Source organism: Acomys russatus, chromosome 11 (genome assembly GCF_903995435.1).
Source record: "Acomys russatus chromosome 11, mAcoRus1.1, whole genome shotgun sequence".
Lineage (NCBI taxonomy): Eukaryota > Metazoa > Chordata > Mammalia > Rodentia > Muridae > Acomys > Acomys russatus.
This window is the reverse complement of record NC_067147.1, coordinates 4,462,592-4,580,687: the sequence shown is the minus strand read 5'-3', so window position 1 is coordinate 4,580,687 and position 118,096 is coordinate 4,462,592. Positions and strand designations below refer to the sequence as shown.

The 118,096-nt window shown below is 48.7% G+C and overlaps 2 protein-coding genes across 2 annotated transcripts; one reads left to right on the top strand and one right to left on the bottom strand.

Moving 5' to 3' along the window:
* Window positions 1–11,897: 11,897 nt before the first annotated feature.
* Rfx8 (regulatory factor X8) lies at window positions 11,898–83,321 on the bottom strand. The gene is made up of 15 exons (XM_051152744.1): window positions 83,168–83,321; window positions 80,735–80,858; window positions 57,992–58,053; window positions 56,795–56,881; window positions 42,558–42,621; window positions 38,016–38,126; window positions 36,581–36,658; window positions 33,380–33,493; window positions 31,802–31,952; window positions 30,901–30,959; window positions 28,643–28,799; window positions 26,418–26,512; window positions 21,168–21,282; window positions 18,369–18,688; window positions 11,898–12,240 (listed from the first exon to the last, which is right to left on the bottom strand). Exons 1-15 carry the CDS (start codon window positions 83,230–83,232, stop codon window positions 12,046–12,048), a joined length of 1,797 nt encoding a protein of 598 aa, XP_051008701.1. The 5' UTR covers window positions 83,233–83,321; the 3' UTR covers window positions 11,898–12,045.
* LOC127195242 (SH2B adapter protein 1-like) lies at window positions 70,984–77,678 on the top strand. Its single transcript, XM_051152645.1, is given in 5 exon segments — window positions 70,984–71,205; window positions 75,658–76,321; window positions 76,324–76,643; window positions 76,646–77,179; window positions 77,544–77,678. Coding segments are annotated over 5 exon segments (1,875 nt in total).
* Window positions 83,322–118,096: the final 34,775 nt, after the last annotated feature.

Genomic DNA, 118,096 nt, shown 5'->3' with positions numbered 1-118,096 from the left:
CCAGCTGTTACCCTCTGTGGTGAAATGGCCTCTTACGACTGTTGGCTCATCATGTGCCATGGTGAAAGCTACAGTGTCAAATCTCTCACCTTAGCCATGTGCCTGGCTGCACACAGGTCTGTAGAAGTTTGCATCATGCCCCGAATTCCACCTCCTCTGAACACGGTTCCCTTAGCTCCACCCCTGGCAGACTCCACTCTGCCTTCTGTTTTGATGAGTTTGACCATTGTCATCCCTCAGACAAATCAAATCATGCAGGACTTGTCCTTTGACTGGTTAATGTCCTTCAGACAATGTTCCCAAGGCTCACCCCTGTTTCTCAGGCTAATTTTCTGCTTTATCTGTGTACTGACATCTTTATTCATTTGTCCAGCAGTGAACATTTAGGTCGTTTCCACTATTATGAGCTATGCTGTAGTGAACTCAGGCGTGTGGGTATATGTTGGGGGTGTTAGCTCTCTCAGATAAACTCAGAAGTGGGATTAATGCGTCTTGTGATGATTTTGTTTTTAAGGTTTCTTTTTTCTTTTCTTTTGTTTGTTTGTTTGTTTTGTGACAGGGTCTCTTTACATAGCCCTAGCTGTTCTAATTTCTTCCTCCCTTTTTACATTAAACAATTAATTAAAATATATTTACATCATTTCCCTCCTTCCATCTGATCCTCCCCAGGTTCCCTCCCATCGTCCCCCACCCTCCCATTTCCCCCCCCCCCATCTTCCCCTCACCCCTCTCAAATTCGTGACACTATTTTCTTTTATTATTACTGTTACTTATGTTTATGTAAATGCAGAGATGCACCCTGAGCAGCCTGTTTGGTGTTGCCCTGTGTCTGTGACTTCAGGGCTGACTAGCTGATATTGCATAACCAGCGAGGAGCTCATCCCTGAGGAACACTGACTCTCTTTCAGCAGCCTGTATGTGGCAGCAGTTCTTTGTCTATGGGTGGGATCCATGGGATTTCCCCGTCCATGCAGGCGAGTCCACGTTAGTTAGCGTGTCCTTCTTCACATCCTGTTTAGACAGACATATTGTTGTGGCATTGTGGCTGGAACTTCACTGTCGTCCTAGGAGACACAGTCACATAGCAGACTTCCTGGTCTTCTGGCTCTGAGAATTTAATTTCTTCATATTCTCTCCAGCATCGGCTATTTTTCTGGTTTTGTTTGTTTGCGTTTTAAGTAATGGTCCCCAGCGGGTGTGAGTTGACACGTCACTACGATTTATGTTTATTATTCTCTCATGGTTGCTGATGTTAGCATCTTTTCATGTGCACTTTGACCATCTATGTATCTTCTCTACAGAATTTTTTTTTTTTTTTTTTAGATTCTTTGCTCATTTAAAAGCCAGGTTTTAGTTTTGTTGTTGCTAAACTGTAGGTCTTCCTTAAATATTTTAGATGTCAACACTTTGATCTAGTTTGCTTTCTGTTAATGTGCTAAAACTCTTTGTCTCGAGGGGTATTTTAGTTTGGCTTCCGTGGCTGTGATAAAACTGTGCCTAAAGAGCAGCTTGGGGAGGAAAGGGTTTATTTTGTCTCAAACCTCCCAGGTCACAGTGCATCACTGAGGGAAGCCACAACAGGAACCCAGAGGCAGACAGGCCGTGCAGGGAAGTGCTCACTGGCTTGCTTCCAGACACTTCTCCTACACAACTCAGGACCACCTGCCTAAGGAGTGGCGTTGCCCACTGTGGGCGGGCCTTCAGCCTATCTGTCAATTAACAGTCAAGAAAATGCCCCAGACACGCCCACAAGCCAATTCTATGGTGGCAGTGCCTCAATTGAGGCTCCCTATTCCCAGGTGTCTCCAGTTTGTGTCAAGTTGAGGAAAAACCAGCCAGCATGGGGGCAAGAAAGGGGCTATTTCTGTTTATAGGTTATGGACTCCCGTTGAAGGGACCCAAGACAGGAACTGAAGGAAAACGCATGGAGGATCACTGCTTGCTGGCTCACCCCTGACTCGTGCCCAGCTACGTTGTGTATCTAACCCAGGCCCACCAATGCAGCAATGGTGCCAGCCACAATGGGCCGGCCCCTCCCACATCAGCCACCAGCCTAGACAGTCTTTCACAGACATGTCACAGGTCCATCTGACTGAGGAATTCTTTCATCGAGATTCCCTTCCTCCCAGGTGACTTCAGCTTGTGTGAAGTTAACAGTTAAGAACAAACCAGTACACACCACGTCAGACATTTTGTTTACAACTATTTTCTCATTCTGTAGTTTGCTTTTCACCCTGCCGATGTGTCGCTCACTGCATTGATGTGGCCCCACTTGTCTGCGTTTGCTCTTTCTGGCGGTGTGTGTGTGTGTGTGTGTGTGTGTGTGTGTGTGTGTGTGTCATTCCTAATACATCATTGGAGGGACCAACCTGGGAAGCTTTGCCCCACAGGAGAACTCTGTGAGCTTTTCCTGGATGTCACATCTAAGTTGCCAGTCTGTTTTGAGTTAATGTTGTACGTGGTGTAAAATCAAAGTATGCAGAGATTCAGCTTTTTTTTTTTTTACTTTTTAAAAAAAATTAATTCATTCATATTATATCTCAATAGTTATCCCATCCCTTGTATCCTCCCATTCCTCCCTCCCTCCCGCTTTCCCCCTAATCCCCTCCCCTATGACTGTGACTGAGGGGGACCTCCTCCCCCTGTATATGCTCATAGGGTATCAAGTCTCTTCTTGGTAGGAGATTCAGCTTTTAAACAGTAGAGGAGACAATTCTTTGCCCATTGTGCAGTTTCAGTGACTTGGCTGAACATTAGTATGGGCCTCTGCAAAAGCAACCGACTTTTTTCCTCTTTGTGTTGATCTCTAATGTGATCTTTTAATTTCTTTCTTTCTACTAATTGTGGGCTTAATTTATTCCTCTGGTAATTTGCTGTGGTGTGAACTTGGGCTATTTCTTTACCAGAACAGTCTTTCAGTGTATACTCCAGGTTAGCCTCAAACTCACAACATGTGTCTCAGCCTGCTCTCGAGGGCTGGGGAAACAGGCACGCACAGCTTTCTTCTTTCTAAATATGGGTATCCAATGCTGTCCATTTCCTTTCTGTGTCTAAGTTTTGGTGTGTGCTCCCTGGTTGGATTTTTTGACAGCTTGACACAAGTTAAAATTATCTGGGAGGGGGAACCTGCAGGTAAGAAAATGCCTCTGTTAGACTGACCTGCAGGCCAACTGTGACAGGTTTTCCTGACTAACGATTGATGTGGAGTGAGCGCCCAGCTCCCTGGAGGATTCCCCCCACTGGCAAGTGGTCCTCAGTGGTATAAGCAAGCAGGCTGAGCAAGACACAAGTAAGCCAGTGAGCAGCACTCCTCCGTTTCCCAGCCCTGACTTCCTGCCATGACGGACTACAACCGTACAATGAAACAAGTCTGTCCCTGGCCTAGCTGCCTTTGGCCAGTCAGCGTTTCTCACAGCAGCAGACATCTAAGACAGTATGCTGTGCTTACTTTTCGTTTGTTTTCAAGTATGCTCTCAACTGTCTTTTGAGTTGACCCATGAAATGTTCAAGACAGTATGACTTCCACGTATTTTCAGATTTTCTAGGATACTTTCCCCTTGTGTTTGAATTCTAGTCTCATGTCACTGTGCTCAAACAATACTTGGTATACTTTTGTTTTCTGAATCTTGTGTTATTTTTCTCCTTCATATTTAAAACTTTCATATATGGCCCAGGCCCTCCAGCTCCTCCTGTATCTCCTCCACTTCCTCTCACATTTACGGTCTCCTTTTCTTAATTATTATACACACACACACACACACACACACACACACACACACACACACACACACAAACACACCCCTGCTGAGTCACCCCAGTGTTGCTTTACATATGTTTAAGGGCTGACTACTGACGACTGGTCCTGCATAACCCATTTGGGAGCTCATCCCTGGGGAAGAACGGTTCTCTCCCTTTCAACAGTCGCTCAGTCGCCTGTAGCTCTTCATCTAGGTCAGTCTTGTGAATATTCCTGGCGTGTCTTTCTGGAAACGTGTTACACTGTGGAGAACATGCTGTGTTTGCTTGGGGAAAGCACATGTTCTCTTATGGACAGATGGAATGTTCTGGAGCTTGCTATCTACACCAGCCTGGCCTCGAACTCACAGAGGTCTACCTGCCTCTGCCTCCTCAGTGCTAAGATTAAAAACATGCATCGCCACACCTGGTTTATTTATTCATCTTTGAGACAATGTCTCATGTGGCCCAACCTGGCCTCAAACTTGCTATGTAGCTGAGGGTAATCTTGACCTTCTAAGTGTTGGGACCATAGGCATGGGCCAGCAGGTGAAGCTTTATGAGGTCTGGGGATCAAGTTCATGGCTTCATGCATGTTCTGCAAGATATACTCAGTCTGGAACTGTACTTTAAAACATTTATTATTATTATTACTATTATTATTATTATTATTATTATTATTTCCCCCCCTCTCTCCCTCTCTCTCTCTCTGTGCATGTGTATGTGTATTGGATGATGTGTGTGTGCATGTGTGTGTGTGTTTATTAGGTGATGTGTGTGTGTGCGTGTGTGTGTACTGAGTGATGTGTGTGTGTATATGTGTGTATGTGTGTGTATGTACACATGACTTGGTGAGCATGTAGAGGTCAGATGACAGAATTCAGGCATTGGTTCTCTTCTACCCTGGGATTGGGCTGTCAAAACCATGTCCTTAGACTTATCCAAGTGCTCTTAGCTGCTGATCCATCTTGCTGTACCCAAAGTCTCACTTTGAATTAAAATCTCCTACCATTATTGTGATGCTGTTTTCTTCTCTCTTCAGTTTTTGGGTTGTCTGGGGTTTGTACTATTGAGGGTGGTACCCAGGGTTTTCTATGCTAAGCACACTGTCACTAAGCTGTATCGCTCAATGTTCTCTCCAACCTTATAACTGATATTTGGGTGCTATGCTAAGGTCAGGTGTGCTACATTTTTTGTGTATTCCTGGCGTATACTTACTTTTCTGTTGTTGCGATAAAATACCATGACCAAGGCACTTTATGAAATAGTTCATTTTAAGCCGGGTGAGGTGGCACACACCTTTAATCCCAGCGCTCAGGAGGCAGAGGCAAGAGGATTGCTGTGAGTTCGAGGCCAGCCTGGTCTATAAAGCGAGTCCAGGACAGGCAAGGCTACACAGAGAAACTCTATTTTGTAGGAAAAGAAAAGAAATTGTTTATTTTAGCTTTTAGTTCTAGAAGAATAAGAGTTTGCTACGGCAGAGGGCACAGCGGTAGGTAGCAGGCATGGTGGCAGAAACAGGATGCCAAGAGGTCGCATCCTTAACTGTAAGCATGAAGCAGAGAAATTGGACTGGAAGTCGGACCAGACTATGACCACTCAAGACCCAACCTCAGTGTTGTGCTCCCTCCAGCATGGTAGCACCAACTACCTGAACCTGTGAGGGACATTCTTATTCAAGCCACTGCAGCTGCTAATCAGACCTTTCAACGGCACACAGTGTCTTTCTTTGTATCTATCTTAGGGTGTTGGTTCTAAGTCTATTTTGTCCTGCATGAATTTGAGGACTCCTGTCTCCTTTGCTCACCATTTGCTGAGGGCATCTTTCTCCATTTTTCTACAAGTCTGTGCATGTTCTGAAATCTAAATATACCCTGTGTGGACAGTATAGTTACCTTCCCCCTTAAGTATTTCGCTCATTCTGACTTTCCACTGGATAGTGTAAGGTGGTTACATTTAAAGCCGTTACTGAGGGGAAGGGTCATGTGGTTCCCATTTGGCTGCTTGTCACCCCCCCATCTCCTGTCCCTCCACCCAGCTCCTGCTGTCTTTCGTATGTCACTGATTTTGTTTGTTCTGTCCTGACACTTTCATTCTCTTTACAATTTTCTGTGTAAGTTAATCTACTTGGAACTAATGATAACTTTTTGCTTTAATCACATAGACAAGTCTTACCCTTTCGTATCCTCTGACCTTACGTAATTAATGTCACATTTTATTTCTTTGTGTATTGTGTAGACATTAATAGATTCTTACAGTTGTGTTTATTTGTTCTTGTCTTTTAACTTCTTTATAATAATATTATTATCTTATTTATGCCTTTGGAAGTTCACGTGCAGCGTGCAAGTTCAGGTGCCTGAAGAGAGGCCAGAAGAGGCTGTCCGATCCTTCAGGGACAGAGTTACAGGCGTCAGTCAGGTGCTTGCTGTGGATGTTGGGAGTTGAACTCAGGTCTTCTGCAAGAGCAGCATGCGTTCTTAACAACTGAGCCATTTCTCCAGCCCCTCTCTGAACTTCTATAGCAGAATTAAACGTGCTTCTTGCACTGTGCCAGTATCATAGAATTTGTAGTAGTCTGTGTGTTTACCTTTAGTGTCTTAGTCACTGTCGTATTGCTGGGAAGAGACACCATGATCATGGCAACTCTTATAAAAACAAAACATTTGATTGGGGCCGGCTTACAGGTTTACTGGCTTACTGGTTCGGTCTACAATTGTCATGGCTGGGAGTAGGGCATCATGTAAGTACATATGGCGCTGGAAAATAGCTGAGATTTCTACATCTGAATCTATAAGCAGCAGGAAACAGGGCGGGGGGGGGGGGGAGACACAGAGACAGACAGACAGAGACAGGCAGAGAGACACAAACACACAGAGAGACAGAGACACACAGAAGAGAGACAGAGACAGAGACAGACAAAGACATACACACAGAGAGACAGACAGACAGAGAGGGAGGTGGGCTTGGCTTGATCTTTTGAAACTCCAAAGCCCACCCCCAGTGACACACTTCCTCCAACAGGGCCACGCCTCCTAACCCTTCCCAAGTTGTTCCACTCGCCAATACCCAAGCATTCAAATATATAAGCCTATGGGGCCATTCCTGCTCAAACCACCACACTTAGCTAACAAGCTTTACATGGTCGTCTGATGTCCTGTGGCTGTTCAGTGTCTTTGTTCGAACTCAAAGACCTCACTTGAGCATTTCTTGCAATCAGATGCAATGGTGACTGCAGTTTTTGGCTTTGTTTATCTGGGAAACTCTCCTTGCCCCTTCATTTTTGAAGGGCAGTTTTCCCGATCTGGTAACGCTTTTCAGTTTCCTCCCTTATTGTTCTGAGAAGAGCCCATCTGCCTTCTGGCCTGTGATGCTTCCTGAGACTCCTCTGATACTTCTGTGCAAACCTCCCCTGTACACGATGAGGCACTTTTCATTTAATTCAATTCCTTTGCTCCTCCCCAAACTCTTTGTCTTCTGACGGTTTTGCTGCAGCGATGTGTCCCAGAGTGGGCTTCTTCAGTTTCATGTGGTCAGAGCCCACTGTGCATCTTAAAGTGGGATGCTCACTTCCTTCCACAGATTTGGGGCATCCATGGCTGTCAGTTCAGTAAGCTCTGCATATGCCTCTTTTTCTCTTTTCTTTCTGGGACCCTCCCAAGTGCATTTACTGGTGCCTCTATGGTGTGCAGTGGGTCCTTGTCCTTTTTTTCTTGTTTTGTCATTCATTTGTCTTTTGTTCATCTTGGTTTATCTTCAAGTCTGCTTATTATTCCACTTTTTTAAAAAAAAGTCTTTTAAAAAAAGATTTATTTATTATTTATACAGGTGTCTGCCTACACATCAGAAGAGGGCTCCAGATCTCATTATTGTGAGCCACTATCTGGTTGCTGGGAATTGAACTCAGGACCTTTGGAGGAATAGACAGTGCTCTTAACCTCTGAGCCATCTCTCCAGCCCTATTCCACTTTCTTGATCAGGTCTGATGCTTAGCTTCTCTGGTGAGTTTTATTTTTTGCTTAGATACAATTCTTTCATCTCTAAACATTCTGCTTTTTTTCTATCTCTCTGTGATATAGGCTTATTAGTAAATATTGTTTCTTTCATGATTTTTGATTAGATAGAAATTCTGTTACATAGACATGTTAAAACATTTAATATGTTATAATTACATATTACACATCTGATAACAGACTTACAGCCATAATATATAAAGGTCATTTATAGCTCAACAACAAGGAAATAAAAAACCCAATTCCAAATAGGGGAAGAACTTAAAACAGCCATCTATCTTCCCAAAGAGATAAGCAAATGGCCACCAAGTACAGGAGAAGGTGCTTGGCGTTATCATAGAGAAATGCAAGGTGGTCCACCCATGCAGGAAGTGCTAGCACTTTCCTTATGGTGGCTGCTATCAAGTAGATAAACTGGATCCTTCCTGTGTTGCTAATGGCTCTTAAAATGGTGCCATCACTAGGAAATCCATTTGGCAGTTCCTCTACAGATTAGACACAGATGTAGCCATAGGAGCCAGGAGTCCGCTGCTAAGCATATATGGAAGACAAGACTGTCACACTGTCACACTGGTACGGAAGCGTGCCTCGTCACAGTGCAAATGGGAAGCTACTTACATGGTCATTGTGCAGTGGTAACTGCAGTGCTGTCTATCCTCACAGGGTCTGTGGGGGGCTGGACGAGAAGCAGGAAGAAGGAATGATGGCCAATGCATTTGAGTTTCTTTTGAGGGAAACGAAAATGTTCTAGAATTATATCATGATGGTAACAGACTATTCATTGATTATACATGTTCAGTAGAAGAATTTTAGTTAGCATATGTCATATCTCAAAATTTTGTTTAAACCCAGCTTTGTGACACAATTCAACAGTAATTACTCTATTAATAAATCTCTAGGCTAGTCTGACTCCCTTCTTCCCAAAAACCCTGGTGATGCTTGCACTTTCTTGCTTTCCCTGCTCAGCTGAATCTTCTCCTGGACCTCTGCTCTCCTCCCCTGGCCGGCAGGAAGTCCAGCCCTATTCTCTCCCCCGCTCAGCGATTGGCTGTAAGCTGCTTTGTTGGCATAACAGGGGACAAGTGGGGAGTAAAGGTTATACACTTAGACAGGAGATTCTCAGAACAAGGATTCCAACCAGATTATGGGGGCGGGGGTACAGAAATCAGCATTTGAATTACGCAATAACCTATGTCTACACATTTTAAATCCATGACTACTGACTTCAGTGGTGAGACCCTGGACTGTGAGGAACAGCTACCTATTTTGTTATCATCTTCTGCCCTTCTAGAACCTGTCTCCTTCCCCACATTCAATTTTAAATTACTCCCCATGTGACAGGCTCTCCTCCAATGTCCTCCAGGAAACCCCCATCACCGCTGGTCCCCGCTATGGTATTTTAACTCTAACACTTACCCCCAGGTCAGATAGTCTGCTTTAATCTGTTCATTGCTTCGCGTCTGCCTTTCCCTACCTAGTGAATAAGCTTCGTTGGACCAGGGGCTTGCTTAGTTAGTCATGGTACCTTGGAAAAGAATAAATTTATGACAAATACTTAATTTTTGGAACATATTGCTATAAAATTTAAATCAAATATCTCTTTCCGGGAAATCTGTTGGCTGCCAGAATGTTAGTGGGTTTCTAACTTATCACCACGAGGGAAGATTTGTGTTCCAAGACATCTGTGGGTAAAGCTATTATTACCTCAGAGAGAGATGTGATCTGCCTTTCTTTCTGTAGCCTCCACATTGGCAGACAGTGGCACACCTTGTGGAATCCCTGTCTGCGCAGGGGTGCATTCCTGAGGAGCCCGTGTTTTTGCTGCATTGCAAGTTTGGGGTCTGTAGAAGGTCAGAGCCTTTCCTCTTGTCTAATAGCCTTGGGCAGCAGTTGTCCTAACAAGACAATTGTGAAAATTTGTCTAGACATTAGTTGAATGATTTGAAGTCCATAAGGCCTGTGGTGAAGTGACCATGGCAGTTCCAGAGGCCGGTCACCTCCCCGTGCCCACATCTGTAAGTGCTGCGTCCTCTCTGCTGCTGAGCTCAGCTATGGCTTGCTTGGGCTAATGGCACGAGAAGAAAGGAAAGGTATGGGTGTTTGTGTATTTTCTTTTCTGCGTTCCTTGGAAAGGAGGAGATGCTAGCTTTTCTAGAAGCTCCCCAAGGACAGTAAGCCTTTGCAGGCAAGGTTTTCCTAACGCAGCCAACTCCAGCAAGGCTGTGAGGGAACATAGCTGAGACTCAAGAGCACCCAAGCAGCCTGTGCTCTGTGGGGGTGTACCTAAGTGAACTGCAGACCCTGGTGCTACAGCAGCAAAGCAGAGCACAGCGACAGCAGGAGACCAGCTGTGCAGCCGCCTCTGTTAATTAGTTCTGGCCCTTGGGTGAAAATCCAAGCTTGTTCCCATTTGTGACCGAGCAAACGGAAGCTGTCTGTATTCTCCAAGTGTCCATCGGAGAGTACGACTCAGCACTTCCTCTGTCCTGAGGCCAGTGAGGTAGATTAATGAAGTACCCCCAACCCGTCCTGGCTCAACACAAAGGGGCACTGGGAGCTAAATAGGGCATTCTCCTGGGGCAAGGCAGTCTGTCCAACTAGGGTACTCTGTCCGCTCTGCACTGTGTGTAGGCCCTAGTGGCTTTTTAATCCCAGCTTAATTTCTCTTGGAATCCTTCGGAGTGCCTTGTAGTCCCACTCTCTCCCGGAACCTCCCATTGCCGGGCAATTCATCCGAGTAAATGATCAATTAATTTCCGATGCTGGCGGTGGAGCCCAGGAGCTTGTACTCACTGAACAAGCACTGTACCGTTGGCCACATCGCCACTGTCTCTATTTCTCTGTTTATTTTTGGTCTTACATTTTAGTTCATTACACTTTTGTTTTATGTTTGATTTATTATTTAATTGCTTGGTGGGGGAGATCAGAGGGGAACTGGTGGGAGTCGGTTCCAGGGACTGAAGTCCGGTCATCAGCCTTGGTAGCCAGTGCCTTTACTTGCTGAGCCATCTTGCCAGCCCCTACTGTAGGCCCCCCCACCCTCTGACCCCCCACCCCCCGCCACCCCACAGCCTCTGTGACTCAGCTACCAAGTGTCTGCTTATATGTGAGCAGACAAGAGACGGGAAGAGCTCTGGATGGCAAGGAGGGAGTCAGTGTTCAAATGAATCTCTAGGAATCTCGACTTCCAAAGAGATTAAGAAAAGAGGTGACATCACTACGGCAGGGCTTAACATACGATTGCCTTCAAAACTGTTAGCATGACTATTGCATGAATGTGGACTTATGCAGGGGGGCGCAGTGGGCACGGAAGCACTGGACCCCTCCCCCCAGAACTTGAGCTGGTTGCAAGCTGACACGGGTGCTGGGAACAGAACTTGGGGCCTTGGAAGCAGCAGCAAGGCCTCTTAACTGCTGAGCCATCTCTCCAGCCCTGAAGATGAAAAATTCTAATGTGACCCAGTTCCTATTTCTTAAAACTTCTATGCATATAGGAAATTAAATTCATTTTGCAGGTAAATCTAATTCATGTCGTATGTGGAACTAAATGAAACTTAGTTAATTTCATCACATGTCATGAGAGACCACTAAAGTTTCCCAAGTCACTTCATGTATGCCAGGGATCATGGCAATGATGGGTTCTAAACTTCATTTCAAACCTCATAACCAGGCACACAAAGTGCGGCTGTTTAGCAGTGTACACAAAGTATGTACAGCAGTGTACACAAAGTGTGTCTGTATAGCAGTGTACACAAAATTTCAACAGCTTTTACAACTGTGCTTCGTAAAAGGGACATCGGCACTTGTAGACGTTTTTGAATTTACGATTTTACCTCAGACTTTGAAACTGGGGTGGCGAGCAGGTGTGTGGCCACCCCAGGCTGTGCCCAGGGGGGAGCCTAACAGGGAACTCAGTAAGCGCCCTCCTGCTCTTCAAGCCTGATGGAGTTTTCTACACGTTCTGTTTTGATGGGGCCACAACCAAGGGGAAGAGAAACACTAGTTTGTATTCTACAAACTGTATCTTTCTTTGGAAACCTAACCATTTCTTCCTCCTAATGAGATTTCTTAAATTGGTCTTTTGTTCTGTCCCCAAAGAGAACTGTCCAAGATGAGCCGAAAAGAAAGCAAAAGGCCAAAAGAATTATCTCCAAATTAGTTTATAGTTTGATCAAAACCAATTCCTCAAAATACGTACAAACATAAAATCCTCATCTACTATATACAGGAAACTCAGATAAATACAAAAGCTTTAGGACTCACTACATATTTTAAGAACCCAAGCCTGCTCCCTCACATCCTATTCCAACAAACCACCTTGCATATTCACGTTGCTTTTCCTGCAGGAAACAGTTTCCGAGCTTTGCGGCACATCTGTTATGTGAATCACAAATCTCTGCCCGTTGCTCAGGGTTATGAGGGCTTCTTGTCCCACAGGCAGGCTGAGTTTGACTGTGCTTTCGGTGGCCTTGTCTTCCAGCAACACTTGGATGAGCTGCCAGGGGGACATAGTTAAAAGGAAAAGACAAAGGGACAGCATTATACCAGTCCTGTTTGCAGAATCCACCTACCTGGGGACCTAACAGGAAACGTGTGCAGGTACTTTGCTCCTGCCAGGGGATCCCAGGTTCTCAGGGGCATCCTCGAGGTCTCCTGGGGATTCCCTGGGAGGTTTGCCCCCTCCGGCCCCCAGTCTGGAGATGAATGAAGAGAGATGGCTTGTGTCAAGTGGGTTGCCTTCGGGAAGGGAGTGAGGCTCTCCAGTTTTTGAGAAACATCCTGGAGCTGACACCCTTCCATAAAGAGCTCCTCGACCATTTCTCAAATGTAAAAGTAGGTTGGGGGCGGGGCTTGGGGAAACAGTTGCTCCTCTGGTTGAACTGACACTAGATTGGGCAGTAAAGGGTTGCAGAGGCTCACAGGCTGTGAGATGGCTCATGCACACACCCTCTCCCTCTTCCCTCCTCTCCCTCCCTCCCTCCCTCCCTCCCTCCCTCCCTCCCTCCCTTCCTCCTCCTCCTCCTCCTCCTCCTCCTCCTTCTTCTTCTTCTTCTTCTTTCTTCTCCTTCTCTCTCTCTCTCTCTCTCTCTCTCTCTCTCTCTCTCTCTCTCTCTCTCTCTCCCCCTCACTGACGTGCCTACACCATGGAACAGGGAATAGGTAGGGAGGCTTGGCTGTGTTTCGCTCAGCTTTGAGGGACTGGGGAGATTGCAAAGCTTTGAGCATAACTTGAGGGTGGACACGAATATCTCATCCTGGTCTGATTTCATCAACAAATATCCCAGAAGTGAATATATTTTTCAATGAAGTGCACAAAATAAATGTTAACTTCAAGACTCACAAAATATCTCTCTCCAACAGCTAACAATATCCACCCCCCCACACACATACACGTGCGCATGCCTCAAAAATCTGTCTCTGGGCTTGTGGGATGGCTGGTAAAGGTGGTTGCCGCCAAGCCTGATGAGTTTGATCCCTGAGATTTATATGGTGGAAGGAGAGAATCAATTCCCACAGGTTGTCTTCTGACCTGCACACGAACACCCCCACCCCCACCCCGCATGAAAAGAAATGTAACAGGCCGGGCATGGTGGCGCACGCCTTTAATCTCAGCACTCGGGAGGCAGAGGCAGGCAGAGTGCTGTGAGTTCGAGGCCAGCCTGGTCTACAAAGTGAGTCCAGGACAGCTAAGGCTACACAGAGAAACCCTGTCTCAAATAAATAAATAAATAAATAAATAAATAAATAAATAAATAAATCTAAACAAACCAACCAGCAGCAGGGATACAATTTGCCCCCAGCAGGGATACAATTCACCTCCTCTTCTCTCTCTCTCTCTCATACACACACACACACACACACACACACACACCACACCACACCATTAAAAACAGTTTGTCTTTTAAAAAGATTTTCCTTATTTGATGTCATCCACAGCTCTGACTTTTTAAAAACATGCCTTGGCATTTAGACTTTTGGAACGTTTCCCTGCGCACAAGACTGACAGACGAATGTGTCGATCTGGAATGCTGACTTCTGTTGCTATCCTCGGCGCAGGGCAGCGCTAAATTGTTCCGAGAATGAGGCGAGGCTGACACAGATGTGCAGCGCACAGGGCATTAACTCTCAGCAGATGGGACGCGGGAGGCGGGGGTGGTGGTGTGTGTACCCTTTTTTGTTGGTGATGAGCACACATGCCGAATAATGAATGCAATGAAAATTAGAGGCGTGTAACTTCGGTGTTGGCTTGTTTAAGTCATTACGGCTAATTCAGCAAGCGTGAAGAAGCAGAGCGGCTTTAATTAATCTCTAATGCACATTACCTTGGATTATCTGTCATTCATCTGCTTGTGCTGCTTTATTACGAAGTTCAATTACGTTTTTAATATCTTCTCTATTGTTTCCGCCAATTAAACATAAGTCAAGCCCCATTGTAATAAACTTCCAAGAGCTACACGGTTGGGGGGAGAGTTAAGGGCAGGAACTCCAGGCAGGAAGCTTGGTGGGAGAAATACCAATAATGACTATGAAGGAACCAGCCCCCTTAAGGAACCCCATTAAGGCCAAAGTCTGGGAAAATGTAAAAGTCGGCCTACTCAGTCCTCCCTTAAAGACCCCCATTAAGGTCAAAGCATGTAAGTTTCTAGAGGGTCCAGCTTGAACCAAGGACAGACAGATATCAGATCACTGTGTGTGTGTGGCAGGGACAGGAAAAACCTTGAAGAGTCCAACTTGACTCAAGGTCTCAGTCTGTGCTCAGGGTCCAACTGGACTCAAGGACAACCAGCTGTGTTTAAAATTTCCACTACCCCTCCCCAACTAAAAAAGTTCCTAAACGCCCCCTGTGACTGCTTCAACCAACTTTTCCATAGGTTAACTTGCCCGTCCACCCATTATCCAACCACCAAACGCCAAGACTTGTAACTCCCTGTTTGCAGCTTTTCTGCCTAAATGCCAACCAATCACATACTGCAAAACTCATTTCTTTGTCTAAAACCTATAAAAGGCCTGTGCCTCTGTTTCTCGGGGTCTGCAGCTTGAAAGAGCTGGACAGACCCCATCGGGATGGCGCAATAAATTCCTATTCCTATGCATTTACATCGACAATGGACTCTGTCTCTTAGCGGGGACTCCGGGAATAGACTAGAGATTTCTCTAGAGGTCTCAGTCTTACAACTAGTGGTTGGTTGGATGTTGTTCTTAGGATTTTTAAAGCATATTACAATGACTGGCCTGTTTAAACCTTATCGTATGGAGTTGAACTGATGCTCTGGGTTCTCAGGTAACATGTGAAGAGGTGACATTCTGGAATCTGTGTGCAAGCTTGCACACTTACCAAGTCACTGAATTTAGAATTAATCCCGTGGGTGAACAGAGGATGCTGGGAAGGTCAGCCCTGGAAAGGCATCCTGGATAGGTTTGAGCCCTGAGCTCTGCATGGGTGGCCTTGGGAAGGCCACTGCTGCACCATCCGCAAGCCTTGGTTGTGTCGCTGTAACACAGAGCTGCTGACACCGTCTTTCCCACAAAGCTGCGTAATGCTCTGTGCCTAATCTCCACCTGGTGCAACTGTGGCTCAGGAGGTGAGGGTTCACTGTTCACCTTGCTGACTCAAAGGCAGCAGGCAAACTTGGACAAGATTCTCTGCCTGGCCAAACTTCACTTTGGTGCTTCTTCTAGAACCATCTATGCACTTACGGAAGTTTCTAGTTAATTTGGGACGATCCTTCCACCTTTGATAATCTATCACCCTCTATATATGGTTCCTCAGCCTTCACCACTCCCCAGGAGAGAGCTGGTCACCATGGTCAACTTCCAGGGACAATCCTGGCAAGCTAATTTACCCAGAACCACCCTGACTTCTAATGGCCCCCTTTTAGTTGTTTCCATTCTCTGACTGCTCCTTGATGCTTCTTTACTCTCACTGTTTTCATAGTCAAGCAAGACCCTGTTGGGCAGTCCTCAGCGGTCCCCGCACCCACCACAGTGGTCTTGAATCAAGTGTGCCTCATCATGTTAATCAGTGTCCCCAAATGATATTTTTCATCCGTAACAAAGTCTCATGCTGCTGTCCATACTCTTACTGACTCCAGCGGCCCAGCACTGATGCTGGTGGTCCTTCTGGGTTCTACAGAATACTCGAGACTAGCCTCAGTGGGCCTGCATTGTGCAAAGGGTCATTCTCCTCCTGTGTCTCCTTCTCCATGGGGGCCTGGGGCTCCTTTCTGTCAATACTCCTGGAACACTGGCCCCCCGCTCTTCCTCGACTGAGGAGGCCCAGCTCCTACTTGCAGTCAGGTCTTTGACTGGTGCGGGGTCCATATTCACTACTTCCTCACCCCACTGATTAAATCCACTCACACACAAAAGATACCCCTTCCGGGGATGTACACCGTAACAGGATGACTCCCACGGCCCCGCCTTTGGAAGGGCTACACTGTTTATCCTTCTACAAGGTGGCTTCTTCTCCAGGGTCCTTTTACGTCCTGTCTTTTTCCAGGCATTTGAAATTCTAAAGAGAAGCCCCACTTAAATTATGCTATTAACTGATAAATCTTTCCTTAGCTTTATAGAACCCAGGACTTCCGGTAAACGCTGGAGCGCACAATGGCACTCCATAGACTGACGAGTCTAATGTGGAGCAAAGTGAAATCGGTTCCTAAAGAAGTCCAGAAGCCAGACCATGCTGGTTAGGATCTATTGCAATATTCTGGGCAAGGGGACAAGAGTTGTGCCCCACAGATGGTGAAGATGTGCTTAAAACATGGCCTTTCCTCCTACCGAAGATCTCAGCGCTCCAGGCCCCTCAAGGCAGAGCTCGGAGTGAACAGTTCCTCTGTCTTCTCATGACACTGGACCTAGAACAAACCTGGCTTCTTTCCATCAGTGTCCATCTGAATGTTGGCCATTTGGAGGGTGGAATCCCTCCAAATTCCAGGAACTGCACAGAAGCTTTTAGATACAGCAGACTGATGAATTTAGCAAGATGAAAAAGTAAAGTCTAAGCAGAGACAGACAGCCTGTCACCTCAAAGACATTTCCTTGGCTCCCATTGCTGGTTTTTTTTTGGTATAGCTTTTCTGAAGTTTGTACTGTGGGACACTCGTTCCCTGGAAAGGCTATATTCTGTGGATTATTGGACATGAGCAGTTTTCATATTCATGTCCACAGCCACAGGTAGCAACACACCTGCTTCTGATGGTCTGTAAGCACAAGCCATCTCTAGACAGGGCTCTGCAAACACAGGAAAACCAGGGATGGTGACCCAACATCCAATGCGTACAGGGGTTGAGAAACCAGGGCTGTGGAAACGACCCAGTGAGGTGCTTGCCAGGCAAGAGTTCAGTCCTAGAAGCTGTGTGAGAAAAGTGCGGGGGTGGGGTGGGGGTCAGGGGAGGGATGGAAACAGGGGGATCGATGACTTACTAGCTAGCTAGCCAGTGAAAGATTCTGTCTCAAAAAACCAAGATGGACATACACACACAGACACACACACACACACACACACACACACACACACACACACACACACACACACACCAAGAACACACAAAACTACACGCATGCCCCTCCCCCCAAATTTAAGGGTCAGATTTCAAATGCCATAACGAGGTTCCTCCAGAGCTAGATTAAACATTAACAGAAGCCAGCACCAGCCTGTCCTACAGATGAAGATCCGCAGACTGTCTGTATCTAATAGCGACATAAGAGGTGACCAATGGCAGGGGCTTCACAGAGCTTAAGGGTAAAATGACCAGCAATCCTTTTCTAGCCCAGAGCAACCGAGTGACAAAGTAATGTTGGGTACTGTTCACCCTGTCTGAGGCACGCCCTGGGTTCTAGGCCACACAGATTAAACCAAACAATACTGAGGTTAAAGACTTCCTCCTTGGTTGGTCCAAATGATAGATTCTGTTTTCTGACCCAAGCCCACACCACCCTAGGATTAAGAGACTCCTATGTTCCCTTCAGTAAAAACTGGGAGGTACAAAAATCTCTGGGCCCCAGGTCTTTCTCTGCTTCAGTGTATTGGTCTGTATTGGTCTCCACCACTGTGTTTTTTTTTTTTCTAGCGTTATTTTAATAAGGTGTGTGCTGCCACTCTCTAGATGTCTCCTCACACCCCCATCACCATTAAGCTCAGAACACTCTTAATCCTCGAAACTCCAATAACCTCTCCATTTTCCATCTCTGTTTTAAAATTCCTTCATCAACGAGATGGAGAACTGACAGTGGGGGCTCTGTGAGACGCTCGTGAGCACCATGAAGGAAAACTCGGTGTTTGCAGACTTCATCTTTCTCCGCACACCAGGCATGCCACCGAACTACATACTAACTATACAGCTGTGCTGACCAGCAGCGGGCAGACGAGCTGTCATAACTGCCCCTGACAAAATGGCTGCAAACAAAGAAGGTTCTGGAACCCCCATCATTGTTCAGTCCATGTGAGCTTTATGAGCTTCCTAGCTTCTGAGTTTTTACTAACTCTCCCTCTGTGTGTGTGTGTGTGTGTGTGTCTCTCTCTGTGTGTATATCTCTCTGCGTGTGTCTGTTGGTCTGTCTGTGTATGTGTCTGTCTGTGCGTCTCTGTATGTGTGTGTATGTGCATACATGTGTGTTTACCTTATTGCCCGTGGCGGTGTCCACCAGGAAACCCAGCACCTGGAGAACCATGCTGCTTATAACCATGGGGCCACAGCTCTGGTTCATGTGTTTCAGTGTCACCTGAGGTGACTCCACACTCCGGCTTGCGCATTCCAATGTTGGCAAAGAATCTAGAGGGTGGAAAAGGGCCTGGTCTGGCTGGGTGAAAAACTGGTCATCTGACAGCAGGTCCTGGAGGCTCCCCAGGTCCTCCTCCTCCTCTTCCTCTTCCTCTACGCACGACTCCAGGATATGAACCACATACTCCAGCAGCAGCAAGTGGAACAGATGCCAGGCGCCTGCACTTAAACAACACCAGAGGTCAGTACACAGGCAGAAGTCAATCTCCAGGAAGCAGATGGCTCTTTGCTCCTTGCTCAACTGAAGGGCTGGGTGGCTGGTGGGAAGGGGCCTTTCACTCTTGCAGCGGGTCCCCTTCAGGGTACCCTGCAGGTCACGCATAGGCCAGGGTGCCAGTGGCTCCAGCTGACTCAGTAAGAAAGAAGTTAATAGTCAGCCGCTGTGAGATGAAGAAAAATCCACCATAGAGGAGATAGGTACTGCCCATTCTGCTCTGCCCTTGATGTTCACCTGAGAAACAGAGCCGGAGAGCTGGCCTGTGCAATCTTTAAAGACTCTTACGTCATTAATGAGGGAGGGGCTGAGGGAGAGGGGGCAGAAGGATGAAGGGGAACTGGAGTCACGGAGCCCAGGGCAGCAGAGGGGACTGGCGACAAGGCCTTTGACAAATAGATGCAGAAGTGGTCTGTCCTCTGGGCAGTGCTCAGTTTCACAGGATGGCACCAGCAACGCGCACTTGGGTGAGTGGGAAACACTTGGGTTTTTGGCTTGGCCTCAGTTTACAGAGTTGTAAAATAATGTAAAATACTCTAGAAGTGTGAACTCCATTTTTTTTTTTTCAATCCAAGGTTTCTCTGTGTAGCCTTGGCTGTCCCGGACTCTCTTTGTAGACCAGACTGGCCTCGAACTCACAGAGATCCACCTGCCTCTGCCTCCCAAGTGTTGGGATTAAAGGTGTGCATCAGCATGCCCAGCTTTGGACTCCATTTTTTTAAAAAGTTTTCTGTCAAGTAATGTTTTTGTCCATTTCAAAGCTCTCACAATTCTCCCTATCCAGTGTTCACCCATCCTTGACGGAGGCAGGGGATGAACACCGCCTATGAGAGAGTTATCTGACTAAACTTGGCCAACAGTGCCCAGCCTGCTAAACCTTGTGAAAACTTTGACTTTGAGCGACACGCAGAGAGGAGAGACAGGGAGATGGAATGACACCCTCAGAGCTGGGCACTCTTTTGTGGTCACACGGGGTCCTGCTCTATTTCTTTGCTTGGGTGTTAGCATAAAGTCTGGACCTCATTAGAAGGGAGTGCCTCCTTAACAGTGGGTGTCACCCACATGGTTATGTCTAGCAGCAATCCTCCAAAGAGCCACAGGGTGATTGCAAACTGAGCTAGATTAAAGCTTGCCTTCTCCTAGCTCTGTCTATGTGGAGCAAGGGTCCCGGGCAGCTTGTGGGGCAAAAGAGAGTCTGCCTGACAGGTGGGTAGACTGTAGGAGAGGAGGCTCTGACTTCCCTCTACTGTGTTCATTACTAACTAAATAATTAACTAGTCAGTCAGTCACTAGGACAGAAGCACTGAGGGAGGGAAGGAGGGAGGAAGGGAGGTCTTTGCTCACAGTTTCAGAGGATTCAGTCTGTCCAGGCGGGGAAGGCACAGGGAGCAAAGCAGTTCATATCATAAGGTACACCAGTGCTTTCTTCCCTTTATTCTGTCAGGCCCTTGGCAGTCTAGGGCAGGTCCTAATTCCTCAGGTAATCTGTTCTGGAAACATCTGCACAAATGCACCTAGAGGTGTGCCTCACCAGTCTCCTATGACCTTCTAAACCTAGGAGAGCTGACATGCTGTCTGCCCCGTGCCCATGAAACACACAGGACACTGCAGGTGGGGTGTGGGGTGATAGAAATACCTGTTCACTGCACGATTCTTCCCAGGAAGTTCCCTCCCCACAACCCCTTATGGTTCACTTTCACCAATGGCAGGAGTCTCCTCAACCGAGGAGACCAATCATTGGCCAGGAGGGCGGCGGCACCGCTCATTCCTCTGCAATTTGCACACAGTGATGGCTTTATCAATCGTTCCTAACCATTAAAACAGTGCATCAGCAAACGTGCTTCCCTCCGCCTCTCGGCACCTTCCTCAAAATGTCACAGTTTATCCCTCAAAAGCAGGGACTGAGGCGACACACGGCCGTTTACTCAGTGGACAACCGCCTTGCCACTGGCAAAGGCACAGCCATGTTTCTGTGTCTGCACAGCAACATGAAATGGTGTGCCATGCTACCGCGCTTATTACTTATGTACCTTATTGGCTTCCCACTTCTTAGCATTTTATCTAATGAAGCATTGCTATTATTTATCTATCTACAGCTTTACTACTCCTTCGCTTGCTTTTCCATGTTAGGGCTTGAACTTGGACACATCGAGCCAGTGTTACCCCACGCAGTCCACCTTCACCTCATACTAGAGCAATGTCTTAAAAAAAAAAAAAAAAAAGACTTGTTTATTTTTTATGTGTAGAGTATTCTGACTGCATGTACGCCTGCCTACCAGAAGAGGGCACCAGATCTCACTTTAGATGGTTGCTGGCCATTGAATGCAGGACCTTTGGAAGAGCAGTCAGTGCTCTTAACCTCTGAGCCATCTCCCCAGCCCCCCTTTATTAACATCTTAAACGTGCCTTGAGTCTTGGACTTACCAAAACTGTCTTTGTGGCTCAGGGTCATGGCCTTGCTCACAGCGGTGAGAAGAAAATTCCATTTTAGTTGGAAGCTGGCGGCCAGCTTGATAAACTCCTCTTTGCTTTTGCTTGGCTGTTATTATTTGTATGTAAGAGAAAAAAAATGGCGTTTATGATAAAATCAAGGGGAAAAAAAACCCCATGTTTTCCAATGTACATATCTGTCATGAGCAGACATTTTACAAAGGAAACAGACAAAGGGGGAGATGAGATGACTGAGGAAGCCGACTCACTGGGAGGGCGTTTGCCTTGTCTCACTGTATTTTGTTTGTCTCTGGAGGCCTGCTCTTTTCTGAAGGGAGATGAAGGAGAAGTCGATCCATGGGAGAGGGGAGGTGGTGGTAGCGGGAACCAGGAGGAGTTAGTGGGAGGGGAAAGTGTGGTTGGGATGTATTGTACCAGAGAAGAAGGGTCTAGTTTCAATTAGGAAGGAAGGAAGGAAGGAAGGAAGGAAGGAAGGAAGGAAGGAAGGAAGGACAGACAGAACCGAGGCAGAGGCAAGCAGGGGCTATATCAAGTCTTGTGAGAAGGTACAGTGGCTGCCTTTGATGCTAGTCCCACCCCTGTGCCCCTTCGCGTGGACCTACAGACACCGATGAGTCCTAAGATCAGGGCTCCAGCTGGGCTCAGCACACAGCTGTCTGCAGTGGGCCGGGCTCGTAAGCAAGAGGACCTGAGTTCTGTCCCAGAACACTTGAGAAAGAAGACTCCAGTCGGCCTAGCCTACTGCTGGGTTCTCGGCCAGTGAAGGACCCTGTCTCCAAGAATTGCCAGGATGTCCAGGGCCCAACAGCAGCAGCAGAAACAAGAGAAACCCTGCCTCAAATGCAAGACAGAAGGAGAACCAACTCCTAAAAAGTTGACCTTTGACCTCCACACACAGGCTGTGCACTCACACTCCATTACTTTTTACAGTGTTTGCAGGGATGTGGAAGGAGACTGTCTCACAGTGTACGAGGCACAGTTCCACGGTGTTCTTTGACCTGTGCACACATGTGGACACGCTACCTGCACAGGTGAGTTCGAAGCCTGATATTTCTGCTTCATTAGTCAATTTGTATTCCGGGAGCAACACGTGAGGCGGAAAAGCCTCCTGCCGCAGACAGCAGCAACTTTCTTATGATTGATCAAGCCACGTTGGGCTAACCTGACTAAACCACAGCTTGATGGAGGCCAATTAATTATGTACAGTTTTTAGCCATCCTCCACATCCTTATCCCATGTCAGTAATCCTAACACAGAGCTGAAGAGGCTGGTCTCATCTTTGCGTGTGTGTGTGTGTGTGTGTGTGTGTGTGTGTGTGTGTGTCTGTGCAGTGCCCGAAGAAGGCATAAGATTTGTTGGAGCAAGAGTTACAGGCGTCAAGTTGCCCTGTGTGAGTGGCTTGGGTCCTCTGGAGCAGCAGCAACGTATTTCTACTTGGGGCCCACGTTTCCCACTTTTCCACTGGTTTGTGGGATGAGGGGTCAGACCTGATTGTCAGGATCACTGGGGTTAGCTGCCTGTCTAGCAGCAAGCCTGCTCCAGTCCCTGTGGAGATGGTTTGCAGCAGAGCCCTCTGACGGAGGTCAAGAGAAGCAGGGAGGTAGGAAAGTGCCCTATTTTATTTTCCATCCCCACCATCATTTTTAAAATGAGGCCAGGCGTGAAATGTATTACATAAACTTTATGGGGGGGGGATATTGATTTGACCCAAGTTCCTGCACTGGGACACAACAGAACCATAGGGATTCACCCATACTAAAGCTCTGTCACCGAGAGGTAACTGAGGTTTTTATCTGACCTGAGAGACCAAGAGAGAGTGGTGGGCAGAGGGAGGAGGGGGAAGAGGAGGGAAGAGAGGGGAGAGCGGGGAAAGAGGGGGGAAGGAGAGGGGAAAGAAGGCGACTAGTTAAGGCCTCAGCAATAATTCTCAGCATGATGCGGCTTTGCTTGAACCTTGGTGGCCAGTTGACTTTTCATCCTTATTTCTTCTTTCAGCCTTTTCCTGTCTACAGACACTGCTGCCATGACAGAGGATCTTCTCTGGCTTTGAGGGCTGCCGAACGCAGGGACTGTTCTTTGCTTAAATTAACTTTGTTCAATTCACTTTCCCCATCGTGTTTCTTTAGTAGGTACCACACAGAAATGCTGTAGCAGCGTCACTGAAGTGCCCCGGAGAAGCGCCACTGGTGGCTGCTGCAGACTAGCTTTTCTGCATGTCCTGTCCGACTGACAGAGCACCACGGAGCCCACAGCACTGAGACACGAGGGTGTCTGCGTGGGAAACTCAGCTCTGGCTGCTAAGGGTGTCATCATCTAGGACTGGCCAGTCCCTGCCCTTGTGCCCAGCAGAACTCTGGCCATTTGATGGTCTAGGTGGCACTAACGTGTCCATCAATAGATGCTGCCACGTGTAACGAGGATGTTCTCTGTGTAGACTGAGAGCAGCGCCGAGTCACATGTGAACTACAACCATGACGTGCCGTGAATGAGTGTCCCCAGGACCCTTCTCAGCCTCAGTCACTTGCCATGTGGCCCATGCCTGACTGACCCAGAGGCAAAGCTTGGCTGGAAACAGTGAAATGTCCTGTCTTCTTACCGCTTTTCTTCCCACCCCACACAGAAAACCTCCATACGCCAAAGACCTTCTCTGAGATTTACCATCTTTCTTACCACATTTCTCACCTCTGAGTGGGGCTCTTACTGGTGACCAAGAGTGGTGAAGGGAGAAGTGAGGCTGACGGACATTGTAACTATGAAAACACAGGACTCCATCCATCCATCCATCCATCCACCTATTATTTATATTTTTTACTTTGAGGTAGGGTCTCATGTGACCCTAACTGGCCTCAAGCTTGGTGATGAATTCTGGTCTTATCACCACCATCTCTGGAGGCTGGGATTACAGGTGTGTTAATACAGATGTGTTAATACAGGTGTGTTAATACAGGTGTGTTAATACAGGTGTGTTACAGGTGTACATCCCATTAGGTATAGTTTTATGGGTTGGGGATCAGACCTAATCTATGCTGGGCAAGAACTCTACCAACTTGAGTCACATCCTCAGTCCACAGTGGGGGTGCTTCCTAAAGGCAACTGGGAAGGAGCTGGGGTGGGGGAAAGGGGTTAACGGGGGGGGGCGGTGGGGCATGAACACCAGCCTATCTGTCCCAGCACAGCACCAGAGGCACGCCCTGTTTCCTCTGCTAGTACCCTGGCAGATGCTAACAACCGAAGCCGCTAGTCACCCCCCACAAGTCCAAGGCTCTGCACTGGCTCTTCTACTGACACTCTTCTGTGTTTTTAAAAATCAGCTGAGCGATTTTTATAGCAACAAGCCTTTCCAAGGCATCTACTTAAAACAAACTGATACCGTTTTTCATAACATGGCTCATTGGTGAAGGCTGCAGAGAGGGTGGCAGAGACCAGCAACACATGGTGTCCCGTGCTGTCCCTTGGCTTGAAACGTGAGTGGGTCAGTCCAGCTGCTTAGAGACAGGACTGGCACAAGAGATTTCTTGGTTTAAGATGGTGACTGAATGAGTTGGTAGAAATAGGGACGGACCCTTGAAAAGCCTGCATCACTGACATGGAACAAACCTTCAGCTGCCCAGTCAACCAACACCCAGCACAAAATCTCAAACAATTACTATTATCTTTTTTTTTTTTTTTTTTTTTTTACACAGGGTCTGGTTATGTAGTGCAGGCTAGTCTTGAGTTCATTATGCTCCTGCCTCAGCTTCTTAACCATAGGTGTGTACCTTCACACACCCTCCTTGCACTCTCCAAGCACCGCTTGTGTGATTATTTTTTAAGAAGCAAAGAATGGGAAGGGCAGCGGGAAAGGGCTTCCTGGTTTTCTCCTTAGGCATTTTTCTAGCTCATCTCCTGGAGTTACTGTCAGAGCTACCGAGGAGGCCAGGCAGGGAGTGACAGGGAGGTGGAGCAGGAGGATGTCTGAAGCCCTTCTCTGGTTTTCAGGCACAGGGTCCTGGCTCTGGCCTGCTGAGTCTACTCCTCCTTCGGGACAGGCTTGTCTCTGCCCGTGCTCTCTTCCCCAAGCTTTGCCCCTCTTTCCCAGGTAACACGTATGCTGTGCACCTTTCATGCGTTCTCCACCTTCCAGGATCCCATTTAAGTTCCAGTCCCCACTCAACAGGGACCACAGGCATGGCTCTCCCTGTAGCTTCTCTCATGGCGTTCTTGGCCTTCCATGGCTTGCTGTCCGCTTGGTCAGTGATGGAAGTCAAACCCAGGACCCCAGTGAAAGGAGTCCCTAGAGGCACAGCTGCCAGAGAAGAGTTCACTCCCATCACTGACAGTCTAATCTACTTTTTGTTTCTTTTCTGTGGTCCTGGAAGTGGAACCCTCAACTTCACACAGGCTAAGCAAATGCTGTGCCACTGGCCTACACACAGCTGGATCCACCTCTCATTTCCTTCCTTCCTTCCTTCCTTTTTTGAGACAGGTCTCTCTATGTCATCCTAGTTGTCCAGGAGCTTGCTGTGTAGACCAGAGATCCCTCTGCCTCTGCCTCCCAAGGGCTGCAATTGAAGGCATGAACCATCACGGCCACTCCTTGAGTTTTTTCATCTACTTTATTTGGACATGTCTGTCTGTAAAACACCCAAATGGACACTGCTGTTCCCAAAGGCAGAGCTTTCCTCCAGGTGATGCTCACGCCCTCACCATATGCTCTAACTCTGTCCTTCAAATGCTTATGTACACACCTGCCTACACTCATCTGTGCACACACGTCCCCTATGCTAACATACACCTGTTTACTCAAGCACAGGCACACACATGTACCCAATTTCCTCCCATTTCACACTTCTACTCACACACGTATGCAACCCACATTCACTCAAACACACAGTACACACACACACAACACACATACACACACATGAGATATGCAACCTTCCCATTTTGTGTCTTGTCGGAGGTGAGAGGCCATGTCCCTATCCTGACACCCACACCACCCTGACACACTTGTGGCCAGCAGAGAGCCAGTTTCTCATGCCTCCAGGGACAGATGGAACTTCAAAGGGATTCTCCAAAGGCCTGCACTCTGGAAACAAAGGGTGAATTCTGAGTGAATTTACTACCTCTGTGGTCATCAAGGCCAGAGTCATGCAGGTAAGTGGTGGGTACTTGAGGCTATAATTTAGGTAGAAGGATCAACACCCACATCTTTCCTGTAAAAAAATAAAATCAGTTTTTCACCTGGAAGACAAGCGCTTGGAGGTTTGAAGACACACAGTTCAGGAGTTCAGCAAGATCTGTTGAGGTTTCCAGCAAAGAAATTAAACAGCCCAAGCCTGCAAGGAGACAATGAATAAAGGATCGAATGAACTAGGTACTCATGTTAGAAACCTTGGGACAGACCAGAAGAACAGCACAGAGGGGATCCCCGGGACACAAAGGATCAGTTCTCTGGCTCGATCTGTCATCTCTGGGGTCCCCTTCTTGGAAATCATAGTCCTGCCTCTACTGCTTGTTGCAATGGGATGACATGCTTTGAGACAATAGCTCCACCTTGCAATTACATGGAGTCTGGCTTCAGATGAGCTCACTGTACAGGGCAGACATGACCTCACCGATCCTTGACAGTTTCACAACAGGCTGGTTTATTAGTGTCACTTACTTAAGCGATGGGGACATCAAAGGCAGTCAGTGCCTTGCCTGAGGTTGTGTGCTCATACAGGTGGAACCCTTGCCTGTGTGTGAAGTCAGGTCCGGGTCTCAGAAGCAGTGCTGGAGGAAGAGCAGCAAGGAAAGCCTTCCTTCCCGAGGGCAGCTGCCCAGCAAGTGTGGCCCTGGGCTTTACAAACACCGGGCCTGCAGGAGCCAACAGTAGCCAGCAAAGTCCCGGCTGTGCTCTGCATCATCTTTGAGGGTCACAGAGGGATGATAGTGGGCACACGCATATTTTAGGCAGGCCTAGAGGAAGTTTGTAGGCATCTGGGGCCCAGGCACCTTTACTGGGCTCTATAGGCAGTTGGGACTTGGGCCAAGTACAGTGAATGGATGCCCATTTGGGTCTTCCAGGGAAGCCAGTGCCCTTGAAAGGGAGCCTTTAAGGCTCTACTACTGGGGACTGACGCCCAGAGCTCTGAAACTTGTTTGGCTGAGGAAATTGGAGCATCACAGGGGGGACATCTGGATTGGGGACAGCCAGGATCTTAGGGTCTAGGGACACAAGTGACAAGTGAAAGGGGGTTGACAAGACACATTACCAAAAGCAGAGGTATATTTCAGTAGCTTAACTATTAGCACATCCACAGCAGGGTCAACTCTACTTCAAAGTCAAAGAAAAGATTATTTTTCAGGTGGTTTCTATGTTACCCAAACCATGTGTCCATTGGGTCACAGAAACTGAGGTGCTGCTGTGTGACAGCGGCTCTCCGGGTGGCCCACGACGAGCACGGCTGACACCTGAAGGAGCTTGCTTCTTTGCAGGCAGCTTTAGCCACAGCTGAGAGGACTCCGGGGGGGATTGTGCCTGAGAGGGAGAAGCTTCTGGGCCTTCCTGAGGCATGCTGGCCAAGAGTGGAGCCTGGTACCCAGTGCTAGCTTCAGGTAGCTCTCAGCTCAGCTCCCCTCCTGAAAGGAGCTTTGGGAAGGCCCTCAGTCACTATCTCTGTCCCCGCCCCACACCCCACACACACATAGTGTGCCACCATAAATTGGGCCTCTTTATAGAGGAGAGGTTTCCCTTCCTTGAAAATAGTTGCAAGTATTTGTCATGAGGGAGGAATCTGGCGCTCTGTATCGGTTGTTTGTGGAGTACTGCCATGGCGAGCGGTTTGACCCGGGCACAGCACGTTGTTAAAATTTTCCGTGTCTAATTGTGGGTCATCAGAACCTGGTAATGCGTGGCGCTAGGTCCATTCAGTCACACAGGATGGAAGAGATGCTTGGATGTGTGTGCATACAGGGCAGATGCAGGAATAATCTCCCCTCACCCCCATAAGGGGGATGGCTGCAAAGAAATACTGTCAGGCAGCAATGCCCGAGGCCTCACCTCTCTGTGCACTGCCTCATCCAACGTGCATTGGCACCGACACCCTGTCCGACACTCACGAAGGCCCAGGGAACAGACGCCATAGAGCAGTGGTTCTCAACCTGTGGGTCACGATCCCTTTCACAGGGTCACTTATCAGAGATTTATATTACTGATCATGATGGTACTAAAATTACAGTTAGGAAGTAACAATGGAGTAATTTGGTGGTTGGGGGTCACCACAACATGAGGAACTGTATTAAAGGGTCGCAGCATCAGGAAGGCTGAGAACCACTGCCATTGGGGGTTTCCTGGCTTGCCTGTCGCTCCCTACAGGAAAACATGAGTGAGTAGTTCGCCTAGGTAAATGCAGTTCTGCTGTAGTGAGCAGGACCTTCCTAGTGCTGGCTGAGCTCGCCCCAAATGGAGTGTGAAGGAGGGTTACATTTCATCTCTGTGTGGCTCTCCAGATCTTCTTCATGGCCTGAGTCGCCCGCCAGGACCTTCTTTGAAATAACCAAAGTGCCTTCGCTGATGATGGCGCGCAAGTCTGACTTCAGGAGCCCGATTCGTCTGCTGTTCTTCAGGACCATTTTCATTGTCTGAGGATGCAGAGGGAGACCGATTAGTCCATGGCATGTTACCGTTGCTCATCACCCTGGACATCATGGAGCTTCCTGCTGTTGTTGAGGGGAAGGAAAAGCGATTATGGATATGTCCAGAAATATACAATCTCAAGTGATATGAAATGCTCAGACGGTGCACATTCTAGCTCCTGGAGCCAGGCGTGCTAAGCTTCCTCTTCCTCAGTAACCCCCTCCCCCAACCAGGCCACAGTGACTCAGAAAGGAAACCAGAGCAACTTATTAGATTCTTATAACGTTGTCCTTGGTACTTAAGCAGGCAGCTGTGGGGCATCAGGCCTTTCTTCTCCATCCCTGTCCCTCCCCCCACCCTTCTCTCTTCTCTCTCTTTCTTTTTCGCTTTCTCTCACTCTGGGACTCAGATTCTGTGTCTTGCACATGACAAGAAGCGGCTCTGTCCCTGCCTCTGCGCTTCCAGTTGGGAACCCTTCAAACATGAAATTAACCTTTTTTTAAAAAAAAGATTTATTTATTATGTATACAGATCTCATTATAGATGTTAACCTTTAAGAACTGATTTTTGAGCTGTCGGTTGGGGGACTATAGAAACCGTTACCTGTTGTGATGTCACAGTACAGGCACTTGGTCACCCCTAAGCTACCCCAGTCTCCATTTCCCAGAGGAGGGAACTACATTAGGGTGTTACATAAATACCCTCACAGACTCACAGGACCAAAGACAGGCCCAGAGCAGGGCTCACCCTAGAACTCACATGTGCCCCCATCACTGGGGTGAACTCAAGGACCGTAGTCATTGGCCAGACGGACCCAGGAAAGCGTATGTGCTGCAGATCAGGGATGACCAAAGGACCAGCTGAGAGCTAGATGGACAGGCTGGCTCACAGAGGACCTGCCACCTACCTCTCCTGCTCAGATGGACTTGGGGCATAGTACCGGTGCTTGAAGTTCAGGCCTATGTCCAGGGTACTGGCCTCATACTCCTGTCCTTTGCCACCAACTAGGGGATGGTTCCTTGACATGCCAGTGTACAGAGAGAGTCAAGAGGACCAGAACCGCTCAGGGCAAGGGATGGGTGGGCTTCTTGTCGAGCACCATGAGACCCGGCACCCTCTGCTTGGGGGTGGGATGAAATGGATGCGCATATGTAGTGTTTGTGCACAGTCTGGACAGTCTTCCATATGGCTTAGACCATCTCTAGGGGACTGGCGACACCCTATACAGTACAAGCTGTGAGCAAAGTTGTTGCATGGTATTGTCCAGGGAGCAATGACAAGGAATGTCTGTCTACACTTGGTACAGACCTAACTGTCAAGGGCCTTGGAATCATTGTCAGTCCGAGAAGGGCTGAGCCTGTGGGGAGGAACCAACAGGGCCAGGAGGAGCAAAGGGTATCACCGTCCTCTAGAGCAGTGCTTCTCCGCCTTCCTAACGCTGCGACCCGTTAATACAGCCCCTCACGTTGTGGCAACCCCAACCACAACATTATTTTCATTACTACTTCAAAACTGTAATTTTGCTCCTGTTATGAATCGTAATGTAAGTATGTGACAGGTGACTTCAAAGGGGTCGACACGTAGAGGTTGACAACCACTGCGTCAGCCACATAATTACCACCAAAGCCAGAGGCTCAGAGCTGAGGAGACTGGAACCCCAGACACGCGGAAGTCAGAGGGGAAGGGGTCTGTCTGTCTGTCTACCTGTCTGTCAGGGGTTCGCTGTGGTGCCTTTTCACCTCTGACACCAGCCAACCCAGGTAAGCACCCCAGGGCACCTCTCCAGCCCAGGTCAGCACCCCAGGGCACCCCCCCAGCCCAGGTCAGCACCCCAGGGCACCCCTCCTGTATCCATTAGGTACTATTACCTTCGATTTTCTCCTGGGCAGAGCTCAGAGGTGACTGAGCCTTTCAGTGCAAGGGACAGGGTGGACTTCTCACATTGCATCATGGGACCTGCCCACTCCCTACCCCCTCAAGCAGGCTTTCCTGTCTGCCCTCTGCCTATGGGTGAGGTGAAATGGCTTCTGCTCCGTCCTGCAGGCAGTGACAGGAGGATGTGGAGAGTCACGTGTGCCCAGGAACATTCAGGGAGCAGCAACATACCTTCGCCATGTTGGAAAGGTACGTCTTCCTCCTGAGTCTTTTGACAAATCCATTGACTTCTGTGAAGAACAACACACAAGCCCATTACTGGTGCTCTCCCTGGAGCTCCGCTAGGGGCAGCACAGCCAACATAAACCCGTGTAGCCGACTCTATAATCCCAGCGTCTGGACTGGGCTGCTGTGGGGTGGTTTGTGATCCTTTATTCACATGATGAAGCGGCACCCCACAGTCACGGTACTGAGAGGACATATCTCTGTGAGCGTATCAGTCTCCAGAGCAGGACTTTCCTGAAGGGAACGGTCCTTTTAGGAGAGGAGTCCCCAGCTGCCAGCCCCGGGTGAGGGCAAAGCCGACAGCCTATCTGTCTGTGAGCCAACATCCATTCCTCACAAGCAACCGAGGAAGAAATCTCAGCTGCTTGTGACCCACCAAGGGTATGATGTTACAACAGTCTCAGGTGACTGGAGAGGAATACATAGGAGTCTAAAATTTTTATTCAAGATCTCCAAACACACAAACTTCCTCATCTCTTTAAAAAAAAAAAAAATATATATATATATATATAAAAATATATATATATATGGATGGAAGGGAGGTGGGAAGGGGGCAGTTGCTTACTTTCCCACCCTCCTGAAGGACAGCTGCTGAGAAAGACACTCTCAGGCAGTATTTGCTGGGGGGTGGCTTAGCCTGGGAACCCATCAGAAGCACTATAATGTCACTGAGCCCCCGACCCTCAACCCCCACCCCCTATATCCCCCACCTCGGCTCTGCTCCATTTCAGGGGTGAGGGGCAAAGGGTTACAGTGCACGACCAGCCGCTAGATGGCGCTGCCGGGCGGGGCGGGGCGACATTCAGTCCTTCATCTTACAGAATCTGTGCGTTTTGTGGAATGGTACCTTTGAGTTTGGAGATCTGTAGGATGGCCGGGAAACCCTCCAGAGCACTGAGAAGCCACAGTTTGAGTCTCTTACTGAACAGCCGGACAGACTTCAGGTACTGGATGCTAACATCCTCCAGGAAGTCAGGGAGGAGAGTCTCCTCCAGGCCCTGCAGGGGAAGAACCAAGCGGGGTGACCTGGCCTGCCGGTTCAGGGGCTTCCAACAAGTGACTCAGGGACCCGGTAGGTCACAGTACGTCTGAGGGAGCCACCGCTTTTGGTGCGGGACACCCCAACACCCTGGTGTGCCAGAAGTGGAACCTTGATTTCAAATATTGATAATGCCTCCTCTCAGCCACGGATGGAACCCAAGGCCTTGTGCACATCAGGCAATACTACGCCACTGAGGCACACGCTGGCTCCCGACTCAATCAAAGCAAGCAAACCAAAACCCAAACAACAAAACCACCACCACTCTGGCTAACGCCAGGAGCGTCAAAACCAACATGCTGAAGGGCTGAGTCAGCTCCTTTTAGTCTTCTGTGTGAGAAACAAGATGCACTAGACCCGTAAGACCTAAACGGTGAGATTTGTGATACGCAAAAGATGGTTTCAGCAAAGAAACGAGGCCCGTGTGGCCCTCAGTCTCCTGTGACTGCCCACAGACACGAGGCCCGTGTGGCCTCAATCTCCCGTGACTGCCCCCCAGAGAGTGGAGCGCCAGAGCAAGGCAAGCCTGGCAGCGACTCCTGCATAGTCACCATCCATGGCTCTGCATTCAAAAACATCTTTGTTTCTTTTCTAAAATGCTATTTGCTTTATGTGTACAGGTGTTTGCTCATACATGTCAGCGTGCAGTGCCCAAGGAGACCAGAAGAGGGCACTGGGTTCCCTGGAACTAGAGTTACAGAAGGTTGTGAGCCACCACGTGGGTGCTGGGAATCGAACCTGGGTCCTCTGGAAGAGCAGCCAGAGCTCTTAACCCGAGACATCTCTCTAGCCCCCTGAAAATGCCTTTTAAAAGCCTGGCCTGGGGACACCTATAATCCACTACTTTATGGACTGAATCAAAGCCAGGTGTGGTTAGATAGTGGGGCGCTGTCTTCAAGAAATAAAAAAAATAGAACATCTTTGCCTTGATATGTCCAGAGACGAAACTGGCTAAATTCTGAACCATTATTTTCTTTGTATGCAAAAATTCAAAAGAGCAAAAGGCCCTCCTGGTCTATCATGTGTGTTAGAGAGTACTATTTATTCTGTGTGTTGATTAGGTGTGCTGTTCTGGGCTGGTGTAGATTGGGGTGCTTTCTGGGCTGCTGTGTATTGCGGTGCTGTTCTGGGCTGCTGTGTAATAGGGTACTGTTCTGGGCTGGTGTAGATTATTGGGGTGCTGTTCTGGGATGCTGTATAGTGGGGTACTGTTCTGGGCTGGTATAGATTATTGGGGTGCTGTTCTGGGCTGCTTGTATTGGGGTGCTGTTCTGGGCTGCTGTAGATTGGGTGCTCTCTGGGCTGCTGTGTATGGGGGTTCTGCTCTAACTTGACCACTGGCATCTGTTGCTGAATGGATGTCCGGGGAGGTCAGGGTCTGCCCACCTTATAAAGCTGCATATCGTAGCATCCCAAGAGCTGGCGCACATCAGGCAGTGACATGAGCATGACTGTGTCCTGCTGCAGAGATTTCCAGAAGGATGTGATTAAATCCTCCACCTAGTGTGACAGAACATACCATCAGAAAACCAAGCTGTGCCTTGCAGGCCTCACTTCCATACAGTCAACACTGCACCCTAACCCCCGACCCCCAAGGCCATGGCATGGTCTTCACAACAGGGCATGCAAAGCTTGCTATCACCTTCACAAAGCTATGTTTGGAAACGAATGTATTTCATCTGCCTTGCTGGTTTGCCTGCATTTCCGTTTGTGTGAAGTGTCAGATCCCCTGGAGCTGAAGTAACAGATGGTGGCGAATCCCCATGTGGGTGCTGGGAATTGCACCCGGGTCTTCTGGCCCGTGCTAGAGCCATCTCTCCAGCAGAAACAACTCTGTTTAGCAACCAAAGCAGCCTGCCCTGCCTCTGTCCCACGCTAGGAAGCCAATTTCCTTGAGGGTGGTTCCTAGGTGGAAGGCTGCTTCTGACCACCAGGGGGCTCTGGTTGATTATAGTAAAGACGAAGGTTAGGTCACTGGGGGCCCAATTAAGGGTCGAGGCTAAAAAGTAATCTACTGACTGACCGACCATCAAAAAGTAACGGCATCACTGCACTGTGAAGCCCCAGGGGCCTTCTCGGAGACCAAGTGGGCAGCATGCTGAGGGGCAAAGGGCCGGTTTCCTTCCTTGTCTGTTTTACCTGCCCATTTCCAGATTCCAGTTTTTGAACTAGATTGGCAGTTGCCAGCTAATAAAGAACGCCCTCCTTAAGGGTTTATTATTAGTTGTGTGTGTGTGTGTGTGTGTGTGTGTGTGTGTGTGTGTGTGTGCCGGTGGAGTCAGAAGAAGGGATCAGATCCCTGAAGTGGAGTTAGAGGTGGTTATGAGCTACCATGTTGGTATTGGGAGCTAGAATCAGGTTTTCTACAAAAGCAGCACTAAGCTATCTCTCCAGCCCTAAAATTCTTGTCCTGTAGGATTTCCATAGGCAGAGACATCCTGAAGCATGACACGGCCCTCCAGGGTCCCTAGGCAAGAAGCGAGTCCCAGTACAGGCTGTAAGGAAGTAGGAGCCACCAAGAGGGCTGTGACTTGCGATCTGTGTCAGGAACACTGACAGAGGCTTCTCCAGAGTGAGTCAGGAGAAGTGCGCCATGGGGTCTAGCTGGTGACCCGTGTTCCAAGTCCTCCAAATGCTGCTCAGTAATGAGGAACAACAGGCTGCTCCTCAGCCCGACATCCGTGACTGCCCGAGACTGAAGCCTGGTCCTTCTCACTGGGACCCCAGTGAAGCTTTGGTCTAGACACTTCCAGGGCGGTGGCCTTCCCGATCTTCCCAATGGGTTACAGCTCCTTGTGGGGCGACGGAAACTTTGCTGGTCCTGCCTCCCCATCATCTTCTTTATGTACAGACTCCTGCTGGGGAACATCGTGCTGCCTCTGCCCACAGTGTAGACTCCAGCAGGAACCCATTCTGTGCCCAGGCTCTGCTCAGCCTCTGCTTTTCCTACTGGCACTGGCAGCAGCATGGTGGCCTGCTTTGTGTGCGTGTGTGTGTGTGTGTGTGTGCTGTGCGTGTACGCATGTATGTGTGTGTGTGTGTGTGTGTGTGTGTGTGTGTGTTCCTCTTCAGCGTCTACTCTTCCATCTCTGGGTACCCAGAACATTCTAACTAGACAGCCTGCCATGGCTTGTCCTCCACTGAGCTTACACAGGGGTTCAATACCCACTGTGGAGAATGAAGACTTTGGTGTGTAGAGCCAGGGCCTTCAGAGAGCTGACTTGGATTATAGAAGGCCACAGGGTAGAGGCCTGATGACTGGATGCTTACAGTTCTATAAGAGGAAGAGACAGACAGACAGACAGACACACACACACACACTCACTCCCCAAACCAAAAAAACCAAAAAACCCTGCTGTGTTGCTGTAGGCTGCCAATAGGAAAGCTATCACTAGATGAAGTCCTTTAGACCTTAAACCTTTAAAACTATGACGCAAAAGAAACATTCTTTTTTTTTCTTTTTTTTCTTTTTTTTAATAAGTGAGTCTTTCCAGGGCTGGAGGGATGGCTCAGAGGTTAAGAGCACTGCCTGCTCTTTCAGAGGTCTTGAGTTCAATTCTCAACAACCACATGGTGGCTCACAACCATCTCTGATATGATCTGATGCCCTCTTCTGGCCTGCAGACAGAACACTATGTACATAATAAAATAAATAAATAAATAAATAAATAGATAGATAGATAGATACATCTTTTTTAAGTGTGCCTTTCTAAGGCATTTTTTGCTATAGTAACTGTTATGGTTTAAATCTAGAATGTTCCCCCAAGGCTTATCAGTCAAAGGCTTGGTCCTCGGCTGGTATGCTATTAGGATGTCGTGGCACATTCAAGAGTTCGGTCTAGTAGGGAGCATTGTAGCCACTGGGAGCCACCTTTGAGAGGATTGAGACACGTTGGTCTCTTCTTTTTCATAGTGTCTCACCCAGGAGGAACGCTTTGTTCTGCCGCTCAGCCGCTGCCTTCATATTCTGTCTGCCTTGTCACATGTGCAAAATGATGACCGATGCCAATGAGCAGGAGCCCAAATTTCCCAAACCATAAATTAAAATAAAGATCCCTTCTTTTTAAGTTTCTTATCTCGGGGATTTTGTTGCAGTTAATGGTAACTGAGGAACACATTAGTCAGGAAAAGGTGACTAACCCTAGGACTCAGCAGTCATATTGTGTAACGGTCTTCCGTCGTTACTTAAATATACATTTCTCAACATGGGGAAGCCTTGTGGAAAATGCCTTCCTAGTCCTGGAAATGGAGCCAGTCACAGGCCATGATTTAAGCAAGTATCTGAGAGACTTGGCACCGGGATGCGCGCTGGTCTCTCCCACACTGTAACGCTTCACGCTGGCTTCATAGCGTGCGCGTGTGCACTAAAGCGACCTGTCACTCAAAACTGAGGAGCTTAGATACCAAAAGCTTGCCCCAAATGAGGAAGCTGAGACCAGACCACGTTCCAGAATTCACCAATGCCAGGACAGTTGCACGCTGAGGTGTCGATGCAATGGGATGGCCGTGGCTGACCTGGAGGGGTCTGCTCAGGTTAAGTAGGTGACAGGCAGCTGCAGAGCCTGTGTTTTATAGACGGAAGCCTACCTTTTCCAGTTCCTGGTTCCTCACGCTCTGTAAAATGTCTTGACAATAGTTGCAGTATTCATCAGCAAGAAAGACCACCTAGGAAGGCACCGAGTGTTAGCTCACCTGGCAGGCCACTTCACGAACAGCCGTCCTGACTGACCCGTGCAATCTGCTTTCTGAGGCCATTCTCGTCACAGTTCTGACGTGACAACAGCCTGGCTTTCCACCTGGCCTGTGCCCTGTGTTTGCATGGATAGTTTACTGACTGGCAGCTCTTGGAGCTTCAGTTTTGCTGAGGTAACTCACACATTGCCAGGGTGAGTTCTATTACTATAAAGTTGGAGGGCATGTAATGTGTTTTTTGTTTGGTGTGTGTGTGTGTGTGTGTGTGTGTGTCTTTGTGCATATGTGTGTGCAAACATGTACATGTGTGTATAGAGGCCAGAGGGTGACATCCAGTGTCTTCATCTATAATGTTCCGCATTAAACAATTTTTTTGGTGTTTGAGACAGGGTTTCTCTGTGTAGCCCTGGCTGACCTGGAACTCACTTTGTAGACCAGGCTGGCCTTGAACTCACAGTGATTCGCCTGCCTCTGCCTCCCGAGTGCTGGGATTAAAGATGGCTCCACATTTAATTTTTTAAAAAGAATTTTATATTTATTTATTGATGCATTTGGGTGTATACAGGAACATGCGCGCCACAGCATGTGTGTGAGGTTACAGGAGGTTCCCTCCTCCTGCTGTGTGAATATCTTACGGATTGATTCCAGGTTGTCAGGGGCAAGTGTCTGTACCAGCTGAGGACTCCACTCCCTCTTTTTGACGTTTGTCTTTGTTCTGGGTGGTGGTGGTGGTGTGTGTGTGTGTGTGTGTGTGTGTGTGTGTGCGTGCACACTCACGCGCACACGATATACTTGTGCATGTTTACATAGGCCTCTCTGTCACTTTTGCCTCATTCCTTGAGACAGGGCATCCCTGAACCCGGGGACCCTGATTGGCTAGACTAGCAGGCCAATGAGCTCCAGTGAGCCGCCTGTCTTCTGCCTCCCAGCACTGGACTAACAGACATGTGCCTCTGTGCCCAGCTGTTTGTGACTGTTGGGATCTGAGCCCTGACCCGCATGCTTGTGCAGCGCGCACTTATTTCCTGACTGAGCCATACTCCAAACACCCCAGCTTCTGACCCCTTCTTCCGAAATGCTGGCACCTTGCTTTATTTCCCAGCTCCAGTTCCTGGGGGAACCCAGGTCTCTGCTTCCTTCCTCTGGTCCCTTCTTTCCAGGGAAAGGCAGAGGGCAGCAGTCCCAGGGGGCCTGACACCAGCTCTGAGGGCAGACCTCAATTCTAGGGCCTCACAGGTCCACTGTGAAAGGCAAATAAAGCAGGTGCCAATGGGAGAGCCACACCCCGAAGCAATGAGAAAGCCATGCCCCCTCGGGGGCACAAACCTACCAGCTTACAGGAGTACTTGTTTGCCAGCTCCTGTTCCCAGAACGGACATCTTCTGAACGGAGACACGGGCGAGCCTGTCACGTCTGTCTTTATTGGTGAGTGGTTTTCACACTACAAGCAATTTATACCCTAATCAGTTCTCTAAAATCAAACGCATTCTCTGGCATACAAACCAAGTCGCAGTCACAGGCTACTCTACCAAGCCTTGGCTGTGGTGCTGTGTCTGCACCTTTGCCTTATATCCCGCCACAGTGATAATGGTTCCTATAACCGTGTCACAGGCTTTAATACACACATCGTTCTTGGGGGTTCTGTGTTACAGTCAAGAGCTAAATAGTCAAGTTCAATAACAATATCATCTACGAGCAGCCAGTGTCGCTCTGTGTTTCTAGAGCCTTCATCTGCAGAACTGTTGCTCCTTGAAATAAAAAGGAGTCTGTCAGGTTCATGGTGGCTGAGCTGCGGGGAGAGAGAGTTAGCAGAAGCAGGAATCCTGGGGTGACAGGAAAAGCGAGGCTCACGGGCTTCACTTCTGAATAATGCATTTCAGGCTAGAAGGGGGAGGGAAATGGACGTGGCAGAAAAGCAAGCACATAGGCTGTGTGTGGACTGTCTGGGCACGGGGAGGGACCCCCTCCTAGACAGAATGCACCAAGTTTATTTGAAATGATTTTTTCCCTAGGTTTTTGAAAGGTTTCCTTATAATAGAAGGGGTTAAAATGAGCCCCACTAATTGTACTTTGATGCAAAATCAGCCACGCTGAATTGAAACTTTTCATCTCTCCCCATCTTAAGGGTATGCTCAGTTCTGGCCATGGGATTCTGGCAGCTTCCAGGTCAGAATTTCACCTCACGCCTGGGTCCCCCATTTCCTACATTGCCATGGCCGAGCTCAGCCATTTGCTGGTCTCTGGGGGCTTTGGCTCCTGAGTGTTGGCAGCTCCTTTGAACTCCTGGGCACCCATCATCAGGGCAGGGGGTTGTGCTCAGCCATCACCCCGCAGTGCACCACACACAGCACCACACACCCCTTGGGGGTTGCTGCTTCTTTGTGATGCCCATTGTTACTGCTGAGGATCACACTGAGGATTGGGAGTTGGAGGTAGTGCCCTTGGCCAGCACATGTAGAGCCCTGACCCTGAACTTGGGGAAGTGCATACAGTGAGGTCAGTGGTTTCAGCTGCATCGGCACCCTTCTGGAGGACTCTTGGAAAGCCTCGCGACATCAGTGTCTAGACAAACACAGGGCAGGAGTGTCCTGTGGCGACACACAAGGCCCCAGTCCCAGGGTACACTGCTCTCTGGTCTGTGGGGGATGGTGAGGTTGGTTGGCCTATTTCACAAAGCTCACCAGCTTGACTGTCAGTGTTTCCATTAGCAAGGACTCACAGGACTCTCAGTTCCAGCTCTGGGTGGCTTCTCACAGTGACAACCAACTTAGCACCCAGCCATCTGCTCTAGAGCCCAGACTGGCCTGGATGGATCCGCTCTCTGGCTGCTACAGCTGTTCCCAAAGCAACGGTTTTCAAAGTGTGGTCCTGAAACCAGCTGTAGGACTAGGAACCCAGCTTCCTCGCTGCTTGGATATTCAGAGGAGGCCAGGAGGCTGGCATTTCAACCACCTTTCTACCACACTCGGGCTGAGCTATAATCTAGGCAGGTAGCTGGGTGTGTGTGCATTGCACCCATAAGTATATGAATGGGTATGTACAAGTTTGGGCACACACGTGAGCTCCCACGTGGAGGTGAGAGAGTAGGCCAGACATCTTTCTCTATTGCTGCCCAGCTTCCTAGGCTTGGAGGCCAATGAGCCAATCAGACCCACCTCTCTCTGGTCCTTAGTACTGGGTTTACAGGCATGTGTGGCTGCGCCTGGCTGTCTCTATGGGCGTGTGGGCCCATTATCAGATCCTCATCAAACAAGCACTCTTACTCACCAAGCCACCCTAGCCAGACTCTTTTCCTCTTTGCCTCCCTCCCTCTCTCCCTCCTTTCCTCCCCCTCTCTCTCCCTCCTTCCCTCCCTCCCTCTCTTTATTTTCTGAGACCACTGAAACTCTCTATTTCAACATGACAAATCAGTGTTTCCGCCACCCGGAAGTCATGTTATAGTGTAGTGTCAGGACACCGAAGAATTCTCAGCCCTAGACTGGGTTTCTCCATCAACCTCATCCCACCCCAGCAGAGCTCAGGGAACAGCTCCGATCAGGGTGTGGAAAGGATGTACAAGCCAGTGCTGTGACACGCTGCCTTCAGGACATAACATGGCTGTCGCACTAATGAACTCACAGCACCAGATGCCACCTGCACAAACCCACCCGAGAGTCCAGCATGCACGGGGGAGGGGCTCACGAGGCCCTGGCTCTAGCTTAGGAGCTATTGGTAGAGGACAAAGAGCCATCTCTGGGGTTGGGGGTGTGGTCGCTGGTAGGTTGCTCATGCTATAGGGAGTGGCCCCACACCTGTGTGCATATGGACAGACCACACTGGACTCAAAAGGACACGCGTTTGGGTGGGGGTGTATTTGGGGGCTATTTGGAGGGAGTCAGAGAAAGGGAGTAGGATAGATATGATTAAAATGTAACGTACACACGTATGAAACTCTCAAAGAACAAAGAACATAAGTATAAATGACTGTAAGAATATAAAAGTACACAGTCATGAGATGTCAAAGGGGAAATTCACAAGGGCCTGAAATGTCGAACACTTGGGTCTTTTTCTCTTCCTCCTCCTTTTCCACGTCACAGCCAAGAGGTGAAGGGTTTGCCCCAGCACACACACCACACCGTGCTATTCTGTTTCACCACAGCCCCAAAAGCGGGGGATGGGGTAGGTGGGGGGCAAACTCAAAATAGTTTAGCAAACCTCCAAAAGTGTGACCCAGGGTAAACCTTCTCAACTTTTAAGTTGACTACTACAGACCTTAGCCTGGTAAGAACTGATGGGGGAGGGGGAACCTCACGCCCTGAGGACACGAGACAAACGGTCTGCATTGATCAAAGCCACTGACTTTGTGATAATTTCCTGTAGCGGACGGCTCCCTTGTGAGGCTCTTTCTAGTCATCTCTGACAGCTAAAACGAATGCCAGGGCTAAAGTGCCCAGGCAGGAGAGGGATACTATAGCGAAGATAAAGACAAGGCTCTAATTGAAGTAAGTTATGTCAGTCTCTAGCTATCCGACCCTTGCCTCCCCCACCCCCACCCTGCAAACACACACCAGGAGCTTCACAAGACACCCTGCCCTTTCCCCTAGCTAGCTTCTCAGTTTTATGAATAGTTACATCTAAAAAAGATTTATTTACTTTATTTCTTGTGTATGAGTGTTTTGCATGCATGCCTGGTGCTACTGATCCCCTGGAACTGGAGTTATAGACAGTGGTGAGCTGCCATGTGGGTGCTGGGAATTGAACTCGGGTCCTCCGGAGGAGCAGCCAGTGCTCTCTAATTGCTGAGCCATCTCTCCAGCCCCTGGATAGTGACACCTTTTAGTGTGTTCCTGCATCTGACCGTAGCAGACATTCTGAATGGTGGGTGTGGATGGCTTGGCTCCTAAGAAAGCTTCTGCCTATCCTAGGAAGGAGACCACCACAGACCACTCAGGAGGAGGATGGGGAAGAGAGAGGGCACCCCCAAGTCCACATGCCAATGGTTTGCCATTGCCTCAGCCCAGTCTGCTCTCAGCATGGCTGCTGCTTAGCCACCTGCTGAGTATCACTCCTGTCAGCTCAGACCTTCTGTGCCCTGGCTGAATTCTTGAGCAGCATAGAAACTACGACCGCCATCAGAGGGTTTTCAAGAGAAGGGATCAGCCCACACTCATAACCATCCTGAGTCCCCGCGGCCCCTTCTGCCCGTCTGGACTCTCTGCCCTTCAACACTGTCCCACGTCAACTGCAGCTTCTCGCCTACACACCACGCTTTTCAAGTTCAAGGCCGTGAGATTTTGTGTCTGTAACTTTTGGGTTATATCCCTTGCAGCCCTCAACAGCACTGGTTACAAAATAGATGTTTAAAAAGTGATTACTGTCAGGGAACCATGTCAAATCCCATGCTGGCATCGTAATCAAACTGTGATGGACTCTAGAAATGGGACCCTGTAGGTGGTTAGGTACGGAGGGTGGGACACACATGAACTGGGACCCTATGAGGTGGTTAGATCTGGAGGCTGGGCCACACATGAACTGAGCCACACATAAGAGATTGGAGAGGGCTCTGCCACTCACCATCATGAGGAGCAGCCCGCTGTCCACAGCTCATCAAGGGCCCTCACCAGAACTACCCAGAACCATGAGAAATCAGCGTGTTTAAACTGTTCAGTTTTGAGTAATTTGCTTTAGCAAACTGAGCTAAAACAGGTTCAAAGGCCCGTCGTGATGTCTTGGCCAACAAAAGCAAGGCTCAACTCACGCACCGTGTATGCTGGACACGCCACAGCGAGACCAAACGGGTGGAGGAGTAAGGACTGTTCAGAAACACGGCAAACAGGTGTCATGCCCACGTATAAGCGATCGATTAAAGTGCATCATTTCATACCATACTCACTGCTTCTTCCGGTTGGATGACGTTGTTATAATCAGGGGATTTTCCAAAGGTGACAACATCGCCACTGTGGAAGAACAGACAACAGAGAATCACGTGACTGAGATACCTTCTCAGTCTGAGCACAGGCATGGGATTTCTTCTGTAGCAAGCCTATTTGCTTGGGGTGTAACTCCATCAAAAACTTGTCCTCCGGGCTCCTATCCACAGACGGTAATTGTCACGTGCTTGGGATATTAAAAAAACAAAAAAAACAAAAAAAACTATTTCTGTATCTGGGACAACCTTGCATGCTAATTTAAAATTTTTTATTCTCTTCAGAAGCAAAGGCATGAAGCCATCAATTTTACAACTTCACTCCCGTGGGAAAAGAAAGACCACCGAGAAAACTGATTTGGTTTTTTACATTACAACCCAGTCAGGAGAAGACCATCAGGTGACGGAGGCAACAGAGCACTGTCACAGAGCAAGGGAACTAGGGCTGATAACAGACGTGTAAGCTTCATTTGTCACGCTTGTTGGGCGGCTGTGTTTAAGAGACATACGCAGCAGAGGATGGAGAGGATGGACTTGGGCCTCCTGACGCGGTGTGCCCTGCTGTCCCTTTAGAGACGGGCATAAGACGACATGCATAAGACGACGTGCAGAGCAGAGCCTCTGACCTGCACCAAGAAATGTGCCTTTGCTGGCTCTGGACAAGGAGAATGTCTTCTCTTCCGTCTGCCCCAGGGCCAGGGCTGAGCTGAGGGACAGGCATGGCTGGGGCATCATCGTCCTCCCGCCTGAGAGTCCAGGGATGTAGACTGCATTGTCTCTCCCCCCTCAGAGCAGGGAGCCATCGTCAGGTGGACACCTAAGGGAGTTGGCCAGAGCCGGCTTTCTCTGCCTCCCAGAAGCCCCAGGAGCTCTCTTCTAAGGGTCATGCCATTCTATTCTTCAGTTTGAGTCATGGGAACCTGGGTGGAGTATTTGAGATGGCTCTGACAGTGTTTCTACACAGTGTTCTATCCGCAAGTGCGGCGGGCAGATCGACAGCCTGGACACAAGCCCTCGGGGAGGAGTGCCCTTCATCCGTTAGTGAGAACTGCTATGAAACCATTGTTACTATGGACACTGCAAATGGCTCATGAGATGTGGGCTCTGTAACCCAGAGATATAGATGGAAGAATTCTACACATAATGTGGTTCACAAATGCTAGACAATGAAGACTTTGAAGTGGTTTAGGAATTTCATTTTGGGCACGTATTGTTGGGCTGAGCCGTGCCCCACTCCCTTCATATATTACAGTGCTGGCCTTTACTGTAGTTATATTTGGAGACAGAAGTGTGTGTGTGTGTGTGTGTGTATAGTTATGTTGTTAGTTGTTTTTTACTTTCTAAGCATTCACTCACTGTTAACAGACAGCCTTGAGGGCTTAGAAATAGACTGAACGTTTGAACAGTATTGAAACTATAAAGACTTGGAATGAATACACTTTGCCTGTGGGGCCAAGGTGCTACCCTTGGGTATCAAATTGAAGATGGTGGACTTGTGAAGGTGAACTTGGGGTGTCAACTTGATTGGTTTTAGGAACACCTGGGGTATTATTGAGGTACACCTTTGGATGTATCTATGAATGTGTTTCCAGAACCATGACTGAGGAGAGGGAGCCCCTGAATGTGGGGGCATCATCTCCTGGGATGGGGTTAGAGGCAGAAAATCAACTGAGCTTCAGGCATTCCTGTTGTCTGCTTCCGGGCCAGCACCAGAGATGAGCTGCCGGCTGCTGCACCTCCCCATCGGCGAAGGACTGTGTCACTCTGAATTGTGAGCCAAAATAAAGCTTTTCTCTTGCTTTGCCTTTTCTGCCAGGTACTTAGCCACGGCTGCGAGGAACATAACCAACACATATAGATTCTGGGACATTATAACAATAAAACAAAATACGTAAATGAGAAATTAATCCCTAGAATAAAACAAGATGGAAGGAAACTCCTGAAGTGAAAATTAACCGAATAACAGAAAAGGAACTCAACCAGAAAAATATGGTTGTCAGCATTTGGAGACATCTTAAGAATCATTAGTGACACTTTCTTCTTTTTCGTTTTCTGTTTTTAGACAGGGTTTCAAATGGTCTTATATAGTGCTTGATGCCGTGGAACTCGCTTTGTAGACCAGACTGACTTCAAACTCATCAAGTTCAGCCTGCCTCTGCCCCTCAGATGTTGGAACTAAAGGTTTATGCCAGCATACTTGGCCCTTGATTTTTCCAAAGGAGTGTGGAGAAACAATTTCTCTGCAATTTCTGCATTGTGTCAACACAGGATTCCCATTATCTTTGCTACGTAAAGATGAATACAAGATCACGATATAAATATATTCAGGTGCATTTTCCACCCAACCATCCCTCCCTCTAGTTACCTTCCAATCTGTCCACTTTTCTATTCACCTGTCTATTCAACCTTCCTTCCAACCATCCACTCACCACTCACCACTCACCTACTCACCTACTCACCACTCACCTACTCACCACTCACCTACTCACCACTCACCACTTCACCTACTCACCACTCACCACTCACCACTCACCACTCACCTTAAACTCACCTACTCACAACTACACCTACTCACCACTCACCTACTCACCACTCACCTACTCACCACTCACCTACTCAACCACTCACCATTCACCACTCACCACTCACCTACTCACCACTCACCACTCACCACTCACCTACTCACCACTCACCTACTCACCACTCACCTACTCACCACTCACCACTCACCACTCACCACTCACCTACTCACCACTCACCTACTCACCACTCACCACTCACCTACTCACCACTCACCACTCACCTACTCACCACTCACCTACTCACCACTCACCACTCACCACTCACCACTCACCACTCACCACTCACCTACTCACCACTCACCTACTCACCACTCACCACTCACCTACTCACCACTCACCACTCACCACTCACCACTCACCACTCACCTACTCACCACTCACCACTCACCACTCACCTCCACCACTCACCTACTCACCACTCACCTACTCACTACTCACCACTCACCTACTCACCACTCACCTACTCACCACTCACCACTCACCTACTCACCTACTCACCACTCACCACTCACCTACTCACCACTCACCACTCACCACTCACCTACTCACCACTCACCTACTCACCACTCACCTACTCACCACTCACCTACTCACCACTCACCTACTCACCACTCACCACTCACCTACTCACCACTCACCTACTCACCACTCCCACTTCACCACTCACCTCACCACTCACCTACTCACCCTCACCACTCACCTACTCACCACTCACCACTCACCTACTCACCTACTCACCACTCACCACTCACCACTCACCTACTCACCACTCACCTACTCACCACTCACCTACTCACCACTCACCACTCACCTACTCACCACTCACCACTCACCACTCACCTACTCACCACTCACCACTCACCTACTCACCACTCACCACTCACCACTCACCTACTCACCACTCACCACTCACCTACTCACCACTCACCACTCACCTACTCACCACTCACCCACTCACCACTCACCTACTCACCACTCACCACTCACCTACTCACCACTCACCTACTCACTACTCACCACTCACCACTCACCACTCACCTACTCACCACTCACCACTCACCTACTCACCACTCACCTACTCACTACTCACCACTCACCTACTCACCACTCACCTACTCACCACTCACACCACGACATCACCACTCACCACTCACCTACTCACACTCACTACTCACCACTCACCTACTCACCACTCACCTACTCACTACTCACCACTCACCTACTCACCACTCACCTACTCACCACTCACCACTCACCTACTCACCACTCACCACTCACCTAGCACCACTCACCACTCACCACTCACCCTCACCACTCCCCACTCCCACTCACCACCCCAGCACCTACTCAACACCACTACTCACTACTCACCACTCACCACTCACCACTCACCTACACACCACCACCACTCACCTAACTCACCACTCACCTACTCACTACTCAACCACTCACCTACTCACCACTCACCTAACACCACTCACCTACTCACCTACTCACCACTCACCACACCACACCACTCACCACTCACCTACTCACCACTCACCACTCACCACTCACCACTCACCTACTCACCACTCACCAACTCACCTACTCACCACTCACCACTCACCACTCACCTACTCACACACTCACTCACCACCACTCAACCTCACCACTCACCACCACCACTCACCTACTCACCACTCACCACTCACCACTCACCTACTCACCACTCACCTACTCACCACCACCCTCACCTACCTCACCACTCACCACTCACCACTCACCACTCACCACTCACCACTCACACTACTCACCTACTCACCACTCACCACTCACCACTCACCCTCACTACTCACCACTCACCAATCACCACTACCACACCACCCACCACTCACCACTCACCACTCACCACTCACCGACTCACCACTCACACCACTCACCTACTCACCACTCACCTACTCACCACCTACTCACTCCACTCACCATACTCACACACTCACCACGCACCACTCACCACTCACACTCACTCACCACTACCACTCACCACTCACCTACCTCACCACTCACCTACGCACCACCACCACTCACCACTCACCACTCACCACTCAACTGCACCACTCACCACTCCACCACTCACCACCCACCACTCCCACCTACACCACTCCACCCTCACTCAACACTCACAATACTCACCACTCACACTCACCACTCACACTCACCACTCACCTACTCACCCTCACACTCACCACTCACCACTCACCACTCACCACTCACCTACTCACCACTCCATCACCAACACACCACCCACCACACTCACCACTCACCACTCACTACTCACCACTCACCACTCACCACTCACCTACTCACCCTACTCACCACTCACACCACTCACCACTCACCTACTCACCACTCACCACTCACCTACTCACCACTCACCTACTCACCACTCACCTACTCACCACTCACCACTCACCACTCACCTACTCACCACTCACCTACTCACCACTCACCACTCACCTACTCAACTACTCACCACTCACCACTCACCACTCACCTACTCACCACTCACCACTCACCACTCACCTACTCTCACCACTCACCACTCACCACTCACCACTCACCTACTCACCACTCACCTACTCACCACTCACCACTCACCACTCACCTACTCACCACTCACCTACTCACCACTCACCTACTCACCTACTCACCACTCACCTACTCACCACTCACCACTCACCTACTCACCACTCACCTACTCACTACTCACCACTCACCACTCACCACCACCACTCACCTACTCACCACTCACCACCACCACTCACCTACTCACCACTCACCACTAACTACTCACCACTCACCACTCACCACTCACCTACTCACCACTCACCTACTCACCACATCACCTACTCACCACTCACTACTACACCACTCACCACTCAACCACTCACCTACTTCACCATCACCACTCACCTACTCCACACTCACCTACTCCAACTCACCTACTCACCACTCACACACTCACCACATCACCACTCACCTACTCACCACTCACCACTCACCTACTCACCACTCACCTACTCACCCCACTAACCTACTCACAACTCTCACCACTCACCTACTCACCACTCACTCACCACTCACCACTCACCACTCTCACCACATACTCACCACTCACCACTCACCACTCACCACACCATCACCACTCACCTACTCACCACGCACCCACTCACCACTCACCACTCACCACTCACCACTCACCTACTCACCACTCACCACCACTCACCTACTCACCAACTCACCTACTCACACCACCACTCACCACCTCACCTACTCACACCACTCACCTACTCATCACCACTCACCACCACCACTCACCTACTCACCTAACTCACCACTCACCTACGCACCACTCACCACTCACCACTCACCACTACCACCCACCACCTACTCACCACTCACCTACTCACACTCCCACTCACCACTCAGACCACCACCACCTACTCACCACTCACCTACTCACCAATGAACCTACTCACCATCTCACCACTCACCACTCACCTCTCACCACTCACCTACCACCACTCACCACTCACCACTCACCACATCACCACTCACCTACTCACCACTCACCACTCACCTACTCACCACTCACCACTCACCTACTCACCTACTCACCACCACCATCACCACCACCTACTCACCCCTCACCTCATCACCACTCACACTCCACCACTCACACTCCACTCACATCACCACTCACCTACTCACCACTCACCACTCACCTACTCACCTACCACCACCACCACTCCCACTCACCTACTCCAACACTCACCTACTCACCACTCACCACTCACCAACTCACCACTCACCACTCACCTACTCACCACCACCTACCACCACTCACCACCTCCACTCACTACTACTCACCACTCACCACTCCAATTCACCACTCACCACTCACCACTCACCACTCAACACTCACCTACTCACCACTCACCACTCACCTACTCACCACTCACCTACTCCCACTCACCGACTCACCACTCACCACTCACCACTCACCACTCACCAACTCACCACTCAAACCACTCACCACTCACCACTCACCACTCACCTACTCACCTACTCACCACTCACCACTCACCACTCACCTACTCACCACTCACCTACTCACCTACTCACCACTCACCACTCACCACTCACCACTCACCTACTCACCACTCACCTACTCACCACTCACCACTCACCACTCAACACTCACCACCACCATCCACTCACCACTCACCCTACTCACCACTCACCTACTCACATCACACACTCACACTCAACTACCAACCACTCACACTCACCACTCACACTCCCACGCACCTCTCACCACTCACCACTGCACCCTCACCTACTCACCACTCACCTACGCACCACTCACCCTCACCTACTCAACCCTCACCTACTCACCACTCACCACTCCCTACGTCACCACACACCTACTCACCACTCCCACTCCATACTCACCACTCCCACTCCCACTCACCACTCACCACTCACCCCACCTACCTCACCACTCACCTCACCTACTCACACCTCACCACTCACCGACATCACCACTCACCTATCACAACTCAAACTCCCTACTCACCACATCCCTACCACCAAACACCTACTCACCACTCACCACCACCACTCCCGTACTCACCACTCACCTACTCACCACTCACCACTCACCACTCACCTACTCACCACTCACCTACTCACAACCACTCACCCCACCACCACTCACCACTCACCTACCACCACTCACCTACTCACCACTCACCACTCACCTACTCACCACTCACCTACTCACCACTCACCACTCACCTACCCACCACCTACTCACCACTCACCACTCCCACTCACCACTCACCACTCACCACTCACCACTCACCTACTCACCACTCACCTACATCACCCACTCACCACTCACCTACTCACCTAGTCACCACCATACCACCACTCACCTACTGACCACTCACCACTCACCTACTCACCACTCACCACTCACCTACTGACCACTCACCGCTCACCACTCACCGCTCACCACTCACCTACTCACCTACTCACCACTCATCTATTTGCTTCTCATTCAGTCATCATATGCATGTCAAATGTCTACCACATGACAGGCATTTTGTCAGGCATAGTTATGATCAAGACATAACAAAAGCCATGATGATGATGATGATGATGATGATGATGATGATGTTTGTTTTTGTTTTCTCAAGACAAGGTTTCCTGGCTGTTCTGGAATTCTTTCTGTAGACCAGGTTGGCCTTGAACTCACAGAGATCTGCCAATCTGCCTGCCTCTGCCTCCTGAGTGCTGGAATTAAAGACATGTGCCACCACCGCCCATTTAAATGGTTTTTCAAAAAAATAATTAGTATATGCTAACTAAAAATAAATAAACCAGCAGGATTTAGGACATGAACTAGAGACAATAATCCAATTGGGCCACAAGGCTGATTCACATGAACAGAGGACTAAGGGGGTCTAGCCTTAAGGCCAGGTGTGGGAGTTTGGAGGTCTTAGTCAAAGGTGCTGGTGCACTGAGGACCCAGCAGATTGGACCCAGATAACACGTCAGCCATTGGCTGTGCCTGAACCTGGAGAGCTGGCCTAACAAGTATGGCTGTGGGAGGCCCGAGTTCCATCTTCCCTGCTCTGAAGTTTGCTGCCACCCAGAAGCAGCCACTGTCAGAATAAGGTCAGAGTGGGTCTAGAGGGGAGGAGTCCAGGGTGCTAGCCAGGAGGGCTGTGTGTCTTTGGGCTCGCTGGCTTCTGTGTCACTTCCTCAGTGAGGCTCCGGTTCAGACCATGGGGACATTTATTAGGCCCTGAGCCAAAGCACAGTCATTGCTGAACTATGGCAGCGGTGAAGCCTCACACAGTGCTCAGAGCTGGCCTTGCTGAGAAGGAAGGGGTCCAGGTCCTCTGAGGCTGCCTGTAGCTTGTGGCAGTTTCCAGTCATCAAAGCAGAACCGAGAGCAAGCCTATGGCACAGCAGTGGCCCTGTGTTAGTGCTCCTTGAGGACTTGGGGTCCTTGGGGGCTCCCCCTCACCTGCTGCATCCTACCTAGGCTATTAGGATTGAATAAACAATGGGGTGAGGGCACTGTCAGCCAGACCAGGGGAAGGCAGGATACCGTGGAGGACAGAGGTGGCATCCTGCTGTGGCAGCTGATGGCTACACTTCCTTCAGTAACCCCCTGCGTGGGTGGGTAGGGGGCAGGGGGGCTGGGCAGGAAAGGTATGGGGTCAGTGACTCTAAGGAGCCTCTAAGTATTTGGGAAGACTCAGACTTCCTTCCAGGCCACCAACAGTTAGAACCTTTCTGAGTCCTCTGTGGAGAAACCCAGGGAATTTGTTTCTTTGGGGACTAGCAAATGCCCACTGGCATTTGTAGTATGAGGCTCACATTCCTTTAATCAGTTTTCATAACCATTGGCACTGGGAGGTCAAGATACACTTTCAGGACACATGATGCATCTTAATAAGTAAACATAGACAATAGATAGATAGATAGATAGATAGATAGATAGATGGATGGATGACAGAGACAAAGAGATAGATGGATAGATGATAGACAGACAGATGGATGATAGACAGACAAACAGATAGATGGATGACAGACAGAGAGATGATGACAGACAGACAGAGAGACATCCTCACAAGTGTTCTAAGTGTGGCATTAGCTCTTGGTTTGCCTCCACATTGTCAGGCTTTGATTAACTGTCACTAACCCAGACTCCTATGACATCACTGTGGCACCCCAGTCTCCCTTGCACATGGTTCTAACAGCAGGGAAAACAAATTAAAGCAATTACAAAGGTAAGAGGATAAAAATTGTAATAAAATTCAATGCTCAGACCACGTGCGTTTAGCATGAGTGCTGGGGCAGATCCCTGTCTCGGGGTCACCATGGGCCCTTCTGCAGTGCTCTTACCACGTGTGAAATAATGACTTTGGTTTTATTTGTTTGTTTGTTTTTGTTTTTCTTGTTTGTTTTTTTTTTTTTTTTAAGACAGAGTTTCTCTGTGTAGCCCTGGCTGTTTGGACCCACTTTGTAGACCAGGCTCGCCTCGAACTCACAGAGTTCCACTTGCTCCTGCCTCCTGAATTACAGATATATTCTCTCTCTCTCTCTCTCTCTCTCTCTCTCTCTCTCTCTCTCTCTCCCTCTCTCTCTCTCTCTCTCTCTCTCTCTCTCACACACACACACACACACACACACACGTACACGCAAACGCACATACACACATATGCACATACCCCCACAAAGGCACAGACTTCACACTTACACACACAGGGACACACACATTCACAGACACACACAGGCACAGACATTCTCTCTCTCTCTCACACACACACACACACACTCGCACATACACACACATGCACCTACTCCCACAGAGGCACAGACTTCACACATACACACACACAGGGACACACACATTCACAGAAACACACACAGACATTCACACACACACAGAGGCATAGACATTTACACACACACACAGAGGCATAGACATTTACACACACACAGAGGCATAGACATTTACACACACAGAGGCACATTCACACACATACACACACACACACACACACACACTGGTTCCATCCCTCCCAGCACACAGACCTAGTTATATATACACACAAACACACTCAAAACACATAGTAAAAGTGTTTTGAAACTAAAAATGTACAAGAATTATGCTACTGGAAAAAAAAAATGCTGGCATGCTCAGCTCCGCAGCTCAGTCATTTTCTGCACGGATGGAGGGTGCTATTCAACTATTTAACTGTCTCCAGACCCATTAGATTTAATAAACAACTTAATTGCAAAATGACGACCTGCGGGAAAGCCTCTGTAGGCGTTGAAAGTATAAGTTGGCCGCATTTACTTTCCTGATGCAAACTTCAGCCTCTGGGTGGCTTTCCCCAGAGAAGGGCCAGGGAGGGGTGCGTGGAGCAAATAATAACTTGCTGAGGATGTGAGGGGGGCTTAGGGGTGGAAACTGCCTCCAAACCCTCTGCCGAGCCAGGGTGTCATCCAGGGCACCGTTGCCCTGCTAGAGAAAAGCCAAGTAATGTGTATGTTTAACTTGAACACGTCCTAACCAGCCCTGGAAACCATAGGGTGGACAGGGCCAAAAAGCTGGTTGCAACTTGGACACCTCATTAGTAGGAAGACTCACCAGCAGTCTCTCCGGGGGGTCCTGGCCCCAAAGGCTGTTTCCTTTTATCCCCTTCCTGTACAATGGTGGACTAAAGAGAAGGAAGAGAGGCCCTCACTGGGGCAGGGGACCCTCGGACTGAGCTGCTGCCATCCGGGGGGGTGGCGAGGTGTTGTAGCCACAATTGTCAGGCTGGCTTCTCATGAGCTTGCTTTCCCCAAGGTGGGAGTTGGGGACTGGAAGATGAGCACCCCGCCTGCTGTGCTTTGTTGGTACATGGATCCAGCTTTGGCCCCATGGCTGCATTCCACAGGCTCCGCTGCCACTTCAGGGCAGCCCCTGAGCTCACGGCTGGCAGGAGAACAAAGAGAGCCAAGAACAAAGGCTGGCGTTTGAAGGGCAGCTTAGACAGTTTCAAAGGCCTTTAGCTTGCTGAGCTGAAAAAGCAGTGTGTGTGTGTGTGTTTGTGTGTGTGTGTGTGTTTGTGTGTGTGTGTGTTTGTGTGTGTGTGTGTATGTGTGTGCATGTTTGTGTATGTGTGTGTGATTTTTGTATGTGTATATATGTACGCATGTGTGTATATGTGTGTGTGTGCACTTGTGGTGGCAGGGAGGAGGGCAAAGGTTAGTTCCGTTACGTCCTGAGGAGAAACATGAGATCACATGTAATTCTTTTTTGGAATTTATATTAAATAGAATGGAAAAGGACAGAGGCTCTCTCTAAAGTGGGTTAACTTGGGATTTAAGTTAAGCAGGGCTGCTTTTCAGGGTATGATTAGACACACACACACACACACATATATGTACATACGTGCACACACTCCACTCCTGCAAAGGAGGGAAGCGTTTTGCACCATGCTAGTTTCTAGGGCAGCCACCACACCAGGTTCAGGTCTTGGTGGCTGCCCAAAAACCACAATGGGATCTTGGGAGGCCTGTTCAGCGCGGAGTCACACTACCCTGGAGGTGGGGCAGAGGAGAGAGAGAGAGAGAGAGAGAGAGAGAGAGAGAGAGAGAGAGAGAGAGAGAGAGAGAGAGAGAGACCCCATTTCCTCTCCTGACACAAAGTCCAGAAAGCCTGCGTGTGGCGGGAGTAGGGTGTTAAGCCAGAATCTTGAACAGCCGAGGCACAGGTTAAGTGTCCCAGCCAGCTGCTTCAGAGGCCTTGTATGCTCTGCTCTAAAAGGCTCTGGTAAGAAATGTTTATCTGTCTTCCAGCCATGAGCCTGTGACTCTGGACTTCACATCATAGGCATTAGGGAAGTGCCCCGCCACCCCCCCCCACCAGCCCGAGTCTACCTCCCCAGCCAGATCCGCTAACCCCCCAGTCAGTAAAATAGCTGTAATCTCAACTCATCATAAAGAGCCACGGGCTTCAGCCTTGATGAGGCTGACACCTTTGGAGGAACCTCAAAACTCTTATCCGAAGCCTTGCCTGGGGCTCTCCCTTGGGTTTTAAACCCTAGGAAGCCAGCAAAAGACCCAGCTGCACTCCCTCAGGCAGAGCCAACTCCTCCTGGCTAATGAGTCAGACCTGTTAGAGACAGGCGCTCTCATCTCACCACCATCCCGTGAGGACAGGAATGGGAGTGACCTTCAGAGCTTTGAGACCCCTGGCTGCCCTGAGGACCCCACTGAGGGACATCATGGCCCTACCATGCCTTTTCTCCTGGATTATGGAGTTATGCTTCCTTTATTATTTTTTATTGAATTTTTAACTGATGTAATTTAGATTTATAAGTAGCTGTAAGAAATAATTAAAGGGGAGATCCCTTTTTATGCTCGGTTCAGTTCCACCCAGTGCTAACATTGTTGGAAAAAACATAGCACACTCATGCCTTCAGATCTACAGGGCATCGAGTCCAGAACCCACTCAGTCTCTCAGGAAACCCAACTGTACGCTGCCAGGTCCCAGGTCCTCACGCGAAAAGCACAGTATTTGCAGACACCGTGCACACAGCCTGCACACTCAGAGTCAGCTCTAGTTGACTCACAATACCCAGAACAATGGAAATCCTAGGTAGAAAATCACGACACTGCATTGTTTAGGAAATAAAACTAAAACACCCGTTCCTGTGCTCAGTGCAGACAATTTTCCCCCAATAATCCCCACCCTTGGTTGACTGACTCATGCTGTGGAAGGTTCAGGAACAGAGGGGCTGAATTATGTTACAGCCCAGATACTGCCAGGGATAGAGCTCACCCATTCTTACTCAAATTTTTTTGTTTTAGACTCGTGTGTGTGTGTGTGTGTGTGTGTGTGTGTGTGTGTGTGTGTGTGTGTGACGTGCATGTACACATGAATGCAGGTGCTTGCAGAGGCCAGATGTGTTTGATCCCCGTGGGGCTAGAGTTAAGAGGCAGTTGTGAGCCAGATGGTATGAGTGCTGGGAATTGAACTAGGACCCTCTAAAAGAGCAGTGCATGCCCTTAACCGCCATCTCGCCAGCCCCCAGTCCTATATTATTTCCATAAAAAAATAAAACAAACAAATAAACAAACAAAAACACCTTTCAACTTGTCTAAGCCATCAAATTTGAAGTACTTTTCTTGTCGGCAGTATAAATCTGAGTAATTTTCTTCTTTCTAAACCTTCTCTGCAATTCTCTCTTCCCATCGGTGCTGGTACATAATTTACAATTAAGGTAATTGCTGGTATGCCAGCTCTTAATTTTCCCTTTATATGACTTGTTTCTATTTGTTTTCTTGGGTTCTCGGTTCTGCTTCTGCGTTCTTGCCTTTCTGAGAGTTACGTTAAGCACAAGATTCCAACTCAGTTTAATCACAGAGTTTTTGGTACACATCAGTGCCGTTCTCTTGGTGGCTGCCTGCATTAATTACAGTCCTGCATCTTAACCACAGCCTGGTGTTCCGTGCATCACCACTTCAAATGAACTGTGGAAATCTCTTTCCATTTGGGCCCCCTTTACCTTGCCTGCTTTAATGGGTTCATTATATGGAGTGCAGGTCTTTGCTAAGGCGATGAACTATGACTTTACCGCTCAAGATTAAGAAGACAGTCTACTGTATGCTGGCCATTGTTTCTTCTCTCCCCGTGTTCGGGGATTCCTTCTGTCACCCCCTCATCTTTATTTGCCCTTCGTTCCTGAAGGAGTGTTTGTCAAGCCTTATTTTTAACATATGTGCACACGTGATCATCCCTGCAGGTGGCCAAGGAGGCCAGAGGTACCAGGAGCTGGAGTTACAGAAGTGAGCCTCCCAGTGAGGAGTCTGTGGGTTAGACTTGCGTCCTCTGCAAGAGCAGCGATGCTCTTGACCACTGGGCCATCTCTCCAGCCCCGAAGGACAGCTGGGCTGCGAACAGAAGCGGGAGTCCTCCATCTCTTGAGAACTACAACTGGAATGATTTTCACAGACACAAGGCTTTGTGTCCCATGACCAAGGAGCCCAAGGACAGACACTAACCTGTGGCAGCTTTTTTTACCCAGGAGGTAGCAGTAATGAGAATAGAAGAAAGAGCTTTTCTTGATATAGATCCCATCATAATGGTACCTGAAAAAGAGGGTGTCTTTTAACTTCCGTCCAAGTACATGACCGATCGACATTCTAACAGTAATGGCTTGATGGCGCATGCACACACCCACTCACGCACATATAACGTATGTGTATACACACATAACATATGGCAAATTTTGAATTTGGATCTTTTTCCTGGATGTAGGATGATCCTAGTGACCCCAGCCAGCAGCAGTGAGCCCCACACTCTACAGCAGTTCCTCTCAGTGAGGAGAGCAGGCAGGTCAGGTGTACCCACCTCATTGACCCATCAGAAGCCGCAGCCTATCATACCCAGTTCCTTATCATAGCCTACAAAGGGACTGTTGGATGCTCAGTTCTCAATTTCAAAGTGTCTCCTCTCAGAGAGGGGGAATGGGACGAGCCTCCTGCCACATTTGGCTTTTCTGAGGACTCAGGCTACGGAAAGCCAGAGCCCCTCCTCGCAGCCCCATGCCCTGTGGAGTCCAGGAAACTATAGCATGTGTCCAGGTTATCAAGAGAACCAGCGTTCTTCAACTTAATTACTACCCAAGGTTAGATTTGGCAAATTCTCCACTGTCTTCAATTTCTTCACAGGCAGCTGGCCCTTCCTCTAATTGGCTTCTGTCCCTGCTCACTGATTTCCTGTCTCGATTCAAAGCAAACAACAAATGACAATGATAATTGCATGGTAATTATGATAAGGACACACTTGATGGCACTGGAATTTCCTTTCCTGTAAAACTGTCACGGTAGGCCTCAGCCTCCTGAATAGAACCGATAGGCTAATTGGCCAAATACTTAAGACATTTCAGTTCAAAGAGTAATTAAAGCAATTGACATTATTCTATGTGTGTAATTATTTAAACATTTTAATAATTGGACACATTTTTAAACATTTGAAGTATATATAGTGATCTTCATATTTTGACAAGATGTTGAGGCAAATGAACCTAGTACTGCCTAAGAACTCCAGACACAGGGACTTAGTCTGAACCATGGCACCATTTGGTGAGAGATGCTGCTATACATAACTTATTCTCTGTCACAGGTGTCATCACTTATTGTGATTTGCCTGGCTTCTCATTGTCACCACGTAACACAAAACAAACATTATAACCATACCTGGCACTTCCCCGCGTGCCTAGCCTCCGGGTGCCCAGATCAGGAAAAACCAAGCGCACAAGCTGCAGAAACAAGCCGGATTAAAAAAAAAAAAGTAAAAATGTAATTTGAAAACTGCAGACAAACCCACTTTATCTATACTTACCAAAGAGTTATAAAAAGCATTATTGCTGATTATAAAATGTATATATGCAAACACAATTAGGAGAACACATCAGATAACTAAAATATGTCACCGAGAGGGGAAAGTGCCATTTAAATAAACCCTGGTGTCCAGGCTGGGGCATGTAATGTCCTGGCTTAGACCTCCAGCACCAAAACAGATGGTGGTTCTCAACCTGTGGGTCGCAACCCCTAGGGGTCAGGGTGGAGTCAGAGGAGGCAGCGCTAGGAAGAGTGGGAAGCACTGCCCTAGGACAAAACCTTGCCTTGAAGTTTCAGCATTCTATGTTTCTAGGTTGAATTGCTGGCATCTAACAGGGCGGTCGGTCTTGCATTCTGCTCTCTTCAACAGCCTATTTGTTTATAAGGCTTTACAACCCAATCTTGAGCAGTTTAAGTCTTCTTAACCCTGTATGTTTTCCTGACTCCATGCTTGCCACGATCCCAAGTTACTTGCTTTTTAGTTCTTTTTTCTGCTCCAGCTGAATCTTATTCATCTCTCTCACATTCTGCCAGTGGCTGAATGCCCTGCTTCTTTTTCTAACGCATCCCCCCCCATCCCCCTCCCCCCAACCCCACCCCGCCTCCTCGTTAGCAGGAAGTCCAGCCCTATTCTCTCCCCTGTTCAGTGATTGGCTGTAAGCTGCTTTATTGACATACAAGGGGAGCAGAGGTTATACAACACTGAGAAGGAGATTCTCAGAACAAGGCTTGCAATCAGATATAAATCAGAATTTAAATTACCCAATAATCTTATGCAACAACACAGTATTTAGGCTCACACCTGCTGGAGGTAGAATTCTGCACGGAGGGACTTTACAGAAGCCAGAGCAGGGAGAGTCACAGCACTACCAATGATGGCTGCTCTTGCTCTGCGGAGCCGCGGTGCCAGCTCCTGCTTGCCTTTGCACCTCAGGCTCCTTTGTGTATTAGCTCCCAGGAGTAGCATTTGAGAGAAATGATATGAGCTTCCTATTTCCCAACTTGTCATCTTTCTCTCAGCCATCTCTGTCTATGGTCTGTTTACACCCCCCATCTACCTACGCACCTATCTTCTATCCATCTTTCTTCTGCTTGCTCTCCATCCATATGTCGGTCTCTAATCTACCTATCCTTGCAGTGTCTGTACAACAGGATGCAGCAGATGGATGAACAGCGAGCCATATGGCAACACAACCTAGGGGCTTGTAACTGTGGGCATTTTGCTATAAAATGGGTATTTAGTTATAAAACTTTAAAAAAAAAAAAAAAGCTCCTGAGTTCTCTCACACACAGTGTGTCAGAGATGAGGAAGCGCAGTGTGAGGGATGTGTGGGAAAAGTGATCCACAGTGTTTGCTGTGAGGCCGCTGCAGTTGCTGTGTTGTGACAACCCAGAGTTCATGTGAATAGGAAGAGGAGGGCTTGCTGGCTGAACAGAGAGAAAGGCTGCTGCTCTGGGTGCTGCTCAGCCATGCACAGCCAAGCCAAGCACTTCCTGTGGCCAGAAGTCACGAGGGTGTGAGAAAGGTGGAGTTGGGGAGGGCGAAGACTTGCCCTATATAGTTCTAGAACATGCAAAAAGCAGGTGGACACCAGCAGGCTGCACCGGAAAACTTACCCAACAAGCCAAGGGACAAGAGTTAGAAGGTGCCCGAGGCAGGTACTGAAGAGCCCACCACCCAAGGGTCCAGCTGGCTCTTAAAGAGTGCAGCCTTCTCCACCCTCCATCCTCCCTCGATGGTTCAACCAACACCTGGCAGCAAAGTGAGAAGGTGTGGTGGGAAACAAGCCGGCACACCTCCTTCGCGACATGCCACACAGCTAGAGGAGGAGGGCACAGCATACACCACACCACACACCACGTGAAAGCTGTGTTAAGAGTTTGGGCCCCGATCCCAGCCCTCGAGAGGCAGAGGCAGGCTGATGGCTGTGGTTTTTGAGGCTACCCTGGTCTACAAAGCAAATTCTAAGATAGCCTGGTCTCTGTTACACATGGAAACCTTATCTCAACCCCAGCCAACCCCCATCTCTCCCCCCAAAAAACCCCAGTTTGTGCATTACATGAGGTGGGCATCTCAAGCACCAAGCTTATGTGGTCGAGCGGCATAGGGTGATGAGAGAACTTCACCTCACCCGGGGCTTCCAGGGAGGCCGCCTGCTCACCCCCTCATCAGGGCAGAGGAAGATGGGCAGAGCACAGGGACAGGGGACATGACGTGGTTTTCCCCGGTTCCTGCTGTTCACAGGAGTGTGTGTGCACATGTGTAAATGTGCCGTGCACGTAGCTATCCCTTTGATAGTGAGGCCACAGCCAGCATTTACTCCCCCCCCCCCCCTTTTTTGTTTGTTTCTTTGTTTTTCTTTTTTGAGCCAAGGTTTCTCTGTGTATCCCTGGCTGTCCTGGACTCGCTTTGTAGACCAGGCTGGCCTCGAACTCATGGTGATCCGCTTGCCTCTGCCCGCCAAGTGCTGGGATTAAAGGCGTGCGCCACCACGCCCGGCCTTACTTTCCCCTTCTTAACACTCTTCAATTTCCACACTGTTCACAAAGGAGACACAATCCTGTTCTAATCAGAAAAGCATTCATGCATGTTATTTTAGCAGAGGAAGCAGACCTCCGGAAACTTCCCCAATCCGTGGAAGCTATCCTTTCAGCCAGAAGGCGCATCAAGGGCTTTGTGGGCATCTGAATCGTCTGGGCAGGAACTCCTTTCCAGGGGAAGAGGGAGGAAGCGAGAATTGGATATTTTGTTGCTTCTGTTGTAAACACGGTTTGTGCTCACATCCCTTTCCCCTTCCTTCCCTTCCCTTCTCAATTTAGCCACAGCTTTGGCACACAGGATACAGTCCTACCAGGCAATCTCACTCCGCTGGCCTCGTCCCTGGGCTACCTGCCAACCAATGTTAGAACCCTGCCATCTTCGGGAGTGGATTCTAAGGGAAATATTAAGACAAAGAATTCAAAATAAATGCAGAGGTCAGACACTGGAGTCTCTCGTGTCTTTCCTTTGGAACGCTCTGCAGTGCAAAACAACCTCATGACAAAATCTGTTTTCGGTTGTTTGGTGCAGAGTCTGGCCACAGAGACGCCACTCACTCGGCAAGCGCTCTACCACTGAGCTACATCTTCCTAGACCCTAGGTCTTAAGAAGAGGCCAAAGAATTTTCTTCTAGAACTGAACAACCTCTAATGACTCTATTAAGACCCTGGCCTGACGAAGTTACCCTCTTCCCTCTGAGAAAGCTCACGAGTGGGCAGCCAAGAAAAGGCTGCCGTGTCAGGCTACACGGTGCTACACAGAGCCCTTGAGGACGTTTCCTAAAACTCTTGAGTGATGAAATGGCAAACATTTGCACTGCACGATCAGAGCTGGGAATTCCCGGTGGGTTGGAAAACCCTTGAGTCACCTTGTAAGATGCAGTGATAAAGAGACAATATGGTTTGCCTCTTTGGTTTTGATCTGTTTATTTACATGGGAGTGTTTACAGCTTATCAATTAGTCTTGGGAGACCTAGCTTAATTTTTACTTATGTGAGGGGGAAAAAAGTACTTATATTTATTGGTGACATATTTGAAATGAAACTAAGAAAAAGACAAGAAGGATAAAAGTCCCAAAGAAAATGAAAAGGAAAACAAGCAGAGAGAGCGTTCCTGAGTGGAGTATACCATAGAGGCACTGGGTGGTGCTGGGATGCGTCCTTGAAGCCACATTTAAGGGAAATATCCACTCAAGTCCGCAAAATGAAATGGGAGGCCAGGAAGGCGCTTTCCGGAGCCAAGAGTAGTTATGGCCAAGGCACGGCAACAAGAGCGCCTGCTTCCTGTATTTGAGTAGATGTCCCGTTAGAAGATTCAACCACATTTCAGAATCACTGAACGGCCAGGAGTGACTGGAAGAGTAGAGCTAAACAGTTCAGTGTTTGGGAAAACACACCAGCACCCCCAGGATTGCCAGTGGAAGGTAAGAAGAAGCCACTCTGAGGTGGCACACAGGATGCAGTGCCTCCGCTCTCGGCAGCTTGCCAACCAAACAGTGTTAGAATCTCGTTTGGTCCTCGTGTCCACGACACCTTGTGATTCTCCCAGTGAACACAGGCGCATGCTGGTTACCACAGCAACATCAGGAAATGGTCCTTGTGCCAACCATGGAGGATGACTGCACACAGCAGGGTGTCATACAAGGACGAACAAGCGACAGAAGCTCACCAATTGCCAGTGGCCAGTCAGCCCCCAGGACCCGCCTGTCCTGTCTCCTCAGTCAGTGCCAGGGTTACAGCCAGCCATCACATCCAGCTTTTTGCGTGGGAGCTGGGGATCCGAACTCAGGCCCTCACGCTTGTCCTGCAAGCGCTTCCCCCTGAATTATCTCCCTGGTCAATGTAGTTCTTCTTTCTGTCTTTATCAAGCTCTCTGGCTTTATTATCCAGACAAGTTTATTGTTGTTGTTAGGAGGTTGGCTCTGTTAGCAGGGCATGCACTCACCAGTGATTAAATAACATGCCAAACCAATCCAATCCAATCCTGTATAAACAAGAACCCTTGCACAGAAAGAGGAGAGCATGAATTGATAGCTGTATAACCCCCATCAGCAGGCTCCTTGTCTCCCTAGTTGTGAGAGATAGGTATCAGCTCAGAACCCCCAAGACCAAATCGTCAGCACAGAGGAGCTTTATTGGTCCCAGAGAGAAAGATGGCAGAGATAAAGGACAAAGGCAGGAGACCGAGGACACAGGAGAAGGAGAAGGGAACGAGGGATAGTGAGCAGGGGGATTTGTCCCACAGTGGACATCTGGAGACATGTGGCACATAGAAAATGGCGGTTTATAAACTGGGCATGTTAATTAGGTGAGTCAAAGGAGGCTTTTGACTTCAATACTTTGATAGTTGAACCTTGGTAGTCAGCCTCAGGAGGAGGAAGTGGCCAAATAAGGGCACAGACCTTGGGGGCCAGCTTTAGGAATGCAATCCAAGAGTTTTTAGCAAGGTTTAGGGAATGTGGGAGAAGGCCAAGGCCTGCCAGAGCCACATTCGCCAGGCCTGAGCTAACCAGAGTCAACCTGGATATGGGGAGTGCATGCTGTCAACTGTGCTGAGGCCCTCACAGGAGGATGTGAGTGGTTTTCATCAGCCTGTGTTCGGTGATCAGACTTCAAATCCTGGCCTGGGCTGTGTTTGTCCAGAGGAAATGCCCACCCTCCCTTTTCCGATCATAGCCCAGAGAGGACACAAGCTAAGGTGCTTAGACGGCTGGCTCTTGGTCATCACTCAGACAGGGGACCCCAGTGTCTCTGCACAGGGTTTCCTGGTGGAATACACAGGGGGAAAGAACTCTGCATGGGTAGAAGGTTAGAGCTATTAGCATGTACTGTGGCCACCTGTGTTAGCATTCGGCTTCAGTCCACCTTCCTATGACGTCATTGCTTACCTACCATGGGGGCGTGGCCCTGCCCAGGGCCATATTAAAAGAATAAAATCTGGTACTTTTATCTATCATTATCTTAATCTTATACATAAAATTGGTGCCCCGTGTGAGGAAGGCTCTTCCATGACTAACAAGTCTGGAATCCTTTATATTGAACTCCATTCTTCCAAATTTCATTCTAAATCTCCGTTCATTCCGGTCTTAATCCATCAGCACCCTGCCTTCAGACCACGACTCTAAGCTGGGACAAAGTTCTGCTGCTTCGATCTCTCCTGGGACCCTGAACGCAGGTAATTCATTCTGCCGCATGGCTGCACCTCCCCCAATGGTGCTGTCTACAGTAAACCTGGGTGTAGACCAGTGGACTGCCTCTGGCTGGAGTGACCTGTCTCCCACCCACTCACCCCCACCCTGGGGCTGCCTGCCTGCCTGCCTGCCTGCTATACTTTTGGTAAGCTACCTGTAAATCTCAAGCCCCACCCCTCCTAGTTTTGGTAAGCTCTCCATAGGCTGTGGGCTTCTCTGGGGTTAGTGTGTGCAGATTTCCTGATTGGGCTGGGTACCCAAGCCCTACGGAATGTGCGCTTACTGCCACTGCAGGTAGTTTACTTTGATTCCAAGGGGTCCCGCCTAGGGTTAACTGCTGGGTCCCTCCAGGCTCCCTGCCCCACTCCTGCCCCTCTCCTGCACTCACCGTCGCTGTCCCCACTCCCCTCATGCCACCCCAGAGCATGTCTCTATTTGCTTTGTTCCTGTTGTGCAGGCCACACAAAGCCTAGATGGAATGCAGCTGTCACAGCTCTACTTCCCTGTCTGTACTGTGCTCAGACGCCCTGAGTTTTTACAGTCTCTTGGTTTAAAATCTGCCGCAATGCACGCTATACGGTAGTCACTATGTTGTTCCTCCGTTCTTATCACATGACCACTGGGTTCCTGCCGCTGCCCTGGCCCCTCCCCTTTCCCACCACGTGTATGCTGGGGAGTCAGTGTATATGCGCAGACGCAGCCCCTACTACCTGAGCCCTGCCTGCTCAAAGGTGGGCCAGGGGCAGCGGAGTTAACCTTCTCCACACAGTGACCAGCGACTGGCAGCTGTGCTATGTCAGTATTGCACCCTCATTCTAAATGTTTCTTACTTTTTTCCCCAAAGTTATAAAGGTCTATTCAAATTAACAAGATAAATGCTGTTCATCCTGTCATCAGCTAACCTGGATTCAACCATTCCTGCCTAATGGGTTTGATACGATTTTTATAATGTTCACTGTATTAACATTTATTTGTTTACAATATTAAAATTTAAATCACTGTCTTAAACTAGGTTTAGCCTAAAATTCTAACTGTTCCATTCTCTTATGTGTTTTTGGGCTATGTTTATGTTTCTAAGGCTCTAACTTAACAGAGATAAAACCTAAACTCCTAGTCTTTAAGTATTACGATAAACTATGAACAAAGTTGCCTATTTAAAATATTCTTAAGATAGACAAAACTGTGGTTTCATTGCCATCTTAATTAAAACGCTGAAGATGTTTCCTGAGCCCCCATATAGGAACTGGTAAAATCTTTAAGACCCAAGAGGCCTTCCCAACAGGCTCAGTTACAACAAACTGTTCTCCAGGCCTTAGCCACTAACCCTGAGGAAAAAATAGAGGCCCACAATATCCCCTTCCCACTGGGGTCCAGCCTGAGCCAGCTCTGCCAGGGACCTGTTTCAGATGCAGCCAAAAGGAAAAACTGGTCTCACAGCTGTTGCAACCAGAATGGGACACTGGTCCCACAGCCTAGCCTGATGGCAAATTGGCCTATGGATGTCACTGCTCACATGCAGGCTTGTTCTCCGTGCCAAGGCACTGGAGGTTCAACCAGCACAAGAGCTGTGGACATGTCCAGCCTTCAAGCTCCTTGACCTGGTGGAGTACAGATGGCTCTTAGATTCAGCAGCCTCGCCAAACCCATGATAATGCCACAGGTCCGTGTTAAGCTCATGCTCTGGCTACCCAGTCACATGGCCAGCTTCTATCATGGGAGACTTCAGGTACCTTCCCAGCCCTCTGCATATGCAGGAGACCAAACTTTTTTTTTTTTTCATTTTTAAAAAGATTTCTTTTTTTTCTTTTTTTTTTTTTATTAATTTATTCTTGTTACATCTCAATGTTTATCCTATCCCTTGTATCCTCCCATTCCTCCCTCCCCCTGCCCCCATTTTCCCATTATTGCCCTCCCCTATGACTGTTCCTGAGGGGGATTACCTCCCCCTGTATATTCTCATAGGGTATCAAGTCTCTTCTTGGCAACCTGCTGTCCTTCCTCTGAGTGCTACCAGGTCTCCCCCTCCAGGGAACATGGAGACCAAACTTTTAACTCTCATGGCTAGATACGGTCTACTTTGTTACTATTCTTTTAGCTAAAGGACAGTAACTACTTAAAATTTCACCTGTTGCTTAAAGTTTCCAAGAAGGTGTTTTAAGGATGTTTTTTAAGGGTTGTTGGAAAGGTGGCTCAGCAGTTAAGAGCACTGGCTGCTCTTCCAGAGGTCCTGAGTTCAATTCCCAGCATCCACATGGTGGCTCACAACCATCTGTAATGTGATCTCATGCCTTCTTCTGGCCTGCAGGGGTATAAGCAGGCAGAGCACTGTATACATACATACATAAATAAATAAATATTTTTTAAAAAAAGGAATGTGTTTTAAGTTGGCAAATACAAGTTATGAAGGTCAAAATGTCTAAAAAGATGTTTTATTCATCCTGTGGCTGTGATATTATTGTTAACTGTTTAAAGTATTGACACTGACCACTGAAGCTGTAGTTTACCAATGTAACTGTAAACAACATTCCACTATATGATCCTATTGCAGTTCCAAGCTCAAGATTTTAAATTTCCTTCTGTTTGTCTTTTTCTTACAATGTTTCTCGTACTAAAATGATATACTTCCAGTTTTCTGGACAGACATCTTTCATGATGTGTCACGATGCTAAAGTGAACCTTTGCCTTCTGCTCTACAGGTGAGAGAGAGAATTTTTAATTAGCTCTCTAAATGAACCAAAACCCCTCATCCAATCTTATGGCGTTTGCTTAATCCCCCTTGAGGCCCGCACACAATGTTCCAGGTTTGAGTTTAACCAGATGTGCTGTTAGTTTAGATAAACATCTACCCTCGAGTTCTGAGGAAAACAGGAACTAAGGATGGTTCCCGTGTAACTAAGTCTGACCTTACCCCGGATCTGCCTACGCAAAATGCTAATGTTCAAATGTTTGAAACAACCAATCGTGTGTGGCTGCGCCAAAATATCCCGCCCCCCCCGACCTTTGCCTATATAAACCCCAAGCCCCTGGGCTTCTGGGTCGACTCCTCTGTCTCCTGTGTGAGATACGTGTCGACCTGGAGCTCCGCCAATAAACTACCTCGTGCGTTTACAGCAAGATGGTCATTTGTGTGTCTTTGGGTCTGCGCCATCCCGACGCTTGAGTGAGGGTCTCCCTTCGGGGATCTTTCATTTTGGGGGCTCGTCTGGGATCTGCGCAACCACCCAAGACCCCCCCAACGACCCCTTGGAGGTAGATCGGTGTGAGTTTTGTGTGTCTGAGTGCGGTGCTGCTGATTTCGTGTCTTGGTTTCAGTTTCTGGCAGTGCTGCTGATTTCGTGTCTTGGTTTCAGTTTCTGGCAGCTGCTGCTGTGGGCCGTAAGGACCCAGTGGCTGCAAAGGTAGACGTGCTAGGGCCACAGGCTGCAACCCTGGGGGATGCCCTAAGGGTGAAGAGGAGTCAGGACAACCTGACTGCCTCTTTTCGGGACGAAGGAGACGGAGTGCTCCTTCTTTAGGGGAAGGTGCGGAAGCCTACCCCATCGGAACTTGTGCTCGGTTGGTTGTGCAAGTTCAGACACGGATGAGGGTGCTTGGATATGATAGTGTCTTGTGTGCTTGTATTGTTTTTGTGCTTCTTGTTTTTTCTTTTTTCTTTTTGAAATGAGACAGACTGTGATGACCCCTTTATCTTTGACTTTGGACCATTGGACGGATGTTATGGCAAGAGGACATAATCTATCAGTGAAAGTTAAGAATGGACCCTCAGTGGGCACTAGGAGCCGCCGTGGAACGACCCCTGAGGGGCCTGATTCTACCGTGGCTCTGCCCCTTAGGGCTGTTGAGCTGGCCCCTATAGGCCAAAATGAGTTACAACTCCTACAGTATTGGCCTTTTTCTTCCTCCGATCTCTATAATTGGAAAACTAACCACCCACTTTTTTCAGAGAACCCTACGGGACTTACAGGTCTGATAGAGTCCCTGATGTTCTCCCACCAACCCACATGGGATGACTGTCAGCAGCTTCTGCAGGTTTTATTCATCACCGAGGAGAGAGAAAGAATTCTCCTCGAGGCTCGAAAAAATATCCAAGATGACGCTGGACACCCCGTCCAGACCCTGGCCGAAATAGATGAAGGATTCCCCCTGACCCATCCTCAGTGGGACTACAACACGGCAGAAGGTAGGGAACGGCTGTCCATTTACCGCTGGGCTCTGGTGGCAGGTCTCAGAGGGGCCACAAGGAGGCCGACTAATTTGGCGAAGGTAAAAAAAGTCATGCAGGCAACGACCGAGCCCCCCCCCCCCCGCCAGTGTTTCTAGAGAGGCTCATGGAGGCTTACCGGAGATACCCCTTTTGGCCCTACGAGCCTCCGTAATCATGGCTTTTATTGGACAGTCAGCACCTGATATTAGAAAGAAACTACAGCACATTGAGGGATTGCAAGATTATACCATTAGGGATGTGGTGAAGGAGGCTGAGAAAGTTTATCATAAAAGGGAGACAGAGGAAGAGAAACAGAAAAGAGAAAAGAGAGAGCTGAGGATGAGGAAAGGAAAGAAAGAAGGCAGGAGAAGAATCTGACGAAAATATTGGCCGCAGTGGTAGGAGAAGGAAGGTGTCAGGGAACAGGCAGGCCTAGGCAGACAGGGAACCTGGGTGACAACAGAAGGCAGGGGCCAAGGAGACCCAGAGAAGATCGGCCATCTCTGGAAAGAAATCAGTGCGCATATTGCAAGGAGAAGGGCCATTGGGCCCGAGAGTGCCCTAAGAAGAAGGAGACAAAGGTGCTGTCCTTAAAAGATAATGAAGATTAGGGGAGACGGGGCTCGGCCCTCCTCCCCGAGCCTAGGGTAACCCTAAGAGTGGAGGGGACACCCCATAGACTTTCCAGTTGACACCGGAGCAGAATACTCTGTACTCAATAGACTTCTGGGAAAGATAAAAGACAAAGGGGCATTGGTAATTGGGGCAACAGTGCAAAAACAATATCCTTGGACCTCTTCTCGGACTGTAGATCTCGGGAGGAATCAAGTATCCCACTCATTTTTAGTCATTCCAGAGTGCCCTACACCCTTACTAGGCAGAGACCTGTTAACCAAGTTAAAGGCCCAGATAAAATTTGCCCCCTCTGGACCAGAATTGTCCTGGGGGACAGAGACACCCCAAACTTTAGTGTTGTCCCTGCAGCTAGAAGAAGAATACCGGCTCCACCAAAAGAAAGGGAAGCCCCCTGAGAAACTGTGAGACTAGCTAATTCGGTTTCCTCAGGCCTGGGCTGAGACAGGGGGAATAGGGATGGCCAGACAGGTCCCCCCTGTAGTAATTGAACTCGTCTGGAGCCACCCCCATTGGGGTCCGACAGTACCCCATGAACAAAGAGGTGAGAGAGGGCATACGCCCCCACATAGTAAGATTGTTACAACAGGGGATCCTAGTCCCTTGCAGGTCCTCATGGAACACTCCCTTATTGCCAGTAAAGAAGCCAGGGACCAATGATTATCGTCCAGTCCAAGACTTTAGGGAAGTTAATAAAAGGGTACAAGACATTCACTCTATGGTGCCTAACCCCTACAACTTGCTCAGTACGCTGCTGCCTGAACGAACTTGGTATACAGTCCTAGATCTCAAAGATGCCTTCTTCTGTCTGAGATTGCACCCTAACAGCCAATCCCTGTTTGCCTTTGAGTGGCGAGACCCCAAAAACGGAAGAACTGGGACAGCTTATGTGGATGAGATTGCCCCAGGGGTTTAAAAACTCCACCACCCTATTTGATGAAGCCCTACATCGGGACCTAGCCCTTTCCGTGCTAATAATCCCCAGGTGACACTTATACAGTATGGAGATGACCTCCTATTGGCTGCAGAGACTCGTGAAGAATGCGAGCTTGGGACTCAGAAAATCCTGGCTGAGTTAGGTGAGTTGGGGTATCGGGCTTCTGTCAAAAAGGCACAACTGTGCTGGACTGAAGTGACATATCTAGGATACAACACCCTGAAAGATAAACAACGGTGGCTCACAGAAGCCAGGAAACAAACAGTGACTCAGATCCCGACCACCCCTCGCCAGGTAAGAGAATTCCTTGGGACCGCGGGATTCTGCAGGCTTTGGATTCCCAGGTTCACCACTCTGCTGGCCCCATTATACCCTCTAACAAGAGAAAGGGGGGAATTCACTTGGACTAAGGAACACCAATTGGCTTTTGAGACCCCCAAGGAGGCACTGCTACAAGCCCCTGCCCTAGCACTGCCTGATCTGAATAAGCCTTTTACTCTGTACATCCACGAGCAGAAGGGGGTTGCCAGGGGGATCCTCACCCAAACTCTAGGACCTTGGAAGCGCCCAGTGGCCTATCTGTCAAAAAAACTGGATCCTGTGGCCAGTGGGTGGCCCTCTTGTCTGCGGGCGATAGCAGCAATGGCTGTATTGGTAAAAGATGCCGATAAGTTAACCATGGGCCAAAATGTGATGGTGGTGGCCTCCCACGCCCTCGAGAGTATTATCAGACGACCACCAGATCGTTGGATGACCAGCGCCTGGATGACCCACTACCAGAGCTTGTTGCTGACAGAGCAGGTGACCTTCGCTCCGCCCGCCATCCTTAACCCTGCCACCTTGCCACCCGAAGCTGGCGAGACCCCAGTACATCAATGTGAAGAGATACTGGCTGAAGAAACAGGGACTCGGTCAGACCTCACTGATTGGCCGTGGCCTGGGGTAAAAACTTGGTTCACCAACGGAAGTAGCTTCGTGGTAGAAGGTAAGCGGAGGGCTGGGGCAGCAGTAGTGGACAGGAAATCTGTCATCTGGGCCAGGAGTTTACCAGAAGGGACGTCGGCCCCAAAAGCTGAACTTATTGCTTTGACCCAAGCACTAAGACTGGCGGAGGGAAAGGCTATCAATATCTACACTGATAGCCAGTATGCTTTCGCAACAGCTCATGTCCACGGAGTAGACAATGTGGGCTGCTGACTTCAGCTGGCAAAGACATTAACAGTAAAGAAGAAATTCTTAGTTTGTTAGAGGCTGTCCATTTGCCCCGCAAGGTGGCGATCATCCATTGCCAAGGACATCAAAAAGGGACCGGCCCCATAGAAAGGGGGAACCAAATGACTGACCAGATGGCCAAAGAGACGGCACAAGAACCAATGATTCTAATAGCTAAGGTTATGCCCCAACAGGCTGAGGGGATTCCCGAGAAAAGGATCCTCACAGAAGAAGAGGGGCTAGAATACCTGGCTGATATACACCGCCTTACCCACCTAGGGCCCAAGAAGATGACAGAACTGGTCAATAAGTCTCCCTATCACATCCCCAGACTACCAAAGACAGCAGAGGATCTGGTAAAAAAAAAAAAAAAAAAAAAACTGCAAGGCCTGCGCTCTCACTAATGCTGAGTCCAGTAGACACGGTGCAGGAAAGCGCTTGCAGGGAGATCGACCTGGAACTTATTGGGAGGTTGATTTCACTGAAGTCAAACCGGCCCGATATGGTAATAAATACCTTCTAGTTTTCATAGACACCTTCTCAGGGTGGGTTGAAGCACTCCCCATGAAAAAAGAAACGGCAAATGTAGTGGCCAAGAAGATACTTGAAAAAATCCTTCCCCGGTTCAGGGATACCTAAGGTAATTGGGTTGGACAACAGGCCTACCTTTGTCGCCCAGGTAAGTCAGGGACTGGCCAGACAATTGGGGATAAATTGGAAATTACATTGTGCTTATAGACCCCAGAGCTCAGGACAGGTAGAAAAAACGAGTAAAACTATAAAGGAGACCTTAACAAAATTGACCTTAGAGACTGGCGGGGGTGATTGGACAGCCCTTCTCTCCCTTGCCTTGTTCCGGGTACGAAACACCCCCTGGACCGTTGGGACTGACACCCTTTGAGATACTGTTTGGTGCACCACTACCTCTGTTTGAAACCCTAGAGAGTGTGGCGCGTCCTGGTGACAGTTTTGTGCCTTCCACCCATCTTTTAGCCCGTTTAAAGGCTCTCAAGACGATCAGGTGAGAGATTTGGGATCATGCTGCTGGTAATTTTAAAGATGAATTTGACCTTAGACCTAAAAGATACAAAAGAGAGCCTGTATCCCTTACTTTAGCTATTTTACTGGGAGCAGGCATCACCGCTGGAATAGGGACAGGCGCTGCTGCATTAGCCACCGGACAGCAGGGCCTTAATGCTCTCAGTACTGCCATTAATGAAAATCTAAAGATACTAGAAAAATCCATCTCCAATTTAGAATAAAATAATACTCAAAAATTAGAACAGATATTCTAAGATTAGAATTATCAAGTAGAAGAAGAAGGGAATGAGAGAGAGAATTTTTAATTAGCTCTCTAAATGAGCCAAAACCCCTCATCCAATCTTATGGTGTTTGCTTAATCCCCCTTGAGGCCCACACACAATGTTCCAGGTTTGAGTTTAACCAGATGTGTTGTTAGCTTAGATAAACATCTACCCTCGGGTTCTGAGGAAAACAGGTACTCCCGTGTAACTAAGTCTGACCTTACCCCGGATCTGCCTACACAAAATGCTAATGTTCAAATGTTTGAAACAACCAATCGTGTGTGGCCGCGCCAAAATATCCTGCCCCCCCCCCCCGACCTTTGCCTATATAAACCCCAAGCCCCTGGGCTTCTGGGTCGACTCCTCTGTCTCCTGTGTGAGATACGAGCCGACCCGGAGCTCCGCCAATAAACTACCTCGTGCGTTTACAGCAAGATGGTCGTTTGTGTGTCTTTGGGTCCGTGCCATCCCGAGGCTTGAGTGAGGGTCTCCCTTCGGGGATCTTTCACGGGAAGTTTCTGCCCTCCCCACGTTCCTGCTCTACAGAGTCCAGAAAGGCTTCTGCCTTCCCTAAGCTCACCTCAAAACATTTGCGCTTTTAACACAAAGCTCTTTTCCCAGCCTGTGCTATACTGTATGTCTATTGCTTTTTCCTACAATGTGTACATGTCTAACAATGTGTGTTTCACTGCAGATTTCAAATAATGATGATGCTGGTGTCTACATTTATCTCCCTTTATGAACTTTAAAGGATTCTTGTAAGCTACGGGAACCCAGATAAGTACTATCAATCCGAAGCCTAAGTTTCTCACCTATCACCTATTTCTAAGGGTGGCATTGCTCCCCATTTTCACTGGTTTGGGGACTCCCCTCTCCCTAACTACCCAATTGCCACCTTTCTGCACCCAATACCGGCTGACATCCCCAGTCTGCATGACTGGCTGTTTCTTCTTGCTAACCTATAACTAGCACTTTTTTCACTGGGTGAAACTGCGGCTTCTGCTTCCGTTGCCACCGCCACCACTGCCCATGAAAAACAGACCATTCGCCATTTCTCCAGGCTCCTCTGGGATGCCTTCTAAGAATTTCAAATCCCTACACCCACATTATGGGCTTCTAAGCTTACATGCCTCTGCAATCAAACTTGGACAAACCCAAAACTAAACTGTGTTCATTATTGCCAGGATTTGGGTAAAAATGGAAGGAAGCTCCCTCTGTCCATACTTTTTCTTTTATCTCCCATGTTCAAGCCTTTCCTAGGGTAAAATGAAGGAAGTTACTATATCCAGACCTTTTCTTTGTTTTCCCCAAATTTTCTCACATTGTCAACATTGTCTCAAGCCTTTTCCCTTTGTTCTCTCAAGAGTTTCAAATGTACATCTAAAGGGAATTTTCTCCCTAACCTACTAACGTTGTCTTCTGCCCACATATATGTTCCAGATCCTGCCAGACTTTTACATATGGGACACAGTTAAAGCAGCTACCCACAAGTGCTCCTGTCCAACCTCAGAAATCGTGTCAGCTGGATCCGCATTGTTCCTCCTAGCAGGACCTGCATTGCCCTTCCCAGCTGCAGATGTTCTCAGATCCTGTACAGCCAATGCAACAGGTCCTTCCAGAACCTGGCCAACATTTCAGCCTTTCAAACCCCCTATCGCCACCCTACTGTCAGCAGGAAATAGTTAGGATGATTACTTCAACCCTTCTCCATTTGCAAAAGGCAGAAATGGTATGCTCCAGGCTGCCCCAATACCCCTTGGCAGAACTTCCTCCCCCTTCACTATATAATCAGGACATTTTGTTGCTATTGCTTTTTCTATCTCTTTTTTTCCCTTACCCACATTTATATACTTTAACTTACCCTATATAAAAACAATCCAACATCCCTCATTTTTTAATTATAGGAAAAGGTAGGAAAGTTAGGATTCTGCTTCAGTCTGCCTACCCATGATGTCATTGCTTATCTGCCACGGGGTCATATTAAGAGGACAAACTGTCCATGTGGCCCTCTCTCTCTCTCTCTTCCCCCTCTCTACCCTCTCTCTCTTCCTCTTCCTCTCCTCCCCCTTCTCTTTCTCTCTCCCCCCCCCCACTTTACCCCTCTTACTCTTCCTCTCTCTTCTTTACACTCTTCCTATCTCTGTCTGTCTGTCTGTCTGTCTGTCTGTCTGTCTCTCTCTCTCTGGGGTACCACTCCTCCCTTTCCTTCTCTTCCCATGCACATTTAACAAACCCTGAGAGATCCAACCTGACTCCATTGTGGAGCAGGGTCAGAAAGAGGACAGACCCTGAGGAATCCCACCCTGCAGAGCTGACAGTTTTAGCTTGCACACATAGGAATTTACCCCACTCGCCCCCACCCCAAGACAGTTACCTCCAGGCTGAGGCATAGTTTTAGAACCACCCAATAGAATTAAAGGTCATGTTAAGTAGCCAATAGGATTGTTACAAATCTGCCTTTGAAAAAGTATAAAAACTCAGTGCTTTTGTTACTCGGGGTCACCTCTCCCTCAGGTGTAGGAGGATCCATAGAGTCGGACCAATAAACTTGCTCTTGCATTTGCATCCAACTGTCCTTTGCCTCTCATTTGGTCACTTCCTGGAATAGACTCTCCTGATCAGAGTCTTACATTTTTGGAGCACTGGCCGGGAATCAAAGCACAGTGAGAAGAGAGAACCCGGATCAGAGGACGGCTCGAGCATCTGTCAGGTACCACAGTCTGTCTCCGTGTTGTCTTACTCTGTTTAATTCTGTGTCGGCCAAAGATCTGTTCCATTTTCGTTTTGTTCGCGAATGCCTGTGAGGGTGACAGTCCCTCAGCCTGAAGTCGGGGTTCGAGTCCCTGCCAGCGTGGCTGAGACAGCCGCTGGAAGGAGTCAGAGGACGCTCCATATCTCCCGGAGGGAATTGAGACAATTCCTCTCCACTCGGTGTGATGTGTGAGTGCCTTGTGTCTAGTGGATATCCAGGCCTCCGCCCACTGGCTTGGTTTCTTCCTTGTCAGTGGCAGTGGCAAGCTGGTCTGGTATCTTTGTGTTTGCTTGTGGACTACGACTGACGATCTTTTTGGACTTTTACCTGACTATGGGACATGCGGAGTCTACTCCTTTGACTGTGGTTACCGACCGCTGGACCGAAGTTAGAACCAGAGCGCACGACACGTCACTGGTGGTCAAGAAAGGGAAAATGACTGCTTTCTGTTCTTCCGAATGGCCCTCATTCGGAGTCGGCTGGCCAGCCACTGGCACCTTTGACCTGAGAACCACCATGGCTGTTAGACAGGTTGTTTTTGGTATTGGGTCCGTGGGCCACCCGGACCAGGTTCCTTACATTGTCATCTGGAAGGAACTTAAAACTGATCCCCCCTCCTGGATTAGGCTGTGTCTCCCCTACTCTCTCTCCCAGATTTGGGTGGTACAGGAGCGGAAACCGGAAGGAAGTTCAGAGGAAAAGGTTCTCCAGGATCCCGGGACAACAGACCTCATTCATCTTGATCCACCACCCCTCCGGATCCACCACCCCCTCCCCCAAGCCAGAAGGAGTTCTGTGAGTCCCGTGTGAGGGCTGCTGCCCTGGATCTTGCCCGTTGTTTTCACCTCTACCTGGCCCCCCACCCGCAATATGCAGAGCCTGGAGCAGAGGCTGCCTTTTGGGGCAGTTTTGCTGAGCTCTCCCTGCAGCACTTCAAAGACGAGGTGGCCTGGGCCTCAGGTTCACTCTCTCTGCCTGTCTTGGCCCCATTGAGGCCTGGTGTGGAAAGGCCACCACCACATGACCTTGAGACCTGCATGGTGGGTAGGCCCCTGGTAGTGTTGGGCCCTTCTCGATCTTCTGAGGACCTGGCTGGCCCACCTCCTTCTTTCTCCCTTCGTTCGGTGGGTCACTCAGTCAGAGGTTCTGTACGAGGCATCCTGCAGTGGCTGGGGGTCGTTAACTCTCCCTCACCAGCTGGGTCTCTGGAGACCACATCTGCTCCTCCAGTTTTAGGTGGAAACAGCAACTCCAACTCCTCTGGTGGTGCAGGAATAGTTGGTAGGACATTGGCTAGTGATGGCGCCTCCCCTGGGGAAAGATGGACTCAATGCTTTGAGAGGCTCAGACTAAGTCATGGAAGGGGAACCTTAAAGGGCAGAGCAGGCATAGTACAGAGGGAAGAGCCACTGAATTTCAAGGGCCTGAAGAGGCTGCCCCTGACCCAGCAGGAGTGGGTCGTGGAGGAGGGGCAGCTGGGCTGACCTCAGGGGCAGGAGGGCAGCCTCAGCAGCAGAAGTGTCGCTTCCTAAGCCCAGGACCCTGCCCTGCTATCAGCTCCCATCCCATGACCCTTCCCTTGGCCCCTGGGACCTCCTTTCTCACAGAGGATAACACAGACAGCCTGGGGTTGCCCTGCCTGATTCATCCAGAGAGTCTGCCCAGCCAGGATCTGCTGCTGGGACCCAGTGAGAGAGATGACCACCTGCCGCAGGGAGCTTATGGGGACCTCTCTGACTGGACGGGCCATCAGCGCCTTTCTCCCCTATCTCTGCCTCCATTGCTGCCTCCCATTTTGACTCAATGGAACTGCTTCCTCCAGAATTGCCCCCTCGCATTCCTATTGAGGAGGGGTCCCCAGCAGGGACAGTTCATCCCCTCTCATCCCCCTCCCCTCCCCTGGATACCCTGGAAGCAGCCACAGGGTCATTCCTGTTCCAGGGGGAGTCAGAGGGAGGTGAGGGGCATCAGCCCCTCTCAGGCTATCCTTGGTTCCACGGCATGCTCTCTCAACTCAAGGCTGCCCAGTTAGTGCTGGAAGGAGACATTGGCTCACATGGTATTTTCTTGATCCGTCAGAGCGAGATAAGACATGGTGAATATGCCCTCACTTTCAACTTCCAGGGCAGGGCCAAGCACCTACGCTTGTCACTGAATGGGAAGGGTCAATGCTGGGCCAGACATCTGTGGTTCCAGTCCATTTTCCATATGTTTGAGCACTTCCGGGTACACCCCATCCTTCTGGAGCCTGGAGGCTCCAGTGATGTTGTCCTTGTGGAAGAATGTCTTGAATGAATGTAACAAGGTCAATAAAGCACTGTTTAGCCAATAAGCTGGGCAGAAGGACAGGAAGTGGAAGGCGGGACTTCTTGGAGAGTAGGTGGGAAAGTTTGACTGTTGAGAGTGGAGGAAGGGGGTGAGGGAAAGTGGCCCGAGGATCACCACAGTGGCAAGTGCTTGGGGTATACGTATGATATGAGGTTTACAGTAGTTTATGTTAGTTTTAGGAGTAAATTTGTATCAGTTTAGATTCTGTCCAGTGTAGTGTTGGCAGCTTTAAGGTACACTTCAGACTCTGTGTCATTTATTAGCCATCTTAGGCCGAACCGATACATTTTACTCTAACAGTCCTTGTCAGCTATGTGCCCTCCCATGGCAGCAGGGCGGGGAGAGGGCTGGGAGCCATACAGGGATGTGCGAGGGCGACTGATGCTACCCCAGTGCCTCCTCCACCTTCCTGCCCTTCGGAGCAAGTGACTGTGTCTATTGCTAGGCTCTGCTGGCAGGTCTCACATGCGCCACCCAGCGGCCCACCAATTTGGCTGAGACGATGGAGGCTCTGAAGACCACGTGCACCAACCCTTTGACACAGTGGCTACACCCATGCCGACTCCTAAGAGCTCCCCACACATGGATGTGGCCCATGCTCTCCTGGACTCATGGCGCAACAGCTCTGTGGACCCCCAACTATGGGACCAGAAATCTCTGGCCAGTCTCTGAAGCTCCCCTTGTACCCCATAGGGCCCCAACAGCACTGGAAGCAGCCAGCGCTCCAGTTAGACCAGCCTGGGCCATGCACCCAGCCTCAAACGCCTCAGCCAATGTGGGGAGTGTGACAGCACAGACAATGAGGCTGAGGATGACAGACCAGGCATGGGACCCACCCAAAGGCCTCACCTGGACCCCAGGCCACCCCACTGTGGCATGCCGAGTCACTGGACCACCAAAGCATGCTGGACCTATGTCCCCCGCAGCCTGCCGCCTCCTACCAACCAAGTTCCATGACTGCAATGGGCAAATGGTGGCCCTGCCCAGCGAGTACTTCCTGCACATTGACAGCCACAAGGAGGATACAACCGAATTTGATGGTGACATAGAGGATAGCTGCTGCTTCCACCTGCACAAAGTGCTAGGACCCTATACACCCCAGTGGTGCCACAGCCAGGAATCCTGGGCCCTGTACCTCTTCCTGCCGCAGAACAGGCTACGCATCTCCTGCCAGAAAGTCATCACACACAAGATGTTTGACCACATGGTCCTTGCCTTCATCTTCTTCAACTGTATCACCACTGCCCTGGCGAGGTCGGGCATTGACCCAGGCAGCACCATGGTAGCCCAGGGACTGCTACGGGGCCAGCATGCCTATCTGCAGAGCAGCTGGAATGTGCTGGATGGGCTGCTCGTCCTGGTGTCTCTGGTTGACATTATCATGGCCATGGCCTCGCTGGTGGTCCCAAGATCCTGGGCATCCTACGTGTGCTGAGCCTGCAGCGGACCCTGCGGCCTCTGAGGGTCATCAGCTGAGCTCCGGGCCTCAAGCTGGTTGTAGAGACTCTGATATCATCGCTCAGGCTCACTGGGAACATCATCTTCATTTGCTGCATCTTCTTCAATATCTTTGGCATCCTTGGGATGCAGCTTTTCTTTCTTTCTTTTTTTAAAGATTTATTTATCATATATCCAGTATTCTATAGATGGCTGTGAGCCACCATGTGGTTGCTGGGAATTGAACTCAGGACCTCTGGAAGAGCAGCCAGTGCTCTTAATCTCTGAGCCATCTTGCCAGCCCGTGGTGCAGCTTTTCAAGGGCAAATTCTACTACTGCGAGGGCACAGATACTAGGAACGTCACCACCAAGACTGAGTGCCATGCCGCACACTACTGCTGGGTGAGGCATAAGTACAACTGTGACAACCTGGGTCAGGCACTGATGTCCCTGTTTGTGCTGTCGTCCAAGAACTGCGCCAAAGTCACACCTGTCCATCCAGGCTTACCTGGGTGGTCATGATGGTGGCGTCCTGTTCTCTATCTGCCTAACCTTCCAGTCTGTAAGTGGTTCAGGTCTCGGCTTAGGAAGTAGCCCAGAGTTCCTTCCCCCGCTAGACAAATGGTGGGCACGTGCATCTGGATTAACTCTGTGTCCTTGTCCAGTCGATCCCCAGAGTCACCTACCACCTGTATGACGTCTTGCTTGATTCCTGGGATAGGGGCCTATATAGACAGCGCCAAGAGGTATTTACTGGGCTCATTGTGTCTATCCTCTTAGGACTGGGGGTGCCACAGGGACGTCTTCCCTAATCTTGCTGAACCCGAACTCTCAGGGACTCAGACAGCCATAGATAAAACCTCCATCTCCCACTTAGAAAAATCTCTAACCTCCCTCTCTGAAGCTGTACTTCAGAAGTGGGGATGTCTTGATCTCCTGCTCCTACAACAGAGGTTATCTCTGTGCAGCCCTAAGAGAAAAATGTTGCTTCTATGTAGATCAGTCAGGAGTAGTTAAGGCTACTAAACCGCTAATAGCTTTTATTAAGGAATACATTAATACTGTTTGGATTATGATCCTTAGACAAGGAAATACCTCTTTAGATACCTCAGACTCTCAGACACCTGTTTCATGATTGAGAGTGGGGAATGAGAGATCCAACCTGACTCTGTTTTGAAGCCGGGTCAGAACAAGACAGTTACCTCCGGGCCGAGGCATAGTTTTAGAACCACCTAATAGAATTAAAGGTCATGTTAAGTAGCCAATAGGATTGTTACAAATCTGTCTTTGAAAAAGTAGAAAAACTCAGGGGCTTTTGTTACTCGAGGTCGCCTCTCCCTCGGGTGCAGGTGGACCCATAGAACTGGACCAATAAACTTCCTCTTGCATTTGCATCGAACCAGCCTCTGCCTCTCATTCAGTCCCTTCCCGGAAACAGACTCTCTCGATCAGAGTCTTACGACCTCATATAATGTAATATCTGGTACTGTCATTGTCCTATTCTTATATATAAAAGCCGTGGCTTTAATAACCCCAGGTTTGTTCTGCTAACTGTGAAACAATACTGGTGATACCTGCGTAGCCCCGGCACCGTGGACAACTAGAATCCAGCTTCAGTGAGGGTTGGGTAACTCCCCAGAGTGGATCAGAACCGTGTTCTGAGAGCTTTGCCAATTCTATTGAGAGGTAAGGGCCTAGCAAAGCCAGCTCTTTGTCAGGGAGTGTTGGGGTTGCCATAAAAACAGTACTTCAACTTTACCCATCCCACCATAAAGCGTGGAAATGGAAAGTAGATTTTCAGTAAAATGAAAGCTATTGACTGTTTGCTTGCCCAAAGAGACTCCATCAGACCTGAATCACTAGACTCTCCTCAGAGGCAGTTGGCAGTCCCCTAAGGCTTTACTACCAGCGACACTGTATCTGCCTCAGTCTGTTCAAACATTGGCATAACCTAATATTTCTCAGAATGGATCTCCAATCCTTACCTGTAACCTAGGAAAAACCCAAGGTGAAGCAAAACACCTCAGTGAACGCAGCCTTGCTAAATAAGTCTCCATGCTTACCTTCCCAAATGTTGCCGGGTTGACTTGGTTCTCAGCGCTCTGCCCGCAGGTCTCTACATAAATCTCATACATGAGACACCGAGGCACACTGAACCCTTCGCAGATGCAGAAATTGTCTACCAGCCTGCAGAGAGAGGGGGAACCAGAAACAGGAAATTGGCGGCTATTTTTCCCAAGTTAGGACATTCTGATGGCACCAATAACTAGGCCCGTGTGTGGGTCCAAGCAAATGACCTCTGTCTAGGCTACTGAATGGAACTGCAGCAGCGCATGACAGTGTAGAAAAGGGCCCGCTCTGTCCTTGGGCCAGTGTTAGGAATACAGACTACGTGGTTTTGGCTGTCAACACCGTAAGGGTCGGCTTTTGTCGGAGGTGAGGTTGCATGCTAAAAAGAGGCAGATACTGTCTGATGGGCCTTTACAGAGGCGGCAGCTAAGATCTATGTAACTACAAGGTGAAGGATTATTTACTTGGTAAATGAAAAATAATACCACACAGTGGATGCATAAGTCAAGAGGTCAAGGCAGGTAGGATGGTGTGGGTGTTAGTTGGTCCCAGAGGCCCACAGGTTAACAGCTGGGATAGCAGAAGCTTCAGGAGATGGTATAAGTAGGTTAAGCGACTGGGGATGTGCCTTCCACGGTGCAGATTTTGGGACATCCCTCCCCCCCAGTCCCTTCCTCTCAGCTTTATGGCTGCCATTAGCAGCACTGTTCCCTGAGTCACTCTCTAAGATGCTGTGTCCTGCTGCAGATGCAAGAACTATGGGGCCAGCTGACGCCACTGAACTGAAACCTCCCCAGGAGTCATTAGTTAAGAGTAAATTGTTTTATTAGCCTGACTTTATTTTCAGGGATTACCATGGTTATCTCTCCCATCAGAATGCAAATAGAAGCAAGAAAGCCACAGGTGTTCAGTCAGCAGACAGCCTCCAGGGACCACAGCCCCGAGGTGGTCCTCTGCCGCATGTGGCTCTGAGGAGAGGGTGTGAGGCAGGTGACTGCCACAGGTAGAGACGGTTAAGGGGCTGCCAGTGTGCCACCCAAATGTCCCTGTGTTTTACCTTGGATGCCAAGACCCAATCCAGCCAGGCCCCAAGGGTTTGTATCCGCGGTATTGTGTCAGCTCTTGTGCCCCCCCAGTCTGACTGTGTCTCTTCCTGTCTCTGAAGTGGAAATCTCTTGCTTCCACTCCCCTAGACAAGCCAGCATCCTGACTTTTCTCCCAGGGATAATTTGTCATGTGCAGATGACAATGGTACTGATGTTCTAGATAGGACCCCACCTGACGGGTCACTGACTGGAAAACAAAGGGTGAAGTAATGCTGACACAGGGCCCTTCTGCCACAAGACAACCGCTGGGGCCTCTCCTGCTCTCTTGAGCTGCCTCTCCCAGGGCTCCAAGCTCTTCAGCAGAGCTGCCCCTCCCCCTGGGTAGCCAGGTCTCTTCCTCTGGAAGGCTCTATAGTAGAAGCTGGGTTAGTATTTTGAATACCAACGGCAGGTGAATCGAAATCTTCCGGCCCTCTCGGCCAGCCCTGAGGCACCTGTGGCAAGAGGAATTCTGGGCACGGGACTCAAACTGGACTTGCTGCTCACATGCACCCTCAGTGATCTCCGAAACAGACCTGGGCCACCTGCCTTGCCCATTCACAAGCCTAAGGAGGATGCCCAGGCATTTAAAAATGTACAAGCATTCTTTCAAATCTCTGCAGTTCACTGAGGCATCGAACTGAGTCTCCCTGATAAGAAGGCATGCAAGGGGGTCTGGTTACATTTTTTTTTTTTTTTTAAATCTTATCCAAGATGAGAAGGACCATAAATTTTCTTTTGGAAGAAAGTAATAACTATTTATAATCATAAACATGCTTTTTTTTTTTTTTTTAGTTCTTATTCAGGTGACTCTTAAAGAATTTCCCCTGAGAAATATTTCTTAAAACTTTACAAGAAGAAAAATGTAGGTCGATATATAATAGCCACCTTATAAAGCCACGTCTGAGGACTGGCTTCAATTATTTTCCTATTTATAAAGAGCCCAAACCCTTCAGCTCAGTCCCACGGGCCGAGGGTATTTTTCTTTCTAGTTTCCCCCCTTTCGGTATTTAAACAGCCAAGAAACGAGTCTCACAAACAATATGGAAAGTATTGTTGAAGCTAAAAGTTGTTTTAAGTTGGACACATCCATTCTAGAGCTCACACTAGGAGGAAAATAAAAATAAAATAACGTTTCCTCCCCCGCCCAACGCCTGCCTGCGGCGTTCCAGCTCTCTTACAGGTCAAGCCCAGAGGAAGTGTGACCCCCACAGGGATAGCCGTATGGAAAACCCGAGCTCCGTGTGTGTGGGGGGGGGGGGGCCGGCGTCCTCAGCCCGGGTCTCCCGTCCCCTCCACTTGTGCTCACGCCCCAGCGGCGGCCACCGTCCCGCAGCTCACCACTGGATGATGCCCCGGTGCAGGCCGCGGCTACCGGCAGGGGAGGCCGGGGCCGCCTCCGTCATGGCTTCGGCCGGCTGCACCGGGCAGCGAGCGGGCGGCACCGGTCCTCTCGGCCGTGTTTACTTTAGAGCGAGGGGCGCGCGGGGGACGCGCGGGGCGCATGGCCGCACCAGGGAGGAGGATGCTTGGGCACAAGCCCTGCACCCACATCAGAGGCCTGAAAGACCCTCCCCTCCCCCACGGGCCGCCGCCCTTCTCTGCCCTTGTCCAACCGACCAAGCCAGGAAAACAACAAACAAAACCCGAGGTGCATGCTTCCAGCTGGGTCGCTTGCTGTGTTTGATCATCAAGGGTCTGTAACTGGGCTGCTCTTAGGAATTATTTGGTTATTTTGGCACTTTTGAAAAACACTTATGTCCAAGCAACACTTCCTTCCCCAAGGGGTTCAGTATAGTGGCCTGGTGGGGGTGGGGCATGGGGAGGGGCGTTGGCTTGAGGAAAGCCCCTCTCTGCCTTGAAGAGAACTGGACCCCAGGTGAGGCCAGTGTGAGGCTTCAGGTGGCTGCTGCTGCTGCAAATTGATGCCCCTCAAGCCTGCAGCCAGACCAAGGCCTTGCTTGCCCTACACAGCCAAGTGTGTCAATGTGGCTGTTTTGGGACACTGAGGAGCCAGTTGTCTCAGAAGCTTAGACCTTTCGTGTGGGACATTAGGCTGTTGAACTAGTGTTGGTGATTTACTAGTAGGGCCTAACAGTGTTTATTATCAGGCCTATAATTATTATTACGACAGTATTTTCTAATCCGCTAGCAACCAATCAAGACACAGACACCTGTTATATTTTTAAAATAGCCTTAGATAACCTGGGATAGGGCAGATACCAATTCCCTAAACTACTTCCCATAGTGGGGCATACCATCTGCTTCTAATAATTTCTGTCAAGCTACCTCCCATCCATAATCCCAAATACTTGCTAATGTTCTTCATCTGGGCCAACTCTCCATCCACGCCGGCCATGTGCTTCTCCACCTAACCCATGGCGGCCTTCCTCTCTTTTCTCCTCTGGTCCCTCTTCTTCCCAAAATTCTCTCTTGTCTCCCCAAGCCCGGGAACCTTAGCCACGCCTATCTCAGTTGCCCTGCCCAGGTGCGATGGCTTTTTATTAATTAGCATCAAAATATATCAGACCAACCCCCAACAAACTAGTGCCATTCCACCGGCACAACACACATCAAAAACACAACGCGGGGAGGTGACATGGCTGCCCACTGCTTACAAAGTCCCCAAGGATGGGTCAGTCTAGATGATAACCATGCTTGCCACTGGAGACATCAAGGAGAAGCCAGCCCAGCCTGTACCCACTGAATGACTTTTACGAATAGAAAGCAACAGATGTTGATGAAGACGCAGAGACCGCTAGGACCCTGGTATCCTGCTGGTGGGAGTGTAAAGTGGGGTGGTTGCCATGGGAAACAGTATGTCTGTTCCTCTGGCCCTGGAATTACCAAGTAACCAGGGGGTGTGTGTCCACTTGTAGATGCACACTCAAGTTGGAAGCAAGGACTGCAGCGTGTGCAGCCACCGTCCACAGGGGAGCCATCCCAGCGTCCACGGACAGAAAGATGGGTAGAGAAAATGTGGTGTGTCCAAGGCACAGGCTAGTAGTATTCATTCTTAAAGAGTAACGGAATTCAGACGCGTGCTGCAATGTGGATGGATTTTAAAACCGTTATGCTAGTCGAGGAGGATCCCAAAGGGTGCTCCTGCTTGTATGAGGTGTGTCTGGTAATCAAACTCAGAGAGAGAAAAAAAAAATAAGTAGCATCTGGGGAGGGTGTTAAATAGGAGAGGCATACTTGTCCAGATAGAGGGTCAGGCCAGGCGTGATGGTGCACGCCTTTAATCCTAGCACTCAGGAGGCAGAGGCAGGTGGGTCGCTGTGAGTTCGAGTCCAGCCTGGTCTAGAAAACAAGTCCAGAACAGCCAAGGCTACACAGAGAAACCCTGTCTTGAAAAAAAGAAAAACACAAAAAACAAACCAAAACAAAACAAAAAAAACAACTAACCAACCAACCAAACAAACAAACAAAAAAACCAGATAGAGGGTCAGTCTAGCACAGCGGTTCTCAATTTGTGGGTCATGACCCCATTGGGAAGTGAATGACCCTTTCACAGGGGTCACCTAAGACCATCAGAAAACACAGGTGTTTACATTATGATTCATAACTAGCAAAGTTACAGTTATGAAATAGCAACAAAAATAATTTTTTTTATTAAAGGGTCGCAGTAGAGGGAGGTTGAGTCTAGTGTGATGAAAAACCGTAGAGCCCCTGGTAGCCACTGGTAGATCACTACCCAGCAAAGTGAATGCACTTAATGTTACTGAATTGCGCGATTAAAAATGGGTAAAAGGACTTATATGGTGTATACTTACCACTTTTTTAAAGTTTGCCCCAAACACACGTGTTTGAAAGCTTCTGAAAACAGGGCAGGAACTCCTTAAGTACATGAAAACGCCACTTGCTCTCATGTTTGGACGCACCAACAAACTGGGCCTTCCTGGGGACACTCCACTACACCGTAGGAGGTGAGTTCAGCTGTGTCTTGAGGCAGAGAGAATTTTCAGGGCTGGATTGCGGGGCGGGGCGGGGCAGGTTGGGGAGTTGATTTAGTCAGCAAGTGACACCATTGCCAATTTGTTTTCTTAGCCCGGTGGCTTTATTTTTAAAAGGTGACTTATGAAGCCCTCTGGTAGCGGGGACAAGCGACCATGTGCCTTGTTCTCAGAGTCCCTTCAAACCTCTGGAGACCCTCTCTCACAGCAGGGAAGGCCAGGCGTGCATGTAGGAAGGAAAGAGGTCGGAACTGAGGTCTCAGGCTCACCCAGGAGAAACAGCGGCGTGGGGGAGGGGCATAAAGCGGCTGCTTCTCTGAAGAATTAGCAACAAGGGAAGAAACCAGGAGGTGAGCACTGGGAAGCCCTCCCCAAGGCAGCGAGCGATTGAGCGAGCCTGTCTTCTTCCTCTAGTCTCCTGACTGGTGATAAGTCCTTGGCTGCTCCAGCCAGCAGGAACTGGGGGTCCTCTGCTTTGTCCACAGGCTCAGATCCTGGGCTTCCTGCTGCGAGACTAATGGCATCTGCTCAGTGGTTCAGGGAAACAGAGGCCATGGCTCCTTCCATCCCAGATGCTGCTCTGTCTATCCAGCCCCGTGCCACTCAGTCAGTGTCTCAAGACACCAGCTCTTGTCCCCAGACACTAGACAGAACCAAGGCACGTGTGTTTGTCATTTCAGGTCCTATTACCCTACCTGACCTCAGTCTCCTAAGAGCACCAGCGAGTTCCTGGCATGGGGTTGGAATGCAAGTGACACCATGAGTCTTGATTGCTGGCTTCTGCTCCTTGTCACTGCCGCTACCGAATGCAAACATTACCTCACTTTGGCCCAAAGCTATTGAGGCTTGTTGATTAGAGGGCTCACGAAATGAGGCCACGGGGTCAATTTCACGCCTTCCACACACCAAGGGCCTGTTACTTTCAGATGCCACCTGTGTCATATGACCAAGCATGTGACAAATTCAGACTCTGATTAGTTACATGCTAATGCAGTGACACCCTCAGCCGATGCCTTCTTAATGGGCTGAGAGTGCAAAGCGCACATGACTTGATCAGCGGACTGTTTATGGCTTTTTATTAGAGTCGAACATAAAACTACCTAAGTGCTAACTAAAAGTAGGATCTACAAACCATTTTAAGGATGATGGAGAGCAACTGGCACAATGGAGACTTTGTCTTGGAGCTGAAGGGACAGCCTGACACGTACCTGTAGCTCCCATACTAGAAAAGCCCCCTGTCTGTGTGATTCCAGCTTGGCATCTCGCTCCATCTTGGTACCACTGAACCAACACATTTCAGTGTTTTTATCGCGCAGAATTTCCCTTCTTTAAGCTGCACCTTAATGCGCACAGTGCCTTTTCCCCTCCGCCTCTTTTTCCTCCTTCAGGCTAATTGGTCTGTAGATTACCCAATTAGTCTCAGTTCACCTTCCAGGAGGGCAGCAAGCTGTGCTTTGTCCTTGCACAAAGCCACCTCTGATGATCCTGGGTGCTTCGCTTTCTTCCATTCTTGCAATTATTCACATTCTGTGCCTGGACCCAGGTGCCTCCCAGGCAATGGTAGGTTTTTCCATAAAGCTAATGAGCACGTGGAATGCATCAGGCCAGAAAGTCACAATGTAGCGGGCAATGTGGGGAGCCGTTGAGAACAGCCAACTTGCGCTGTCTATCTGGGCCTGCAAGACACCATTTAAACCAGCAGGCTGCAGACTTTCAAATGAGGTTGAAAACTCTCACTGGAGAGGGTCAAAATCATTCTTACATATCACGTTGGCCTTCCCTTTTGAATAGCCATGTGTTGTCCCAACGGAATTCAGTAGGAGCACTGACACTCTAACAATACCCCCTTCTCCCCAGGGGGTCTCACTATGCTGCCCAGGCTAGCCTGCAGCTCCTGGCCTGGCTTCTCCAGGGATCTCTACCTCAGGCTCCTAAGTAGCTAGGACGCTCCAGGTAGACCTAACAGGATAGCTGGCTTCCTGCCACTCTTAATCTGGGGAGCCATAGAGACACCCCCTTGTCATCGAGGTCTCTTTTCTTTGTCCTATTCTCTTAGGCCGTCTGGAAAGCGGGCCGTATGCGGCAATAACAAACAACATTGTCATCGGAGGAACTCAGAGAATTCAAAGAATGAGAAGAGACTGGCCTCATGTGTCACAGAGTGAAGAGCACATTATAACACAGAGGGTGACAGATTTGAACTCCGGCACACTGGAGGTGACTTCTCCGGAAGGCTCATAGAAAACCAAGCAGAATGAAGCTGGGAAGTGTAAGCCTTTGCCTATTTTGTTAAGTAATTTCTAAAAGGATGGGTGAAAGGCACACAACACTGTGACTTTCAATGGGTGTAAACATTATTTTAAGGGTTTAGAGATGATTTGGTCAAGTGGCTTTTGAGGTAGCACTGGGGCGGCTCACTCCTTGGAGGGAACACAGGCCAGCAGCTGCTCCATCCCATCATCCTGCATGGAATCCTTTCCCCACACTGACCTCACCGGGAAACAATTCCTGCTGCAGCGTCTTCAAACCACCCATGTGTCTGAGATAGCTTCCTGTTGGTCATGGGATGCTCTCACTAATTGCCCACTGGGAATTGGGATTCCCCAGTAGAAGGAAGCCGGAAGGAAGCATTATTTACAAGGACATCTGCCCCAGCTTCGCTGGAGAACAAAGGCAAACACAGCCCAGGGGATGTCTGCAGATGGTACAGTGCGCTCCAGAAGCCTGCCTTGGTAAACCTGCTGACCAAGACCCCCGCCAACACAGCCCAAGATGTAAATACAGGTTGAGTCTCTCAATTGAATGGTGGGACCAGATTAATTTATTAGATTTGGAACATTTGCACATACATAATGAAAGACTTTGGGGGTGTGAGTCAAGTCCAAGCACAAAATTTATTTATGTGGCACATACACCATATACAACGCCGTGTGGGGGTTGGTTGTAAGTGGTTAAGCCCTGCTGTGTCAAAGGTTCGCACTCATGCAGCACTCACCGCTCAGAAAGTGCTGGCTTGTGGCCCCTTTTAGATTTCTGATGTTTGGACGAGGTGTGCTCAGCTTATGTTGTCAAGGTCAACTTTTTAAAATACAGTTTTCACGTGTTACCGCTGTGCCAGGCTCCTGACAACGCTGCTTTGTCTTGTACACAAGCTAGACTTCTCTGCCTCCCTCGGACTATGCCGCCCAACCACTCGGCATGGGCACAACTCTCAATCCTTGGCTCAGGGAAGCTGAGACGAGCAACCACAGGAACCGAGTGGAGGGACCAGGAGAGCCGGACGCTGGAGAGTTCTCTGGCTCGGTGTAGCCCGGCTATCTCTCCTGAAGGGAAACACTGCATGGTTTCTCTGTGCTCCCAGGAGACTGATACTCCACTTCAGCACTTTTGCTTTCTTTTGTAAACAGATGAACTTCTACCTGTTGTTTCCCCTCTAAAGGGAAGGTCTGGATTCTCTCATCCCAGCCCCGAGGTGAAGAGCGGGAGTGGAGGGGGGATGGGGGCATCGTGTTCAGTCATTCCTGGAAATTCCTGCGTACAGTGTGTGTGCTGGGGTTAGGAGACCCCAGTAAAGGTATGCTGCAGTGCCTGTGTTTATGGCACCCATGGTTCTTGCCATCTTTTATAAAGACACAAGAATAAAAAATATGGCTACCACCAACATGCCTCCAAAATAAAATATATTAGGTAATGGATTGAAGTCACGTAGCCCAGGACCACAAGGATCCTACAGGGGACAACTGGACCACAGGGGCCCACAATGCCACAGAACAAGCAGGAATTAATCTGAGATACGAGGAAGGTGGGGGCCAAGGTCCAACCGTGTCCTGCCATAGGTATGGCTATGGATGCCACTGGAGCAAGCATCACCCAAACGAACAGTGGGTTAAAGGTGACAGCAAAGCCTTGGAAGGGCTTCATGTAGGTGGAAACTGGCCATGCTGTCACCTCCCTACAATTCTGACTGTGTCCCTTACCCACTCTGGAGGGTGCTGTGACTCACTCTGTGAGTTACAGTTGCCCTCCACATGTGCAGATCTAGCCAAACATGCTTTAGAATATTTAGGGGGGGGGGAGACAAACAATCTCAAACATCAGTAGAAAGAATTCAGAATGTTTGGGCTAGAGTCAGAAGTGGGTATCACCTTCAAGGGCCTTCAGTATTCCATGTCTGTAAGATGGACCACAGTCTTCCAGACAGCATGACCTCCAAAACAGCACAGGCAGGAGAGGACTAAGTGTTCAAACATGTGAGCTGTGGGGGACATTTCCCACGTGAGCCTATGGGGGGGACACTTCCCACATGAGCCTGTTGGTGTGATTTTTAAAACACCATTTTTATTTTGGGTTCCTTAAATCTCTTTCTCTCTACTCCACACCAATCCCTCCCAACACCCCAACACCAGGTAGGAAAGAAAGGAGGTTAGTGGGGAGAGGGCTGTAGTTTTCCTTAGCTGCTGCTTCCTGCTGCTGTTCATGGTCACTGGGTTCCTTGGGGTCGAGTCGGATCCTCGGTACAGAATATCTCTGACTTCTTCTTGTCGAACTCCCTCAACAGCAACCAGGAGAAGCCGGGGGAAGCGCCAGCAGCCGCCTTCTTTCTCAGGGCCCCCAGTCTCTCCTTGGGTCTGGCTTTTATCCCCACTGAGAAAGACCACGCAGACACCCCAACCCCCACCCCCCCCACCCCCGCACAAGGTGCTTCACTGCTGACGACCATCACATGTCCTTTAAGGAAGCAACTGTCAACTGGAGCAGCCCCTGTATGTCACACCTGGGATGTAAACAAAAGCACGTTTACATAGAAACCCAAACTTCCACAACACGTGCGGGGGGGGGGGGGGGGGGGGGGTGGGGGGGGGGGGGGGGCATCTCCTACATGAACCCATGGCCGGGGTGGGTGTGGGTGGGTGTTCTTTCAAACCCTAACAGCTGCTATAGTTTGAATGTGCCTCTTCCAAAGTTGACGTTGAAACTTAATGCTCGTGTGTTGGGGGAGGGGAGTACCAGTCGCGGCCTGTGTGCCCTGATCCTCTCACCCTTAGGAGTGTTAGCATCTTAAGAGTGAGCAGCTTTGCCCTTTTTCTGCTTCCGCCTTCTGAGCCTTCTGTCCCACAGGGACACAGCTTTCAAGATCCCATCTTGGGAGTAAAGCCAATGCCCTCACCAGATTCAAACATTAGGATCTCTTGATCATGGATGCTCACCCTCCAGAACTGTGATGCATAGATGTGTGATGTTTTATAAACTACAGAGGACAGGGCTTTGTTAGGTAACAGGGACAGAGTAAGTCTGTGTCCTGTCTCCCTATTCCTACTTGTCACATCTAGAGAAAGTCATCCCCCCCCCCATCTCCCCCACAGGAGTAGCATCTCTGGCTTTGGCTATAGAGGCAGTTCTAGCCCCCGCCGTGAGTGACAGGCAAGGTTAAAGTTGTATGACATAGCAAGTTTTGCACAGGCAGTGCCCTGCCATCACCGCTGTGGGACCTAGAGTCCCTTTTGGGTTCTTGGTCCTGAGGGTAGAACTTAACACAGACACAGAAGGGAGCTGGAGGACAGACATCAGCGAGAGAAAGCAACAGGGCAGGCGAGCTTGGCATCTGCAGTGGGGAGAGGGAGATGAAAGGAAAGAGGGGGGAAGGGAAGTGGGGGGTCACTGAGTTGGAAAACAAGAGAGTCAAGCTCAGCAATGGAGTTCTGTGAGTTGCTGCATGAAGGGAGGACGGCTATGGGGTCCGGGGGGGTGGGGGGCGCACAGCTTGGTAAGGGGATGGTTTTTTCTACTGTTGCCCCCAAGATACCATGTTGTATGATTGTGTATTATCTGGTGTCGTACTGTACACCCTACCATGCTGTACTGTGTCATGCCAGACCAAACAGCCCACATCATATTACATCGGTGTGTACCACGTCATGTTGTATGGTACCGGAACATATCACACCATGCCATATACCGTATAGCCTATTTCTTTCCACATTTCTTCCTTATGTCGTGAAACAAGATTTCCTCTTTCACAGGGGGAAGGGTCTTGTCTCAAAGGAGACAGCCTCGATGGGAGGCACGTGTCGCATTTGTAGAGGACGGTACCACAGACCATGCCTTTTGTAAGGCGTGTCAGTGGCATTCACCCTCTCACTGTGGTGGACAGTGGCCACACGTAGGTACTCATTTGTCCTGCGCGGGCTAGGAAACAGATGGATGCAGAGGGCTCTCTCAGGCCTCTCTTCCTGCCCCGCATCCCGAGTCACAACCACATAAGTGCACATCCTCTGGTTTTCCTCTCAGCTAGCACGGGAACGCGTGTGTCCCTCCCGAAGCGTGCTCTGAAGACCGAACACTTGTGGCACGAAGGATTTTCTTGCTCTGGGAGTTTTATTTTGTAATCATGAGTACAATAATAACTTTGTAGAGTGTGACCACACCTGCTCAGGTGGGATCACACACTGTGGGTTTTACTACTCCACCCAGCATGCAACCGGCCATTGCCGTGCCACCCTCCTGCCGCCCAGCCAAAGGCCTCACCTCCACCCCCTCTCCAGACAGGCTTTCCTGCAGTAGCTCTGGAGGCTGGAATTCTCCACGCCCTCCCTTGCCCTCTCTCATAATCTTTAGGCTCGGGATGAAAAAGATCAGAACCAAGGGCTCCTGTCACACTCACTCAAAACACCCGTCTAACACTAAGGCTGGGATGCAGATCCGCTTAGCATGTGCTTAGCGTGTGACCAGCTCCACCACGGAGTGCATGTGCTTAGCATGGTGACCTGGTTCCATCCTGAATGCCAAAACAAAGGGAAACACTTTCATTAAACTTGTTCATGTTTACTAACCTATGGAATAGAAATTTTATTTATTTTATTTTTGGACAGGCTCTCAGTATGTAGCCCAGGCTGGCCTCAAACTCAACACCTTCCTCCCCTAGCCTGTCAGTGCTAGGATTAAGGCATGCATGTCCATGCCTGGGCTTGGGTGTATCTGCTGTTTTATAACTGGATCCCTGAGAATGTAAGCCATTTGTTCAAGACGTATCATTTCAGTTTCTATCATTATAAATACGATGTCATCACTCACATTTCTATCACCTCTGGACCCCCAGTTTACCAAAAATAAAGATAATGACATGACTCCACACTCTAGGGCTTTTTTGTTTTGCTTGCCTCTTCTCACTGACGTTGCTCAGATTTGAACACTCGCGTCTCTAGCCTCCTCTCACTCACCATGTTCTGGCTTCCCTGAAGCTCAGAACCTGCAAGTCCGTGAGGAGCTATACATTTGCATATATCACACAAACTGCCCTTTTTTTGCCCAGCATTGCTTCTCCTTCTCAGGGGCTCCCAGACTCCCTCTTCCCCCTGCCTGTGGCTCATGTGTGTCTGTGTCATAACGTTGCCCAGGTAGCCTTGTCCTGCTTCCCAGCAACAAGGCCTTGCCTGGTGCTAGCAGATATCTGTGGGTGCCAAATAAGTGTTGCATGGCTGAAGAAAAGAGAAAAGTCTGCACAGAGGTGGTTTGTTGTTGTTGTTATTGGTGGTGTGGTGAGTCCGTGTGTGTGTGTGTGTGTGTGTGTGTGTGTGTGTGTGTGTGCGCGCATTTTGCTGTGACCTCATGGCTTCTATTTCTCAGGGTTGAGGCAGTGCTTTTGTTTGGAGCCACTAGGAGCTGACATTTGTCACTTGAACTTCCTGACTTTGTTGGCTCCGCCAGACATACAGAGGCCTCTGCATTTGATTTCCTCTGTAAGGAAGAAAAACAAAACAAAACAAAAGTCTCGGTTTATCATGGGACTCAGCACAGGAAAGCTTACACAATGGCTCCCAAGCCCCCTCGCTTTGGAAAGCTGTCTCAGCTGAGGAAGACAGCGTCTCAAATCCAACAAAGGTCGCTTTTCTTCCAGGAGAAAAGGCAGCTTTGCCAGTAGCTGGGAGACATTCACGTTGAAATGATGGTTCAGTGGCTCTGTGAGTCAAGGAAGGAAGGAAGGCACTAAGGTCCCTTGGGAAACAGAGCCATTTTACTGGGGCCACTGGGCGATGGCAGCTATGAAATACGACTTCCCTGGCTAATACACATGTTTGAAAACACTGTGAGGTCATCAAATGTTTAAGAGGAAGCGAGAAGCCCCAGAGTCCAGTTAAACATCTGTCCTGTCTTGCCTCACCCCTCCCTCCGTCTGCTAGAGTCCATCATGAGCACCCACTGTGGCCCCGCCCACAACCCCGCCCATTGACCCATGAGGCCTGTCTGCTGCAGTTGGTCAGCCATCCCGATTGATTTCCTAAAAAAGTCTTAAGAACCTTCCTGCTTCTCTTACCTCCTTCTGGATTGACTTAGTATTTTTATCACTTCATTTTGAAAAAGCTCTTGGGTTAAATGGCAATAATAACTGGTTCTCTGCTGTTAATAATTATTACAGAATTTACAGCATAAACTATTATCCTCTCGAAGTCTAAATCACTACAGCAGTGTCGCACTGATAGTGCCTAGGTGGAGACCCCAACTATTCCCATCTCTCCCCAGGCCCAGGGTCAGCAGTAAAGCTGTGGTCCCAGTTACTTATCTAGTCTGTTTTCTTTTTTTTGTTTTGTTTTTGTTTTTGTTTTTTGTTTTTTGTTTTGTTTCTCTCTTTTATCATGGCTCTCTATCTACCATTGCTGTCCCACTACCTAAAACTTTCGATATCCTAGTTGGTAACTGTTTTTGTTTCTAAAAGTCTTATTTTACCCACTTTCTTGAAGGGTGCTTACACTGGCTTAAGACTCCCGGATGGCATTTGCCGCCTTCAGCGCGTAAATCTGGGGCGTCACTCTCTTTCCTCTCCCACGGTCCACAGGGAAGCCTCGCACCTGTCCACGGTGATGTTTATCATCATGTGACCCCCCCACGCCCCCCACACCCCCCACGCCCCCCCCCCCCTCCCCCCCCCCCTCCCCATCCTTCTTACAGTGTGACCTGCATGTATGGCTTTCCAGGTTCACAGTAATGGAATCTGGGACACATTTTTAAAAACTTCGTCTAATTTAGGAATGGTTAGGCTTCTTCGCTCTTAAAGCTCAGAGTCTCTGTTCAGGTGTGAGGAATTCTCAGGCCCCCACTCCTGCACCCCAACGCCTCCCCCAAGGTCTCTCCTGTGCTTTCTGAGCTGTTGCTGGGTGACACAGTACATTGTCGCCTCTGCCTTCCACATCTTTTTTTTTTTTTTTTTTTTTTTTTTTTTTGGTTTTTTGAGACTGGGTTTCTCTGTGTATCCCTGGCTGTCTTAGCCTCGCTTTGTAGACCAGGCTGGCCTCGAACTCACAGCTATCCGCCTGCCTCTGCCTCCCGAGTGCTGGGATTAAAGGCGTGTGCCACCACGCCCGGCCTCTGCCTTCCACATCTTTAAATCTCCTTTCATATTTTTTTTTTTGTTGTTGTTGTTCAAGCGTAGATTTTAAACTTCGATATTTTTTTTTCAATAGGAGCTCTGTTTGGTCATTGTTCAAGGCTGCTGTGTCACAAGCCCCTCAGGTGGTGGTCTCACATGTAAGAGAGGGGGAGGGCGGCCTGGGAAAAGCTGTTCCTTAGTTCCTGAAAATATGAGCTTTATGCCTCCTGTAAGCTTCTCCCCCACTGCCCCCAACCCCGCACTACAGCACATGTTGTTTTAGACTCTGTCAGAGAGTTGAACACAGAGGCATTGGCAGTTGGGTTTCTCACTGGTTCTTGCACACAGCATCTGGACATCCTCCATAGGCCTTTGGCTGGGCTGTGTTTTTGTCACTTGACAATCTTTCCTAGAGAAAGTCCGAGCTTGTTTTCCTTCCGCATCTTAGGACCTTGTGAGTACAGAAGTTCAACTTCAACACATGAGCTTTTTGGACCACCTAAAATAATGGCCATAGTCTGGCAGACCGCACAAGGCTGGCTCGTGGTCAGGACTCTGTAGGGAAAGCCTGACTTCTCTTGCCTTGCTCGGGGTTGACTGAATGTTGTTCCTTAAAGTCTTTTTGAGAGAAGTTTACTTAAGGGTCAACTTAAGATTTGTTGCTTTTAGCTTTATGAAAGGAGGGTTCCCCTGAATCAAGGCCACTCTGATCATGTCCTGTGTTGATTTTTACCCACTGTCCTGTGAGGCCAGATGTTTGATGCTTTCAAAATAGAGGCGTTAGAACTCTACTCACTCACTTAGAATTTGGGCTTGGCAATTCCTCACACTCTTGTCAGTTCTGTGGCATTTAAATATATATTTTAAAATGTCTCGTGTGTTAGGTTTTTTTTTTTTGACTTTCAGTAAAGAATACTCTTTATCTGCATTTATTGAGAAGAATCACATGATGTTTCTCCTTTAAACTGGACAGCATGGCAATAGAATAAGGTGCCCCCCCCCCCATAAGCCCCTGGCATTTGAATACTTGGTCCCTAGCTGCTGGTAGTGTCTGGGGAGGCTTAGGATGTGTGGCCTTACTGGAGGAAGTGCGCCAGCGTGGGCGAGCTTTGAGGTTTCAAAAGTCTGGCACCATTCCCAGCTCTCCGCTTCCGGCATGGTGTTGGAGATGTGAGGTCTCGGTGGCTGTTCCAGCTGCCACGCCCCATCCCCCACCGTGTTGGTGATGGGCTTTTTAGTCCTCTGTAACTGCAAACGCAAATAAACTCCTTTTGTATAAAACTGTCTTCGTTATGGTGGAAAAGTGACTAAGACACAGCAAATTGTCATTTTTGGAATAAACTCAACTTGATCTCATCTATCGTGGCATTAATAAATTTTTTTGAACTGTTGCTGCTATAGACTGTGTGTTTTTCTCACTTCCGGAGTTGAATGCTGAAACTGAATCCTTGCTGTGATGACAATTTGAGGTGCGACCTAACAGCTAATCTAGGCTGTAGCTCGACAGAGTTTAGAATCACCATGGACATGTCCGTGGGGGATTTCCTAGACGCGGCTCATTGAGGCTGGAAGACCATCACTAAATGTGGGGGACCCAGTCCAGGGAGTCCTGGGCTGAATAAAAAGGAGAAAGCTGATGGAGCGAGCAAACATTCCTATCTCTCGGCTCCCTGGCTGTGGATGCAATGGAGCCAGCTGCTTCAAACCCCCGACACCATGACTTTCCCACCACGATGACTGACCCCCTCGAACTGTGAGCCAAGATAAACACTTCTTTTTGCTTTGCCTTTGTTGAGGTTTTTTTTTTTTTTTTTTATAGCAGTAGGAAAAGTGACTGATACAAGGGGAGGTTAGTTGTGTATGTGAGGCTGCACGAGATGTCCTTTCTGCCTTCAGTGCGAGGACGCCGTGAGAAAGCCACCGCCCACCCGATGATGAGGAAGCTTCCTCCTGAGACAGTTGTACAATATTGGCACTGACCTGGGAGAATTCGCCTAGATCTGGGGGCGGGAGGGGGTGTCTCTCAAGGGTTATAATCGTGGTTCCAACATTAAAATACCCACAGGATCACTGACGTTTCTTTTTCATGGCACCGACTTGGCAAACTGAACTTTCCGGGCGATTTTTTACTATGAGGGTGTTCACAGCTTTCTCTCGTCATCTTAGCGTCTGCAATGACACCCTTTATCCTGTATTATTAGTCTGTGTCTTTTCTTTTTTCTCAATAGTTCTTGCCACTTGCACATTACTGCCAATGAATTGTCTTATTATTTTATCTCATTTATTATTTGTTTTTTCTAATCTTTTATTTTCTATTCTGTAAAAAAATACTCTATATTTTGGGGAACCAATTTTATCTTTTCTAGCCTTTTTTTTCCTCTTTGTTTTATTTTCCAAATTATACTATTTTGTAGTAATTATCAATCATTGTATGTGCATGCACGCGCGAGTGTGTGTGTGTGTGTGTGTGTGTGGTGTGTTGGGGATGCTTATACCATGATATGTGAATGAAGGTTAGAGTTATACAACTTTGTTGAGTCAATTCTCTCCTCCGCCTTCCCATGGATTCTGTGGGCTGAACTCGAGTCTCAGACTTACGTTGCAAAATTCTTCACCTACTGAGCTATCTTGCAGGCCACAACAAGCCGGATTGTGTTAATTGTTTGGGTTTTTTTTTTTTTTCTTCTTCTCTAAGATGTTACGTAATCAGGGGGGCTGCAGAGATGGCTCCGTAGTTAGGAGAGCTTACTGTTCTTGCCAAGAATCCAAGCATCCACATCAGGGCTCACAGCCACCGTTAGCTCCAGCCCGAGGGATGCCCTGAGCCTTGGGCTCTCAAGTGCACATGCCAGCCCCCATACATATGTAAATTAAAACAAAATAAACCTTTAAGAAATACTATGTGGCTGTTGTTAGTGTGTTACTTATGAGAGAAATAACATAGCTTAGGGACATTCTCCTTGACCTCAGGCTGTGGGACATTCCTTCGGTGACACTCGGTAGGTGCTGGATATTGGTGTGACCTCACAGTGCATGACCTTCAGTGTCCAGGGTCAGCACCAGGGCACTGTGAACAGAATTCTTAACCCTGAATTCGTGTCCTCCCCTGTTCAACAGTGATGAGGCATGTCACTCCTGCCCCAGAGAGCATGTTGCTCACACCTTCCAAACACAGGCATTTGGGAAAAAAAAAAAAAAAAAAAAAAAAAAAAAAATATATATATATATATATATATATATATATATATATATATATATATATATATATACTGTTGACTCCCTCTTGGGAACTAAGGGAAGTAACTGTTGTCATTTTCTGTTTCCGGCCCAAATCCTGCCCAGTGGGGTTTCCACTGTCCTGCCTGCTCCTCTTCCTTCATCTCTTTCCAGCGCAGCTCGAACTCTGAGTCAGTGGCTGCCAATTGTTAATTAATTATCTTAATTAATGGCTTAATTTAAATGTATTTAATTCTTACATAATTATTAAAAACGCCCTTATGCCACTAATTTTTCCTGTTGGGCTAAGTGCTTCCTGTGTTGGCTCCTACTGCCTTGAAGAAGCGAATCCTACTTTTCTTCCCATGCATGTACTAACCAGACTAACACTGCTTAGCTTCAGGCCTGATCGGGCTTGGTCAGGGCGGCATGGTTGCAGGCTAATCAGTGTTTCTCTAACTCTGTTATCTTGTGTATTTCTAAACAAAAGGAACTGCTTCCCTTCTTCCTGAGGAGCTGGGGCCTGCTCTCGTGTGAGAAACGTAATGGGTCTTCGTGAGCTTTACACCGCTCACACCTTGGTGGTGTGCTAGCGCGTTGGGCCTTGCTGGGGCTAGCCAGAGCTTCAGATACTGGTTGGCTAGATACTTTGTCCCAGGCGAACTGCAGAGGGCTCGTGGCAGGTTTTATTTCTGCTGGCATCACAGAGCCATTCCGATGCAGAATACTCAAGGCCACGCTCCTTTGGAGCCCAGGGACATAACACACAGCTGCCTCAGCCTGGACACGCCCCCACTTCCCCTGGCATTCCCCAGGCCCGGCTTCATTTGATCTGAAAGTTCTCCCGTGCCTGGCCTTGGGATACTGAAAACCCTGCAGATCTTCCTGATCTAGGATACCATCAAGAACTCCTGCCTGAACTGAAGAAGAGCTGGCCACGCAGCATGCTAGCTCAGGTCCTCCTGGGAGGCTCAGCGCCAAAGAAAAGCCTGCCAAGGATGCAGCTCGCTCCCTTGATGAGAAGTTAGCACAACAACTCAGAAATCAGTACAGAATGCGCAATGCCAGACAGGAGGCAGCTGGGGGAGGGGTTTACCGCATAGGTTTTTTTTTTGGGGGGGGGAGGGGTTTGATTTTTCAAGACAGAGTTTCTCTGTGTAGCCTTGGCTGTCCTGGAACTCACTTTGTAGACTAGGCTGGCCTCGAACTCACAGTGATCCACCTTCTTCTGCCTCCCAAGTGCTGGGATTAAAGGTGTGCGCCACCACGCCCGGCCTTAGCTTGAACTCTTGATTCTCCCTGCTTCAGCCTTGCAGGTAGGTGGGAATGAACACACATGAGGCCTTGCCCTAATAGTTTACTATCATGCATGGTCTCGAGCACACATGCACGCATGCGTGTGTGCGTATGAGTGTGTGTGTGCATGAGTGTGTGTGTGTGTGTGTGTGTGTGTGTGTGTGTATACATATGTACTCCTAAACACATAAGTCCAATCTGTTTAGTCTTTATGATGTTACTTGTGTGGTTGTTTCAGGCTGACCGTTCAGGAAATCATGACTGAAAAGCTGGCTAACTACCCAGGGCTAGTGTAGCCGAGGACCGTGGAGGAGAACCTCCAACTCCACAATCCCTAACTACACTCTAAACATCTGTGTAGGCTCAATTTTCTTAACCAATATATTTTATTAATAACTTAATGACCGAGCCTACGTCACTTATAACCCGACTAACCAAAACAATAGGAAATGAGGATTAATGCACAAAACCTTAAGGATATCAATTCCGAGGAACAATTCTCCGGGCATGAGCCGCAGGATTTCTTCTGCTGGAACCTGGGGTAACCAGAACCCAGAACCTCAGCAGGAGCCGGAGCCCCGAAGCCTTCCCTTGAGCGGTTCTCTCTAGGAGCATCTTGAAGTGCAGCGATGAACAGCCAAAACTATCCCAAGTCTCCAAAAAGCCCCTGCCTCCAGTTCTGGGCTCATTTATATATCTCCTCCCAGAGTCTGTTCACAGGATCTTTTCAGCTGGCAACAATTAAGCTCCTGCATGAGGTGGTTGCTCTTCTAGTGGATTAACCTCACCTGTTCTCTCACGAGAACATTCTGATCCCGCACTTGGAATCCTAAAAAACATGTTTATCTCTCCTTCACATCTGGCCTTATGCCTACAGAGAAGTGTAGTCCTCACTCCTCACCAAGGAAACGTCTCTCTGCACCACAGGAGACTATTACAGAAATCTATAGTTCATCAAACTGTTGAGTCGCGGAGCTCTGAGCACTGCACCTAAGGCTCTGAGAACAGTGTGGAAGAGGGGCCAGAGGATGAGGGAGCGTGCTATGTGATTGTTGTCTCCTACGAAGCTACACCCATGACTGCCTAAGCATGAGCCAAACTAAGCTGACACCAGTAGACATGCCACAGTGGGTGGAGGAAAACCCAGAAGGCCTCAGCCCCACACAAAGATCCACAGGAAACCAAGGAATGCTGACAGCAGCAGAAAGTCTTCTCTAGGGAAGAGTCACAGATTAGTTGTCCAGTACCCAATGGCCGGCCCTGAAAATATACATTTAAGTGTGTGCTTGAGCCATGTCAGATTACAATGCTCAGAGGTGAAGAATAGATTTATTTAAAAGACCATTGAAACCTCTCCTCAAAAAAGAAGCCAAGAGTTGACTCAAGGGCTGGAGAATATGCAAGGATGTTTGCATCCCAACACTGTAAAAACCCAAACTGTTTCCTCAGCCAAGAAGGCGTCCTGAGGTGACTTAGCTGAGAGTACTTGTTTTTTGGAGAAGCCATAACAAAATGCCATGTGCAGGATGGCTTGAACATCAGAAATGTATTTTTACAGTCTAAGATCTGGGTGTTGGCAGTGTTGATGCCTGCTCAGGCCTCCTTGCTTGGTTTATACTTCATGGCACCCTCCCCTCTCCTGTCCTTATGGCTTTCCCTCTGTCATGTTGGGCGAAGGCCTAGTCCAGTGGTTTTATTTTAACTTGATCAGCTCTGAAAGGCCCCACTTCCAAATGCATTCTGAGGAATTGGGGTAAAGGCTTTAACTTATAAATTCTGGGACACAGCCCACAGCTCACCCTCTAACGATAAGTAGTGAACAAAACTGGCAAATGCCCTAGCAGGGAAGAAAAAGATTATGTTTGACACTTTAAAAGTATTTTAAATTATTTGTCCGTGTGTGTGTGTGTGTGTGTGTGTGTGTGTGTGTGTGTGTGTGTGTGCATGCGTGTGCGCGCGCACGCGCGTGTAAATGTGTGTAGTGCCCATAGAGGCCAGCAGAGGGTGTCAGATCCCCTAGAGCTGCAGTTAGAGGTAGTTGTGAGCCATCATGGGTACCTCCAGTCCTCTGGAAGAGCAGCAAGTACTTGTAAGCACTGAGCCATTTCTCTATTCCTAACATCATATTTTAAAAATAGATTGAAATCATTTGCAAATATCCTGGACAAAGCCCTGGACAATCATCAACTGTCATTAGTAACTCCACAGAAGGTTCATGCCTGGAACCAGCCTGAGCCAGGTCAGCAATGTCCCCAAATGACTCTGAAAGGAAATGCAGTCACTCTTTGATCGTATTTCCTGCTTTTGCTTCCCATTTTTACATGTACAGCAAAAACAACAAAATGCTGAAAACACAGGAATGACAGCACCAGAGGCCAGGAAAACAGTGCAGAGTGTACAATGCAGGTCATCAGCCTTGATGGCCACAAAGTGAGTCCCTCCGAGATTAGACCTGCAAACTCCATTTACTTACATTGAGCTATTTTGTTGGTTGTTTCAATTTAGTTGAGGATTTAAGCCATGGGCTGAGAGATCGTTTGTAGTTAATAGCCCATGCCTGGCAGCTGTAACTCCAGCGTTAGCTTCATGGGTTCCAGTGCCCCTCTACGGGCTCTCTCTCTCTCTCTCTCTCTCTCTCTCTCTCTCTCTCTCTCTCTCTCTCTCTCTCTCTCTCTCAATAAATAAATAAATGTCTTTAAAAATCACTATAAAACTCCAGGCCTTCACTTATTAATAACAGTTTCAAACTGAACACTGCTTTATGTAAAAGGTAGCCTTAAGAAACAAGTTCTTTTCACACTTATGTGTCAATTAATGAAGGTTCTGTCTCTTAGGACAGTAGACTATACTGATCCTGCCTTCCTGCTAATACTGTGCTGGCTGAAGCTGGCTTTGGTGAGCCCTTGAGTGTGTGGTCACCTATACATTCCTGGGAAAAGGTCAGGCGAATGCAGTGTCATTGGCTTCCTCTGTGGTTTGTGACGTGGATGTCTTAGCACTTGTTTTTGGAACATTTCAATCACGTACATTGGTTTTGCTGTCTGTAGAGTTGGGCTTCCTGGTGGTCCATGAGGGCAGCTTCTATTCCCTGCTCAGCAAGCGGCAGGAGCTGTTACTCCACTCCCATCAGAAACAAAAGCAACCATACGAGTCCACAGCCAGCTACACATGGCAAAAGGAATTACTGGGTTAAAGAGCATTCGTGTTTAAATTATTTATTGTTCTTTATGTATGTGTGTCTGCGTGAGTGCAGGTGGTTGTTGAGTGCAAGTGCCCACGGAGGTTAGAAGAAGGACTCAGAATCCCCGGAACTGGAGTTACAGGAGGATGTGCGTTACGTAGGTGTGGGAACAGAACTCAGGACTGTAAGATTCAGAAGTGTTCCTAACTGCTGAGCCATCTCTCCAGCCCCATGTTTAAAATGTATTGACATGCTCCAATAAAAGACAACAACGACGACGATGACAACGATGATGATGACGGTGATGAAGATGAAGAAGAAGAAGATGATGATTTTGCCACACACCATTCAGAAGCTTGGCCACTTCTGCATCTCCTACCCAACAACGTTCTACTGGACAGCGGGCGGTTTGGGTTTGTCTCTAGCACATTACTAACCCTGTCTTCCCTTTCACTTGTGGCTCAGCTTTCACTCCTGGTTTTTAGATGGAATCTTGCCTTATAGCCCCATCCCTGGCTCCCAGTGCTGGAATTATAGGTGTGCACCATTCTTCCTGCTTCTGTTGCTTGGTGAATTGATTACATTTGTCGACTCCTTTCCTATCACAGAGACTGAGCTTACAGTGATTCATAGAGGACCCTTCCTATAGTAAGGATTGTAATTTGTGTAGGAACCATTTCAGCTAGAAGCTATTTGCTGCTAGTTCTTCTTTTGACTGATTGTTTTGGATTTGGTGAACTCTTGCCATGGACAGCCGTGTGTGTGTGTGTGTGTGTGTGTGTGTGTGTGTGTGTGTGTGTGTATCATGTAGCGTTATGCTAAGATAACTATATATTTTAAAGTAATTTCCTATAGGGATATAGGTATCACCTTTATCGTATTCTGGAAGTTGAGAAATGATGAAACAAAAAGTTAGGAACAAAACCAAAAATCATTGCAATAAGTGGTGTCAAGCTAAGACAAACAACAAACAACAAAACAACAAACAAACAAAAACAATGTCTGACAGAAAAACAAAATACTGAAAAATTCCCAAGATGTATATAAAGCAAAACGCAACACTCCTGTGTGAAGCAGTAGATAGTGAAAACAGCAGTTAGCTGACGTGGGGCCTTTCTGTCAATGTAATGGATCTTGAAAAAGTTGAAGTCTCTGGAAAAAGAAAGGCTTGGGAAAGTGGGCTAATTTTGTTTAAAGATGCATGAAGTCCTTTGATAATAACGGCCTGTTTGGGAAGAGGCCAGGAATTGAGCTTTAGCCACAAGAACAAAGCTAAAGTGTGTTATGTCATGAAACCAAGTAAAAATGTTCAAAGGAGAGTTCTGTCAACTTCCCAGCTCTTCCAAAGAGCTCCCGCACAAGCCCAGCGGCAGCTGTGACCAGAAGTCATCTGGGTTCCCTCAGCATGGGATGAGAAGACAGAGGGTACATGGCTCTGGGTTCAAACAAGCCTGAGTTCAGAGCCAAGAAAAACTCAAGTGACAAACTTCAGCCATAAAGGAAAACTTCAAGCTGGCTTTGAAAAGTGCAGAGTGTAAGTCTGTGCTCTTAAGAAAATTCAGGAGAACTGAAGAGATAAACTATGTTATCACCCTTGCCTCTGTATGTTCTTCTAAATGGCACTGGGAACTTCTGCAGGCTCCCCAAATAACAGGTTCCAAATGCAGCTTCCAGCCTGAAATCTGGGCTGATTCCAGTTTTATCCACCCGATGTCAGGACTGAAGGGCTGGAGTTAGCTGGGACACCCTCTCCCCTTTGTTTCCTGTGTTTTATCCAAATAACAGCCATGACATTCCATTTTCTGGGCTTTCTCAACTTCTGGTGAAATCCAGTTGGTAGGTTGACTATGATTCTTTTCCTTCCTTCCTTCCTTCCTTCCTTCCTTCCTTCCTTCCTTCCTTTCTTCTTTCCTTCTATCCTCCCTCCCTCCTTTCTTTCTTTTTTTTTTAAGATTTATTTATTATGTATACAATGTTCTGCCTGCATGTACACCTGCACACCAGAAGATGACACCAGATCTCGTTACAGATGGTTGTGAGTCACCATGCAGTTGCTGGGAATTGAACTCAGGACTTTTGGAAGAGAAGCCAGTGTTCGTAACCTCTGAGCCATCTCTCCAGCCCCCCTTTAAAATTTCCTTTAAAATTTAAAAAATTTTATTTTTAAGTGTGTGTGTCCACATGAGTGCATACAAGCACAGGTTCCCTTGTAGGTCACCAGAGAGTTTAAATCCCTTGGAGCTGAAGTTACATGTCTCTGTGGGCCACCTGACATGGGCGCTGGGTACCACACATGGGTCCTCTGTGAGATTAGCATAGCCACCTCTCCAGCCCCTATCTTCTACCTTCTAAAGACAAACACACTCTCATTTTATTACATTTTTCTTCATTTAGCATGTATGTGTGTGTTCCCACAGGCACACACCATGGCATGCATGAAGGCCAGAGGACAACTTGAAGGAACTGGTCCTCTTCCAGCATGCAGGCCCAGAGAATCAACTCCGTTTGTCAGTCAGGCTTGGCAGCAAGTGCACAACAAACCGTCTCTCTGGCCCGAAACGTTACTTTCAAATAACTGTTTTTCTGTCATTGGGTTTATGATGGGTGCTTGGTATTTACTGACCTGTGTATACTCTTTAAATTTTTTTTATTTTACTTTTATTTATTTTTAATACAAATTTCTTTCATTCAATATATTTTGATCATGCTTTGCCCTTCCCCAACTCCACCCACATTCCACCTTTCCACTCACCCAGTTCCATGCAAACAAAACAAAACCAAACAAAAAAACAGGAAAACACACACACAAAACACCAAAACCAGAAATTAAAATATATAAGCAAAAGACCAACAAGATGAAAAATGTAAAAACAAACCAATATGAGACAAAAAGTCTACAAAACTACCACTGAGTTTGCTTTGTGTTGGCCAACTACTCTTGGCATGTGGCTTAACCTGGAGTGTAAACCAGTCCTGTGTTTCTCAAGTGCTTGATATAACACGGGCTCTCCCTGTATCATTTCCCTTGGGTCCTCTGGGATCCCACTTGTAGGTATGGCTGTCTGTAAGGCCCTCAGCCTCAGGGACTGCAGAAATGGCACTGGTCGCTATGACAATAACGCTGGACTTTGGCAACTAATACAGAATGGAAGTTTGTTCGGCTTACAGTTCTGGTGACAGAAAGGTCTAAGTATGGGTCACCCTCATGGGAGGGTCTCTGCTGAGTGATGGCAGGGGTACTACCCTGTGACAGCTGGTAGAGGTTATGAACCTGCACTTCTCCTAATTTTGAGGGATCTACATAAACAAGGCCATGCGGGTTATTAATTCTTCTTGATCAACCACAGGGATTCAGAGAGGGGCAAAGGGCACGTGTCACCCACAGGACTCTCTCGGGAGCATCGGCCAGCTATCTGTTATGGTAGCAAACCTCTGAGACAGTCAACTTAGAGAGACAGAAAGTTGACTTTGGTGCACAGTTTTAGCGGCTTCAGCGCCCCCATTTGTTTGATCTTATGGTGACACGCTATGGCGGAAGCTTTGTGGGGTCCAAAGCTATTTTTCTCCTGTCCAGGAAGCAAAGATGATGGCGGGAGAGACCACAGCCCCAATATCCCCTTCAAGCGAATGTCCACACTGACAGAAGACTGCCTGCTAGGTCCACCGCTCGCAGTTTCTACCACCTCCCCATTGGTCCACACTGGGAACAAGTGTTAACACACATGCCTTTGAGGGAACATTCTAGATCTAAACTTTAACACCTGCCTGTCCACAGTGCTCTGGTTCCAGGACTCCTGGGCAGGCCTGAATACTTGAATCTTAATACGAAACAGTATAGCACTTGCATGTCACCTATGCATGTTCGGTTACCTAGAGACCCAACAGCATCTTCTCACTCGTCAATGCACCATGTGAGGGGCTGTTGCACTGAGCTCTTTAGACAGTAATGATGAGAAAGTGGTCTGTGGGTGTTCAGTATTGATGTGATTCTTTTAAAATCTGTGCAGCTGAGTGTGGTGCGTGGAAGGCGTATATGCAGGGGGCTGACTGCATTGCTGCTGGTATCAGTGCATATCCCGAAAAACACATATTGCCCAAAGGTTTTGCATGTGGTCCCTGTTTTCCTGTTACTGGACTTTATGGTTTGAATGTGGAATGTTCCTCATAGGCCCCGTGCCTGGGTGCTCAGTTCAGGTGGCATTGTTTTGTGAAGTTGGGAGACTTTGGGGACAGACATAGACACTAACAGAGGCTGACTCAGGGACGGGGCTTATGGGTTGGAGTCCACGGGGTCACCTGAGGGCTCTGCTCTCTGCTCTGCCACAAGGCTGTGAGAGAGCGAGCTGTCTGTGTTCCCGCAAACATGGATAGCAAACACTCCTGTCAGCCCAGACCTAGCTGGCTTTTGCCCAAAAGGCTTCCTGTCCACAAAGGCTGTTCTCTCCCAAACCTACATCCTGCCTCCTCCAAGTGTCCCCTCGTCAAGAACTTGTCCCAGTGATGGAAAAGAAGGAACACACTGGAAAAGGTTGGCACAGTTGTCCCTGGGAGACATACAGCTCTACTTTCAGCAAACAGGTCCATAAATAGTGCAGGGCTGTGTTCTCATGCCTCGCCAGGCTGCAGGGTTGAGAAATGCAGCCATCTACAAATGAGCAATGGGTCTAGCTGCGGAAGACTAACAAGCCACAACACCCATGGAGATAACGTGTGACCTGCACACTGGTAAATCGTGTTCCTGCAGCGTCTCTGAATGTTAACGTGTCCTTGGGCAATACATGTGGTGGCCAGCTGCCCATGCTGTCTGCCACCCTGTGACCCCTGAAGCAAATGTGGGGCAAATGACCATCACACGACCATTGTGAGTGACAATTTTATTCAATGGAAACACCTTGAGGAAGACCGAGAAACTGAGAGCGTGGCACTAAGAAGATGGCTCAGCATGTAAAGGCGTTTGCTGCCAAGCCTGATGACGTAAGTTTGATCCCTGAGACTCACTCAGTGGAAGGAGAGAACTGAGTCCTGCAGGTTGTCCATTGACCTCATGTGTGCCATGGTGCACATGTGTACACACACACACACACACACACACACACACACACACACACACACAAAACCTAAAGTTAAAGACAAGCCTCAAATGCAATCTCTGTGTGTGTCTCATGTGTTGTGTGTATGTCTAGGTGTACATGCACGTGTGTCTGTATGTACAGGCATGTGTAGGTGTGTTTACTGGGGACTGAACTCAGGGTCTCTCATGCTTGCTAGGCAAATACTTTACTATTGAGTTATGTCTCTAGCCATTAGTGGTAAATCTCTAAGGTCCTTTCCAGTGACACAGTACTGACACAGGCCAGCACACCTGAAGTCTGGCCACAGCACAGAGACACATACATGACGGGGCTGTGGATTGGATGTTCAAATCCTTCATCCCAGTTCATACGGAGCGGCTTACATCCCTGCCTGGGTGGGAGTATTAGGTCATGGAGGTGACGGGTACATGATGGAGCTAATGCCCTTATTAAAAGAGAAAAAGACCAACACTCACCATCCCTCCTCTACAGAGGGCACAGTGAGGTAGGTGTCTGTAAACCAGGGAGGAAACCAAGATGGCAGCAGCCATAGCAGCAGTAGCAGCAGCTCAACAACCAGACTCTACAACAATAAAAACTAACCATCTTGCTCAAGCCACTGGTGCACTGGGGTGGTAGTCTGCTCTAGCGGCCTGTGCAGACTAAGGCAGGTGTAGCCAAAGCTGCCTCCTGTGGTGTATGTGATGTCAAGTCAGCTTGGCTTTTGCTTTGTACAAGACTTGGCAGCTGTTGTGCTGGCGGCTGACTGTAGCTGCCTTCCCCCAAAGTTCTGCCGGGAAGCTTTTAGAAGGCCTGGGCCAACCAATTTACCCAAGCACATGTGCGGTCTTAACAAGAGCCCGCCCAAGAAGGAGGAAGGAAGCTCAGGTTTCCATGCCACTGCTCCATAGCTGCCTGACCAGGAAAGTTCTTCCCTCATCTGTGTGCCCCCCTGAGTACTAGCAGTTCCCCACAAACAAGGCAAAGGGAGCAGCAGGTACTGTGGAAAACAGCGGTCTCGACCTGTGGCTCATGACCCCTTTTGGGGGTCGCATATTAGATAGCCTGCACATCAGATATTTACATTAAGACTTGTAACAGTAGCAAAACTACAGTTATGAAGTAGCAATGAAATATTTCTATGGTTGGAGGGGGTCACCACAGCACGAGGAGCCGTATTAAATGGGGGGCAGCATTAGGAAGGTTGAGAACCACTGCTTGAGGAATCAGAAAACAGAGGCTGGGGGAGATGGCTCAGGGGGCAAACGCCTTGCTATATGATCCTGACAGCCTGAATTTGGACCCCTGAACCCACATAAAGCCAGTTGTAAAAGTTTACATCTGTAATTCTGCGATCCTACAGTGATGTGGGAAACAAAGACAGAACAATTTTTAGAAGCTTGTGAGTCAGCTAGCCCGGCCTCTGCGGTGGCGAGCAAGAGAGAGCCGGTATCAAACAAGGTCTGGACTGACACCCAGCTTGTCTGCTGACTTCCACACATGCACCATGGCATGCACTCACCTGCACGTACCTGTGAGCACATACATAAAAGGGTGAAAACACATGCATGTACCCATGAACACATGTGCACGCGTATACGCATGAACATGTAAAAGCGTAATCTTAACGCAATGACAAAATCAAGCAAATGTCCACTCAGTTGTTACTGTCTGTGTACCCTGGCAGGTCAGAGCAAACCAGTGATGACGTACTGCTGCCCCCACTCGCAATGCCTTTTTTGTTTGAATTCTAAGCAATGGCTCTGATTGTTGCAGACAAGCTATCTTCATAGCTACTGCAGCGGGCTGCATTGCTTATCCACTGTATTGATTTATTTGTATTTATTTATTTATTTATTTATTTTTTTGTGCCATCAAATTAAGATGTCCCAAACTCCGGCTCTTCCAACAAGTAACTCACAGGTCTGTGGGTCAGAGGTCAAGCGCAATGTGGGTCTATAAGTCCCCACACTGGGACCCAGGGGCCTCTCTAACAGCAGGCTCTGGTGCTTTGTATTTGATTGTTAATTATTTTGCTCCCTGAGGCCTGCTTGCTGTCTCTTATGAACACATGATGCTCTGTAACCGTGCCTCCAAAAACTATCCCTGATTGGATACATAAAAGGCTTTCACGAGTGGGCAGGGCAGAAGTGAGAGGCAGAGTTAAGGGTCTGTGGGGTAGGGTGGGGTTGGGGGTGGGGTGGGGAGGGCCTTGAGGACAAAAGGATCATGGGAAGGAGGGGGCCGGTGGAGGGGGAGGAAGGAAGCAGGGAACCCACCACGTGGGCCAGAAGGAGGAATTCTGAGGATGTACATGGGGAGAGGCGGCCCTCTCACTGGATGGAAAGTCACTGAGACAGGACTGATTAAAGCAAATGGCGTGGGGTGCAGGGCTGAGAAGCAACAAGGTAGCTTACGGGGTAATATCTGCCCAGCCCCAGGTGAAACAATGCTTATTTAAATACAACAGGTGTCTGTGTCTTCTATTGATACAGTGGCAGGTTAGTAATAACCGCTGCAATAATTATAGGCTCTTAATAATAAAATTAATAGCCTCTTGTATTCTGCAACAGTTCACATCTAGAGGCCCTAGTTCATTTCTGTTCTTGCCACCGGATTGGGGCCTCGCTCCCTTGATGACTGCCAACCAAGGCCTATTCACGGCTCTCTGAATATCCGAATTCCTCGGCCACGCTGGCTCCTTCGTCTTCTAAGCAGCCATGTGTTGAATTCTGCTGCGGCCTCCAATCTCTGGTTTCCCACGTGTTTGAACTCTACATTCAGATGTAAAGAGCTGTGATCCACACTGAACCCCTGGACCCCCTCCCAACTCCATGTCTTTTTTTTTTTAAATAACCCACTGAGTCCAATTTTTGCTACCATATATGTATGGTGTGGGGCTAGGCACTGGAGTATGGTTGACCTTTCAGGGGTTCACTTCCTAAAATAAAGCTGAATCTCTCTCCCCTAGGGGCCATAAACTGGCCATAGCTATGCAGCTAGAAGTGCAAGCTTTCTCCTTCATGCTGATGTGTTGACTGCCTTGATCGTGGGCAGGTCTTGTAAAGGCAGCCATGGCTGCCGGGGGTTCATGAGAACAGTGTAGACTGATATTTTTCCCTTATTGCCAGCTTTGCTCCCGGATTTGCTCCTGAGTCTCGGTTCATCCAATAGTTTCCGGTTGAATTTCTCCGGCTGTCTTCAACCACTGGTGTTGATATTCCGGAAGAATTGAGATTGCACAACAGACAACCCTTGCTTTGGATGGTTCTGGATGTGTCTGTCTGCATGCTCCCACCGGAGTTCTTTCACTCAGAGACTGTGTGTGGTTACCTGTGATCTCGCTACTTCCTGGGGTCCTTGGCCCATGATCAGGGGGGCAAAGACATGTTTGTGGAAACTCACGGGGTTAAGAGAGTGCTGGGGAATTCTCTGGAAGTCTTGTCTAACAGTATGTGTGGGAAAAAATAAGTCTTGTCACAGGTGGGAGCAGTCTTGGCGGGCTTTACCCTTGGGGCACCCCATGAATACCTTGTGACAGACTGAGTGGAGCCATCCTGGGTCTGGAATTCAGGAAGCAGACCTGGGAACCCCACCTGGACTATTGTCTTTCTAATTGACCCTCACGGGGAGAAGGAGGCGGTCCTTCCCACGTGACTCAGGGAGTTGCGGAAGAGAGAACAACAAAGTCAGCTGGGCAGGGGAATGCGGAGAGAGTGTGTAGAGCAGTGGACCAACTGGACCAGCACGCGGGCCAGAGAGACACCTAAGGACCCGTCCCATGGAACGGCTACCTGAAGGTTCACTCTTTTGTCCCTTTAACCTTTTTCCTTCTTGTATAAGCTAATTGGGTTGTATAATAAAGTTTAATTGCTAAGAAACAGAGTCAACAAGCAACAAGTATGTTTTTGTTTTTGTTTTTTCGAGACAGGGTTTCTCTGTGTAGCCTTGGCCATCCTGGACTCACTTTGTAGACCAGGCTGGTCTCGAACTCACAGTGATCCGCCTGCCTCTGCCTCCCGAGTGCTGGGATTAAAGGCGTGTGCCACCACGCCCGGCTTTTTCTTTTTTGTTTTTGTTTTTGTTTTTGATTCAACAAGTATGACTCTGATCTCCTGGGCTGGTGAGCACTTCCTTCCTCTGGCGGGAGGTGGTGGTTGTCTTCCACAGGCAGAGAGTCTTCCCTGTGTGATGGTGAGTGTATTAACATGGAAGGAGTTAGCAAATCTAAGAGTCGGGAGGTCAGCTAAGGTCAGCGTGGCTTACACACAAGTCCAGGGTCAAATGCATTATTGATTAAAGGAAAGCGTGGCAGTTCTACAAGCCATCCTTCAATGTTTTAGTCCCTGTGCCCCTCTGGTATATGGGTGAAATGTAACTTTTCCTGTGTCCGTTGAAGTCAGGCTGATTGACACAGGGGGCCTGGGCCAAATGAGAGGCCAGACGGGAAGCGGTCCCAGACCAGCGGCAGACTTGGTCCTTTTGAGTGTTCTGGATAAAGTGGGTCATCAAATGCCACAGAGTGACTCGCAGCTAAGATGGTTTTGTGGCATATGTTGGCTGAGTAGCAGGGAAGTGGGTGGTAGGAAAACTTCCAAGGAAGATGATTGTTGTGCCTGAGCATTTGACCTCAGAGCCTGCTCGCTTTCCTCCTGGAGTGAGCTGGCTTTAGCGAAGTAGGTCTAACTCAGACTCCTTGTGGCGGAGAGTGGGACTGAGCCGTGGGTGAGTTTTCATCTGATCACACACGCTGAAAAGCAGAGGCGCGACCCTGAAGCTGCTCCTAATGAGGCAGAGTTTCTTTTAGGCTGGTGGTGACATTTGTACCTTCATTCTATGACCAGCTGCAGTCCTGGTCACGGAGCCTCCCACGGTGAGCAAACGCATCACTGGGGCAGAGGGCGTGGTACACAGGCTGGTAGCTAGCAGCTGTGTACAGCATGATTGTTAAATGCACACTGTCCAAAAGAAGGGCACATGACTGGCCCAGGAAGTCTACATAGATAAAGGTGCTAGTCGCTGAACTAAGAGTTAAGGGCCTACTTCTGTATTCAATTACCGATACACACAACCCTTCCTTTCACGGCTGGCAAGTGCAGAGAAATACCGAGTTGCCTGAAGACCTGAATGCAGCATGCAAAGTTCTTAGAGTTCAAGGTCTTGGGACAGAGTGTTGACGAAGTGTGTTTTATGACTCACAGCCCTGGGTTCACTCTGTGGTCAACCCAGAAAAAAAAAATGAGAAGGAAGCCAGGTATCTGGAATGAATTAACTCCCCCTCTCCCTCCCTCTTACCCCCTCCCGCCCCCCCTCCCTTTCTCCTCCTCCTTCCTTTCTCTTCTCTCTCTCTTTCTAATTATGAGAAGCACTGGAAACTCAAATGGCACAGGACGTCACCTCCGTATCTAGATTTCCCACACTGATGGTTTCAACAAACAAGGATCAAAAAATCTCTGGGAAGAACTTCAGAACTGAAGGTCTAAGCATCTCCTCCTGCCCCGCTTGCCTGGAGCATGGCGTTCCTGGGTACCAACAGTGTAAGGCATCGAGGGATGAGAGAAGCATCTGAGGATGCAGGCTGGTTCTATGCAAACACGATGCTATGTTATGCAAGGGACCCTGGTTCCACGGGCTCCAGCTGTTACCTCCTTCCTGCAGGTGCAGAGAGATGTGCTATGACAGAGGCATCTCGGAATGCTAATGGGGCCGCGCCCATCAGGAGTTTGTGCTGCCCCTTGCTAAAGGTTCCACTGATTCTCCCACTACAAAATCCTCTCATCTGCTAAGCGTCCCTCAGTCTTCCAAGAATTAAGACACACGTAGGAGCTGCTCAGTAATGACTAGCATGTGTACAGAAACCATGCACTTTTTATTTATTCTTTTTTTTTTTTTGTATTTTATTTTTTCAGTTTGACTCTATATATTTGCTGTGTGCGTCACTATACTACATAGATTGAATATTTTCTATTACATGTTACATATTACGTAAGGATAGGTCCGTGCCAGTGTATTTTTTTTTATCGTGTTTTTAAAAATTTGGCCTAAGTGTGCTTTGTTTTGTTTAAATGTAAAGAAAAGCACATGTGGAAAATCAAAACCTACCTCCTTTGTGAAAAATTTCTCTGAATCTCTATTTCTCATGACCTGTGACCTCACAGCCCTCTTATGCAGCATGCCCAGGTCTTCCCTCCTTCCACAGAGCACACTGAGGCCTTGGCTAACAATCAGCAGGTGAATAACATCCTGTAATGCGGGGGCCTTTAGCTGAGGTGAGGTGGGGGCGGGGCGCTGTTCTGGGCCAGAATTCAGGCCAGTTCAAAGTTAAGGCCCCCAATTCCCAGCAGCTTAGTAAGCAGAGAAGAACTGCTCCGGTCCTTTCCAGTTCCCACACACCCACGCCAGGAAGAGCGAAGGGCTCGCAAGCCCAGGGAGGATCTACAGCTCTTCCTCCTGTGAGAATTCCAGCCCCTGAACTGGGTCCCATCCCCCCCCCCCCCCCCCCAGCTCCAGGAAATGGGTTTCTTGTCTCACCCTGGGCACTTTTCCCAGAAGAATCCACTAACTGGCCTGCAGTGAGCACCGACTCCCAGGAGCCTGCTTGAAAGGGAAACCGAGTGCTTCCCTGCCTTCTTGTTTAGTTGTTGGCTTCTCTGTCACAATTTGTCCACGCACATCTCCTGCGGTGCAGCCGTATTAACAACATAACAACTTTCATCTTTGTTGACAACAGGTAAAGAACTGGGTCGGCAGTGGTGAAGCGGGTCCTTAGTCACAGAGGTCCGGTTGAGACCACAGCAACTGATTTCTGAGTGTTGGCATTTTGTTCGGCGCAGCACAGACAGTAGTGCATAGAAAAAAATGGGCAGTGAAGTAAATCCTGCTACACAAACTAATTTGACTAAAGAGAAAAGACAGCATCTCATATTGACGGCGCCAGGTAACTCAAGCTTCCTGGCACTTTGAGGGCAGGGACATGGCATGTCGTTGTGGCTTTTGCAAAATGGTACGCCCTTAATTAGAAAGGCCAAAGATCATTTGAACTCTTGGACTGGGAAACTTTAAGGATCCTAAAAGCTAGAGAAAAACAACCGCTAATAAAAACGCTCATCTTTGTTACTCGTAGAAATGAAAACTTGGAAGGAAGCCCAGGGGCTGACGGTAGGACATGACTCAGCCAAGTGTGGCACATGGGCACCAGACAGGATGGAAAGCGTGAACTGCCTGTGCCCGGATATAGGAAGTCACACTAAGCAGCTGTGTTCTCTGGTTAACTGTGAATTTGCTAGTTTAGGGGTGAGTGTAAGAACAGACTGCTTTTGTCCAACTAAGCTCTTACACAGACGATGCGTGTTACCACATAGGGGTTGAAGAAAAGTTAACTCAAAGCTGTGCTCAGTGTCGAACCCCCAACCCCAGCTCAGGAAGCCAAGGCAGAGGATCGTGGGTTCTAGGCCAACCCCGGCTACTTAGTGAACAAACAACAAAGTAAATGCAATAGCCGTCTTCCGTTGGTCACCACAGAGGACGTGAACTGATTCTAGCGCAGATTTGTGGGTGCAGCACACATCTTTAGATCTGATATAACAAAATGCCACAGACAGGCAGAGTTCCACAAAAGCTTACCTCTTAGTGTCCTGGAGGCTGACAAGTATCTGAGGAGTAGTTCTGAGAGGAGGATGGTGACAGTGGCCTTCTTTCCTTCTCTCTCTGTCTCCTCTGTGTGTTCTCCTTAGCCTGCTGTGCAGAGATGGAGGCAGAAGACCCCCACTAGATAGAACCCCTTGATCTTGGCCTCCTGGCCTCCTGGACTGTTGAGGAGGGCACCCCTACTTTTGGAAGCGCTGCAGCCCTGTGTACTGTGCTGCAGCACCGCAAGGCAGACTGAAAAGCGATGCCGTGAGAGCTGAGGGTCTGACGTGCAGTTTTGTAGTCAGGGATGATGCAAACACTCAGTCCATTTCAGAAAGCACGTCCATCAACATGTTAGGGCTTTACAAAAAATGCCCCAAATCTGCTTTACCTGTGGCCTCATCAGAAGTGGCTTAAAGCGCAGATGAGGAAGGTTGGCCATTCATAGGCTAGCCCACGCATGATAAATCACATCTGTTCATTGTAGCACTGTCAATTATGAGCTTTAAATTTAGACACAGCATTTGAACCTAAAATCAGACTGTTACAAGATTCTAAGCTGTCCTATCTTGTCTTACTTATAGTTTGCCATTAATCTGAACTAGTTTTTGTTTTACTTTAATTTGTTTTTGTTTTGTTGTTGTTGTTAATATGTTACAAGTTCTTTGAGAGTTTCACACAATGGATTTTGATCATATTCATTTTATTTTCCTCATAAATCTTCCCAGATCCAGCACACATGCTAACCCCCTCCCAATGCCATGTCCCTATTGATTGATTTTTTTTTTTGGGACATGCTTCCTCTATAAAGCCCTAGCTGTCCTTGACTAGCTCTGTAGACCAGGCTAACAACGAACTCAGATTCACCTGCCTCTGCCTCCCAAGTGCTAGGATTAAATGTGTGCACCACCATGCCTGGCCCTTTTAATTTTTATTAACCCATCAAAGTCAATTTGTACTGCCTATTTACTCATGGACATGGGGCCATATACTGCAGCCTGGTTGACCTACTAGGGGTCACACCCTTAAGGAAAACATTGGCTCTCTTTCCCAGAAGCCACCAGCTGCCTCTGTTGGAGACTTATCTCTTCCCGTGTCCACGACGGATTGTCAACTGGCTTGACGTGTGCAGGTCTTAGGCAAGCAGCCATAGCTGTTTGGTGTTTATGAACTCAGTGGTCCTATCGTGCCCAGAAGGCACACCTTTGCTCCCTGACCTCGGGCTCTCACAAGCTTTCCGCCACATTTTCTTTTTCTGGTTGGGGAGAGGGGTTGTGAGACGGATGTCCTATTTGTAGCTGAGCACTCTATTGACACTGTTTCCTTGCACTTTGGCCAGTTGTGAGTTTCTGCGTTAATCGTCATCTGCTTTTCAAAAAAGACACTTCTCTGATGAAGTCCAAGAGCTGCATCATCCTGAGAGGACAGAGATAGGAATTTAGAGGGCTGTTTGCTTCTGTGTCAACTAAACAGCATAATAGACTCACCCCCCTGGGCTATGCGTTCCCCAACCATGGGTTCTTGGCGGATCTAAAATGCTAAGCGTGTGCATCTTCCTGTGGAGCAGGCCTTACATACAACCAGAAAGTGGCTGGCGACTCCCAACACATCCTCGCCACTGGCACACCCATGGGCATATGTGGCCATGCCAGCATTATTGTAGTTCTCAGGGCATGGCTCTCAGCTGGGTAAGATTTTGATACACACACACACACACACACACACACACACACACACACACACACACCACATACACACACCGCCCTGTGGTTTACATAGCATTTTCCTGCACTCTGAAAGCCAGCAGGGAAGAAACCTGCTGGTCAGAGCCATCTTAATTTTTCCATGTCCTCTGATGAAACTACGTGGTGTCTTCAGTAATTTATTCCTAATATCCCATTCAGATGGGCAACGAGAGTGATGGCAAGAGTGTGCACTGTCTCGGGGGGTCTCCTGGGCACCCCTGATTTGAACTCACTTAAGGGATAGTTTAACCAAAGAGACAAAGTCATGTGGCAAGACAGCATCTGATTGAATGACTGGTTCTTACTAAGGAGACTTCCTTAGTATGTCCTCTGTGCGGTAAAAGGCAGAAGATGGCAGAGACCTGGCTATGACATTTTGAGGACTCCCAAACACTGCATGTTAGGAGCGACACAGTCTAGACTGTTTCTCTTTCTCCTCTGAGATAGTGAAATCAAACTAGGAATGCAAAAAGTATCATAGAAACTTACACAATTTTATGAGGCCTGAGAAGGTGGCTCAGTTGGTAATGTTTGCCTGGCATGCAAGAGGAGATGAGATGACTTCAACCCCCAGAACCCACAAAAACAAACAGGTGTGATATTGTGCGTTTGTAAATTTCAGTACCAGGGAAGGTAGAGTCAGGCAGATGTCTCAGGCTTACTGGTCAACCAGTAAGAACCAAACCCAGTGTGAGATTGTCTCAAAAGTAAGTCAGCACCTGAAAACACATGTGCATGCACACACATGAGCACACATGGCACACACACAAACACACACACACTCGCGCGCGTATGTGTGCGTGGACAGCACACA

What these genes read in the sequence shown, in the direction of transcription:
- Rfx8 (XM_051152744.1), bottom strand. Translation starts at nt 83,232, where the DNA reads ATGACGGAGGCGGCCCCGGCCTCCCCTGCCGGTAGCCGCGGCCTGCAC. An exon ending in ACCTTTCCAACATGGCGAAG is followed by an intron (nt 28,800 to 30,900) that starts GTATGTTGCTGC and finishes CTGCATCCTCAG; the next exon opens with ACAATGAAAATGGTCCTGAA. An exon ending in TCCAAGCGCTTGTCTTCCAG is followed by an intron (nt 21,283 to 26,417) that starts GTGAAAAACTGA and finishes AAATAATAACAG; the next exon opens with CCAAGCAAAAGCAAAGAGGA.